The sequence below is a fragment of the Oreochromis niloticus genome, linkage group LG13 (assembly GCF_001858045.2).
Source record: "Oreochromis niloticus isolate F11D_XX linkage group LG13, O_niloticus_UMD_NMBU, whole genome shotgun sequence".
NCBI classification, from domain to species: Eukaryota; Metazoa; Chordata; class Actinopteri; order Cichliformes; family Cichlidae; genus Oreochromis; species Oreochromis niloticus.
The window spans coordinates 31,436,958-31,581,136 of NC_031978.2; the positions used below are offsets into that span (position 1 = coordinate 31,436,958).

Sequence of the window (144,179 nt, forward strand, 5' to 3'; positions counted from 1 at the left end):
ATTTTTAATCTGTCTTGTGCTTAGACTGCAATATGATGTCAGTCCAGTTTTCATTTACTTTGTGAAAGCAGTAACACCCGGCACTAAGTAGCAGTACTCCTTAATTGTACAATGAAATTCAAAGGCATGATTTAATTTTCCTCAAAATGTTTTTTACTGATTCATTATTGTTGCAAATAAATCAATAAAAAATGGCCAAAGTTGAAATACTCAAGGGACATATCTGAAGAGGAAGACCTGGTGAGTTATGGGAATGAAGATGAGCACACTGAGAGGCTGGCAGGGCTCTGCAGACGATGGCGTGGTTCCACAGACTGGAGACAAACAGCACAGTGCGGCTGCAGAGCAACACAAACACATGACCACACACACATATGTCTATGCAGCGTTTCCGACTCTACAAAAACTGACATCACCTATTTCAACTATGTATGCTATGCTGAAGCTCTCCTTCCTCTGACAGTCACACACAAGCACACACTTTCTGCTGATTTTCTTATGCACCGATTCACAATTCCACTTTGTTGACACACTGTGCCAATTCTATTCACTGTTATAAGCTATTAAAAAACCTTTTTCTCGCCATCAGAGGTGGACTTGCTGCTGTGTTTCAGATCTTGTCCCGCCCTACTCCTGCTATAAGGAGTAGAGATAACAAAGGTAGATGAATTTAAATACTTTAAAACAACTGACAGTAAATGGCATGAACCAGTACTTATATAGCACCTTTTTACTCAATCTAAGCTCTCACAGCACTTGCTACTACAGCAGTTTTATCTAACATTCATTCATATGCCAGTGGATACATCTGGGGCTACTCAGGCTTCATTTTCTTGCCCAAGAAGGATACGGGGATCAATCCACCAAACTTTTGATTGCTAGACAACCCGCTCTACAACCTGAGCCACAGATGCCCGAAACTGCACACGAGAGGGGAAATAGAGAGTGTAGACAGCTTAAGTAGGTGGAGACAAGTGTCAGGGGTGATTTGTTACAGAAGGGTAGCAGTGAGATTGAAAGTGTGGTTTACAAGGTTGTGGTGAGACCTGCTATGATGTATAATTTGGAGATGATGGCATTGACAAAAAGGAGGCTGAGCTGTCAGTGGCAAATCTGAAGATGTTAAGATTTTCACTGGGAGTGAAACGATGGACAGGAATCAGAAATGAGTATATCAGACACAAAGCTCATTTTGAGTGTTTTGGAGACAGTTAGAGAGCCAATGCTGAGGGGGTTGGGACATGTACGGGTAGTGGCTATACTGGACAAACAATATTAAATATGGAGCAGCCAGGCAGGTGGAAACGAGAAACACCAAGGTGGACATGAAAAGCGGTTGCTGTGACAGAAGAAGACAGGGGTAGGGTGAGATGGGTACAGTCATAAAAATGTTATGATCCACTGTGGCGACACTAAAGTGAGTAGCTGTAAAAGCACGGAGAATCATTTATAGAAAATGAATAGAATTTATTGAAATACAGAGTGTGAATAATACTTCAATGATGGTAGGAAGTAGGACACTGATGGTGGCAGAGGTGAAGTAGATAACTGCTATAAGGCTTGGATTAGGTGGATAGGAAGGGAAGAAGGCAGCATGCGTGCATTGTTCTGTTCATCCTATAGCTGACTGATATATACACATCCTTCAAATATAGACCTTTGCTGGCTAATGGTTGTCCCCTAGAAGACCACTGTGTGTGTGTGTGTGTGTGTGTGTGTGTGTGTGTGGTGTGTGTGTGTGTGTGTGTGGTGGGCTCAGACTCAGCTGGGGTTCTTTCAGTTCTCTGATGAGTTCTTTTTTACATATTCATTCTGCTGCAGTTCAACAAAAGGAATAGTTTGCCTCTCTCTCTCTGTTACTGCAGTGCAGTGTGTGTGTGTGTGTGTGTGTGTGTGTGTGTGTGTGTGTGTGTGTGTGTGTGTTAGAGGGACACACTGTGTAACACTTTTTTTAAAAACTGTGCAGTGTAACAGAGCCAAGGTAAAACAACTTCAACCCAGTTTGCAGTTTTTAGTGCTGTGACGTCGATGAAGAGTAAAACTTTTTCAAACCTGTACTGCAACGATAACGATTCTTTATGACTTCAAATCCTTGTGTGCAAAGACACAGGGATTTGAAAAGTTTTTTTATTAATTCTATTATGACTTTGGGAACAAACAAAACTAAATATTGCCAAATATTGTGAGGCTACAGGTCAATTTAATTCTATTGTTTTAAATATGTACACAGATGAAGGAAACAGCCCAAAGATATATTTATGTTGGCTTCTCCTTTAACAACCATGCAGCTTTATGCACTCTCTGAGTGTTTGAGGGGTCTCTAATGAGATATGGTGGGAAAATAAAACTTTTCCCAGTATTGTGATTTAGCCTTTTCACATTTAGATTCATAACACTGAGAACAAAAAGACACATTTATTATGTCAGGCCCAGAGGGACACTGTCCCATCCCTGACTCATTTGCATCATTCTTCATGTCGGGCAGAGAGAGGGCTGACAGCTGTGTAGATAACAGGTCCCTAGTTGCTGTAGTCAAGGGATTTGATTGGCAGCTAGGGGGAGGGTTGATTGATAAGGACTATCCCCTGCTATTCCTGTGACAGCTCCTGTCAGAGACGACTCATCCCAAATCAAATGTATCAACTAGTACAGCCCACTTCCTACCCCCAACAAACACACATGAACACACACACACCAAGACAACAGCCAAAACATTTAGCTTACCATCACATAACAAATCCTTTATCTTCTGTCTTATAGTTATAGAAAGATCAGTGAAATCATTCCTACCTCTTTGCCAGAGCACGGGTGTCGTTAGTCAAACTTTGGATCAGGGAGGAACAATGTGGAACACTGGACCAGTTCTTCTTTTTTGAGAGATTGAGCGAGCTCGGTCCACATTTCATCCACCATTTATTACTTATTTATTACCATTCTTTGTCACCAATTTTGTTTATAATTTTTAGTTGTAATCATTTTTAGCCATAGCTGTAAAAAGTGAAAGGTTTGGTGGTCTTTTTGTTGGCTTCACCGAGGAACATCTTTCAGCTCATACCAAGAGTTTGGATGAGAATTAGAACCTCAAGGTCTGAAGCCATGGTTTTCAGCTGGAAAAGGGTGAAGTGTCCACTTGAGATTGGCAGAGATGTTGTACTGGTTTGTTGTGGTGAACAGAGAGCTTAGTGTAAAAGTAAAGCTGTCGATTTATGTTCCTACCCTCACCTATGAATCACAGGCTGTTAATAGTGACCCAAAGAATGAGATTACAGATACAAGTGGTGGAAATGAGCTCATAGTGAATGGGCTCAGCCTTAGAGATAAGGTGAGGTCGTTATCTAAGGGCTAGAGCTGCTACTCAACCACATAGAAAGGATACAGTTGGCGTGGTTTGAGCATCTGACTAGGATGCCTCCTGACCACCTCCTGGGTGAGGTGTGCATATGGAAGGTGTCAAGGGCCAAAGTCTGGATCTAAATGCATATACAAAGGACAACATTTTCTTAAGAACAAGGGTTTAATTTAACTCTGGAATCTTAATGAGCAGAGTTTTGCAAGGAGCGAGTGCCAAAAATGATGAGTCTGCTGTAAGAGGGGAAAAGGTGGGTTAATCCAGTGAATGTGAACAGGAATGTCGAGGTGAGAATTTTCAGAGGAGTGAGAGAAACTGAATCACTTACTTCTAAAGGCAGAGAACAGTGATTGACTGAGTCAGAGGGAACAGAGTAGCCAAGAAATCTGACCTCTTCTGTTTCCAGAGTCCAGATGATTGTTGTAATGAAGAGGGCAGACAGGTAAGTGTCCAGCAAGGAATGTGGAGACTGAGTCAGCCAGCACTGAAAGACCAGGCAAGGTCAGTACTGGTCAATACTATAGTAGTGTTGACCCAGTGAAGACACAAGGACATAACCACATTAGTACGAGGAGGAACAAGAGTGCTAACCAATATCATTAAACCCGATTTACCACCATGAGGAAGTAGACAATCTGGCAGAGACTGGAAGCTGCTTTATTGATCCACAATGGAAATTGATGTGTTACAGCAGCATGATACAGAGTGAAAACACTACAGCCTACAGTAAACAACAAATAAACAATACTGTTAAAAGTCCCAAAATGCCTAGTAAAGTCTTATACACACCAGTGATACAAAACAAAGAAAAGTACAAATCAATTTAGCTGCTATCTGTATTGGCCAGAACACTTCTGCCTCTAGATGTTGGGTCCTGGATCTCCTCCATGCCTGCTTCATGTCCTGGGGGGCAGGGCTATGGCTCTGCACACCTACCTACTACACTTACGTGGAGAAACCTTGTGAATACAGTACACACAGGTGTGCACTCTACTTTTCTCTACTTAACAGCACCAACGTTCTCCATGCCTGCTCAGCTTTCCAGCTGACTCTAACACTCTTTCCTGTCCTGGTGTCACTAATAAGGGAGTAAAGGAACAGCTGTCCCGTCAGCCTCGCTGGCCCTGCCCCTCGAGCCCACTGCTCCACCACTCCACATCCCTGCCACACACCGCCCGACTGAGGCAGGGGAGCCTCCCAGCCAAACCTAGTTAGGTGTGTGGAGCAGCTGCTCCCCGCAGAGGGCCTTATACACTTGCACAAACACTGCCTGGCACTGCTCTGTCCACTGGACCAGATCCGGGGCACCATTAACTCATCAGCCTAGGGGCTGATCAGGTCCACAAAGCCAGGCATGAAACCCTGCCAGCCCAAGGAACCGCCTCACCTCTATTTTGGTCTTGGAACGCAGGCACGATGCGATGGTTGTCATTTTGACCATCTGTGGCCACACTTGCCCGCCTCCCAAGTGGTATCCTAGATACTGTACTTCCCTCCGTCCAACACTTCTTCAGGTTGGGAGTGAGCCCCGCCTGGACCGCAGCGGCCCACTGCTCATCCTCCCCACAGGTGTCACTATGGATGATCACATCATCCAGATAGGCGGCAGCATATGCAGTATGTGGACTCAGCACCCAGTCCATGAGTTGTGGCTGGAGTTTTAATCAAGCCAAACAGAAGTGTGACACATTGGTACAAACTGTATGGAGTGGAGAAAGCCATTTTTTCCTTGGACTCTGCAGCTAAGGCATCTGCCTGTAACCCTTGGTTATATCATGAAAAACTGCAGGAATGTTTGAATTTGGCACCTCCAGCCCCATCTCGTCTCTTTCCGTAACCAGGCTCACCAGAGAAGCAGTTTCAGCCTCTCTCCATGCTTTAAGAAGATTGAGGTGATTGAGTGGCTCCTCCAACTGTATTACCCCATAGTCGACATTGCATCCTCGCTATGTGACCATGAAGGTTCCTTGCCACTTGGCCAGTAATTTCAAGCTGGAAGAGGGAAGTAACACAAGCACTTTTTCTCCCAGTGAAAATTTCCCAAGTCTAGCCTTTGTGTTGTACAGGTGCTGCTGACGTTCCTCGGCCTGGAGCAAATTCTCTTTCAATGACAAAGTGTGTAACTTTGCTCTCAGGTCCAGACCGTATTGAATCTCATTTTTGGCTGTGCTTGGACCTTAATCCCAGTTTTTTTTTTTTAATCAGGTCCAACACCCCACATGGCTTCCTGCCAAACAGTAACTCAAAGGGAGAAAATCCCATGGAGGCCTGGGGTACCTCCTGCACTGCAAACAACAGAGGGCGTAACCAGAGACGACGCACTATGAGCAAGCACATGGTGACAGTGGGAAGGAAAAACTCCCTTTTAACAGGAAGAAACCCATGGCAGAACCAGGGTTCTGTGTCACCATGTACTGTGACACACTGGGGATGATGGGAAAAGAAGCTGTGGAAGACAGCCAGAGATTGATAATAACTAGAGATTGAATCCAAAGTAGTCTATAAAGATATGGAAAGTAAAAAGAGGTTTTCAGGGAGTTTGTAGGACAACCTGATAATAATGAATTACAATACTCCAGCCCAGAAATAATAAACACATGAAGTAATTTTTCAGCCACACACAGAATTTTGCAACAAAGTTTGTAAGAAAGCAGTCCTAATTATTTGTTTAATATACGTCTGGAAGGACATATCCTGGTCACAAATTACTCCAGTATTCCTCACAGTGTTACTGGAGGCCAAGGTAATGCCATACAGGGTAAGTATGTAGGTAGACACCATATTTCACAGAGCAGTTTGACATCTGGTTTCTTGAATAGATAAAGCTGGGTATCATCTGCATAGCATTGAAAATGTATGTTATGCCTCCTTCCAGGGAAGGATGTATAATGTAAATAGAAATGGTCCTTGCAGGGAACTAGCGTTACCGTTTTTCCAAAGTATTGACTATAGGCTAAAATAGGCTTGGGGGTTCAGTCGTTGGACCTTCTTTCTGCAAAACAAGGTTATATTCTTAAAATTCATATGATAATAACAATAAGTAATTGATACTTTTATTAATATTTTATCAATAGTCAATTATAATCAATATTTTAGATGAATTTAGACTAATTCATTTTTTTTTATTATTCGGTCCGGTTGGTTAGCCACCACCATTCTGTCCGTCTGCATCTGGAAGTCCCACAGGATCTTAGCTCGGTCATTCTCCATCACCCTTGGGGGCGTCTCCCATTTTGACCTCAGGACGTCCAGGCCATACTCGGCACAGATGTTCCTGTACACTATGCCGGCCACTTGGTTATGGCGTTCCATGTATGCCCTGCCTGCTAGCATCTTGCACCCTGCTGTTATGTGCTGGATTGTCTCAGGGGCATCTTTACACAGCCTGCACCTGGGGTCTTGCCTGGTGTGATAGAATACCTTTACTTTTCTTAAATGTAACTTATAAAACAAATAAAAGTACAAGTGTGTACAAGTTACAGACTTCCTCAGTAAATTTACACTCTTTCAGAGTGATTTTAATCCTGTGTTAAAGAAGATAGAGATTAGGCAGTAGAGGATGCACAGTCCATCATCACTGGACCACCAGCACCTGGACTACATGAAGTCCAGGTGCTGGTTTTCCTGTGTGGCTGTCTGATGCCACAAAGCTGACTCAGAGCTGTAACACCCTCCATGACTGTGGTATGGAACAGATGTGGGTGTGTCCTCATCTCCCAGAGGAGTCCAAACTACCATCAAACAGACCTACGGACACACAAAACATTTAAAAATGTTTAAATGTTTAAAAACAATCAGACTATCAGCAGTGATTTAGCTACTTTAAGACCTCTATGAAAATTATTTCAACAAAATATTTTTTTTAATTTGGAATTCAAAAATGCTTTTTGGAATTAGGTTTTTATTGAGAATTTAATTCTTTTTTGTGAAGTATTTATTAATGTATAATTCATTTTGAAAAATTGACTTAAAAATAGTGTTTTAATTTTAAATTAAATTATTAAATAATAAATTCATTAAGTAATGTTTGAATAAATAAAATGATTTAATAAATTTCTAAATAAATTTATATATACATAATTTATTTTACAATTCATTATTTAAGCACCAAATTCTTTATTTCGAATCATGTGGTCCTCTATATTGATGAGCCCGGGACAACAGAAACCATTGCTGAAATGGCTGCATATAGTTGCTGCTGCAGGGTGGTTGGTACCTGTTGTAGTGATAATCCTTGAACTAGGGGACACATGGCATGAAAATGGTTATCAAGCTGAAGAAAAAGCTAAACAATCGCTGTTAGCCTCTGGGAAACCAGAGGTGTGGGAGCTTGGTTTGTATGCTGGCAGGAAGTTACAATAATTCCAAGTACAATTCCAGCAGGAGCCAATTATGAACAGAAGTTTTAGGTGCTCCTCTCTGCTATTTGCAGATTATGTGGTGATTTTGGCTTCATCAGGCAGTGACCTCTAGCTCACACTGTGTCGGATGCAGCTGAGTGTGAAACAGTGGGAATGAGAATTAGTACTTAGCACCAAGTTTGAGGCCATAGTTCTGAGCAGGGAAAGGGTGGAGCAGCCACTCCAGGTTGGAATTGTCCCAAGTGGAGTAGTTTGGAAGATTGGAATGGGACATTTACAGGCTCACTGTAGATTTACTGGTTAATTCCTGTGCTCACCTGTGACCACAAGCTTTTTTCCCCCTTATTAACAACTTGTGTTTTCCTTATTCACAAGCTGAAGGTCTAAAGTGGAAGTGATTGGGTGCCTTGGTATTGGGATCTTCCATGTCCTCGTCTTCATCTGGCTTCCCATTTGCACACTGGTAAACCATAGCTCTGAATCAATGAACAGTATATGTGCAGTTGAATTAATGGCTCTTTTAGCTTGATGTCTGTTTGAAATTGATGTCAATAAAGTGTATTTTACACTCTGAACCGCACCTCTGTGGTATATGGGAGCTGAGTAGTTTTTTTGGTAATTAGCATAGTTTTGAACTCTTTATTCTCTGGGTGACACCCAAAGGGTAGTGTTGTCAGGTTTTTCCTTGTAATCCAGTCATCACATCACCATTCTAGTGTATGTACATGTGCCTTCGCCACTGGTTTCTCCATTCTTTCCTCATCACCCCCCTCACTTTGCCACATGTGTAAGCCAGTTTTAGTTTTTATTCTGCCGGCTATAGCACCAGTGATGTTTAAACTTTAAGACTTAGGCTTAGTCTGCATGCAAATTTGACATCAGGCCAGCAAGTACAAATATCATAGGGTGTCCGCTTCACAATAAAATATTTATGCTTATGGAAAAGAACATTTTTATATTGTGAAATTGTTTGTTGCCTAAAGGAAGAAAATCAGGGAATAAATCTGTGTCTAAGAATCTTTCATTTTTACTCACGCTCATCAGAGAAACACAAAAAACTGTTATTAAAAAACCAGACCCTCTTACTATCCACATAAAGAGGTCTCAGATATATTGTGAATTGCTTGTTTATTAGATGGTCATTTCATACTTATTGATCTCTAATCTTGAACACAATCTGCTCTCATCAGGTCAGGTTAGGTCTGCAGCTTAAGTTGTCATGGTAAGAAATGAACTGCCTTCATAGTGAAAACCCAGGATTAACGCTGAAGTTATCTGGATAAGATGAAATCCTACTTCATCGTACACAAATAGCTCTTTTCCATTAGTGCCTACTCAGATCTCGACTCGGCTCGACTTGTTCTTCATCGCCATGGAGTACCACATTCATGTGGGTAGGTCATTATAGCAAGGCGACCTGAATGTCATGTGACGTCATTTGTATGCGACATGGAGGACATCTCCTGGTCGGTCTGTATGTTTTTCAGACTCAGAATAAAGGAAGAGAGCCAGAGAAGGGAGGGAGCAGTGAGACAAAACACTCTAAAAAAAGGTACAGGCGAGTTTGTGAAGCCATAGAATACTATCAAAGGCAAATGATGGTTAGCTAATGGTATCTTATGCTAGTTTGCTCTAATCAGTAGGGATGGGTACCGGTGTCCGGTGCCATGATGGCACCGGTTCTGACATAAACGGTAGTAACCAGAAAAGCAGCGCACATTTCGGTGCTTTATTTCGGTGCTTTTTTTTTCCTGAGCCAATTCTAGCCAATCATTTTACGTTTCCGAGGATAGTAGGCGGGGCCAGGTACGTACATTCTTTTAGAGCAGAGCTACAGATTAAAAATGCCCAAGGCAAAGCGGTCAAAGTCTGGCTGTACTTCACAGCAAAAGATGCAAACTCAGCAGCCTGCAACAAGTGCTTTAAGCTGATACTGTGATACCGTCAAAGGAGGTAACACCTCAAATCTGATGAAACACCTGGCGACACATAGCGGGGTTTTTTAAAGCCGAGAAATGCACCGTGTTTGATAGCTTGCTGCGAGACCTCACACCGTGCACATCTACTGCGGGTGTGGTGCCTGTTATCGGACCCGGAGTTAGCAACATCCCCCAAAAACCCGAAGAGGAGAGTCCTGGCCCCTAGCCCTGTCAGCGTAGCAGAATGATGAGGATGATGATGGCAGCAGCAGCCGTTCTCCTCTGCGTGAGTAGCTTCATGTTGTTCGTGTGTAATTAACGTTGAGTAGGCTAACCACATTATTACATTAATGCATGTAAGGTGAACTAGCAAACACCGTCGTAGTTACATGCGGCTGTCTTCTTGTTTGATGGCAGATACTCCCTTCACCCTGGCCAAAAAGGCTAAAATGACCAAAGAAAAAGTGGAAAACAGTTAAACATGAGAGGTTTTTGGACAAAGTTTGTGTTTTTTCCATTGTTTAAGCACTGCTTCCAGCCAAGAGTGAGACCATATATGCCCTATAGCTGCAGAAAAGGCTAACATTGTTATCTTTTTACAAAAAAAACAGCTGAACATGAGAGGTTTTTGGACCAATTTTGTGTTCTCCATTCTTTAAGCACCGGTTTGGCACCGGTTTGGCACCGTTTAAGCACCGGCACCGTTTCAAAAGTACCGGTTTGGCACCGGTATCGGATAAAACCTAAACGATACCCATCCCTACTAATCATCATTTATGTCCTAAGTCCTGCATAGAAAGTTTAAGTGGCTGAAGGTTATTGGTATTTGGTGCTCTGTGTGTGTTTCAGATTGTTCTCTTGTTCTAAAATGATCACTGCAAACGATCGGTCTGGTCATCCAACCAAACTTCCAGTGGTGGGATGTTATTGTTCCAGTCTTCATTGACGCTCATTGGTTGCACAACTTCAGGATGTAAAGAAATCTTTAGCTTCTAGAAATCTCTGGCTTGACCTTCGGTGAGTGTGTGCCCCTAAGGAACTGAGTGGTTGTTGCGCTATGGAGGCTTGCTACTGGCCCAGAATACAGAAGTATTGGATATCTTTTTGGAGTAAGCATCACAACTGTGTACAGGTCTGTGCAAGACAAGACTCAGCGGTCCTTCTTAACATCAATAAAACACAAGTTGTGGCATTTAATTTCTCTCCAGATCAGACACTATTATCAAAATTCAAGTTTAAATGGAAGGCAACTACTATTAAATACTTAGGAGTGTTTCTACCTGAAGACTTGTCACAACTATATGATGTTAATTACAGTCATACTACTAGAGAAATATACAGTGACATTAACATTTAGAGCCTGCTCCCTCTTGACTTCGGCAACAGGATGCAAATAATTAAAATGAGCATTCTTTCTAAACTACTGTATCTCTTTCTTGCTTTACCCATACCGATTCCTAAGAAGCAATTCTCATCAATGTATCTGGGATGTTTTGCAGAAGATTTAGTTACAGATGATGTTTATCTCCTGAGAATTCTTTTGGCATCTGTGAAAAAGGCTATAACAAAATGCTGGCTTTGTAAAGCTCCTCCCACTATAAGTTTTTTTATTTCCATTGTGGAAAACATCAGATTGATGGAATGTATGACTTTCACCCTGCGACTTCAGTGGGACTTGGGAAGGAGACGTTGGAGAAAATGGCTGGGTTTTATAAACTGTGGCAACATTCTTTAATTCATAGAACTCGCAATACTATAGTATGTATGTATGTATGTATGTGCAGATGTATATGCGTGCATATATTTGTCTTCCCGAGACCTCATAATATTTTGGGGGTTTTTTTGTTTCCCCTTTTTTCCCTTTTGCTGTAAAAAAATGTTCCTAAATAAAAAGTATCACAAAAAACAAGACTCAGCAGTCCATCTGCATCTAAAGGTCAAAGGTCACTCTTTCGAGGATGCTAATGTTCACATTTAGGACAGAGAGGACAGATGGTTTGAAAGAGGAGTAAGGAAGCCATTTATGTCCACTGTGAGCGACCATCTTTGAACAGAGGCGGTGGTTTACGACACCAACTGTCTGCCATCTATAATCCAGTTTTGAGATCCTTCCCAGACGCCTTAACGCCCACTCACATCCTGGGCCATCTGACCTCAGGAAATCACATGATAGGGTGGGACTAGGTTTCCCAATGAGCTCACCCGAAACCCTGGCTGATTGTGACCCACACCCGTTTTCACACCTTGGCTCATGTGATTAGGCAGAGGATCATTAGGGGGTCCATGACCCTCTCGGGGGGACACTCCCACAGGGCTTAAATCTGGGACTCTCCACCATTTGACCCTTAGAACTGAAGAAGCTTCTTGGATGAGACTTCTTCAAGCAACTTAAAGAAGTCCAGACGCTTTTCTTTCCAAGCTCCTTAGACTACAATGACCTGGATGACTGAGAACCTTCACAAACATGTCTGTGCAGGAGTTTTGTTGGTGCCAGAACAAATCTGTTTTCCTTTATAGGGGAGGCTCAGAGGAATAGCTATTTGCATCCACCCTTGTGCAGTCAGGATTTTGGAGGGCCATAAGCTACTCTTCACCTACAGCTGCTAGAACAAAAAGGCATAAGTGGACAAGGGATAAGAAAAAGGGAGATGCCAAAATGTTACTGAGCATTTAATCCCAGTGAAAGGGATCCATGAAGAGGAATTGGGACCTTTGGATTCTTTGATACCCAACATCCAGAGCAGCAACAGACATTCAGAGATTGTCGCTTCTGATTACACTCATAGGTCTGCTGGGGACTGTGCCTCTCCCTTATATGCAACATTGCAGCCATTAAAGTGAGCATACAGAGAGAGACTGACGATTGTTAGCCAGGCTACTGTTAGCCTCTGTGCTAGTGTTACAGTGTAGCTTCATTTAGCAGATGTTAGCCAGTCCTAGGTACTCAGAGACAACTGTTAGCAGGCTTAATTCATCTGGGAGACAGCCTCATTTTACAAGCTGGAGCAAGCTGCAGCTCTCAGTACAGAGTGAGTCTTGTAGTTACTGTCTAAATTTTCTGTCACACTGACACTTTAATCTTCACTCATCTGTAAGATTCTACTGAAAAATGCAAAAACTAGAAAATATTAGAACATCTTAATAGAACATTCTGATGCAGTCTGTTTAGTTGCAGACATATACATGCTTTCACTCTTTTATTGAAAGTTGTAGTGGGCAGAATGTGGATGGTTAATCCAATCTTCCCAACATTTCAGTCTTCTTTCCTAGCGGTTCATGTCCCTCAATGGGCTCGATGCAGGGTCCGCTATTTTGCATGCCTTCCTCCACTTCTTCCTATCCAGAGCATCTTCTGGTGTGACATTCACAACCTTCATATCAGCTTTGATTCAGTCCATCCAGCTCTTTTTTGGTCTTCCTTGTGGCCTGTTGCAGCCCCGGTCTAATTCGTTGGGCTGTTTTCGCAATGGAGTTCTTATTGCAACGGACAACATGGTCAAGGCCTCGACTCTCGCACCTTGTCCATGATTGGCACCACTCCCCATCGTTTCCCAACGGCTTCGTTCATCACTCAGTTGAGTCGTGTGAGACCAGGAGCCACCTCAGCATCTTCATCTCCATGGATGAAGAGCTTGCTCGTGCTTGGTCATTGCAAATTCTTAACCATCCACATTCTGCCTACAACAACTTTCAATATATATATTGAAAACGTATGATGCCTTTTCTATGGCCTGCTTTAACAACGTGCTAACCTTATATATAGTACATTTGCATAATGACTGAAACCAGCCCACTGAAGGAACAATGGGCTGTTTCAGTCATTATGCAAATGTACTGTTTATAAGGTTTGGGGAAACCTGCAGTCAGCTGAGACTGAAGAAGTCACTTGGATGAGTGACGAAACGTTTCTCCCACAAAACGCTACGTCCAGATGAACAGATTCAACTTTTGGAGATATTATTTATTACCTTTAATGGTAGTTTTTGCTCAGTGTCTAAATTGTTTCCATTCATGAAAATATTCATATTTTCCTCTGGTTAATATCATTAAACATTTGTTACATCAAGGTTGAAATTAGAGTTCTTTGGGTGTGTTTTAAAGCTAAAATTTATTTAATTTAATATTCTTGTCTTTAACAGAGGAACATCATAAAAAAAGCACTCCCTTTCATCTGCTTGTGGGCACCTGCTCTTTGATTTATAGTTTTTACACATTTCTAAAAGGATGCACATTTATGTACTGAGGGTTAGGGTAAGCTTCATATTATTATTGGACTCCACTAGAGGATATTGTACACAATGTGTGGTGGCACTGAGACATCCAATAACTCATACATAATTATTATGCTGAAATAATTTGCATGAAATACCAATTTAAAGGTTTGTCTTCAGTAAACCAATTAAAATATGACTACATTATCTGCTTTGGTTGAAATTGGTGGGGGTCTGGTTAGGTCAAGATTAGCAACCAAACTGGACGCAGTGATTATCATACAGTATGCAGTACAGGTAATAGCCTTGTTGCAGAGAATTTTTTAAATTAATTATATTGCTGAAGATATTCAGTCTGCGTTTTATATTACAGGACAAATCAGAATTTTGTTAAATCTGAAATTTGTGGAATTCTTGAAAATATATTTTTGAGTAAGTTTTGTGTTGGTAAATGAATTGATTCTTATATAACCTCTCTCCTCACAACGATAACAACAGAGTAGATTAATTAGAGGAGTGTAGTTGATGTGATTTGATTATTATTATTATTATTATTATTATTATTATTATTATTATTCAATTCTGCTTTTGCTTTCCTTCTGCTAAATTTTCTTAATAAAATGTCCTCCAATTAAAGTCTAAATTGTGGACTTTCACTTTTAACCATTTGGGAAACAGTAAAGGTAAAAATGGACCAGCAAAAAGAGAACAGTGAATCATGTGAATACCAACATAACACGGGAAGCAGGAGGTGACACCCCTGTCTATAACTCATATAGACAATCAGAAAAACCAGCTTCAGTTCACAGTTAATAGAAGACAAATCTAACACAAGTGAGCTAAAATGTGCACAACCTTAATACACCAAATACACTTGTTATCTACGCAGATGCACTCCCTGGGTGCCCACCTGGGCCCTCTCTTCTGCACTTGTCTCTCTCGGGGGCTCAGCTTGATTTTTTCTTTCTAATTCTGAGTTCTGAGTTCTGCATTTGGGTCCTCGGCCTGCTCGCAACAAAATCACATGACCTGTGAGGAGCTGAGCTGTTTCCAGTGCTGTAGGTGGTTTAGTTAGGGCAACAAAGTGTGCAGTTTTAGAGAAGTGACTGACCATTGTGAGGATTACTGTGTTTCCAGCAAAGGGAGGCAGACCGGTCACAAAGTCGAGGGCAATGTGAGACCAGGGACGTCCCAGAGTTGGAACGGGTCTGAGCAGGCCTGTAGGAGGGGAATTGGAAGACTTATTGTGCACAGGTTAAACAAGCAGAGACGTACTCCCTAGTCTCCCTAATTGGCTTTGGACGCCAAAAGAGATGTTGCAGGAAAGTGACCTGAGGTCGTGGAGGCGCAGGAACGAAGAGCCAGCCAGGCGGGCTGTTACCCAATTCAGCTTCTGACCACTGGGGGTCAGGCTTAACGCTACAGGTACCGGGTCTGTTAATTGGAAACGGGTTTAAAAAATAAAAAATAAACAAGGCTCACTTGGCTTGTCAGTCGTTAGCTGTCTGTAGGTAGGCTAGACACTCTAACTACCAGAAACCTCGAAGCACAGGCTGAGGGGGCGGTGTGGCAGCAATTTTTCACACCAGCCTAATAATCAACCAAAGACCAAGACAGACTTTTAATTCATTTGAAAGCCTGATGCTTAGCCTTGCCCACCCCAGCTGTAAAACTCAGAAACCAGTCTGACTTGTTACCATCTATCGTCCACCTGGGCCTTACACAGAGTTTCTCTCTGATTTCTCAGACTTTTTATCTGATTTAGTGCTCAGCTCAGATCAAATAATTATTGTGGGTGATTTTAACATCCATGCAGATGCTAAAAATGACAGCCTCAACATGGCATTTAATCTGTTATTAGCAGAGATGGGCTGTAATCTGATTACTTTTTTCAAGTAACGAGTAATGTAAGGGATTACCATTGCAAAAACGGTAATTAGATTACCGTTACTTTCACATAGGAACGCTGCGTTACTGCGTTACTAAAACCGTGATTTTTTTGTGAGAATGTCTCATGACAGTGACGTAAGCGAGTGCGACGTTCCTGACAACAGCTGTGTGCAGATCAACAATGGATAATATATCGAGTGCGGGAGAGAGTGAGTGTGCAGCGTTTAAAGCGTGGAAGTACTGACCTTACTTTGAGTTTGATTCCATAAAAAGTGACAAAAACATTAGTGTCCGCTGTGCGTGGGAAGAAAACTTCTTTTTACAGCGATAAACAACCATAAACTTCCTGTAGACTGGAATGTGAAATTCACAGAGAAACTCGCGGATTCTTCCACTGACCGCTGCGGCACACCTGCACCAGGGTAAACCTCCGCCTACCCCACTCCTGCTTTACAGGTGAAAATAGAGCAACAGGACCGCTAGTCTTTGATTTTATTTATTTTCTGCTGTGTTTTACTTGCATCTATTTGAAAGAGTGAGTGTAAACACAAAAAAATATTTTATTTCATGTGCTGGAATGTGCAGAAAATAGGTTTAAATGTTAAACAAATTTCTTCCAGTCAGAGAATGTTGCATATAATTTAATTTTTGCTTGATGCATAAAGTTAAAAGATTAAAACTAATAAAACAAGTTTTAAAAAGAGACGTTTCCATTTGATTACATTTTGTATGATGAATTATGCAGAAAAAGTAGAATTGGGCTGAAAGATCTATCGCTTTATCACCTATTCAGGTTGTAAATCGTGTTTTTAAAAAGTAAGTAAGTAACTAAGTAATTAATTACTTTTGAAAATAAGTAATCAGTAAAGTAACGGGATTACTTTTTGGGGGAAGTAATCAGTAAATAGTTAACTAACTAACTAACTAAGTTTAAGAATATAATCCGCCCACTGTTATCATCTTCAATGCCCTGTACCAACACAGAGCAGAGCAGCTACCTGAACGCTACTCCAACAGAGGTCGATTATCTTTTTAATAACTTTGCCTCCTCACTACATTTGACACTGGATACTGTAGCTCCTGTGAAAACTAAGGCCTCAAATCAGAAGTACTGGAATAGGTCTTGCATCCTCCGACACGCCCCCATATGATCATCAATCCTAATACATAAAGACATCAGAGAGTCGAAAGAGCAGGCAATTCTCTAACTACTAGTTCATCCTTTAATTTATCACACACGTTATTTGTGTGCTTAATTTGCTTGAGGTTTAACAGACAATGGGTATTTTTATCAAAAATACTCCCGAACTTAAAGAGAAACTCGTCATAGAGAATTGTTGTTCCAGTGGGGAGGCTGGGAGCGAAGGGAAGAAGTGGGGGATTAGCTGACGATGGTTTCAGGGCTTACCAGAACTGTGCACTGGTGAGCCTGTGTGATTGTGGTGAGTTTTCCATTTCATGCTAGCCGAGCTGAGCTTCATGGGCGACAAGAGCACAGCAGACTGGGTCAGAGACCGCTGAGTCCATTATTTAGCTGGATCATTCTGTCATGGATGCCAGGTAGGACCCAAACGCAGGACTTGAGACTTTCACAATTAGAAGTGCATTTATTTACAGTGCAACCACCAGGTCCTATATGCAACAGTGAGGGGGACACGGGGCTCCGGGGATCCAGGTAACAGGTAACAAGCATCCAGTCTCCAGCACTCTTCACCCTCACAGAACACACGCTCACCGCAGTCCAAGAGGGAAGGGAATAATCCAGGGAGAGGAAAAATGCGTTAGCACACAGAAGCACAACAATGAAAGCACGAGATGAGTACTGGAGCCGGGGCTACACTAACCAGAGTGAGTACAATGATGCAGCAAAGACTGCAGCTCAGCCATCACCTAAAGTAGTGGCCGCGATGATGAGGTCATGAGTTGCAGGTGGCTGATTGTCAGCGCACATGATTGCAGGTGCGTTGACCAAGACAACGACAGAGAGAACAAAAATAAACAAGGAGAAGACCAAGAGGGAGAGAGGACCAGAAGGATCAAACTCCGACAGGGAGCCGGGGAGGGCCATGAAACTATAGGCATATTGCAGCATAACTAAGCGAGGATTCAGGGTCACCTGGTCCAGCCCTAACTATATGCTTTAGCAAAAAAGAAAGTTTAAAGTTTAATCTTAAAAGTAGAGATAGTGTCTGTCTCCTGAATCCAAACTGGAAGCTGGTTCCACAGAAGAGGGGCCTGAAAACTGAAGGCTCTGCCTCCCATTCTACTTTTAAATACTCTAGGAACAACAAGCAGGCCTGCAGTGTGAGAGCGAAGTAATCCATTATTGTAAATTTAAATTTTATTAGTAAATGATCAGACAAAAGAGGGTTTTGGGGGAATATTGTTAAATGTTCTGTTTCTATGCCACATGTTAATTCTCACAGTTGATAGGACTCAAGGGTAACCTGCTGTAAGGCAGAGTGAATCAGTATGTTGATCAACTATTAATTCATGTACTAACAAGGACTTACCTAATATTAATGGTTGTTTTGTTTTGTTTGTGATTTTGATAACTGATCCTGATCACCAATGTTAGAGGAAGTCAATCCACATAACGGAAAGATCCCTGCATATGTTGAACACAGACACTGATCTGATTACTGGAAGATGCTCAGGAAGGCACTCATCTGTCATGGCTGGTTAAATGTTGAAGGGAAGAAGAGAACAGGGATGCCACAAACTTTGGCAAATAATAGACAAAAGTTAACAACATCTAATAAAGGCAAATGTTTGGGAAGTGAAAAGGAGAGAGTGGATGATAGGGGGTCCTTGAAAAGCCTGAGACTTCCTCATCTTCTTTTTTGGGCTGTCTTCAGGGGTCACCACAGCATCTGCTGCCATCTCACCCTATCCCTAGCATCCTCCTCAGTCAGACCACTACCAGAGTTTCCCTCTTTTCTTCTTGGCCAGCAGCTCCATATTTCTCTGACCAAAATATTCGCTATCCCATCTTTGTACATGTTCAAACCATCTTCACCTTGGCTTTCTAATTTTGTCTCCAAACTCCTCAACCTCCCTTCTACATACTCGTTTTTTATCCTGTCCTCTCCGGTCTCTCCCAATAAAAATCTTAGCATTTCCAACTCCACCTTCTGTCTTTTGTTGGTGCTACTGTCTCCAAACCACAGCGCTTTCATAAATCCAATGGTGTATCTGTGATCACAAGTGGATGAAGAGGAGAGAGAGGAGGAGAAAAGGGGGAAGGGTGTTTGCCCCCTGCAGGGCTGCTGATGGATGCAGGGCCCCCAGGGTTAAGGGGAGGGCAACAGGACCCTGAGCCAGGGCACAGAATAGCAGCTACCTGCCACTCATCTAACACACACAGTGACACAAATACTCGTAAGGACACATGCAAAAAGTTTTATTACAGTTTTCAGCCATAATACACACATTACCTCACACACTGACCTACTTAATGTTTCACCATGTTTAACTTGTCACTTCACACAGATGTATGTCCACATGTGCGCACATCCACGGAGCAGAGGAGACTAATGAGAGGGAGGGGAGGAAACAGAAAAACAAACTATGTGCCAACATGAAGCCTGTCAGCAGAGCAGATAATAGATGAAATGTGACTCTCTTTTTAAACTGTCATTCAGTATAATGTCACTAAGAACACTGGGGGCAACTAGTGTTTTCCTACACCTAATAATTTCTGCTGCAGCACCCACTGGTGGCTTCAGTCTGTATGACACGCTTCACTGAAACCCTCTTCTTTCAATGGCTGGGGGGCTTTGGTTTAATGAGGTATAAGGGGGTTCTTAGCAAAACAAAGTATCAGAGCAAACCTGGACATTACTTATAGTCTAAAAAAAAGAATGAGTCCACCTGATCTAATTAACCTGCACCTCCTCATCGAACCACTTCTTTTCAGACATCACAGCAATATGAAGTTCTCAATGGCCATTTTAAGTCTTTAAGGGCTTTTTTAAATATAACTTGGCGGCTGTGAGCTGTGAATGTCACATACTGCTGTCTGCTTTGCCTTAATGAGCCAATGTCTCCCTTTGTCATGAGATTAAGGCTTTAAAAGCCAGATAGTCACTGTAGTTTAGTTAAATGTTGCTCTTATTATTGTGCGATCTCCTGTACAATATAAAGCGCCTTGAGGCGACTTTTGTTGTGATTTGGCGCTATATAAATAAAATTGAATTGAATTGAAGAAAGGCTGTGGTCTTTATCAAATTTAGTTTTCTTTTTTATTTGTTTGTATTTGTATTTGGGTGTTTTTTTGTTTTGTGTTGTTTGTTTGTTTGTTTGATGTTTGCATCCCAGAACTGAAGAAACAACGCGAGCGTCGGTCATCAAATCGCCTTTGTGACAAACAGGTAAAGCCCTCAGAAAAGTGTTTATCACTGTGATGCCATTTTGTAATTTTCTGTATTTGTTTGGTCGTTTTAATTTTTCATGCAGTCCCTAGGGCAGCCCGGGCTCCTCCTCGCCTCTTTGTTCCTCAACAAAGTCCGGAGCGCTCCTCAGGTAAAGAGATGTTTCGCATCAAGGCAAGGGAGGGGAGAGTGGGGCTGGGGTGTGGGGGGGTCGCTTTTGTTCTGTAGAAAAAGGGGGCTTGTTCTCAGTCTGCCATTTTTACCGGGGGTGTGTGAGCACTGAGCGAGAGGCTTGACACGGGAGCGTTGCGGGATGAGAGCAGAGAGAGGAGAGTCCTGTCTGTAGTCCAACCATAGCCGAGCGGAGCTGCAGCATCGAGCCAGTGCAACAACACTGAGAAAGCTCACTCTGCAAACACACCTGAAGGCCGTAGAGGACCCACGAGGATTTATAAAGCAGGAGGAATATAGTGACAGGGTGTACGTAGAAACAAGAAAAAAACTTCATCGCAGAGCTTTTCTTCTCCAAGTGTACTTTGCGTAGCTCTGTGACAGACGCGGGCAGCTATACCTTAATGACAAATTAACTGCCGTTTCAACTGAGCAAGATTTTGTCGGCGAAGGTCACAGATGTAATGAAGAATGTGTCCCTTGTGCTTTTTTAAACCTGTGTGTCAGCGCATCTGACCGTTTTCTGGTCTTTGAAATCTTTGGACTTGGTGGCTTATTTTGTAGATCGTGTGCTCTTATTAACGGATCCTAGTAAAAATTGACTTCATCCAACATGCGACCCATCCCATCCAGGCTCAGCTGTGTGTGAGTGCTGTCCTGCTTAACGTCGACTCTTTATGCACTATTAATGTTTTTCCACGCAGCCCCGTATTAAGTCACTGAATGCACGGTATTCTTTCTTTTGCAGGTTTCTGCACTTATTTGCATTGTTCTACTATGCGCAGGTATGTCATTCCAACAATTTGTCTTTAAAATACTGCTAATTATTTTAGTTGCAAAAATAAGAAATAGGTTAAAAACCATCAGTCGAAGCGAGCGATGCGCAGCAATAATAAAGAGAGGGGGAAAGGTAACATAACATTTTGTAATACTACAGTATCGAATGGCTCCCACGGCGCGCGGCCTGCTGGCAGGTTGCTGATGAACATATTGGCCCTGGCACAAGATGCTCGGGCACAGATTGGGGTAGGGGGTTGAAAGATCCAACGTTTCCATTAGGCTACCTCCACTCATTCCATCACAGCGGAACGCGACGGAGAGAAAGTGCAGTGAAAGAAAAATACAAAGTCACATTAGGAACGAAGTTAAAGTAGTTTCATATTATTTCACGCCATGATGAATGAGTGGTCGAGCTTTTATTTCAATCATATGACGTCTCTTTTTTTTTTCTTCTGGGCATTGCGGCGCACATTCTCCTGTAAGCACAACCTGTTATCACACCGTGCGTCTTTTTGGAACCTGTTAATTTCATCTGGCAGCCGCTCTTCTGGAACTTGTTACAGTCCCCCACCACCACCCGAACCCCCCCCCCCCCCCCAAAAAAAAACCCAAAAAGAAAGAAAGAAAGAAAGAAAGAAAGAAAGAAAGAAGGGAGAAAAACACGCGTTTTCTCTCAGTTTCAAAGCGCTTCAGTCCCGTCAACAGCCCGAAGCCACGCGATCGACCTCACTCTCCCTTGTAAATTTTAAATAAATAAGTAAGTAATGCCGTCTAATTTCTGACAGGTAACCAATCAGTCCCCGCCTAATTTCACGCAGCATGTAAGCGAACAGAGCAAGGTGACGGACCGCACGAGCCGCAGGTTGATCCGGATCTACCAGCTTTACAGCCGGACCAGCGGCAAACATGTACAGGTCCTGCCCAACAAGAAGATCAACGCCATGGCGGAGGATGGAGATGTGCACGGTAAGAGAAACCCAGTAACTCCTTCTGTAATAACTGCACCTACAACTCTCCTCTGAAAATCGCTTTTACGCTCCACACAGCGCAGATACGGCGAAACCTGGTTTATTTGTGTTCATTTCGCTTATTTCAGAAATGCGGTTTTAAACATTACCATAATTTGTGCTTATCAAACTGTAGTCTTACAAATGTAACCTGGTTCACTCTTTTTTAAGCTTTCGAAGTATTTGGCGTATTTCACAATTGTTTGTTGTAATTCACTGTAATTCAAAGCCGGTATTTTAACCATATTAACAGTTAAAGGTGGACCACTATACTATATGGAAATTAAGAGAGAACATTAACATAGTTGCAAAATCACCCTTTGTATTTAAATGTTTGAAATTATTTTAATAGAGCAACATCTTTTAAACATGGACGATGATCCCAAACACACATTAAATGTGTCCGTAGAGTTCAGTTTGTTTCAATCACTAATGTGTATTTCTGTCCTGTCTGAAGATGCTTAAATTTCCAAAGAAAAGCAACGATATCAATATCATCTTCTCTCTTTTGTTCTCTCTTTTTTTAAACTCAGTACTAAGTATCTTACTTATAGCCTCTTTGCACTCTGAATTCAGTCTGTCCTATTCGAGGGGAAGAGGCCTAGAAAAATTGTCCAATTGGCTGTGGATGGTGCTGGAGGTGATCCTCTAGAGATCATGCAGATCTGGAAGAGCTATTAGAAGCCATCCTACTTATGCCTCCTGAACATTTCCTGCATAGTTCTTGCTCCCATGTCAGCCCCCACCTTTAACCCTTCTCTGTCCTGCCTCAGAATCTAATGGGCCTCATCGAGCTTTATAGTCTTTGTTTTATTTCGAGCACAGTCTTCCATTGAGCTGATCTACTCATTCTTTAAGGATCAATAGTGTTCAGTGTTCTTCTTACTAATGTCTGTACAGGAGCCTAAAATGTTGCTGCTGCAGAATGTACATGTGTGTGGTGCCTCAAACAGAGTGTCCGAACTAGGATCACCTAAAGTAAATTTCTGAATGAAAGAGAAAGTGAGAGAGGGGAAGTCTGTGTGCATCCTCTCTGCCCATTATTCAGCTCAGCTGTAACTGCTGATTCCCAATAGTTAATCTATTTAAAACAATGTGACTGTTAAAATGTTATTTATTTAAGGTTATAGACAATCTGCTGTTGTCTTAAGGTGCTCTGAAATAATATCTGTGTGGATGTCAGATGAATGCTATGCAAACACAGGAGATATAAAAATACTGTGTACTGTCTAAACAGGAGAATTTACTAATATTTTTCGTATCTGGGTAAAAAGTACATAAATATGAAAATTCTGTATTTCTTATGTCTTTCAGTACTTTTCAGGATATAGAGATAAATGTGCCGCTCTATGCATGAGGTCAGTGCTGAATTATTTGAAAAGGAAGTCTTAATGAGACTGCCAGGATCGCCTCTTTAGGTTTCAAAGGCTCAGGAGACACGTGGTTTTATCATTTTGCAAAAATTCCAACTTGCATGAATCCCCAGGAATGGTCCCATAGGCTTCACTGTGAATGAGAGTATGAATGCTTGGAAATACATGCAAGCATTTCTATGTGTATTGTTGATTCATTTTTGTCTGTTTGCATACCCTGCAAAGACTTTTATTCAGAATTTAATGTTTAAGCAAAATTTCTAATAAAAGCCACAGAAACCGTCTCTGTGTTGTAGTTGCTGACTGAACTCTTTTGTCTGATCTCTGTAGCTAAACTCATTGTGGAAACAGATACTTTTGGAAGTCGAGTGCGCATCAGGGGAGCTGAGACTGGCCTATACATCTGCATGAACAAGAGAGGGAAGCTCATTGGCAAGGTGAGGCTCAAAGCTGATCTCAGCCAGCTCATGGTCCAAAGACTCACTAGCTGATTTTAAATGATAATGGATGTAGCAGTACAGCTCAAGAAAATACTGCTCCATCCACTGCTTTAAGCAGACCTCAAGTGAAATTTGCCGAGAACAGAGAAATCAAATCATAGATTTCTTTGGTGTGTCTTGAAAAGTCTTGAACTTCTATTTTGTAAAAGAATCCTACACAACCTTGACTACATGACTCAAAAGTGTCATGTATTCAGGGTCCAGATGGCCTAGCGTGTCAGAGAATAAGTGATTTGTTTTTTGCATAAATGATTAAAATTAATCTATATTAGTGATGCTTTTTAATCAATAACATCAGCAACAGTCATTTTTGATTTACTCGTTTATTTAATCTTTTTTTTCTGTGAATAAATCCCATTAAAAGCAAAACAAAACCTAAACCTGGAAACAGCTTCTTCCTCACACAAATGTCAGAAAATAAATAATATCATAATATTAATGGCACATTATAAAAAATAATCATCATCATTTCCCATTTATATATTATACATTAAAGATCCCACAATATTAGAGAGACAACCCTAACAACCCCATTAGCAAGCACTTAGTGAGAGCAGGAAGGAAACTTTCCTTTAACAAAAAGAAACAGGCAGAACCAGGCTGCCTTGCCTTGCTGGGGGTGAGGGGAAAGACACCCCTGGTTTAAAATGAATCACTAATGATTAAATACAGTAGTGGTGTACAAACAAATGAAGAGTGAAAAAGAAACACTGCATCACGGGAAGCCCCCAGCAGCCGAGTCCCATTGCAGCATACTTAAGTGATGGTTCGGGCTCACCTCATCAAGCCCCGACTGTAAGCTTTATCAAAAAGAAAACTTTTAAGTGTACTCTTAAAAGTAGGGATGGTGTCTGTCAACCCAATCCAAACTGGGAGCTGGTTCCACTGGTTGGCTGGTTTAGGGAAAGGTTTAATAATCTGAGTTTTGGTCAAACAGTAGTCAAGAGTATTAAATGCTACAGGACGAGCACAGAAACAAACTCTTCAGCCAGTCTAGTAGGAGTGGCATCTAAAGTCATTATTGAAGTTTACTCAGAAAGCTTAATCACAGAAAAGTGTTGATATCAATATGAGGAGTTTTTAAAAGTTGCTGTGCAGAATGATAAACCTGTGGGATAACTATGAATATGTTTTTTTAAAAGTGGTTCAAATTTCAATTGTGAAGAAATTCATTAACGGACTTTATGTGAGCCTGACTAAAGTGCTGAAAAGAAACCTGAAGTTATTCGTCAGGTTTCTTTTCAGCAGTGATGAAGATGTCCAGGCTTTACAAAAGGCTTTTTTCATAGATAATACATTATCTAAATATATACATTCATGTTAAACTATCATTATTGCATTTTTAAACATACTTTATTACATAATTTATTATTATTAAACAATTATAATGACACCGGCATTTAACAGCTGAAAATAGTCCAGACTGAAGACACTCGCACAGTGTTCCAGAAGTGTACACACAGTTATCATAAATGTTATGGTAAATTTGCTTTTAACGATTTCTTTGAACTGTTGATTTTCCAAAGTGGAATGAATGTACAGAATACACCTTCAATCATTTTAAAAAACAAGAATTGGGTTTGAATTTATTTGGGATTTTCTCCAATCCACACAGGGCCAAAAGTATACGTATGGGCTCAAATATATATGTACACTTATATCTTTCAATTTGACAAGGCCAAGGCCTTTTAACATCACATTAGTGATCCGGACTGACTACAGCTGGTAGTTTCTCTTTGCAGCATAAAAATGACTTGCTTGAGAGCAACGCTTGTAACAGTGTGTCTAAGGAACTCAGTGAAGATTTGCACAAAGTGGGAAAGGTCTCTTGGAGCCTTTTCTAAACAGTTGCAGATTCCATGATCATCTGTTCAAGCAATTATATGTAATTAGTTATTTAGATGTGTCATCATTCTGGAAGTCCTAGGAGAAACCCAAACTTTCTTCCTCAGATGGAAAACATTTGCTCAGGATATTCAGGAACAACCAGGACTCAAGCCTGCCATAAGTGAAAGCTGCTGCAATGCCAGCATCAGTGTCCATAATGAAACCAGGGTTACATTGCCATGGACTGAGACTGTGTCAACACCTTCAAGCTTAACTTGAAGCATGATTCACTGGGGCTGTTTTACTGCCAGTGATACTGGTACGTGGCACAAAATGGGTGAAATAAAGGAGAAGAGGATTACCTCCAAATTCTTTAACTTTACATCATATCGACAGCTAGATGCTGGAAACTCAGTCACAACTGGGTGTTCCAACAGGACAATGATCCCAAACACACATAAAAACTGGTTTTGGAATAAATAAACTAGGCTGACATTAATATGGGCTATATATATATGGGCATGTGGACTATACTTAAAGTCAGGTTCATACCAGTAAACCAGCCAAATAAGAAAAGTGGTCAAATGTCCAACCAGAATTACATTAGAAGCTTGCTGATGGGCATCAAAAGCATTTTGGTCCTATTCCAGGAGACAGGTTTAGCTAACAACTCGGAGATGAGGAGAATTCTGGGTTCTCTGTTTCAGAACAAGAGTTAACTTTAACCCTGAGTCAGTTACCAGGGTAACAGACTCTGTGACATAACCTGCTCGCTGGCAGGTTCTCTTCTACACACTAGCTGGGTCGGGTGTGTCCTTCATGGCCCACCATATCCCAGAATTCATAGCGCGGCCCAGCCAAACTCCAGTTTCCAACAATGGCGGCTGCTACTAAGTTTTAAAATTACTCTTACTACTCTTTCTGGGTCACAAAATAAACTTTTAACATATTTTCAGGCGAGAATGTAGCTGTGTAAACATCAAATATCTGCTCGGTTTATCAAGACATCGGTCGTGTCCAAATTCATGGGCTGCATCCTCCTGAGGACCCGGCCTTCGCGGTCTACGTGGGCCGGGTCCTCAGAAGGTCGGGTAGGCCGGAAGTAAACGGCTGTGAAATTGGACGGTCTAGCCTTCTGGTTAGCGTCACCGCTGTCTCGGTGGAGTTTAATAAACTCAGCCGTCTGCTCCTTGCTATGTAAAATATAACAGGACACTGGCGTAAACTCTCGACCATCTCACACTTCTGTTTAATCAGTTTTCTGTTTGACGTTTATTCAGCTGTGTGAAAACCACCCGGGGGATTAATAAAGTTTTATTTTATCTAATCTAATCTAACACTGAAAAAAGCCAAACAATATCCTGTTTAGGTTGTCTAAGTGACTTATATATTACGTTTAACCAGAGTAGCGAAAGTCCGCGGTGATCTGTAAATGATGTGCCGGGAGTTGTGCCGTTCTCGGCGGCTTCAGTGACCCTCGAGCTCTCGGTTAGCTATCGAGCTGGTGGGTAACAGACGTCTCCGAAAACGTCGAAGCACTTTTGCAAATATGCAATACCTTGATAAACCGAGCAGATATTTGAAGTTTACACAGCTACATTCTCGCCTGAAAATATGTTAAAAGTTTATTTTGTGACCCAGAAAGATTAATAAAAGTAATTTTAAAACTTAGTAGCGGCCGCCATTGCCGGAAACTGCAGTTTGGCTGGGCCGCGCTATGAATTCTGGGATATGGTGGGCCACGAAGGACACACCCGACCCATCCTTCAAATTCGGGGAAAAGGAAGACGCATTTGTCGGCTGCATTCGGAGGAGTCTACGAATTTGGACAGCCTTCGGCGCGTCGCTGTGACGTAATCGGTCTACAAATGCGGCCTCAGGAGGATGCAGCCCATGAATTTGGACACGACCATCGCATATTTGCAAAAGTGCTTCGACGTTTTCGGAGACGTCTGTTACCCACCAGCTCGATAGGTAGCCGGGAGCTCGAGGGTCACCGAAGCCGCCGAGAACGGCACAACTCCCGGCACAACTCCCGGCACATCATTTTCAGATCACTGCCGACTTTCGCTACTCGGGTTAAACGTAACATATAAGTCACTTAGACAACCTAAAAATGTTATTGTTTTGCTTTTTTCAGTGTTTTATTTGTTCGTGAGTAAATCGGTTTGGCTGAGATTAAAGTTATTAGATTAGATTAGATAAAATAAAACTTTATTAATCCCCTGGGTGGGTTCCTCCTTGGTTTTTACACCACTGAATAAACGTCAAACAGAAAACTGATTAAACAGAAGTGTGAGACGGTCGAGAATTCACGCCAGTGTCCTGTTATATTTTAGATAGCAAGGAGCAGACGGCCGAGTTTATTAAACTCCACCGAGACAGCGGTGACGCTAATCAGAAGGCTAGACCGTCCACTTTCCCCAGCCGTTTACTTCCGGCCTACCCGACCTCCTGAGGACCCGGCCCACGTAGACCGCGAAGGCCGGGTCCTCAGGAGGATGCAGCCCATGAATTTGGACACAGCTACTGAGTTTCTCTCTGACTCCTCCCCTCCTGCTGCACCTGCACCAGCCGGCTTAAAGTTGAGACTGAAGTCAATTCAAACTTTACAACTGAACTAAATGTGTTTTAAAGTAAGATTTTAGGACACAGATTAGAACGCAGATCTGGCGGTGGTACATGGCGTGTAGGGGCCTGTCATTCCATGATGGTTCCTGCTCTTACTCCTCTTCTTTCTGGGGTCTTGGAAGATGTCAGTGACTTCTCTGTCCTGCTTTGGCAAGTTTTTGGTGGTTGTGGCTTTCCTCTTCATGGTTTCCATTTGCCCATGGGATTCCCAGCTACTTGTAGCTGTCCTCAGTGTCTGCTTTCTGGTAGTGTAATCCACTCAGTTCTGATTACCTTCCCTCTCCTTGTTATTGCGTGACTACACTTCTCTGGTCTGAATGACATTCCGATGTTGTTGCTGTAGATCCTAGTTTGATCCATACAGCTTGATGTCATTCATGTAGAGGAGGCAGCTAAAGATTGCACCATTCCATAGTCAGTATCCATAGCCAGTCTCATTAATGATCTCACTGAGGCAGAACAGCAGTGGGGACGGGGCACCTCCTTTGTAAATCCCACACGTGATGGTGACTTGTGCAATTGGCTTAAGGTTGGCCTGTGGTGTTGTTCACCACACCCTTGTTGAATTCCTGATTAAGGTTCTTAGGGTCCTGTTGGTCTTACAGTTCAAGCCATTCCAAGATCCCTGTGTCAGGGATTGAGTCAAAGGCTTTCTTGTAGTAAATCTCGGTGATGCAGCGACTGGTCTTCTCTGCTCTGTCCTGAGGAGTCAGCTGAATTGGAAAAACAAGATCCAGGCAATCAGCACCAATGCCCTGCTGGTCATCAGATACTTTGCTGGAATAATAAGCTGGTCAGAGGAAGCGATAGCACCCTGTGACATTAAGACAAGAAAGCTCCTTACCATGCATGGAGGGTTTCTCCCCAAGTCCATCACCCTGAGACTGTACATTAAGTGGAAGGAAGGAGGCCAAGGACTAGTGCAGGGGTGGGCAATCCCAGTCCACGAGGGCCGGTGTCCTGCAGGTTTTACCAGAGGCCTGGTAACGAACTAATCATGTGATTCAGGTGTGTTGACCCAGGGTGAGATCTAAAACCTGCAGGGACACCGGCCCTCGTGGACTGAGATTGCCCACCCCTGGACTAGTGAGTGTCAAAACCACTAGGATAAAACAACAAAGATCAATGAGTACACCAGGAAGATGGCCACAACTGATTGTGTGCTTAGTGAATATGTCACGCAGCAAAAACCAGAGAAAGGAGAGGAGCAAGAACAGGAACCATCATAGAAGGATGAGCCCCTGCACGGCATGTACTACTGGCTAATACCGAAACATCCTACTAATGACTGAAGAAAGCTGGACTAAAAGAAAGCAACAGAGGCACTAATCATAACAGCACAAGAACAAACTATAAGCACAAGATCTATAGAGGCTGGAGCCTACCTCACCAGGCAAGAGCCCAGGAGCAGGCTGTGCAGACACCCCGGAGACAATCCAGTACATAACCACAGGATGCAAGACGCTAGCACACAGGGCATATACGGAACGCCATAACCAAGTAGCCGGTATAGTATACAGGAACATCTGTGCTTTTTTTCCTGATTCTGAACGACATGGCTTTAATCTGCTCATCTTTTGCAGATTTGTTTTACATGTGCCACTTCTTCTTTTATCCTCCACTTGTTCAGTTTCTTCAACTATTTCTTCACGCCATGTTGAGATATGCCAACGTTTCACTTAATAGCTCTTTGGGAATCACCTTGTTGGTGCAAAACTATCATTTTATGCCTCTCAAATTGTTATCTTTGGCATTTAGATTCAACAAAAGACATGGAAACAAACTATGTGTTTTTGTAAAAGGTTGCCAGTAACAACATGCTTAAAGATACAACTGAAAAACTGGTTCTTTTCGAAGGTGGCTGTTATTGTGTAGCTACAACGCTGGTTTATCCTTTGACTTTTTTATGCTTGTATTATTCATAGGTCAGTGTTAGGTGGCTCAACAGACAGACTGAAAATGACTGAAGAAGACCAGAAAGCCCAGAGAACGATTACTTAGGACCACTTTATAAAGTTACAAAAGTCTGGCTCTTTGGAAGGGTTAGAAATACAGAAATGCGGGCTGGCTCAGGACTCTTCCACAATACTGCATTTAACGCTGTCATGTGAGATGTGTCTTAGTGGGTGACTGCCTGACCTCTCTCACTGTGATGGCTAATAAACCGAGCTGCCAGCCTTTCTGTAACCCTACCACACACACACACACACACACACACACACACTCCACCCACCCAGCACCCTACCTTGAACACCATCTGCCCGAAGCTACCGGCCCAGTCACCACCTACCTCACCCGCAGTATATGTGTGCGTGCATATGGGTGTGTGTGTGCTTGTGTTGAAGAATTAACAGAAAGTGTGTGTTTTCAGTGTGTGTACGAGAGTGTGCCAGGACTATTTTTAACACACCTTTTTCTCCAAAAATGTGGGAGCACTGTACAGTAGGCCAGGACTGCGTGCTAGTGCTGTTTCAGATAACTATACTGTACACTTTGTCTCATCTTTATTTACTTTATGATCTTACCAACTGGACATCACACGTTCATCCATACTTCACGTACCTTTCATATGCCTGCCTTTTATTGTCGTAAAGACCTGATATAGCCTGGAACTTAAGTTCAATGGGAACAACTGAACTCAGCAGACCTGGCGGTGATGTATGTTTAAGCATCTAGTGATTGTTATTCTAGCTGACCAGAGCTAGGTTGTAAATTTAACCACAAATGCAACAGGAAGTCAAACCTGGAATGAAAGTGACACTTAGGGTCTGATTAAGGCTTTATGACAGGAAGGTGTGCGCTGCTGCCACTGACCCACAAGGCTTGCTGGAGGTCTGTTGAAGGGGGAGAACAGTGATCCTCCCCAGTTTGATTTGTAATGACTGTAGCATATGCTGCACGTTTGAGGGGATGATTTTCATTCTGCAAATCTTTAACATCTTTTGCAAATATCCTCTTTTTTCTGTCATTTGTGATTTTGCAGAAAAACGGACAAGGCCGTGACTGTATCTTCACCGAAATTGTTCTGGAGAACAACTACACGGCGCTGAAGAACGTCCGTTATGAGGGCTGGTACATGGCTTTCACTCGCCAGGGGCGTCCGCGGAAGGGCTCACGGACACGCCAGCACCAACGTGAAGTCCACTTCATGAAGAGGCTGCCAAAGGGGCACCAGCCCACCCATCCGAGCCACCACCAGCCTTTTGACTTCATCCACTACCCTTTCAGTCAAAGGACTAAGCGTACGTGATACTTGTCAGAAAACTGAGGAGTGAAACGGACTGGATTTCTCTTCTCTCCCCAAAAACCTCTGGAGACATTTTTATACTGATAAATATCATACCTTGATAAGTAGTTTATTTTTTGTAAAGTAAAAAAAAGCCACACAAAGACAAAAAACATATATTTTTGTACTCCGGGCTTTTAGTACTGACTTATGTAAAAAAGTAAACAAAAAGAAAAGTTTGTTTTTAAATCCTCATGACTCAGTGTTTGACTTTTTGGGGATTTCGTTTTCGTAGAGTGCCCTGTGTTGATTATTGTATGTTGTTTTTATCAGTGGAGTCATTTCTTGGACTCTTGCCTGCTGCTCAAGGAGACTTGAAGGACCCTGATTGACCTCACTGCCAGGCAACGCTATATTCAGACACACAAACTGTCTCGTAGTGTACAGGAGGCAACAAAGACTATAATAAGAACTATTTGTTGGTAACACTGCAGTCCATGCTTTTTGCTGGGCACTGCATCCTGACTGGGATCGCTCATTATCTCGCTTACACAGTTCAACCAAACAGACATTCACTAGCATTGAATGGAACAACATGGCAGCTATATTTGATATTCACAGGCTTGTGTTCTGACTGTTTTGTCTCGATGTGTACAAAATGCATTGAAGTGTAAGTGTAGTCCATGGACACATCCCCTAACCCTTTGTCTTCTCGTTGCCCTCTGAATGTCTGTTTTTATACATATATAAATATATTTTTATTTGAGGATGTGTAAAATAATTTTAAGGATGATTTATTTATTTAAAATGTGTAATAAATGCACATTAGAATACCGATTCTCGTCTTTGGTACATGCTTGGTTGGGAGCCATTTGTGAAACCCTTGAAAGTCAGACATGTTGCTGACCGGCCTCATCCCCTACAGCCACACACTTATCTGTGTACACACAGCCAAGTATGTACATCTGTACCAAACCTGTAAGGTGTCCCTATGCATTGTAATAATGTTGCAGAGTTTTTTCAGAATCTTTCTGAACATGAACACACACATCTCCAGCTTTAGCACATGTTACATTTACTTTTAGGTCTCTGTAAAGTGATAATACACTCACACTGAGTAATGGTGTAACATTAACTGAAAATAAATTATATATTCTGCTGTTGTTGGAAAAGAACCAGTTCCAGATGTTTACTACATGCTAGCAAATAGAAAATTGTTCCGAGTAATGAAGCTGACCTATTGCAGAGTGTGTGCGAGTGGTGTCTTCCAATGGCTCCATACGTATGGCATTAGAGTTCACTGAATAGGTTGATGAGCATAACAATAATGTCAACCAATTTGCCTTCACAGGAAGCAGAACTCCTAGGGGATGTTTTGTACTTTTCTGCATGTTCCACAGTGCTTTCCTCCACTGTTATTAGAATACAAACTGACAGAAGCTCTGTACATCCCCATAGTCGACCTATCTATGTTTTTTACTTTTTATTTTCCTCAAGCAAAACACATAGATAAGTGAAATGATAAACAGATAAGTCACATCCCGCGCAAAGACAAGTCAAACAAGTAGCACTCTACTGTAGCGAGGGTAACATTGTTGCTCATGTTGGGTAAACATCACAGTTTGAAATCATCATTCATCCCTCAGGCTCATTCTGCTGGTCTGCAAGTCCATCCATCCATCCATTCGCTTCTGCTTGTCCTTTTCAGGGTCACGGGGGGCGCTGGAGCCTATCCCAGCTGTCATAGGGCGAGAGGCGGGGTACACCCTGGACAGGTCGCCAGTCTGTCACAGGGCTAACACACAGGGACAGACACCATTCACACTCACATTCACTCCTATAGGCAATTTGGATTAATCAATTAACCTATCCCCACTAACTGCATATCTTTAGACTGCGGGAGGAAGCCGGAGTACTCGGACGGAACCCAAGCAAACACGGGGAGAACATGCAAACTCCGTGTGGAGTTTGCATGGTGGAATTGATGGTGGAATTGAACTCAGGACCTTCTTGCTATGCGACAACAGTGCTAACCACCGTGTGATTTCATTTGTTTTTTAGGGACTGGGAAACTTACGACCCTGGTTGAGTTGAAGGAGTAAGCCATGACAACTCACTTTCAATAGCTAGAACCAAAAAGATTCAGTTTCTTTTCACCCATCTCCCCCAGCCACCCTGGGCATCCCTCCCCACATTATACTGTTATGGTTTGGCAGAACTGTGGTGAGGTTTTGTTCCTCTCTGTCTTCCACTTCTTTGTTAATTACTCTTAGGTGAAGTGGTTGGGCTGTTTTCCACCTCAGCCTTCTAGGGCGGAGCCATCCTTCCTACACCTTTCTGCAATAAATCAGGTAGCAAGTATATCAAGGTCATGTGGTGCCACAGTTCTCCACCAGACTGTCCCTGCAAACACGGTAATGCTTAATCATCCTTTTAATCTGTTTTGAATGAATTAGTGAGCTTACTTTGTGCATCTCCACTCTCTGTGTTTAGTACAAGTCTTTATCCCTGCAGCAGCAAGGCAACCACAAAAACAACTCTTTATTTCAGTTGAAATAGGGTGGTATTTTCCAGATAGCACCGTTTCAATGAAAAAATCTCTTCTCCCAACAAAAGTATCCATTGGTACTCGACAAAAAAAGTCAATAAATATACAACCAAATAACGTAAAGTTTGAGTAAAGATCAGAGCTGCTACCACTTGAAGTGCATGTTTTAGAATCTTGATAAGAAGCAGAAGAGACGGAAGAAGAACAGGATGAATTATTTATGTATTTATTTATTATGGTAATGAAAAATATTCCAAATGGGCCCCACCTGCACCCTCCAACACACACACACACACACACACACACACACACACACACACACACACACACACAAACATGCAAAGTAATCGATTTCTCAGATTGTAATATTAAGTCATGTGAGTTTGTGGCTGAAGTGCAGATTTTCAGCTTTGATTCAACTGCTTTAACAAAACTATTGCATTAACTCTTAACTTGAGTTAATTAGGGATTACTGCTGATTTTATTCAAAGTCACTCATTTTCAGACGCTCATTATTTGGCTGAAGAGCTCAATTATGATGTCTTCATGGTGGAAAAGAATAAGACCCAAACCATACTGCAAAAGTAAAGAAGAGAGAAATACAAAAACAGCTCTTGTAAAGATCTGACATATTAAACTTGAGACTTTAGCTACTAAGTAATTGGAGGTTGTTAATCAGTTTCAGCTGTTTTGATGTTAATGACATTAACAACAGTTGCAATGCAGCAATGACACAACCCCCAAACAGGAAGGCCACTGACATGTTTTTCCTCTGCATCTTTTCTCACTGTTTGTTTGTCTTTTCCACTAATTTTACATTTGGCAATGGTCAGGTCACCACTGGCAGCATAAAGCGATACCCTACAGAGGTTTCACAGGTAGTCCATCTCCTCCAGGATGGTACGTCGATGCATGACGTTGTCAGGAAATTTGCTGTGTCTCCCATGACACCTTTGCAAGGCCATGAGAAATATGGGTGCTGGGGATGCTGCAGCACCCTCTGTTGCAAAAGGCACACATCACAGCACCTCCTGCCAAATGCAACAAAACAGATAGATACATATGTTGAAACACTTTAAATACTATTCTTGTCATTATTTTTCTAAGAAATGTGTGATTTAGAAAGTTATGTTAAATAAGTAAAGATACTTTTTTTCCTAATTCGCACTGTGGTCAAATGACATCACATAGTCACCAGTAAAATAGAAGTGGTGCATTTTTTCCTTTTCTGTTAACTACCATGTTATACAAAGAGCACAGTAGAAAAGCATCAGATTAAGGAGCTTCATCCCCCTGAAAAATCTTGGAATTGTCCCCATGTTGGTCTCATCAACACATCCTTCTCTAACTTGTAATCCTCATTTAGGCATTTAGTAGAAAATGGCAAATGGCTTTAGTGTGAGTTTGGAGAAGGTCTCAGAGGCGACAGGCAGCAGCTTCCAGGCCAGGCAGATCCCCATGTACAAACGAGAGGTGAATTAATTGACAATGGGAGTGAGGCTGAGGCATGAAATTGAGAACAAACAGCTTGAACTGCAGAGGGGTCAAATATAGACAGAGAACCGCAAAGGGCACCGTTTAGGTGTGGTCCCACTCCTGAAATTTAGATAAATTATCTCCAATTAAAAACATTGTTACGAACCACCATGATGCAACAGAGACTCACACACCTGTCGTTGAAGAATTACTGTCAGACATTTTAACATAAGGACATTAGTTTCCCCCATGAGGAAAGCACCTAAACTTCTGAGTCACATTTGGAGCATTGGGATGCAGGATGCTGTGGTACCCATGCTGATTCAGTGTGCCTTTAGTTTTAAATAAATCCAAATGTGTCACCAGCAAAGATGTCTCGAGACCAAGACCGGTCTCGAGACATCCAACTCTACATCACACCTCCTCCTCCTCCACGCTTCATGGTGGGAACCATGCATGTAGAGACCAGGTGGAACCAAAGATCGCAGATTTGGACTCATCAGACCAAAGCACAGATGTCCACTGGTCTAATGTCCACTCCTTGTATTTCTTGGCCCAAACAAAGTCCTGGTTTCTCAGCAGCTATTTGACCATAAAGGCCTGATTCACACAGTCCCCTCTGAACATGCAGAGATGTGTCTGCTGCTGGAGCTCTGTGTGGCATCTATCTGGGCTCTAATCTAAAGAGCTGTGATTTCTGAGGCTGGTGACTCAGATGAATGTATCCTCAGCAGCAGAGGTGACTCTTGGTCTTCCTGGGGCGTCCTCATGTGAGCCAGTTTCATCATAGTGCTTGATGGTTTTTGAGACTGCACTTAGGGACATATTCAAAGTTTTGAATGTCTCCCTACTTTTGACTCATAGTGTATTACCCAGTCCATATTAATATAGGTATATTTTTCCATTGAGATCTGGTGTATTTTCAAAGTGTTCCTTTTTAATTACAAATATCAGTTTGTCCAATTATTTTTCAGCTTTTGGAAATGGATGTGTCAGTGCTGTGAGGCCAAATAGTGAAACGGACCCAAAAGCAGAACCAACAAGCTCACAAGTAAATGTTCCACAGTCTTTATTTTCACTCACAGAATAGAGATAATTGTTGAGGAGCCACGAGATAAAGACTAGCGTTCTCTCCAGGTCAAAGGGGAAAGAGGTCACTGGGGAAAGAAGAGACAGGAATTAATCCAAGGGTCCTTGAACTACACAGAGAGGCTTTCCGGATCCAGGAGAGTTCTTTGTTTTTTTCCGAGAAGTTGGTCACCACTGGAGGGTGAACGGGCAGGTAAAGAGAAGGCAACGGATAATCCATAGATGGTCCTGAAAGTAAACCCAGCTTGCAAAAGAGATTGTCAAAGTGGTGAGGTACTGCTTTTCAGACAGCGAGGTGAACACTGTGGGGTCTTATACTTAACTTAACTCCCTTGAGGGAACTGTTGCTGTGATTTGGCTCTACATAAATAAAACTGAACTGAACTGAATTGAGCCACAGCTAACCAAGAATTAAAGGAGTATGTGGAGCTGAGGTGATATAAAAAGTCACATAATGTTAATGGCTGGCAGAGACAACTAGGTGGACTGGCACGGTCTGATAGGTAATTGTAACGAGGATGTGTCTGTTCAGAGCTGAGGCTGTGATGGGAATGGGGTGTGTCTGTGCAGGAACGTTTAGTTGTGTGGTGAGGTTTCCATCCAGGAGATTCTGCTCCGCCCCCAAATCGACCCGAGCTTGCAGGAGAAAAGAATCATGATCACAACAGATGACAGCAAAGAGAGTGAGGCAAGAAACACTGCTTGTGATGAGCCACTGACCAGTATCTCCATCTTTCCTGGCAGGCAGCAGGCTCTTTTGGCCACACCAGTTAGGCTGCAATAAAATGTCCCACTTTTCCCAAGTAACTATAATCTTTACAGAACATAATCCCCGGAACATCGCTTCTGTGGGGCCCGGGCTGACAGCTAGAGCGGGCTATGTCTCCATATCTTCCTGAGTTGCAAGAAAGAAGGGCTGGAAATGTCTGAGGATGGCATCTGAGGATGAATCAGGACACAGGCTTTTTTGTGAACTCCCTCAACTAACCAATTCACACATTCAAAACACTGGTTCATAATTACTAGTTGAGCACTACTTTGTTTTCAAGAAGACGGTTACTGTTGGAGGGTAAGCAAGAGGACAGAAGACGAGGAGCAATAATGCGTAATCAAGAGATCGTCCCGAAGGTAAGACCATCTCGGAAAAACAGGTTGTGAACTCCAGCTGCCTCCTAAAGATATACTATATGTTAGGTTACTGGTTACTCTAAATTGTGCATTGATATGTAAGAATGTGTGAATATGATTTGTAGTGTATAGCACTATAGCCAGTCCAGTTTCCATTTAATGCCTGAGAATATTATGAGACTGGTGACAGCTTACCCTAAGTGGGAAAAGTAAAGGGCTGCTCTCAGATATCAATAACATCTTGTTTACTTCGTCATTTCACCTCTTGACAAAAAAAAAAAACTACTTAAAAAAACTGTTGTCCCGTCACTAGCAAGACAGAGAGTGATTGCTGAGTTACTAGAATAAATATAATAATAATAATAATACAAATTTACTGTACAAAAATCAATAGAACCAAAAATTCTAGACAGAAATTGCTGTTTGTTAAAAAATGAAATAAAATAAAACATATAGAAATAAAAAAATTGCCAGTTCATTTCTATGAATCAGCTAACTTCTTAAATGGTTAAAAATCCATGTGAATTCATTCCATGTTTCAAATCAGATGTTTCCTCTTGTGGCATGGCTGGCTTGAAAGAGGACATGATCCTCTTCAATATTAAAGTTATAAGTTTGCCTGGGGTTTGCAGGGCTAAGCAGGTGACCCCATGACCAAAGGATAGGTGCACTAGCCCAGGTTTGAATCCGACCCGAGGCTCTTTGCTGCTCTTTGTCTTTCCCACTCACTTTCTGTTTTTCTGTATCTTGTTCACTAAAACACCTAATAGAGGTGAGAAAAGTCAGGAAAAATATTAACAGAAATTACTAGATACCCTGCTAAAAACCCTACATATATATTTTAACCTCCTCATCAAAGTTAAATTTGCAAAAATCAATATGTTCAGTGACAACGACCTGCCACGTCTTCAAGTACTTATAAAGTAAAGTACTTCACTCTCTGCTGGTTTACTTGTGGTTCCAATGATATTTAAAAGTAGAATGGGAGACAGACACCCTCTCTACCTTTAACACTGGGCTTAAACTGACCTTTTTCTACAGAGCATATAGTTAGGGCTGGATCAAGTGACCCTGAACTGTCCCTTAGTTATGCTGCAGTAGGCTACTAGGAGTTTCCTATGATGTTTCTTCTTCACTCACCTTTTCACTATGTGTTTATGCACCAGTTAACATTTAATCATTAGTTATTATTAATCTCTGGCTCTCTTCCACAGCGTGTCTTTTATCCTTTTTATCCTCCCCTCACCTCCAGCCGGTCGCAGCAGATGGTCCCGCCCCTCTCTGAGCCTGGTTCTGGTGGAGGTTTTGTCCTGTTAAAAGGGAGTTTTTCCTTCCCACTGTCACCAAATAGTTGCTCTATGGGAGTTATCTGATTGTTGTGATTTGGTGCTGTGTAAAGAAAATTGAACTGAATTGAAAACTGAATGTGAAGCAGTACTAATGCATAAAAATAGGGTAATATTGTCAGGTAAGATTTATGATGATGATGATGGTGATGGCATCCAGCTCACACTGGTGTGGGTCGCAGCCAAGTGTGAAGTGGCAGGAATGAAAACCAGCACCTCCAAATCTGAGGCCATGGTCCTCCACCGGAAAAGGGTGGAGAGCCCATTCCAGGTCAGGGACGAATTCCCATCCCAGTCAGGGGAGAAGGGAGCGGCAGATCAACAGATGGATTGGTGCTGCAGCTGCAGTGATGCGGATGCTCTGTCTGTCGTGGTGACGAGAGACCTGAGCGTAAAAGTGAAGCTCTTAATTTACTTAAAGCATCTCCATCCCTACCCTCACCTATGGTCACGAGCTCTGGGTGACCAAAAGCTTCCTTCGAAGGGTGGCTGGCCTCTCCCTTTGAGATAGGGTGAGGAGTTCAGCCATCAGGGAGGGGCTCAGAGTAGAGCCGCTGCTCCTCGACATCGAAAGGAGCCAGTTGATGTGGTCCCGGCATCCGACAAGGATGCCTCCTGGGCGTCTCCTGGCTGAGGTGTTCCAGGCATGTCGGACCGGGATGAGTCCCTGGGGCAGACCCAGGACACGCTGGAGAGATTATATCTCTTAGCTGGCCTGGGAACGTTTGGTGTTCCCCTGGACAGGCTGAAGGAGGTGGCTGAGGAGAGGGAGGGCTGGTCTTCTCTAGTTAAGCTGGTGCCCCCGCAATCCAGCACCGGATAAGCGGAAGAAAATGGATAAATGGATGGATCATCATCCATAGCCCTAAATAAACAAACAGAGCTACTTTCTTCATTTGCGTAAGCACCAATTTAACCCCTGCCTCGATCTCTGCTATGTAGGGAGTAAAATAGCAGGGGTGATCATACAATGTCACCCTGTCCTTCCAAGCAGCCTCAAATGCCACAAGCCAATACACTCAATAAGATGAGGATTATCCCGGTGAGGAAACAGCCCTGTTTCTCTGGGCTAGAATGTTGCAACTTGCAAGTCTAATTTCAACTAAAAATAGTACTGCTATTTAGAGATACAGGGAATGTGGTAAGGGCAATAAATCCTATATTTATTCACTTTAAAACATTTAACTAGTTCTTTTTTGACACCCTTAGTTATTGTGAAAATTCACTAAATGCTGAAGCATTTGGAGATCAATGGAAACAAAAGACATGGTTCAGTAAGCAGGGTACACCCCAGACAACCTGAATCTATTACTTTAGAAAAACCTATTAACCTAGCCACAGTAACTGCATGTCTTTGGGAGGAAACTGGAGTACTTGAGTACTCACCCAGATGTGGAGAAAATGTGCATACCTGACACAGAAAGGCCCTGGCCAGATGCTGGCTACATACTCTGTGAGGCAACAGTGCTAACCACCATGCGCGGGTTTTCTGTCTTTCTGTGCTGGCCCTGTGACACTGGCAACCTGTGTGCTCCCTTCCTCCTGCAGCTTGATGGCTAGAATGGTGAAATCCTACGGCTTGATTTTTAATGGCTTAGCAAATCAGAGTAACATAAATATATTTTTAAATAGGCCTCTGTCTGAACTGTGAACAAATACAGAACCAGGAAAATGGATATGAGAAAAAAACCCAGATAGATTGAAAAAATTATCAGAATTTTATTAGTGACACCCTGAAGACTTCCTAAACATGTCGGCCTATTTTTAACAAGTATACACCGTCAGTCTCAAAATCTATTCTTAGTTTCTTAAGATTTCTCTCTATAACCCATTTGCAGATTTTACTTTTTTACATTATTACAGCAAGTAATGGTCCAAATTTAAAAATTAGTTCATTTGAAAAATGCATCTGTGAGATTATCAGTGTTGATTCCCTGTAATTAGGTGACTGCAATGTATATGTATTATGCAATGAGCACAAAAGCAGTAAGGTGGATTTCCTTCAGAAATGGCAGGCAGCCCATTAAGTTGCTAGCAAAAACCACCAGTTAGACCAGTCTGGATAACTGAAACCCACTCAGCTGATCACAGTAACTCTCTGGCTCAGCAGTTTTATTGCTTATGTACAGGCTTTACACAGGACCTGTTGACTTTTCCAATTGGAGCTGTAAACCTTTGTTTGTCTTTGCATTTCTAAGACAGAATGTCAGTATAATCTGAACAATTACCAGCTAAATGTGTTTGCCAGCTTTGGCAAAGCCCCCTCACTCTTTGCCGCCCTTTTGCTATCAAAGATCAAAAGAAAAGAAATCTCCCCCCTCACCCTTCAAACACCCCCACTGCAAACCCCATACATCCTTTCCACTCCATGTATCCCTCCTCCCAGCCTCTTCTCTTCTTTTTAGCCATGGTAGTTCAGCTGGAAAGCCAGCCATAAATGATTTTTTGACAGCTTAGTGTTTGGTACATCCTTTAGAGTGCAAAGCTTTTAACACAGGGACACATTTTTATGATGCAATCAATCATTTAATTACAAACAGCAATGTTCAGCTGATCAAAGAGCAAATTGTAAAATAATGTGAATGAGCACAAACTGATGCTACTGATGCTAAACAGCTAAGGTCAATGAACCTTTGGTAGTCATGTGACCATAACATAACCTTGGCAGTTTTAGTGGCTAAACTGCCCCAGGGTCTGCAGGCCAGGAGAGAAAAGCAGTAAAGACATTCAGATCAAACCAAACCTTCTGTTGCTCTGAAGTTATGTATCATATACTTTAGAAGTATCGGTCTCTAATTTATGGACATTAATTCACCTTCGTAAGAAACTGAACATAGCTTAGTGAAATAAAAATGTAACTAAAAAGTTTCTAGAGCTTCCATCCACAACTACAGAGGACAGAATTTATTCAAATTGTAAATTTGAAAATATACTCAGATCATTTGTTTAAAATAAATTAACTGTTGGTTTTAGCAAGAAATTTTCTGGACAAAAGCGGTTCTGAAAATGAAAAGTAACACATTTCCTTATTTTTAATTTAGGTTTTTAGCAAAAACAAGTAGGCAGTAATCAGGAAGCTGTAATGAACAATATAACAAGTCATTCATTAAAAACATCAATTAGGGCAAAATTAAACATTTTACCAACTAGAATTAGAATAATTATAAACTTGAAACTATGCAAATAAGTTGAGTTTTCTTATGATGAAACATCCTGAGCATATACATAAAACAATCCAGAACACGTAGTTAGATGTTACAAAAACTAAAAGTAAACTTATTCAGATTCTAGTTGGATTATCAGCTCTGTAAGTATATAGACAATGGCACAATGTAATTTTGCCTCTGCACATTCACAGATAAACTTCATTCAGTTTAATGGGGAATGGCTGTTTACTTCCTCCTGTGTGAAATGTCTGCTGACGTGGAAAGACGAAATGTTAACTGAGACCCACTCTGGCAGGACGATCCGAATTATGAAGCCCTTATCTGCAGTGAGCGTGTCACCTGGTTGTAGATATTGCAGTACTCCACAGTTATGGCTTTGTCTGACCATACATGATACAAGTTACAAAGGTTCTTAGGTAGTCCTTTATATATATATATATATATATGTACATATATATATATGTCTGCTTAAAGTCCACTACCACACATTATTTGTGCATTATGATGTAAATTGTGGTCTATGTGATCACAAAAAACATGCAGGCACACGGATATTGAAGTGGACCCTCACACTCACCATCTGATAAAAAAATTCACATTGCAAATGTGGAAAATAATATCTCAGCCTAAGGCTGAGCCAGCTGCACTTTGGAGAAAACTCACTTTACTCACTTGGATGCACAATTTCAACCTTTTGAATAAGATTTATGGCTCATTACCAAAGGTCCTCTTGTCCTCTTGTGCAATAAAAATAAAAGTAATGTCCATATCCGTGCTGGAGCCTGCACCACTATTCTCCTCCTCCGATACACAAACTGAAATCAGCTGATTGTGGAACCAATAAGCAAACAGACTAAAAATTCCAAGGAAGTGAACCACTGGGTACCAGTTCTCTATTCCCATCCTCAATTAGCAATTCTTAATTTGGTCATTAGTGTGTATCGTTTTCTCCTAGTCTGTGATTGACATTTGATCCTGTGTCCTGCTGCAGTCCCCCTTTAAATTGGATAAGCAATTTACAAAATTGATATAGTATGGGCACAGCTTTTGGTATAGCATAGAAAACAATGGCGGTTAGTTTTATATGTATTGTACTTTTCATGAAATTTTTCACAAATTGATATTAATTAATAAGTCCACCATTGTGATTTTAAAAAATCAACCAATAGTTAAAATTGCATTATCAAACCATGTGTAATAGAAAAGAGTTTTATTTTTACATGGGACGTCCATGTTGTTCCATATTAACTGGTAAACACAGGAGTGGTCGGTATGGGGAAGGGGAGGTGAGGCACTAGGGGAGAGGAAAACAGAGTTAACTGGGGGGAAATATTCCATTGATGCAGACAAATGTATGAAAGGCTGGACAAAAACGTGGCTTACTTGCGAGCTGGAGTGAGTTAATCCTAGGAGGAGGTTGCCAAGAGAGTTTTCCACGGATTGGGGGTGTTTGAGGATGAGTTTATACAATATACATAATTATCACCTTCGTACAATATAATATTTATATTGTACGAACGTGATAATTATGTATATTGTAATAACGTGATATTATATTGTTCAAACGTCAAAAGTATATTGTACAAACATGAAAAGTATCTTGTTAGAACAATAAACTTTTCACGTTATAACGTGATATACTTTTTTTCTTTTGCCTGGGTGGCAGCTCTACGCTTCCGTAGAAATTTGACTTTTGCCAGGGGAGGCCAACAACGTATCGAGGCTAGCCTGAAACAGGAAAGCAACATTTTACGTCATGACGTACAGACACGTTGCGTGTCGTCATCAAGCGGTGGTTCATTGGAAGAATGGCTTCCTGTTTGATCTCTCTCCCTGCTCTGTGAGAGATGAAACCTTACTGCAGTGCTTAGCGCTTTAATACACAAACTAAACACACAGAAGCGGACATAGAGGGTTCGAGGGCGGCGCAGCGGTGCCCGAGGGCTCGCCATGCTGCTGTCTCAGCTCCCAGAGGATCTTCTCTATTATATCTTATCTTATTTGGACTACAGATCTCTCAGTCGCCTCTCTCAAGTTTGTAGAAGCCTTTACCGCTTTGTAAACCGGGACGCTGTTTGGAAGAAGATTGCTAAAGATCTTCTAAACACCGGCATTACTCGGGAGGGGAAGGACATGTAAGAAAACAGTCGCACACTTCTGAGCAAGCTGCTGGGTGTTTTTAGCTTAGCGTTAGCCTAACTGTGCGATTGTTGCATGCAGTGTTCATTGGCCCATGCTGCTGCTGCTGCTGCACTGTCTCACTGAGTGACCCACTCTACACCTGTAGCTAGCTGGTAAAGCCTTCCCCGGGTCTCTTCGTGGCCGTAGTATGTTGTACTGCATTGTGATGTTTAACCATAAAGAGTCACGCTATGGTCCCAGTACATCATTTTACATAAACCAGTAAACAGACTTCATTTTACTTTAAATAAAAGTGATGTACTTTAAATCACTTTCAACGCTTTTAATTGAATGACTGTGATAAACGCGACTAAGTAGCTTTTAATAAAATGCAGTGTGAAATTCAGGCTGCACCATCACCTGCTTTGGGGAGGGGTTAAATGTACAAGTGTTAGCTTTACAATAGTAAGTGTTCCACGTCAATGACCACGTAACATTAAGACAGCTACCCCAATACTGCTTCTCAGTTAGCATTGCAGTGTTTGAATCAAAGGTTTCACCCCTGACCTGAAGTTCTGATCCTAGTATTTAGTTTAATGTGCAAAATGTGTAAAAGTCAAGAACCAAGGTAGGACTCATCATGATGTTGTCCTCATCTTGTCTTTATGCAGTCACCAACCACTTATGCAAATATCTAATTAGCCAATTACATGACAAGGTCAAGTATCAGAATGGAGAAGAAAGTGAGTTAAACATAAATGTTTGGTGACAGATCGCTGCTCTAAGTTTTTCAAAAGATGCTAGGTTTTCTAGAGAACGATCCAAAATGTCTATCAGTGCTGACCCATTGATACACACTGGGTCCTGGGTTCCTCGGGCAGTTCCTGGATGATGCTAATGATTGGTCCTTACACTTGCTCACTTCAATAGAACTCCTCCGACATTATGTGTTGGTCTATCCACTGCTGCAAGGCTGCCCCTCACACTGTTCAGGATCTTAATGATGCCCTGGTCCAGATCTGGGAGAAGATCACCCAGGTCACCGTTTGTCGCCTCGTTAGAAGCATGCCTGGATGTTGCATATAAGCATGCAGGAGCACAAAGCACATTTTGAGTTGCTGCAATGAAATTTGGAGTAGCCTGCCTCATCATTTTTTCAGTTTGTTTATCCAGGTGTCTTTGAATTCAGCCCTGTATGATTTTCATGCAGGGCTGAATGATGTTGCATCCTTTCAGTCCTAACTCACTGCCCAGTCCATATGCAGGATGATTTTAGTTCCCATTGAGATCTGAAGTGTTCCTTTCATTGTTTTTGAACTTTAGATGCACTTCTTCCCTCGCCTGTATGTGAGCAGGCACAGTTTTTAAAGAGGACAGCCTGCATGAACAAACAAAGATGATAACCACGTTGTCATAGTGATCTCCAATTGTTTAGGCTAACATTAAATAAAACTGGTCATGTTGAATTTTCTTTGCAGTAAAATATCACTAAAACAGTTTGCATAGAGTCCCAGTAGGAATCTGAAAGAGAAAAATAATTTGTGTAAACTGAGGCTGCAGCTATCTATTTGTAATCTATCAATGAATCGAATAGGAAATACTTTATTCTTATTCATGAGCAATAACAAATATTCAAAAGAGAAAAAACAGGTCTTTTAAAATGAATGCTCATTGGTTTCAATTTTAAATGTAACTACATACTAAACTAAACCCTTTGACTGTGTGTAAGTGCCATGTTAAAATTACATTTTTAAAAGAAAACATTTCTTAAATGTAAAAAGATGTATGAATCATCTCTAGTGTGGATGGAGCAGCTACAAAGTTCACGGTTTGTTGATCAGGTGCTTTGATGGACTCCTGCTAACGTTTTCCCAGTAAAGGTTTTGTGGTGATTACAGGAACAGCACTGGTGTTTCTTTCACGCTCCCTGAGCTCAGCTGTCGGTAACGGCTCCACGTCTTTGCTCTTCACGGTGTGTCAGCAGACTGTGCCAGGGTCATCATCACTGCTGCTGTAGTGTCATCAGTGGGCTGTCAGACTTTGTACTAATTCGCTGCTCCTACATGAGTTTCTATTGCAGGTCTGTTTTTAGTCGCACATGTGGGTGAATCGCTGGTGTTGACATCGTTTAACACAGTGGCGCGCTACAGAGCCGTTTATAATCGAATTACTCGTTGAATGTTGCAGCCCTAGTGTAAAGTGACCATTTCAACAAGCTGTCACCAAGTCTGTATACAAATGTACTGTGGGGTTATATGTAAGTTCAGGCTTTACATCTTTCTGTAAACAGCTCCTAAGATTATTGATGCAGTATTATTGTAGGGTCTTGATTTTAATATTAAGAGCCTTGAGGGGACTTCTTGTGATTTGGCGCTATATAAATAAAATTGGATTGAAATTGTAACCATAGTTTTTTTTGACAGATGTTTCAGAAGTTCTGAAAAAAAGTTTGCACGTCCCAGTTGTGCTAAAAACCAAACAAACCAGTTTTTCTGTGACACAACACTTTGTCTTAAATATGTATAGATTGATGAAAAGTGTCAAATATGCATCGTTTTTGCAGATAATACCACCAGTATTCAAAACCCACATAGATCAAAGTGTAGTCATCTTGGTTGTTGCTGTTCCTGCAGATATCCTCTCATACGGCTCAAGGACAGAGTGAAGATTGCTCAAAACTGGTACAATGGGATCTGCAGAAGAATAATTCCTCTCAGATGGAAAACTAAGTAAGTCCCCTGTTCTACCTTATTTCAATTCACATCATGCAGACATGTCAAAGTGTAAAACAAGAGAATGTACCATAAGAGTTTTGGATTTCAGTGCCGTAAAAGATTTAACTTTGTGATTGGTTTCACAGAAAAACTGTTAATCATGGATAACATAACAGAGCCTGATAAAGAGTCATTCGAGTTTTCTTCATTATCTGCATATTTTAAAGACGTTCACGCATGATTTTGAAATCACTTACATTTTATCTTGTATCTTGTTGTCAGACTGTTACCATGGTTACAGCTGGACGGGGACACTCTTTTTCTGTCTCAGGCTGCTGATATAAAAGTGTACCATATCCACAAAGACTCGGGGAGACTCCAGCGTAGTCCATATGAAGTCTACTCGGGACACAAGGGTGACGTCTGTCGCTTTGTTGTCACAGATTCTCTCCTGATCAGCGGTGGAAGGTAGCTGAAGGAAAACTGTTGGTTGTTCTTGAGCTAATCTGAAGGAAACATGAAGTTTGGAGGTCTGTAGAGATTGACACCTCTGCACACCTCAGCATCCGCTGACCCTGCTCTGTGATTCTTATGTGGCTTACCATTTGGTAGCTGAGTTGCTGTGTTTACCAGTCACTTCCACTTTGTTATAACACCACCAGCTGATACAGCTCTATCCCAGCCTCAATGCTTAGCCTTATTTTGGCGTATTTGATCCTAAATTCCTTACAGGGAGACAGAGTCTATATAAGCTTTAAACAGTCTTCTCAGAAGGGTCCACATTCAAAACGCACTCTGCAACTCCTTTATGAGCAATAATTAAGACCCCAAAACACAAGTACATCGAGCTAGGATTAAAAAAGGTTTTACATTTGCTAAATTTGAATACATTTGAAATGTGTACATATTTATTGAAAAAAGTGTGCAAAAACAAATGATGTGGGTTATTTGTGTGAGCCAGTTAGAGCAAGTCTGTGCTGGGAATAATTTTCACTGAAAGCATGTCTAAGGGAAACAATGCTTGTCCCAAAATGGCCACAATACAAGGTGGTTGCTAAATGTTTCTGGTCACGGGATGAAAGTAGTCATGATGTGATGAGTGAGCAAAGAGAGCTTGAGACAGTGGCTCTGACTTGCTTTCACGCTTCCATACATCTGACTAGTTGAACTATGGATTGTTGTGGTAATTATAAATCATTTTATTCAGAGTTGATCTAAGCACTGGGTTACACTAATGTATAGACGTTTACTGTGTTCCTGTCAGCATAAGAGAGGTCAAGACATTTGATTTATGGGTTCCAACCTATCAAAAAACTTAAGAGCTTCTGTTTATGTGAATACAGATTTACTTTGGACGGCTAAAATGTAAGACAAACAAAGTCTAATGCTCTTCTTTATTGGTGTCAGTGATGGCAAGATCGTCGTCCACAGCAGGAGAAGTGATGTGCCGGTGGAGTTTTCAGGTCATAACCAGGAGGTGAACTGTGTGGATGCTAAAGACGGACTCATCATCAGTGGATCCAGAGACCGGACAGCCCGGGTCAGAACGACTCTACACTTTGGGTTTATTATGTGATGCACAGTAGCAGAGTGTTTACAGTCCCACTTCTAAGGCTACGTTCACACTGCAGGTCTTAATGCTCAATTCCGATTTTTTGATCAAATCCGATTTTTTTGTCTGCTTGTTCACACTACAAATAAAATGCGACAGCAAACGCGCTCTAGTGTGAACGCTCAAAGCGGCCCGCATGCGCAAAGGAAGACGTCACACACAACGCGCTCTGTTTAGACCCAGAGCAAACAGTATTGTTTGACTGATGGCCCTTAATATAAAGACTTCAGACTTTATGTTTCCAGATTTTTGCTTTAAGTTATTTTGTTATTTACATAATAATGTAAATAACCTAATAATGATCCTTATTGCTGTTTTAGAGGAGCGGTGCTTCAAAGGATAGCTGCAGATTTCTGTCAGAATCTGCAGATTATACAGTACAAATAAAATGTTCACATTGTCTTCCCGACAGTTTCACTAACATCTACACTGGATGGCCAGGAAGCGTTCGCGATGTCTTCTCCGGCGCTGATAATTGGCGTCTGTCTTGTGTCAGTGACGTGAAAGACGGATTTAATGCGACATGACCGTTCACACAGCAGTCGCTTTCTAAAACATCGGATATGTATCGGATTCAGTACCACATACGAAAGTGACCCAGATCGGATTTGTGCCGTTCACACTGTCAGACCATGATCGGATATGGGTCGCATAGGGTCAGAAAAATCGGATTTGATGCGCTTTCGCCTGCAGTGTGAACGTAGCCTAAGACTTTGGGATGCTGTGCAAAATTTCATATCAATGATTTGCAAATCACTTTTGGACTGTGAGCCAATCGCAAGTCAAACGGTCCCTTCACTATTCAGCCAAATAACCGGGGGTGGCACAGCAACAGTCATGGGTTCTGATCCAGTCTGAGGCCTTTCTGTGCACAGTTTGTATGTTCTCCCTGTAACTGCATTGGCTTGTTAGGTTAACTAGTGCAGTGTAGATGTGAGATTGAATGGTTGTTATTTGTATTAGCCCTGCAGTAGACTGGCAACATGTCCAGGATGTACCTCACGTCTTGCCCCTTGACAGCTCCTGAGCTGGATAAGAGGAATAGAAATGGATGATGGACAGATTGGGCGACTGCCTTAGGCCAGCTGAAAAGCACCAAGTCTGTTTTTATTTTTAAACATCAAGTTGTGATGCTTTCCTGACATTATATAGTTTAAATAAATACTGCATTCTTTGCAGTTTCAGGCCATTCTTAACTCCAGAGCTCTTTGCACAACTTCCTAAAACTCGGCTTGTGTATAGATTCTTTACTTGCCCAATCATACACTGAGCTGTTTACAGTTAGCTCCATATATATTTGGACACTGACACAAGTTTGGACTTTTATCTGTTTACTGAAACATGTTTAGTTATATATAGTTATATAATGGACGTGGAGCTTAATGTGTAGACTGTCAGCTTTCGTTTGAGTGTATTAACATTCAAATTGGATGTTCAGCTTCTTAGCCTGTGCCACTGTGTTTTTAAAGGGACCAAAGGTAGGTGAAATGGACTCAAAGGCTATTTCATGGGCAGCTGTGGGCATGTCCCCAGTTATCAACCAAGCAGATAAAAGGTCTGGAGTTGATCTGAGGTGTGGTGCTTGCATTTGGAAGGTTTTGCTGTGAACAGACAACATGTGGTCAAAGGAGCTGTCCATGCAGGTGAAACAAGCCATCCTTAAGCTGCAAAAACAAAAACAAAAAACATTTGAGAAATTGCTCAAACAGTAGGATTGGCAAAGTCTAGAGTTTGGTACATCCTGCGAACGAAAGCAAGCACTGGTGAACTCATCAATGCAAAAGTCCTGGACCTCCATGGAAGACAGCGGTGATGATTGCAGATGAAGAGAAGCCCCTTCACAACAGCCAGCCAGGTGAACAACACTCCTCCAGGAGGTCGGCCTATCGATATCTAAGCCTACCATAAAGAGAAGACTGCATGAAAGTAAACACAAAGGGTTCACTGCAAGGTGTTAGCCACTCATAAGCTTCAAGAATAGTAAGGCTAGATTGGACTGAAAAAACATCTAAAACAGCCAGCACAGCTCTGGAAAAACATCTTTTGGACACATGAGACCGAGATCGCCCTCGACCAGAATGATGGCAAGAAAACAGAATGGAGAAGGTGTGGAACAGCTCATGATCCAGAGCACGCCACATCATCTGTGAAACATGGGGGAGGCAGTGTGATGGCTGCCAGTGGCACTGTGACACCAGTGTTTATTGGTGATGTGACACAGGACAGAAGCATGTTGTCAGAGACAGACTGTCTGCTCACATGCAGCCACATGCAGCCACATGCAGCCACATGCAGCCACACTGATCAGGCAGTCTTTCATAATACAGATGGACAATGACATGTAGCCAAAGCAACCCAGGAGTTTATTAAAGCAAAGAAGTGGAATATTCTTAAATGCTAGCTCAGTCATCTGATCTTAACCCAACTGAGCATTTCACTTGTTAAGACTAAACTTCAGACAGAAAGGCCCGCAAACAAACAGCAGCTGCAGTAAAGACCTGGCAGAGCATTTAACCTGGTGATGTCCATGAGCTGAAGACTTCACGCTGTCAGCGCCAGCAAAGGGATTTATACTGAGTATTAGAAATGAACATTTCATTTACACTTCTTTAATTTGTCCAATGATTTTTGAGCCGCTGAAATGAAGGGATGGTGTTAAACATGCTTTAGTTCATCACATTTTTATGCAATCTTTTTGTTCAATCCACTGAATCAAAGCTGAAACTCTGCACTTCAGCTACATCTGAGTTTTCTTTATTTAAAATTCATTGTGATGATGTACAGGACGAAATTAGGAAAAAGTTGTCCAAATATTTAAGGACATAACTGTAGTTTTTATACTTAACAGTGAAATCACTAGCAAGCATTTTTAAACACAGTGGATACACCTGGATGTAAATCTGCAAAAAAGCTTTTTAATATAGTTTAATTCAAAAGGAAAGCTTTCATATGCTATACTATATATTCAAAATGAAATACTTCTAATCTTTGTTTTAATTTGGATGATTACGGTGCACAGCTCTTAAAATCAGGAAACTAGTATCTGGTAGAATAATCATTTATAAGCATTACAGAAGAACTTCACCAGATTAGATTCTGTTATACTGAAAAGTAACACGGTCCCCGTTTTCTGTTTGTGTACCGAACACATGAAGGTAGACATTAGTGCAAAAGTTAGTTCTGTGATTGACGACTTTTCTGATATCCGTCCTGTTCTTGCTGTGTCCCCGCCCCCAATGCTCAAATGAAATGTGTGCATTTTACAGAGCATCCTAACCTTCACATAGAGGGCTGTCCGCTCCATGTTTATAAGACTGAAGTTAACAAAACATTTACCCATATTTTTAACTAAACAAATGATACATTTCACTGTATATCTAAATCATCATGTGCTCAATTATTGCTATTACAATAATAATGTCATGTCCATATGATGTGATTTGTCATTTAATCCATAGATGATCTAATAAGGTTTTTCTTTCTTTAGATTTGGAATTTGACTTCCACCGCTCCCAGAGGTACAATTCCCATGCATGACAGAGTGTGGTCCGTGGCTATTAATCCCACACTGAGGTAGGAGTCACCCACTCACTTGTCTTTTTTCTCATCGTTATTTAAAGCACTTTTTCATAGTTCTTGTTGCTGCTGGACGTGCTGCGTACCTCACCGCGACCTGGGGGCTGTTGTAGGTCTTACAACCCAGTTTTTTCAGCCCTTGTTATAGAGTATGAGCTTTCCTGCATCACTTATGTATAGTACTTAAGCCATGAATCGTTTACATGAATAAGCTGAATGCAGCATCAGCAACTAACTTTAACTCTTTGTTGCCATTGTGCAGTCATCATTTTTACAAGAGCACAAAACTGGAATACTGACCCACAGTGGTGCTAAAAGAAAGAAATGAAAGAAAGAAACTTCCATTATTAACTAATAATAAGTAAGAGTAAACAATGAGAAAACATTAATCATGCAGGTGTCAGTGCCATGTTATACCTACATGTTGCACAGGAATATCATCACGTGGTTTTATTTTCCTTCCAACCGTGTGCAGTGGTTCAGTACACAGTGAAGGAGACCACGGTGCCACAAACACAGTAAATAACAGAAATCATGTGACCTTGAATCACCAGAGTGAAATATAAAAACCTTAATTTTGTTGTAGGAGGAAATCTGGGAGATACAAAAAGGATTCCACGAAAAAAAGTTAAATGTGTTAAATAAAAGCTAATAAAGTAAAAGTAAATACTAATAAAAAAAAGTATAAGTGTGAACAAATATGGATGTTAACAGCAACAGCATTAACACTGTGGCCTGGCTTGTTTCTTTTTTTTAACTTCTGTTACTTACATTTAATGTAAACTAGTTTTCTGTCATGCTTACATTTGCATTATCATTTTTAGGTATACTTTATTTAAATCTAGTTTGTAATAAAGCAGCTGCCGGAGTCACTCTGCTGGTCGCAGAGTGACCCTGACTGAATGGGCGTGAAACAGCAGAAGCAGATTCTTTGTCGGGGCGCTTTAGAAGTGCCTTTGATTTCTCAACCATGTTTTGGCTCAGAAACCTAATAACATATACTTACACATACTCACAGCTCTGGTGACTTCTACACAGACAGATGCAGACGTTTGTAACAGTATCCACTTCATCACCTGCTGGTCTGAGAGGCAGGTGATTGTCCATCTACAGAGACGCTTCATCTGCTGTAGATGTTTTTTAGGCGTGCCATTTCTTCTTTGTCCTCAAAGTTTCAAGTTTCCTCAATTTTTTTAAAGACACACTGTAAACCATGTCAGGAAATGCCTAGAATTTGGCTAATAACTCTTTATATGTCATGTTGGTGGTCGGTGCAGAAATGCACTTTTGTGCCCGTTAAACTGTCATAGATTCAGCTAAAGAAACGGGAACCAAATATGTTGTTTTGCTATTAACAACCTGTGTACGAATAAGGTTTAAAATTGGTTCTTTATTTGTAGACACAGCATTGGTTCATGTATTGAAAAATTCAATTACAGTTTTAATTGGCTTACAGAAGAAAAAACATGTCCTCTGACCGTTTTTCTCTGAAAATTCTCCGATACTGAAAATGTGTGAAAAAGCAGTCAAAGGAAAAGTGAGACAGACCTTCAGAAAACCCCAAGAACTATTTCTCAAGAACATTTCCCATTTATTTGACTGTAGCTGAGGTCATAGTTAATAAAATGCTGTGTTACAGAAGACTATGAAAATGATCACTGAGACCATAAACTCATCAGGAAAGTGTTTACCAGGGTGGGCAGCATGATGGTGTACTGGTTAGCTTTGTTGTGTGTGGTCTCCATTGTCTCCCAGTACCTTTTTGTGCAGGTTTTCAAGCTTCCTTCCATAGTAAAAAAGAAAAAAAAAACATAATTGATGAGGTGCATAAAGTACTTAAAGTGTATAGAATAAATCATGTATCGATAAATGTGGCTTGTAGTCCAAAAAACTGTCTATCTACAGATGCAGTTGAGAATTAGGATCATTTTCTCAAAGACATCCGTGCACTCAGGAATGCTTTTGAAATCATTTTCAAAGCCCACACGTACACGGGTGTTTTTGAAAAGGCAGCTTTTTCTATGCGTTTGGGCCTTTTGTCCACACGTAAACGGCGTTTTCGATCACTGAAAACAGAGATTTAAAACTCCTGCCAGGGTGGAGATTTTCGATGGTGTGGACAAGGAAAACTGAGATTTAGTCACGTAACGTCAAAAGTATGTGCTGTTTTTGACATCACGCTGTGCTCATGTTATTGTTTACATCAGATACATTTCTACAATGGTGGATATAGACAAAATCCTGTTGCTGTTAATCTTAGTGTCTGCAGTTTTTACACGCTTACATATACACACACAGTTACCGTCCCTCCATTTAGAAAGACAGAGGTGTCAGAGTGAACATCAGACGTAGCTTCTACATTCAACACAGACGCTCTCACAACCCAAATCCCAACACCAACGTCATCATCGGTTTTGAATACATTTCTTTTTTTAAATTAAATTTATGCATGCTGTATGCATTTTGTCCATTCCAAAGTTGTGAGTCCACACCAACCAAAATACTGTTTTTGGTTATTGAAATGATGAAGGCACCTGAAAAGTAACACAAAATGATCTGCCTTCCCAGAAAAACACAAACTTTTCAGAAGTACTTAAGGTTTTGTGCAGGCACAAAACCCTGTTTACTCTTCCCCTCCCAGGCTTCTAGACTTCTGATTGGCCAACATTTCTACATGGCTAGGATCTGGCATGTTCTTGACAGCATTTGACTTTGTTTTTGGTGTTTACATGTGGACGGAGATATTTTTTCAAAACTGTACGTGCACAGACCAGCTGAACACAGGTTGTAACACAGGAGGAAGAGCAGGTCTACCAAAGTATTCTTAGGCAACATACTGAATCCCAAACTGGTCTCTGATGTCTTCACTGGATTGTGAAAGTGTGTGAATAGAAAGCCCTTAGGAATACAAAATGCTTGTAGGAACTGGTGAATACGTGAATGAGGCCTGTTGTATACAGTGCTCTGACTGCTTAAATAGAGTAGAATGGTAGTATATAAGAATCAGAACCAATCCATACCAGGTCTGTGCAGGCAGATGGGCCATCCCTGGACTGGATAGCAAGCGCGCTAACTCTACTAGACCCTAAACCTTGCTTATCTCTGCACTAGAGCTGGGCAATATATCGAGTTTTTTAAAAATATCGATATATTTTTATACGAGATATAAGATGTGACAATATGTTTTATATCGATATAGTCTATGTTACGTTATAACTATACTTGTGGAGCCGCACGTTTGCCTCTCTTTCGTCCACTTTTGTCTTTACGCAACGTTACTCGACCTCGCCTCTCCTTCACTGAACACAACTCCCCCTCCTCCCCCATCGCTTCACCTGCAGGCAGCGACAAGATGGACACGGCAAATCTCCGTTAATGAGTTACTGCGCATCGCCCCGTGCGTGGGGCTGGACAGCGTCAACGTGTTAACGAGCTAACCACGCTAACGCCATGCACGGCCTGAAATCCTTTCATTCTCTCAAAAGTTGACTGCGCGCCTTTTGTATGAATTCTGGTTGTGCTTGATGACTGCGACCCGATTTTATGTGATACACGGCGCTCAGCAATCTGTCAAAAAATGTTTTAGTACGACTTTGCTAAGCTACAGAGCTGCACCGCTTGATGGATTGTCGGAGCATTACGGCTGCCGAGGAGCCTCGCGGAGTGATACGTACTGTGCTTCAACGTAATATTACCGTACTGTGTGTGTATAAGGACCATAAATGGCTCCTGTTCAGAGACATGGTTACGAAGCGGATCTCAAACTCCAGGCTGTCAGTCACGCAGTAGAAGTTGGGAACAGAGCAGCTGTGAAATCTGTCTTTGTTATTATGCTCAGCGTCTGTTAGTTTACATTTTGACTGCACAATTGTGAGCTCTTTGTTATGCACAAAACAACATAGTTTTCTTTTATTTATAGAGCATCATTATTTAATAAATGCTCATAATTTATTTTTGAGTAGTTGTTTTCATGTACATCTATGCTGTATGTTAATAAAAGTGCCTGTGTGACATCTGGGACACAGCTTTGACTAAGAACTCTCTTTTTGTTCTTACTTTATGGCTTTAAAAAAATATTGAGATATATATCTTATATCACCATCCAGCTAAAAAATATCGAGATATGAATTTTGGGTCATATCGCCCAGCTCTACTCTGCACTCTACACTAAAGCCTGCTCACTCAAATCAACCTTTAACAGTTTGAAGGGCGGAGTCGAAAGGAAGAGGGATCCTAATCTTATTGGTTGCTTTGAAATCAGTGACGCCATATCGTGTGTGATGGAAAGATTCCCTTTTCTACGCAAACTGAGTCACACCGAAACGTTCTGTTAAACAGTGTTTGTTTATCATTTGGAAAATGAAGTTTGCCAAATGAACTATGGGCAGTTTGCTGTGTAGCAGTGGAAATACAGCTCTCACTGGATTACTTCAATGCTGAAATGTTTCTGAAGCGGGTGATTTTAACATCCATGTAGATGCTAAAAATGACAGCCTCAACACAGCATTTAATCTGTTATTAGACTCAATTGGCTTCTGTCAAACTGTAAAAGAACCCACCCACCACTTTAATCACACTCTAGATCTTGTTTTAACATATGGCATAGAAACTGAACATTTAACAGTGTTTCCTGAAAACCCTCTGCTGTCTGATCATTTCCTGATAACATTTACATTTACAATAATTGATTACACAGCAGTGGAGAGTAGACTTTATCACAGTAGATGTCTTTCTGAAAGTGCTGTAACTAAGTTTAAGAATATAATCCACCCACTGTTATCATCTTCAATGCCCTGTACCAACATAGAGCAGAGCAGCTATCTGAACGCTACTCCAACAGAGGTCGATTATCTTGTTAATAATTTTACTGCTTCATCAGAAGTACTTGACTGCCTGGTATAACTGTCAAACGTGCACCTTAAAACAGATAACTCGTAAGCTGGAGAAGAAATGGTGTTTCACAAATTTAGAAGATCATCATTTAGCCTACATATGTGTATATATATATATATATATATATATATATATATATATGTTTTTTGTTGTTTTTTTATACCATTTTTAAATCCAGAAATGGTTATGTAGCCAAATCTCAGTATATGTGCAGTTGAAATGCTCGTCTGGGACCATCAACCGTTCTGTGCACAGAGTCACTTATTCTGATACACACTGATAAACAACTTCTATTGTAGCTCTCTCTCTTGCTGTATGTGTGTATGGAGCTAGGCAATGGGATTTCCGTTAGTTAGTAAGCGAATAGGTGACCAGGTATTTCGTGCAGTAACTAGTCTCAACCAAAGTGATGCTGATTAATATGACATGTTTTGTTTTTGTTTACATTTTTGTTAGCCCTGCACATAAAATAGATATATAATGAATCCATGTTACCTCTTTGTAACGATCAAAATTCTGATTAATGACTTTAATTTGATTGCAGTCAGCAGAACCTGTTCAGAGCAGCAGTTTTGACCTGAAATAGTAGGTAAACGCTGGTGTAACGGCATTAATGCAGTTCTTTCTGTTTAGGTGCAGAGCTGTGATTAATGTGAATAAGCTTATTTCTACTAATGTTTCATTGAAGTCACTTCACATAGTCAATTAAATGTATTTAAATTAATTTCAGCACAGCATAAGTAAATAAACTGAAAATGTTTCATTTTACAATTTTGGATCAGAATTTATTGTTATTATAAAACATTTTTGACATTTAAAGTAGTTTTAACATTTAACAAGCATTATGGCCTCTCCTGCATAACACGCTTTCATTCCTGCTCCAGCTCCAGTAGAGGCATGGATCCTACACAACATCTTAAGATTGTCATCAGTATTTGGCACCAAGAACGGGTTATTTTGGTTGTATAAATTGCCCCTAACCCTTCATAGGTCAGACAGAGATACTTGTAAAATAATGAATTATTTGGATCATCTCCCAGCAAGGTTATTATCGTTAACGAAAACTAACGAAATAACGAAAACTAGAAGTGAAAAAACATTTTCGTTAACGGAAATAAAAATAAAAACAAAAAAAGAAAATAACTAAAACTGTAATGAGTGTTCACAAAACTAACTAAAATTAACTGAATTTATAGCAAAAATGTGTTTAGTTTTCATTGATGTTTGCGTGTCATACAATAGTCAAGGGTGAAAATGAAGTTTAGTTTCCAGGTTTTTTTCTTGCTGTGTCTCATTATGCCAGCAGGTGGCAGTACGTTAGTCGAGTCGTCTGTGTTGCTGCTCCGTCCACGCGCAGAATCATGTCAGGAAAAGTCTGGAGAAAGCACCAGCTTCCAATTTGGGATTACTTTGAATATGACTGTGTTTTGGATAAAGCAAGTGTCTTGTAGTGGAACGAGACAAATTATGAGGGACATTTCTAAAGGGAAAAAAATCCCACAAACCTTAAAGTGCACTTGAAAAGCTCACACAAGAAGGCTAACCTAGCTTACCTGGAGAAGGTAAGGGAGCACGCCCAACCCTCATCCCCAGAAACAGAAGCTAACACCAGGCAAGGCAGCGTGATGCATCCCGAGACAACAGGACTGGGATATCTACATAACTGTGTGAGTCAATTGCCTTAACACTCGGTGCTGCAAGAGTTAATAGTCTCATTGCAGCCAAGATATACATTTTATAGTTGCCTGGTATCAATGGTTGTTCGTCTGCCTTTATTTATTTATTTAAAGAACCCATAGGTGGGAATGTGAGTTGTCTGTCTCTGCTTGTTAGTCCTGCGACAGACAGGCGACCTGTGCAGGGTGCAGGGTATGGTAGCTGGAATAGCAACATACCCAAGGATAAGCAGAAGAGAATGACTGATATGATGAAACTGGGATTTTGTTACACTTTATTGCAAACACAACTAAAACTATAACTGAAACTAATCAAAACTAAACTGAAACTAAGGATTTTCCAAAAAATAAAAACTAAACTAAACTAGCAAACAATTGGTAAAAACTAATTAAAACTAATATAAAATTGAAAATCTGAAGTCAAAACTAAATAAAAATAAAAACTAATGAAAATTGCAAAACTATTAAAACCCTGTCTCCCAGTGCTCATTGGCCCTGACACTTACACATTTGTGTGTCTTGCTATGTCCATATAAAGAAAAAAAGAGTAATGTGGAATGTTAACTTTAAAATTCCCACAAAGAAGCATAGAGCCAGAAATGCCTTTACACTAAATCTTTACGGCCATGTGGTGGGTTTGGGCATGGAGGGTATGCCACACTGATCACTAATGTAGAGAAGAGGGGGTTGGCAGAACCTAATGAAGAAAGCAGCTACCCTGAAGAGAAGTGAGAACAGGCGGGAGGGGGAGGGGGGGTGTAGAGTTGTTTTGTGTAGGATTCCTCAAGCACAACTACAAAGATGTTGCAGAGACCAAAAGCGCCTTTGAAAGTTTCAAAAAGAGGAACATGATTGTTGGGTAAACCATCTCTTGAACACTTCTCACCGCCACCAGGGAAGGAGGACCTTTGACCTCCAGTAAGTACAGGGTTAAGCCACAGCAGCCACCTAGCCATCCTGAACTGGCCTTCTCTGACTACTGCCCACCACTGCCACCCAACCTCAGACACTCCAATTTCACTCCCACTGCTCTGCCTTACTCAACTGCAAGAAAAAGCTCGAAATTCATGTCTTTCTCTTTGGTCTCTTCTGAGCCGTTCCTGTGGCTCAGGAGTCAAGAATTCAATTAGTTAAAAAAAGAGAAGAAAAGATCGAAGCTGCAACAATACAGCGATAAGGGGGCAGAATGTGCGTTCCCACACACTAAATACAGGGCGCTTTTTCTGGGGCCCACAGAGCCAGAGAACCTACACCACAGGAGGCGAGAATAATCACAGCTCGCTCTAAACCCCCTCATTACAGACACACACACACACACACACATGCACGCACCTTGCATTCCTTATGCACACAGATAGTTTCATTCAGACACATATTACAAGCAGACATTCCACCTAAGAGCGACACACCTTGCAGATCCCCCACACTTACCATGAATAAACATACACTCTGCGAAACAAACACACAAGTATTCCCATCAAAAACACACTTGGCACGTGAAAACCTGCTGCACTCATACAGGTGTTCTCCTGTCTTGAGTTTACAGCAAGTAGTGTTTTAGAGATGCTACACACTTAAACTGGCAACTTTGTAAACAGTTTCCAAGCAATTGATACTTAGTAATTACTGGAGCTATGCATAACTGAAATAGGTAGGCAGATTTAAATGTTTGGTAGATCTGTAACTACTGCAAACAGTGTGTTGATGGTTATTAAGGATCGTTGTTTTGTCTATAGATTTTTTTTTTTCTGGGAGTCCAGTGGTTAGCACTGTTGTCTCAAAGCAAGAAGGATTTTGGAAAAACACTATATAAATGGCAGTCCATTTCTATTTCCATCAGGAGGGGCATATTTTGGGTAATTATGTGCACTATAGTATCAATCAAACTTTCATTTTTATAGCAACTTTCCAGACAGTTCAAACTTTTTGAGAGATGACTGATAAGCTGATAATGAGGAAATAAAAATTGAAATGGCCTATAAGAAGAATAAAAGTACATCAAATACAGTTAATAAAAATTAGAAAATAGATTCAATAATACCCATATCTCAGTCATTTTCTTCCCCTTATCTGGGGTTCAGTTGCGGGAGAAGCAAGTAAGGACCCCCAGACCTCCCTCTCCCCAGCGACCTCTTCTAGCTTATCTGGTTCTACTCTAAGCACCTGTCGGATTGCTCAACTCCTATCGCTAAGGGAGAGGCCCGCCACCCTTTGGAGAAAGCTAATTTCTGCCACTTGTATCCACAATCTTATAATTTCAGTCACTACCCAGAGCTTGTGACCATAGGTAACAGGAAGGGACTGGTAAACCAAGAGCGTCACTTTCATTCACAGATTTCATTACCACATTGAACACAGCATCCGCATCACTGCTGCTGTGGTCCCAATCCATCTGCTCCCTTCTCCCCTCACTCACATGAACAAGACCCTGAGATACTTAAACTGCTCCCCTGGGAGGTAGTAACCCGTCCCTGACCCAGAGTAGGCAGTTCACTCTTTTCTTGGCTTAGGACCATGACTTGGAGGTGACTTGAAGGTGCTCTTCACATTCAACTGCTATCCTCTCAAAGCTGAAGGCCACCATCTAATAAAACCAACAAAAACACATCATCATCAAAAAGCCTTCTGCCACCTGAGTACAGCTAGAAATTTTGTCCATAAAAACTATGAACCGCATCTGTGATAAGTGGCTCCCCTGGCAGAGTCCAGCATTTACCAAAAAGAGTCCGACATACTGCCACCAATGCGGATCAAGCTCCTGTAACGGTTATCCAGGGATTGAATGGCTGGTAGGAAGGGATCAGACATCCCATACTCCCAAAGCAATTCCCCACAGGATAGTCTGAGGAACGCAGTTGAATGCTTTCTTCAAGTCCACAAAAACAACCACATGTAGACTGGTTGGGTAAACTCCCATGCACCCTCAAATATCATTGTAAGGATAAAGATAAGGATAAAGGTCTTGCATCCAAGGTTCGACTAAAGACAGACAAACTGTCCTCTCCAGTACCCTTGAATAGGCCTTACCAGGGAGGCTTAGGAGTGTAATCCCCCTGTAGAGGATCAACAGATCCTCTGGGCCTCCCTCTGGGACCGCCACCACAGTGTGTCAGTCTAGAGGTTCCGCCCTAGATCTCCATGTGGTGTTGTAGAGGCGTGTCAACCATTATAGCCCTATAAAATCCAGGACCTTTAGGAACTCGGAGTGAACATCCACCCTAGGGTTCCAGCCACCAAGGAGTTGTTTAATTGCCTCACTGACCTCTCCCCTTGTAATGGGAGAGTCATCCCGCTCATTCCCAGACGCTGCTTCCTCTGCAGAAGAAGTGTCAGTAGGATTAAGGAGGTCCACCCCCACTATCCAACATCTGAGTAGAGTACTACCTCTTCCCCAAGTCCCCAAGTCTGACAATTTGCCAGAATCACTTTGAGGCATACTGAAAATCATTTTCCATGGCCTCACCAAACTCCTCCCACAACTGAGTTTTTGCTTCAGCTACCACCTGAGCTGCGTTCCACTTGGCCTGCTGCTATTCTTCAGCTGCTTCCAAAGTCCCATAGGCTAACCAGGACTTCAGCCTAATGGCTCCTTTCACCTGTCCACCACCTTTCTCGAGGACTACCACCGTATCAGGCATCAACCACACTGTAGCCATAGCTCCATGCTGCAGCCTCAGAAATGGAGGTGCGGAACATGGTCCATTAGAACTTAATGTCCCCAGTCTCCCTCCGAATGCTGTCAAAGTTCTGCCAGAGATGGGAGTTGAAGATCTCATGGATCAGGGCCTCTGTCAGGGATTCCCAGCACACCCTCCCAATACATTTAGATGTGCCAGGTCTGTCCAGCATCCTCCTCCACCACCTGATCCAACCTACCATGAGATAGTGATCAGTTGATAGCTGGGCTTCTCTTTTTACCCGAGTGTTTAGAACAGGGGTGGGCAATCTCAGTCCACGAGGGCCGGTGTCCCTGCAGGTTTTAGATCTCACCTTGGGTCAACACACCTGAGTCACATGATTAGTTCATTACCAGGCCTCTGGAGAACTTCAGGACATGTTGAGGAGCTAATTTAGCCATTTAAATCAGCTGTGTTGGTTCGAGGACACATCTAAAACCTGCAGGGACACCGGCCCTCGTGGACTGAGATTGCCCACCCCTGGTTTAGAACATATGATCGCAGATCCAATGATATGTTTTCAAAATCGACCATTGACCTATGACCTAGGGTGTCCTGGTTTCCATTCCCCAAACACGCGGGGAAACAACCTTTTGTCCAGCGGCAAAGCTTCCAAATGTACAGGTAACAAACCAAGGGATACAAGAATACCCACCCCTCTTCACTGCCTCTTACTGAGGACAGCTCCAAACTGGAACAAAGTCATGCCCCTCTTCAGGAGACTGGTCCCAGAGCCCAACCTGTGTATTTAGGTGAGCCCAACTATATCTAGTCGGTATCTGTCAACATTACACACAAGCTCAGGCTCCTTCCACACCAGAGAGGTGAAATTCCATGTCCCAGTAGTCAGCTTCAATAGCCTGGGATTGGACTGACATGGCCCCCATGCACCTGACCTCTACAGCACCTCCTGCGGGTGGTGGGCCTACAGGAGGGAAGGACAATGTAGCATCTTTGCACCCAGCCAGGCCCGATGGGCCCCAAGGCACTCTGCGTCAAGCTCCCTCCCCATCCCTAGCTCCAGGGTGATAACCTGTAAACTGATCCTGGGCAAGATACACAGGTTAATGGGTTGTTTTTTTTATCACTCATAGGGGTCGAATTAAATAATATTAAACTAAAAGTATAGAAATAGAGTAAATTAACTAAGGCTAGTTAACAATGGTAAAAAAAAAAAAAAAAAGCTAAATTAAAACACTGGAGATTTTCCATGAGCTCCAGTTAGGAAAAATATATGTGATATGTAAAACAGTGGTGGAATTTCTAGTCATGTAGTCATTTAGCAAGAGATACACTGAACATCTTTTAACTCTAGCTCTATATGAAAATTTGTGGAAATCAGCTATGCAATTTTGTTTTGCTTCTTAGACGAAACAAGATGTTTGAAGATGCTAACTCAACCTATGGTGCATTGTAATGTGTGACTTTTTTGATTACATGATATCTGCGTTATGGTATGGCAGTTATTTGTTATATATGCAAAATGATCTTAAGTGTACAATCTCTCATCTTGTTACAGAGTAATTTAAGCAGAGTTCAGTGAGGTTTGCAGGCATTTGTTTATACACAGCTCTGCCACCGCATTGCAACATCTTGATTTGTTTGTTTTTTAGATATTCTGTTGTAGATTTGCTGCTGTGCTTGGGGTCATTGTCCTGTTGCATCACCCAATTTTGGCCATGATTTACTTGTTAGACAGGTGGGCTCACATTTGTCTCTAGAATTATTTGGTATACCCAGGAGTTTATGGTTTACTCAATAACTACAAGGTGCCCAGGTCCTGTGGCTGCAAAACAAGCCTTTGGTATTGGGGTTTGCGCTGATATGCTCTGTTTGTTTTAAGCTAAATATAGTGCTGTGTATTATGGCCAATCCCACTTTGGGATTGTCTGTCTACAGTTTTGTTGTTTGTTATCATTAGGTTTTATTTATTTATTATTATTATTAGATTTGCAGCTTTGCAAATCTAAGAATCCTAGAGATCAGATATGATACTTAGACGGCAGGCAGGATACCTGATAGATAACTGCCCAGCCTGACGTAGGGCAAACACAAAGAGACAGACAGCCATTTGCTCTTACATTGACACCTGGGCAATTTAGATTACATTTAACCCAATCTTACTAACTGCATGTCTTTGGACTGCGGGACGAAGCCGGAGTCTCCGGAGAGAAGCCACGCAACCACGGAGAGATAGGCAAACACAGAGTCTTTGGTTCTTGGTGTGAGGCAACAGTGCTAACCACCGCGCAACCAAGCTGCCCGTTTCTGTTATTATTATTCTTAGTTTGGCAGCTTTGAAAATCTAAGAATCGTAGAGATCATAAAGCTATGATAATTAGTTCATTTTTGGTTTTAATCATATTTTCTTACACAACAATCTGCGAGTCAGTTATTCAGAATGTCGAGACATTTTAGCATGTAGTAGTTAGAAGTACAGATCTCTGTAATTTGTTTGGTGATTCAACAAGTCTATGTTAGATATAAGCTTAATAATAATGAGAAATAACCTCAGATCACTGAAATAACAGACAAAATGATATGTTCCTTGGCATGTTTAAGAAAATCTACCACAATGATCTTTTCTCCTAATCATATTTGCTGTTGCAAATTTATTGCAAACGCAGTTTGTATAAAGCAGAGTACTTCCACGCTGATGTCCAGTGTGGAACTTTGCGTTAGGTCCTGGTCTATTCCACCCGGCTGAGCAGCCCCAGCTGAGGAATGTCCTGGTGACCCCACAGACATGAGACACAAACAGAAGCCAAAAGGGCCACAGGGGGTGGTGATGGGACAACAGGGTCCAGGCATGCGCGTGTGTGTGTCCCCATGCATAAGAGTGTCTATTTGTGAGAGAAAAAAGTGCATGCTTGTAGGCAGGCAAATGTTTGTCCATGCATGTCGTTGTGTAAAGGGGTAGGGGGCGAGGGAGAGAACCCTGGGAGTGAAAGAAAGAGAGGGAGTGTGCATAGGGGGTTTGGGGGTCAGCACTTGCACCCTTTGAGCATTGTTTCCCTCCCTGGCAATATAAAAGCATCATAACCCTTTGAGCCCAGACATATTTAGAAACCACATAAAAGCACTTTTTACAAACTAGATACACGTCGGTCACAAAGCCCGGGGTCAAGCGCAACAAATTAACAGCCCTATTTCTGACAGGGGGTGGGGGTGAGAGCTGGAAGCTTGGTGACAGGCTGAAGCTGAAATGCTGGAGCCCAGCTTCCCAGGGTGGTGAAGAGGGCTGCTTTCTTGCATTCATGTGTAATTGGTCTGAGAGGCTGAGTGAATGCTGACTTACTTTTGTTTCTATTATAATCCTCTTTATAGAAGACTTGCCTACCGTAACTCTAACAAAAGTCAAGACGGCTACTATGAAGGGCCAGAATCTTATTTGTCGCTTATTTGTTTCACACATTGAAACCCCCATCGCAATTTTTAATGTCTTAGAGAAGCCTTTATCAAATGCTGATGCATCTCAAAAAATGTAGGTTATCATGAAAACTTTATGTAATTCCAAAAGTTCAAATGTAATTATTTTTTCATTATTTAAGTATTTTCATACTGTTTCATATTACCACCCACTCTTACATATCCTTCTTTCTTCCACCTTGATGAGATTCCCAGCTCTAGATGCACTGAAGCATCCCTGCTGCATAATACTGCCACACACAGTGTTCTTTGGGTTGTACACTCCTTTCTCCATATGTAGGCAGCATCTCTGCGGCACACACGCTCTAGTTTCTACCAAAGGTCACATGTCCAGTGTCCATAATCTTTCTCCAGGTTGTCCTTAACATCCTTCTGTCTGTCTTCCACAGAAGAGGAGTTTCTGTTGAACTCTTGTGCAAGTTTCTAGTGATTGTCCTCGTTGAGACTACAGTTTCTGACCAGGCTGAGTCATTCACTGGTGTCCTGGCAGTCATTCTCTCACTTGTTGTTTTTCCATAGTCTTTAAAATCTTTTGCTTTCTCTACCTCTGCCAGGCTTGTTCTGTGCTGTTTGGCTCACTTTAGATTTCTTGGTGATACACCTCACTCCAGGTCTTCACACTTGGAAATGCTCCAAACAAATTTCTTTCATTTTTGGCATGGTCTGTGCTCTGGCTCAGTAAAAAGGTCAGTTTTTCACAGGCTAATAATATCCTCCCCGGTCATTTTTGTTTTTTCTGAAATAGTTCTGTTATTATTTGCAAATAAAAATAATTTGTTAATTCTAAAGAAGTATGTTTAGAAAATAAACATAATAACAATAATGGCATGGCTAATCATTTTGTCTTCATCAGTATTTACATACTGGCCTTCCTCTCAACTACACCCGATAGATAATTTTTTTTAGAATTCAGCTCAATCAAGGCTTGCTAATCAAGCACAGTCAACAAACTGTTTTGGAGTAGTTTTGTAACTGCAGGCAGAAATAAATTATAAATAATCACAGACTGCAGAAACTTCACACTAAACTTAAAACATTGTAAATTCTGTGGACATCTATCATGGCAGGAGTCTACTCCATGATTGTGATTGCATGTAATGAACTAGATAGAGACTCTTTCCCTCATTTCCCCACATTTGTAAGGATAATGCATTTGTGGGTTGAGCAGCAGATGAGTATGTGAGCTGAACCCACGACAAACACCCATGTCAAATGTTCTGCCAGCCAGAGTGAGCCCTAGAAGGCCAATTCCACATAGACAAAGACAACATCTCAAGAAGATGGTTTAAGCACACCCTATCATCACTTATCATATTTCCAATAAAATTTATTCCAACCAGTGTTAACTGGATAGATGTGACTCTTATCAGCTGTTTGGGCTGCGTTTTATGGGCTCGGTCTTTGAAAATGTGATCAAACAAATGAAGCTACCTCTTGGTGCTTTCACAAAAACGGGACATTAGAAAACTACCAGAAAATGCTATCGATAGTACTATGTGCTTTCTATGAATTTAAGGTTTTCTACATGATATTCAGTTTTTGTTGTTTCTGTTGAAAGCAACAGCTTGTTTCAAGCAACAGAGGACATCCTCTCACAGTTACCCCAAGATAAAAAAAAGACAGATATTGTGACGTCGGAGTTTACATGAATGCAGCTCGTGCGCTGCACGTAGAAAGAGCCAGTTCTGGTTTAAACCAGGACCTCCTTGCTGTGAGGCAACATTGCTAACCACTGCGTCACCGTGCTGCCTCAGATTGTATCATCAAGTAAAAATTACTTCTGCACATTTTTAGGTATAAATTCAACATGATGTAACAAAGTTGCAGGTGTATTAACACCAGTTTTAGTAACATAGATACATAAATTAAACAGCAAAGGTGATATACTAAGTTTAGCAGCAGACAACCTGAGTAGGCGGGCAAGACTGTGATCATTACTGCTATGCCCACTAATTTATATGGACAGTGGAAATGGTGAGAATCATCAGTAGTTTTAAGCACAGTGCCAAATGAGACTCATACATAGGGCTGGGCCATATCATACCGTACACGGTAATAATGGTATAATGATGGGCAATGATAAGAAAATGAAATATCGCAATAGAATATGGGTAAAACGCGCATGCCTTTGTTTACATACGCACATGGCGGAAAAAGCATGGCAGCGACGGAGAATGAGAAGAGCGAAAGTGGATCGTTAAATGAAACGGATGAACCAGAACTGGTTTGTAAAAATGCTGCAACTTCAGTGGTGTGGAACTGGTTTAGCTTTCGTCCGTCAGATACACAACAAAGCACTATTTTTGGTAGCGCATGCTAGCGGGCCGTCGTTATTACCGTGTTGTTTGGAAAATACAGCACACTTAAAATCAATGCTTTGATTTTTCTGAAAATCGACAGTGCCCCTTATAATCCCGTGTGCCATCAGGGATCAGTCATGGTCCTGTCACTGATGAGATGACCATTCTAAGTGGCTGTGTCTGGTGCTGCCTGTGTTTTTGTATCAATGTGTGTGAATGTGTGTTTGGAGAGATGAAAAATTGTTTCTTTTTTTGCAGTTCTTTGTGTGGTGCTGATATGGCTGGTTCCCACTGAACGCACAGTTTGTGTGACACATGGGCCTTTAGATGATACAGCCAGCTGTTGAGGTTGGCCAGGGTGTTGCTAATGAGAGGTGACGTGATGGGGGAGCCACTGACTGAGCAGAGGAGAAGGACTCTGGTCAGAGATGGGGCTGAGTGTTTGTTTGCATGTGTTTAGGTAAAATTAGGCATGATAGAGGCTTTGACCTTAACAGCTATAATATCAGTCCATTGTTCTGACTCCAGATCAGATCTGGTTGGTAATTCACTTGGCTTAGGAAGCAGGAGAAACAAGAAGGAGTCATTCTTTGTGTAGGTGGTGTCCCCCTCCTCTCCTCTTGCTGTGATACAGCCAAGTCAGGGGTGAGTAATGTGAGTAATGGAGAGTAATAGGGTCCAGATAGCAAGTGTGACTATAACCCTGTTGTATCCTGTGTCAGGAAGGTCAGAGGTCACCCACTGTGCCTACTGGTCCCAGACCCATCTGGGTCATAAATGAGTTTACCCAACACTAATTACTGGGAACCTGCCAAAGGTCTGTGCTATGTGACGGGGCTGACAGCCGCCCGCATTACTGAGCGTGTGTTTTCCTGCAGACATGCACATCCTTCGTCGCTCCAGTTGAAAGTACATGTATGCCAACAGTATGGCTCAGTCGCAGCTCTGCTTGGTACGTTTTGCACCGCTGCAAGGCCTTTGTATATAAGGCCCAAGTCCCGTTAGGTTTGGCAACACAGCCTCCAGGATGATAAATGTTCAGTGAAGTCAGTGCATGTGATTCCACCACAGTGCCACATTACTGCTCACAAGCAGCTTGTTTGTCTGTGGAGCTAAAAGTATATGCTGATTCAATTTGAGCTGTGTCAAGCAGAGGAGAGGGGAAGAAGGTCAGACAGAGGAACACAAGTGACAGAGCATGTGGCCCTTTCAACATAAGACACTAAACAGTCAGAGTCTGGTCCTGAGGAGGAACATGTAGGCTGGAATACAACTGCATCCTCGACATCTCACAGAACCTTGAATTTGTAGGTTTTGTTCTACAAATGTTCGTCAAGATTATGGACTTGACTCTTTATAGAAATAAGGAATGAGCAATATGCCATGTAAGAAAAAAAAAACAAAAAAAAAATGTAATAAAGCACAAGATGATGGTTATTGTGTTGGTTGGGTTCCAGTCCTGCTTTGTGTCTTTCTATTCCCGCCTCGGTTTTCTCTTGTTTCCCCTCAACTCTCTAATACAGGTGTAGGCAAGTCCAGTGCCCTGCAGGCCTCAGTGCCCTGTGTCCCTGATCCAACACAACTAATGAACTAATCATGTGATTCAGGTGTGTTGACCCAGGGTGAGATCTAAAACCTGCAGGACACCGGCCCTCGAGGTCTGGAGTTGCCCACCCCTGATCTAATACATTAAATATAAAAATATCTTCTATTAAAGCTAGTTTAAGATAAAGCTCCCCCCATGTACCGTGCTACCTCATCACTTCCTCAAAATCTTGCTTTGAAGTTTTAGTTGGTTCTACTTTTATGTCATTTGGTGACATTAAAGTTCAAAGTTGACAGTGAGTGTCATCTTACCACAGATATGATGCTAAACATTAATAGGACATTAATAATCTTGAGAATTTACTCTGAATTAAAACAAACAATGCCAGGCAGTGAGTTTCAGTCAGTAATACAAAAAAAAGAGAGCAGACTTCTGTCAGCTTTGAACAGAAATCTGAACTCTGATGCTGGAAGGAGAGACTTTTTATTTCTATGTAGGCTGCAAATTAAAAAATGCACAGACTTAGCCACTGTTAGCATGACTCCTTGGAGCCAACAGGAATCTGTCTAATCTAGTCATGCACCTTTAATCTGTGGCTGAATGGGAGGTTGAAAGCATGACAAGTGTAACTGACAAGTCTGTAGAAGTGATGCAGTATGATGTTTTCCAAATAACATTTTCACTTACTGCAGTACAGACGTGAGTACTCATTATTTTGATCTAAACATCTGTCAGTAGCTACCTCTGCATGTAAAAGGCAGGTCCTCCCCCTGTCTGTCAACTCTGTGGGAGGGCACTAAGCTCTGAGTCTCCACATCCAGCCCAGCCCTCCTAGTCAGCCTTCTCCCACAGTGCTCCTCCCCTCACCTTTTCCTCTCCCTAACCTCCCCACATGAGTGACATTCACTGTGCATAGCCAGGCTGCTAATTCCAACCTGCCTCTTGAGTCAAAGGGTCAAGCGGTCTTGTTGTTTTCTGCTCTTTTATTCTGCTGGGAAACAACATGTGGTGAATGTAAGACCAGAACAGAGAATCTGGTTATTTGTGATAATGAACATTTTCCTACCAGACTCCCCATTTCTCTCCATTCTGGTCAGTGTTAGACATACCCTACATGTGCTGTCTACACTTACTGTATGCATACAGCTTTGCTACACTCTTATGGGGAAAGCTGGCAACAGAGCAAAATACATTCTTATTCAAACTGAACCTTTTTATGTGATGAGAGAACATTTTTTATAACAATTGTTAACTGAAGTCAAGAAATCAAGTGCAAAGTGGGCCTTGATAAATCCTCTAAGGATCCTTTACAGCTGGTGCTCTGTACAGACAACAGTCTCGAACCTGCGGTCACAGTTTGGACCTTTAACAGTGCAAAACTGTCTTTTTCAGACACACTGTATATACTGTGCACTCACATGTGCTCCCACAGAACACAGAATCCAGCTTGTCAAATTGCATTAAATCACTTTTAATTTCACTCAAAGTAAACACTTAAAATGTTTTTAAAAGGGAGTTTATTGTGTATCTTTTGCTACTTTGTAACATGTGATCCAGACGTTCTGGGATAATCTCTTTATGCACTTTGGGAGCATCTTGAGCCCAGTTGTTGTCTCCTCATACTTGTCCCTCTGTGGTTCATGCTGGATCCCCTCCACTGTTTCAAACTGTGTCCATTCATCTGGATGTTCAGATGAAGCCACAGGGAAGCAAATATAAAAAAGAATAATTATTTGAAATAATAAGATTTCCAGAACTCAGCATCATTTATAAAATGTCTTCTGTGCATTTTGGAAAGTACGCTGCTTAATCTTCCTTTGGAAAGCAGGAAATGTTGGAATGACTGGTTCCTTTTACGTATGAATACATAATGAATGGGTTAAATGCAGAGAGGAATTTCCCCACGGGGATCAATAAAGTATACATCATCATTATTATTATTATTATTATTATTGTTATTATAAGGTTAATTTTCATCCACTGTAATTGTTGTTAATATATCTTTCCACATAAGACAATAAGATACATAGCCAGCTGATAAAAATTAAAAGTAAAAATTAAATAAATCATTTTGGGTAGATTCCTACTGTCTGTTTTTTTTTTTACCCTGTTTTCATTTGTGTCAGTACATACATGTACATGTTTGTTCACCTTGTTTACGGACATGTTCTGCCTCTTGTCTACAGTTCCTTCGTAACAGGCACTGCATGCTGCGAGAACTTCTCCCCTCTCCGCATCTGGGATGCTGAACGGTAAGTCAGAAATCTACTCTATCACGCTATAACAACGTTGTATGGAGCAACATATCATTAACCTATTGTTAGCCATACAACACAAACTTCCACAAGTCTCCTGCTGAATGATTGCCCTGGTTTGGCTTGTTTTTTGTCATGTAAATGTTTAAATAATTATTAGCTCAGCTAAAAACTTTTAGCTTTTTGATAATGAGCAGAGGCAGCTTCTCTGACTGTTTTGCAGCATTGCTGCCCCATGCTTCACATGACAGAAGTGCAACACGATGAGCTGACAGAAGATTCCCTGCAAACATGTAACTTGTGTTTGTGCAACAGTGTTTCTGTACAACACAATATACAACATACACAAGTTCAGTTAGTATGTTCAATCTTCTAAATTGTCATTTTTTCCTGTAAAAGGTTACACAGTCCTGAAATTAGTATAATAAGCACATTTTATGTTATTGTAAGGATAGAAGAAAGGATTAGCCATGTGTAATGAGCTGGAATCAAAACTTACCAACAGTCTCCCATTCTTTAATTTACCAGATAATCTTTCTTCCTATTTAGTTTTTTGTTGATTTTCCATCTTAATAACAAATCTGCATCAGTTTGAAATCTCCATGGAGCAAGTCTTGAGCATTATCAGTCCAAAGTGAGGAACCTTTGAAAATTCCTTTCATGTGAAGCCTGACATATCCCAAGGCTTCTGTCATTCCCAGCTTCACTTGGGCCAGTGAGAACAGACTGACACCGTACAACGACCGGAGAATAATAATTGTTTTTGTTCTGTTTGGCTTTTCTCCCGGCTGAACAGGAAACACTACCCTGAAATGAAATTAATTTGATTATTTAAAGAGAGATGACCTTGAACAGCATTTATATATTTAAAAGATATTGAAATTTTATCACAAAAGCCTTGTTTCCCAAAGAGTTTGGACCTTGGAAAAAAAAAGCTATAAATAATTTCAAGTATTTAACCTTTAAATCTCAGAAGGAGCTGACATCAGGCCAGACGTAACTTTTAGGAGCTGTAGAGACCAAATGCAGGTGAAAGAAGGAGCATCCAGTCATGCTATGCAAACACCTGTAGATCTTAGGAAGAGTCCATGTGGATGGACGTTCACTCCTCACACCTCCCAATTACAAGACAACCTTCTGTACCTTTTGAGAGGGAGAGCAGCTGAGAAACAAGTACAAAATCATTTTCTGAACAAATATTATCAGTTAACTCGACCATGCAAAGAAATGAGTGTCAGAAATGGCAGCCCTCTATACGCTCAGTGACCTCGTCCCGAACACAGCTTGAAAAGTGTCCAGTCTTCTGTCAGTCATAGAGGACGCCTTCCTAATCAGTTTATTCAGTGTGTTGTCAGCATACGTACCACAGCAAAGTACTCCATCACTCTACACACTGAAGGATTTCAGCTTCCACAGGAAACAGAACCTGCTTGTCACCTTTTTCTCTATTTCAGTTTCTTTCCAGTCCCAGGATAGATACGGGTCATGTAGCCGTGCTACAATGGTTATATCTCTGCAGGGCTCGCAAATTGCTAGCCCGACGTCCCGGGGCTAGCGATTTTTCCAGTCGGGCTACCAAAATCTATCTCAGCCCTGCCCGTCGGGCTATCATAGGAAGGAGAATATGTGTCAATGCTTTTGCATTCTTTCGCAAATGTAGCTGAGTAATTATGTCATTGGCATCGATGAGCCACTGCCAATATGTGACATATTGAAATCACGTTTGAATTTGCGCTTGTTTTTTGCTTTCACTTTCACTTTGTGATCGCACAAAGTGTGCATAGGGAGCGGCAGAGGGTCACAGATTAATTGCGCACCAATTCCTCTGACATCGTCTTATCACTCATTAGCTTACTATTCAAACCTGACAAGTGAAATCTCCCACAGCAAGCTTAAACATGTGAGAGGTTGATTGCGCAGAGAATCGCTGACCGTTATGTAAGTACGTGTGTAAAAGCAGCAGGATTTACGCTGGTATTTTAGTTCTGCTGAGCCAAATGAGACCGGTCAGGGTGAAGAAGGGACAGCCAAATAAAAGCCGACCACAAAACGGAAAAGTTATGACAAATCAGACTATGAGGCAAAAAGAAAGCTCAGCTTTTTTGGTTTCATGGACAAAAGAATTTCTGTGGCTGGAATATGACGAGCTAAATAACATCATGTTCTGCCGGGTGTGTCGTGAGTTTCATTTCATTTGAGTCGACAAGCGCCTTTGTAACTGGGACCAGTAATTTTAAGAAAGACCCCATCAGAACCCATGAGAAATGCAAGAAATGCATTATTGCTCAGTCTGCAATATCTTTCCCAGAACAAACAGCAATTGCAAAAAACATACTAAAAATAAACCAAGCACAAGAAGAAGTCCTGAAAAATCTGTTTAGAACAGCGTACTGTGTTGCAAAGAGTGAACTACCATTGTCAAAATGTAGCAGTCTTTGCAAACTTCAAAAAGCAAATGGCCTCGATCTTGGTTCCCCTTACCCCTTACCCTTGACTTCAGTGGAAATTTCAGATTCAGGACCTGTCACAGACTGATTCATGTTCTACACAGTTCTTACAAGTTCATAGAAATTTCTGTTCAATTAGAAACAAGTATTTGAGTTGATGGTTGTAATTTTTATACAATTGTTGTAATTTGTGTTTTAACAAATTTTTGATTGATGTTTTTTGTACTTTACAATATTATATTTGTATATTATGTATAATGTATATTACTGTAAAGGAAACAAAACATCAATCAAAAAATTGTTGTCTTTTTTTATTCAGGCTACTTAAATTTATTTTGGGCTGCCAAAAACCAAAGAGTGCCTGCCTGAAGGGCTACCAGAGATTTTGAAATTTTGCGAGCCCTGCTCTGGTATTATTTAATGTGTGGGCGTTAATAAATTATCGGGTGGTTGTAGCTCAGGAGGTCGAACAGGTCATCTGCTAATTGGAAGATTGGTGGTTTGATCTGTGGCTGCTCCCCAGTTTGAGTTTCCTCGGATGCCTGAACCCAAAGTTGTGCTCTGATACGTTCATCGCAGTAGAAAACACTCAGGTGTAGAAAAACTGCTCTATGTGACAACCATGATTCCTCCCAGACAACAAAATCCTGATTGTGTGCCTCCTGGCCCTGACTAACACGTTCAACCTGAATCCTCAGAGTATTTCTGTAGGTGCCACGACCTGGACTTTGCTGTTCCTAAATATAGATACTAGGACCACTACAATATCATCAGAATATCATAAACAATTATGTTCCCAGCTCTGATCACTAAATCCAGTGGATCTAAAACTATAGTTGATGATGGGGCACAACCATGGTTCCCATAGAAACACTGAAAAAATCTGACATTAGCCCATTTGCAATACAGCCGCTCCAGGATCGCACTAGTGAAATACTTTGTTACTCTATGGTTTTTCAGGTACTTGAGTATTTATTTTTCTGACACTTTTTTACTTTTAAATACCAGGTTACATAGATACACGTTTAATCCCTGCATACATAAGATGTAAGAGGCAAAACCACATCATTTATAATCTATATTTTTTATTATATATATTTTCAGTTTTTCTCTAGTTATATAATAACAACTAATCCGTTCTGTGTCGATGTAATCCAATAGAAAGGGAGCCAAATCCTTTGAAGTTATAATGCAGCAGGAAACCGTCAAATCCTTGGATGTTCCAACACGGCACAAAAATATAAATGCAATATAAAGCATGATTAACTGTTAGTAAAATCACATATAAATAAACTGTTTTAACACTTTGTATCACTTTAGCCATAAACAGCTGGATGTTGAGTCCTTTTATTCCAATTTTGGGTAAAGATTAGCCGATGGATCTCAATCTCTGTTCATCTGGACTGACTGAAAACTCTACATCCAGATGAACAGAACCAACTTTTTGGGATTTACTTACCTGGGTGACTTAGCATGCATCAAAACAGTTTCTGTGTTATTTATTTATATAATGTAAATTTCTTTATTTTACAGTTAAACATGGGTATACATGCATTTTTTAATTCCTCATTTTTGAAGAAATATAATGTGCAAGTACACTATACCTGGAATTTTGTGAATACTTTCAGACAGTGCAAAACCTTCCATCAAACACTCTCCAGCATCAACCTCAGACTCTGTACATATCAGAACAAAAGCCTGTTACACCAAACCGAACATCAGCTGCTGCAGCCAGTTTAGAGAAGACCAAACCACAAGCTTCCAGCAAGGAAACTTCCTTTGGCTTTGGTTTGGATTTAACCGTTTTTCTTTCTCACCCTCTTCAAGTCGATTTTGTCTTTTTTCTCATCTCAGAGGGACAAAGAAGTCTTATGATCACCCATATAGAGGTGCATCCCACACAAGGGGCAACCCAACATTTCACACTGTCTTCACTCATGGTTAAACACAGAGAAGGGGAAAAACACATCAAAGAAAAACCACCCCGACCATCACTCCCAACACCCAACGTTACCCTCGGCTCATTCCCAAAGAAGGCGCTTCTTTTAACAATCAAACGGCTGGGCTGGGATTCCTCACATTCCTGAATCTGAAAGGAGCGGGGTTAAATGACTGAATCGGAGCAGAAGCTCTGTTATACAAATGGCAGACGCACATGTGTATGTGACATTTGGAAGGTGTTTGTTCATTGATGTGGTCCCAACACCCACCTCCACTGACTCTGCCAGGAGTCGTGCAGTTGTGGAGCAGCGAGCGCAGAGATGTGGGTAAATTGGGTGGACGGGCAGCAGGTTGCACGACTCCCCTCTGTTTGTTTTAGTGACTAAAAACCTCAGCGTGGCTCCTTTTCTCTACCTGTGTGATTGCTTTTGACAGGAGGCCTGTTTCCCAGCACATCCCCAGGATCCAGTTTTGGACTTAACTTTATAAGAGCCTCCAATCACTCCTGTCAGAAAAACACACAAATATACACACACACCACTATTGTACAGCTGCCACATACTGAAGGATAATCAGCCTTTCTTAGTTTTTTTTTTTTTTTCGACATTGTCAATTCATTAGTAATTCCTTTCACTGCTTGCTTGTGTGTGGCCCACTAAAGCCAACCTGACTCCTACAATAAGGCCAGACAGGCTTAAATCAAGACAGACCCTGTGTGTCACGCAGCCAGAAGTCTCTTCATAACAAATACTAAGCCTGTAGCCCCCCCCACACCCACCCAGGGCACCAGGCTGCCCATCTCATAAAATAGCTTCCCAAGTGCAGCTTGGATCGCTTAATCTGAAGAAATGGAATTATTTTTCTAACAAAGTTGAATTTACATGTGAATCTTTAGGATCAGTCCATTTTAACTCAGCCAGTTTCTAGAACATGTCCTGATCAACCATCCCCAATTCTGATAAAAATGTTATGGTGCAAAGTTTGAACATATTTAGTGTTGTGAAGTTTTAGCTTCATATAGAAAATCACTTTTCATTTTTTCACACTGAGTGAAACACGAGTTTGAACATGGATATTTTCACTGGTCTGTCACATCAAAATAAACCAGAGTCTGTAATCTGGACAGAGTGTCTGACTGCACACTGCTTAAAATATGAAGAAATAACAAATATATTCAAGCTGTCCCATAAACTCTCATATTAGGGAACACACCAATATAAAAAAAGACAAGTAGTTCCCCTTTCGAACTGTATATAAATATATTTTACAATAATCCAAAACTAGTCCGACTACTTTACAACTAGAAATTTTAGTAACAAAATGAAGAAAATGCTATTTTTATTCAACTTTAATGCTGGAACAAGCAAACAAAAGTATCACAAAAACAAAAAATATCAGTAGAAAAACATTCTGGAGGTCCTCTAATTATAACTGACAAGATAATTTTGTTAACTATATGCACGTTTTGCCTCTCGGTATATTTTAATATGAATTATTAGTAATTCCAGGTCAATAGGTCTCAAAATAGTAGGTCTAGAAAATAAAAAATATTCACATATTTAACAAAATGATTTCCTCAGTTATCATTAGAATATGATCTGGAAACTCCAGAATTTTCTTCCATTCAGGATAGACCAGGGGTGGGCAATCTCAGTCCACGAGGGCCGGTGTCCCTGCAGGTTTTAGATCTCACCTTGGGTCAACACACCTGAATCACATGATTAGTTCGTTACCAGGCCTCTGGAGAACTTCAGGACATGTTGAGGAGCTAATTTAGCCATTTAAATCAGCTGTGTTGGTTCGAGGACACATCTAAAACCTGCAAGGACACCGGCCCTCGTGGACTGAGATTGCCCACCCCTGGGATAGACTGTACTTTCAGAAATCATCACTACTGCTCTTTTGCAGTTTGTTTGTTTGGGACTTTGCAGGATTTTGTTTCGTGTTTTAACTTTCCAATACTATTGTTGATGTATCTGCCCCAAATTACAGATTCTGATTCATTTTATGGCGACAAAGACCAATGAAAATTTCAAGCTTTTGTCTTTAATATTCCATTCATGTTAAATCATTGCATCAGGCCTGAAAGTGGGTTGACCGACCTTGTTTTAATGATCTTGATATATTTGATATGAAGTTACATTTCACAGCAATTATTATAAATGTTACACAAATCAGAGAAGGTTAACAGTTTCACAGTTTCCACACATCTGTCTTTTGTTTTTCAGGGATGTGTCTGGATGTGTTTCAGTTTCTTTGGTGATGACTTGTATCACAGTTTAGGTTATTGAGAAAAGGCTGCTGGTCACATGAGAGCAGATTTTGACAGATTGTATGGTTATACCTCTGTTTTGTGAACACACGACCCATAAAAGCCAGTGGCCTACCAGTTTGAGATTCCCTGCTGTTTTTTGCTGTGCTTCAGTTCATTTCATGGTGCTCTTACGGCCTTTAAGATCGCTGAACAAATATCAGGTCTTTGTGATGAAAGTCTTGTTTTTCTTTTCCTCTTTTATTAGCTCATTTTTAAGAACAAGATCATGTTAACAGGATTCCAATAGCTGGGGTTATGAATTGTTGATCTTTTAGTTAGTGGTAGTACTGTGATGGAGACATCATTATTTAGTTATGAATAGACAGGCTTGTATCCCTTTGGCTTAAATGAGTTTCCTTTTGTGGCATATGCTAAGCTCCTTGGTTTTGGTGGTAAGGGGAAAATGAGGGGTCACTACCTCACAACCACCTCACAGAGACACAAACTCTTAGTCATGAGACCCTAGCAATGAGAAAGCTCTCACCCAATAAGGCACCCTGTAGGGAAAGCCCTGGCCCAATAAAAAGGTTCCCTGAGGTAAGGCTAGGGGATTACCATCCCAAGGCTACGGATAGAGCTCCAGGTTTAGGGAGGGGGACATTGGCTGAGGCGTAGGGCCGCTCGGTTGCTATGGCCGGCAGTCTCCTTTAAATGGTTGCTATGAGGCAGGTATCAAACATGCGAGAGTTGCACACAGTCACGGTCATGGAGGGTATTAAATGGCAACAATGAGACAGTTATTCTCTAATAATCCATCCTGCTGAGTGCAAGTTATTCTTCAGTAATCAAGAGCTGAGGAGCAAGTGGAATGGAGCTGTGATCATAAGAGTGTGGGGCTGCACAGAGGTAGACTCCAGGGACACACTACATCTGCTCGGACACACAAACTTTATTTTTCAGTCGCTCATTCTGATAATTTAGCTGTCTCGCTACCCCCATGCTCAGAGAGACACTGTAGGGACAAGGTGTGGCTGTGGCCCCTTGGGGGGGGGCAGGTCATCTACTTATCTGTAGGTATGTTGGAAGCTTGGCTGTTTTGGAAGATACTGAACCCCTGGTTGATCTACAACACATTAACTGGAGCGTGAACGTTAGATAGAAAAGCACATAGGCATAGGAAAAAAAAGGTGGTTGTATGAATGGGTGTAAGAGGCAAGTTGTATAAAGCGCTTTGAGTACTCCAGTAGAGTAGAAAAGCACTATATAGGAACCAGTCCATTTACCAGTTAGTCCCAGTGCTGGTCCCATGCCTGGATAAATGAGGGTTACATCAGGAAGGGCTTTTGGCATTAAAGCTGTGCTAAATCAAAACATATTCCCCAAATATATAGCGAATCCTCAGGAAATATGGAACAGCTGAAAGCACCTTCATGTATATTAAAATAACTATCATACAAACTGATCTAAGTAGCAACACATTGTGTATTCTAAGAGGTAAACTTTCTTTTTTTTCAAGTAGTATCTGGTAGCTTTGACCATGAGACTGGTTTCAGTTCCTTCACAAAAAGCTGTCAATCAGCAGCTTTTCAGTGATTATTATTGATACCTAAAACATTTTGCTGCTGACTGTCCTCTGTTATTCTTCCTGGTTTGAAGTTTCTAACAGTCTTTTTCTGTGTCTAGATTTAAATCTGAGTGGCCACATTTTCATCGCTCTGATCTAAGGCAAAAGCACCTGGATATGGGATGTAGGAAGATGCCTGTTTAGCAACAACACCCATAACTGAAAATAAAAATAAATAAATTTTAAACTAGGACTAGTTTGTATTTATAGAGAAGCTTACTAAAATTTCATGGATATACTCCCAATAAACTACATGATGCATGGGCAATATTTGGCAAAAGAACTAAAAGTTCCATAAGCAGTTCATTGTTTTCATAAGGGGATTTTATGAAAATACTCTTGATATTGCTACAGTGTTTCAGATGTCCCTGTGATCTCAGGCTTCTACCGTTGTATCTGTATACACACACATATATATATATGTATGTATTAGGGCTGCACGATATTAGGAAAACCTGCGATGTGCGATAACTGTGATCAATATTGCGATAACGATATGACTTGCGATAAAATAAATAGCAAAAAAACCCCAAAACGAATACATAATTTCCGTTTTACTGCAACAGTTTTATTTAAAGAAAGCTGCTGTATTAGCAGTGTAACAACAAAGTGCACTTTAACATTGAAACATTGCCCCCATAAAAAAAATTTCTGTGTCCATTTTTATTTTTCAATACCGAACTATCATAAAACACATAAGTACATATAGAAATAATAATCTTTTTCTATTTCTTTTTTATAGCATACACAAAACATAAATGAGATGAATACCTATATACATGAATACCCCCCGCTCTCTCCCAATAATGAAAAGATAAATATTTTACAGAGAAAATGAATTACCCCCCCCCAAAAAAAGAGAAAAAAAAAAAAAAAAAAAAAAAAACAACAATAAAATATTAATGCATTTCCTTATAGTTTAATATTAACATTAACATCTGCTAGCCTCCTAAAATAAGGTCTTAACATTAATCAATATTAATATAAATCTTAACCAACAATAGTAACAATATTTGTGTTAGTGATTACTTGCTCTTCGTCGAAACCAATTAATAATGCTGGGATATCTTTTTAAATAGAGTATTTTTATAAGGTAAAACAACCACTGCCAGGAATAGCAGAAAAATTTGTACATCGTCCTATGGTGGATTACAGAGAGATATCTCGTGCTGGTACCTTTTCTAAGTATTTAAGTAATGGTTTCCAGTAAGTAAAAAATCTATCAGATGAGCCTCTGATGGAGAATTTTATCTTCTCCAATTTTAAGAGTCCTAAGATATCCTGTAGCCAGACTTTAATTAATGGTGGGTGAGATGATTTCCACAACAACAAAATTCTTTTTCTAGCAATGAGAGAAGCAAAGGCAATAATGTTATTTTGAATAGCTGTAGTTTGAAGGTTGTTTGGTGGTTTGCCGAATATAGCGATATGTGGAGTCGGAGTCAATTTTATACTCAATATATCCGAGATTATTTTGAAGAATTGATGCCAAAATTCAGATAGCCTAGGGCACGCCCAGAACATATGGGTAAGATTGCAAGGTATTTGTGAGCATCTGTTACACTTATCATCAAATTTATCTGGGTATAATTTTGACAGTTTTTCTTTACTGTAGTGTAATCTGTGGAAAACTTTAAATTGTATTAATGAAAGTCTGGCACAGCTAGAAGATGAGTTAATGGCCCTTACCGCTCCCTTCCAGAACAACTCAGAAAAACTTATATGAAGTTCTGACTCCCATTTCATCTTGGTCCTGTATAAAAGAGATTCACTAGGTGAAAAAGTTAGTTTATAAAGGTAAGAAATATGACCCTTTAGCAAAGTTTTGGCTCTGAGAACCAAATCTATTCCACTGGAAGTTGGGATTTGTGGGAATAAGGTTGAACATTTCTTTGCAAAGTTTCGCAACTGGAAGTACCGAAACAAATCAGATTTATTAAGATTAAAGTGAGTAACTAATTCATTAAAACTTGCAAAAACATCGTTTACGTATAAGTCACCTAGAGTACCAAGTCCTTTATGTTCTAAAACAGAGAATCTTAAATCCATCTTTGCTGGCACAAATAAGTGATTGTTGCAGATCGGGGTTGCGAGAGGGAGGCTAAGCCAACCAAAGTGGCGTCTTATTTGTGACCAAATTTTTAATGTTTCGGTGACAACTGGATTGGAAGACCGGCTTAGTAGGGATGATTGTGAGGTATCACATGCTAAAGCACGTAATGACGAAGAACAGGAGGCCGTTTCACTCTGGCATCAATTAGTATGGGGAGACGTACACCACAATAATATATTATACATATTAGATGCCCAATAATACCCAGTTAAATTAGGCAGTCCTAATCCTCCAGCTGATCTATCCCTATAAAGAAGCAAGCGACTAGCCCTTGGACGTTTACCGGCCCAAATGAATGATGATATAGCGTCATTTATAGCTCTGAAAAATGATTTAGGCAGATAAATAGGCAAACTTTGAAATACATATAGATATCTAGATAATACATTCATTTTAATAATTTGGATCCTACCAGCTAAAGACAGCGGTAGGTAGTTCCATCTTTGGAGGTCAGACTTAACTTTCATTGTAAGTAAAGTAATATTCTGTTCCCGCATTACTCTCAGAGATCGTGAGATTGCAATTCCAAGATATTTAAACCCCAAATTAGCCATTTTAAAGGGTATAGTTTGTGTAGGTATCTCCGCAGCCATTTGATCGACTGGAAAGTATTCGCTTTTGGAGATGTTAAGCTTATATCCTGATAAATGTCCGAAAGAATCTAATACTGATAAAATGTGTGGGATATTTAGTAGAGGATCATTCACATAAAGAAGCAAATCATCTGCATAGAGCGACACTTTATGTTTTATACCCCATCTATCAATCCCTCCTAATCCTTTCACCTTTTTTAAAGCTACTGAGAGTGGTTCAATCACTAATGCAAATAATAACGGGGAGAGTGGGCACCCCTGTCTTGTCCCCCGAGAAAGTGGAAATGGAGTGGAACGTTGATTATTTGTACAGACAGAGGCGCAAGGAGAAGAGTAGAGTAATTTGACCAATGAAACAAAATTATTATTAAAACCAAATTTTCTTAAAGAGAAAAAGAGAAATGCCCATTCCACTCTATCGAAGGCTTTCTCGGCGTCAAGAGATATTATGGCTTCTGGAACGTTAGTGGATGATGGAGAGAGAATAACACCAAGAAGTCTTCTTATGTTAGAGTATGAACGTCTTCCTTTTATAAATCCCGTCTGGTCCTCTGAAATAATTGAGGGCATAATCGATTCTAGTCGTCGGGCTAGGATTCTTGCAAGAATTTTAATGTCTACTGGGAGGAGTGATATTGGCCGATAGGATGTGCAGCTCAGTGGGTCTCTGCCTTTTTTAAAAATTAAGGAAATAGTGGCTTGCATGAGTGTAGGTGGCAGAGTTCCTTGTTCGAACGAATAATTAAACATTTCCAGTAGAAGTGGGGCTAACTGATCTGAGAAAACTTTATAAAACTCGACCGGGTAGCCATCCGGACCTGGCGATTTACCGCTATTCATTGATTGTATTGAATCTTTAATTTCTGAAATTGTAATAGGGGCGTCTAACTTTAAGTTATTTTCAGATGAAACTTTAGGTAGATCCAATTTTTCAAAAAAAGAGTTTAATTGACTTTCATCTATGAAAGATTCTGATTTATAAAGTTGAACAAAGAAAGATCTGAAAGTATCATTAATTTTATCTGGATCTGAAGATACTGAGCCTAAATCATCAGTAATCTGTATAATTTGATTTGACGCGGTTTTAGTCTTCAGTTGCTGTGCCAGGAGACGGCCAGCTTTATCACCATGTTCATATACTAACCCTCGAGAACGGAGGAGAAGTTATTCAGCTTCTGAAGTAAGAAGAATGTCTAGTTCTGTTTGAAGTCTTATTCTCTCTTTATAAAGATCAGGTGTATTTGTAAGAGAGATAGAATTGTCTATCTCTTTTATGGCCTTCTCCAACTCTTTCTGTTGTGATCTACGTATTTTATTAGAATAAGATGTAAAAGAGATAATTTTACCTCTAATATAGGCTTTTAAAGTGTCCCATAGGATGGATGGGGAAGTTTCATTATTTTCATTAGTTTCACAAAAAAAAGTAATCGACTCAGAAATGTATTTACAAAAGTTGGTCTCCGCCAGCAAGAGAGGATTTAGCTTCCAATATCTAAATCTCTTTGGCTTCATTGTAAAATGAAGATCTAATACTACTGTGGCATGATCTGATACCGTTATTGGTAGATACTGAGTAGATACAATCTCAGAAATAAGCTTTTTATCTATCAGAAAATAATCTATTCGCGAAAATGTACGATGCACATGAGAAAAAAAAGAGTATTGTTTTACAGTTGGATGAGCGAAACGCCATGGGTCAACAAAGCCGTATTGGTTCATAAATGTAACAAAAGCCTGGGACATTTTCGACGCAGATGAACGAGGGTTAGATTTATCTAATGATGGATCAATAACACAGTTCATATCTCCTCCCATTATTAAAAGGTGAGAATTTAAATAAAAAAAATTTCTGAGGCTTGAATTCTGAAAGACATCCTTCCCGGTCTCTATACAACAACAACAACAACAATCTTTATTTATAGAGCACATTTAAAAACCAACGGTATGCCAAAGTGCTTAACATAAAACAAGGAGATAACACAAGTATAATCAGGGTCATAAAAATGTAAAAATGTAAAATTATGTTCACAGGAAAATGCCACCAATACACAATGGCGATATGACATACACAGCGCAAATAAAAGCATAATAGGAAAATTAATAGAATAAATCTATGCAAACAAGGCCAGCATTAACCGGTAGAAAAAGCAAGATTAAACAAATACGTTTTAAGCCGTGATTTAAAAGATTGAATAGAATCAGACGCCCGGATGCCAATCGGAAGGTTGTTCCACAACTCTGGTGCAGCCAGGGCAAACGCTCGGTCACCTCTAGACTTCAGCCGAGATCTAGGCTGCACCAACAGTAACTGTGAAGATGATCTTAAAACCCTAGCAGGAACATATGAGTTTAGGAGTTCCTTAAGATAGCTCGGTGCTGTGTTATTAGTGATTTTAAAAGTAAACAGCAGAATTTTAAATTGGATGCGGTATTTCACGGTATTTCACTATAATTAGTTTTAAATAAACATAACTTAAATTATACTGCAAATGATCTCAATGCAGTTGTTCATCATTTTACCACTCACCAAGGAGTTATGATGTAAGTCAAAACTGGAGAGGAAACTTTACTGTAGTGCTTGTGTAGTTTTCAGCTTGGCTCAGTTCAAACATGACGGTCTTGCGGCATGTTTCGTACATTTGTGGAATGGCGACATGGGAAAAGTAGTTTTGTGAGGGGATGCGGTATCTCCGGTCCACTTTATGTAGCAGACTGGTGAAGCCCTCTCTGCTAACTGTATTTATAGGCATCATGTCTTTAGCCAAGAAATGTGTAATGGCCTCCGTTATTTCTTTGTAGCGCTTTGACGTTTTCTCATAAGGAGTTCCACTTGAAAAACTCGGATACAGAGACGGCTGTTGGACTGCTGTTTTTTAGCCACGAGTTCATAGTCAGTAGCGTTCTCGTCATGCGTCTCGCTCTCAGCCATTACAACTCTGACTCGTTGCTGCAGCGTTGTTCGCTCCCTGCCTACGTAGGAGGCGGGACTCTAATCCATTTGATTGGTTAATGCCGTGAAGGGCTCTATTTGACTGGTCAAACGTGTAAAGGGGTTTCTTTGATTGGTAAATTCTTTAAAGCACGTGTGTAAACATTCTAAGGTACCCAATTATCGCAGTTTACGCAGTCTTTTGCGATGGGCCCATCGCACAGGCTGATATCGCGATGACAATAAATTTTTGATTTATTGTGCAGGCCTAATATGTATGTATGTATGTATGTGTGTATGTATGTATGTATATATATATATATATATATACACATATATATATATATATATATATATACACACACATATATATATATATATATATATACACACACATATATATATATATATATATATACACACACATATATATATATATATATACACACACACATATATATATATATATATATATATATATGTATATAGTAATAAAATTATATTAATTATACATATATATACATACATATATATACATATATATATATATATATGTATATATATGTGTGTGTATTATATACATTGCATATGTAATCGCACATCTGTTTATAACATCTCTTCTAGTTCCACGTTGAACTTCAGACAATATTCTTTCTGCTTAAACTTCCACAAAGTAATCTTTGGGTCTTGATTCTTTTTGTTAATTTTTAGTTTTTTTTGTTAATTCTTTTTGATGCCCCAAATCATTATTGTCTCTTATCATTAACAGAAATAAGAATAGCTTATTACTGTGAAGCACTTTGTGGTTTTTATCCTGTGAAAAGTGCTATATAAATAAATTGATTTGATTTGATTTTGATTTAGTCACCCTACATTCAACCATCTAAAACTGCCTAGCAACATTCTTCCCTGACATCACATGTTGGGTTGCAGCTTCTGCATAAACCATGAAAAAAATAGACTAAACATAGTCCATGGCATGTTCCTGCACTCATATATTTCTCCCTTCTCTTCCCGTCACCTACACGTCCACTGAAATCCATTCTCGTCACCTCTCTCTCTTATCTGTGCATGCTCTCTACCACTTCATCCAACTTACTCCAGAATAAGTCTTTCTCTTCTAACATGCAATTGATAACATTCAGTATGACTCCTTTGATTCCCAGCTTCAAACTCAATTTCTTCTTCATCTGCTCAACACTTTTCATTTATTCTATTCCTCTTCCTATGTTCACTACGGTAGAATAGTTTGAATTCCCCTCTGATGTCCCTGTGTTTCAAATTTTTACCCTCACATATACACTCATAATCTTCTTTCTCTCTCACAACCTCAAAACATGTGTTCTCCTCCTCTTCCTCCAACTCCTCTGTCTTCAGCCAACAGTAGCACAGTTTCCACCGGCACCATCCTGGCTAACAGCACTGGTGACAGTCGTTGTTAACCTGGGCCACGCCCAATACAGTATGGACATTTTGTTGGTGATCTTCATGTTTAATCTGGCAAAGTTCTTATGTTGGATGCCTTTCCTGATGCAGTCCTCTGCATTTATCCATGCTTAGGACTGGCACTAAGAATGCTCTAGCTTGACGGCCCATTGTGGGTTTATTAAAGCGATGACAGATGTGGAGTGAGCCGTAGCTTTTTTTTTTTTTTTTTTCCAATATATTTTTATTGATTTTATAATTGGACAGTATACAACAACCACCTTCAAGAGAACACAATAGAAGGTGGACAGCAAATCAACAAGGTGGTAATACAGCATATATAAATGTTAAAACAGAGTACATTTCACTTAAGTTTATCCATCAGGCTAATGACTGGTTGCCAAATCTTATAAAACACTCTTTCTCGGTTAGACAAGGTAAACCTGATTTTCTCCAGATGGAGTACATTTCCAAATTCTCTCAACCACATTTCGAAGGTAGGAGGTTTATCAGACTTCCAGCAGAGAAGTATCAGCTTCCTAGCCACAAGTGTAGTCATTGACACAACCTGCGTCTCTGTCTTGTCCCTTGCCCATCCCGGTTCAGACACCCCGAACAATGCTGCAAAGGGGGTACATGGGACCTCCCTGCCAATGGCTTTGGTCAGAAAATCAAACAGATGATTCCAAAAAAGCTGTAGTTTTCGGCATTGAAAGAAAAGGTGAGATAAAGTTCCTCGATCACTTGAACACTTAACACAGAGGGCTGAAACGTTCTTATATATTTTTTCCACTTTAGTGGGAGAAAAATGCAACCTATACACAACCTTAAATTGGATCAGATTATGTCTAGCATTTATAGAACTACAATATATGTTCTTAATGCACTCCTGCCAAACATCATCAGTAACATCCACCCCCAGTTCTTCCTGCCACTGCTCCCTAAAAGTATCAGATGAAGGACTGTATATATCTAGTAAGGCCCTGTAAAAGCGAGACACAGCACCTCCAGTGTAGGGCTCAACTGACACGAAGCTGTCAAGCACTGAGTTTCGAGGAATCAAATCATATTGTGGAACAGATGCTTTGATGAAATGTCTCAACTGTAAAAATCTGAAAAAATGTGAATTAGGAAGATTAAATTTCACCCTCAATTGCTGAAAAGATGGAAAATGTCCATCAATGTAAATATCTTTGAGAGAACAAATCCCTCTTCCTTGCCATGTCACAAACGTGATGTCCTCCAGCCCAGGTCTGAAGGCATGATTGTTACAAATTGGAGCATCCAGATACATTTTAGGAGCCTTTACTGTGCCCAATAGTTGGTTCCAGACCTTAATTGAATTTTGAATTACAGGATTTCTGCCATATAGTGTACTCTTCACTTTTATCGGGCTATTAAGCAGGGCTGGAAGACAAGTTTGTCTACAAGACAGGTGTTCCATCATCAACCATGAAGGCTGTCCTTCCAAATCAGCACCTGGAGTACACCTTCGCCAAAATGAAAAAATATTTAAGTTTGCAGCCATATAATATAATCTAAAATTTGGGAGTCCAAGGCCACCACAAGTCTTATGTTTAACAAGATGTTTTTTGGAAATTCTAGGAACCTTACCCGACCACACAAAGGAGGATACAATAGAATCCAGCTTTTTAAAATATGACTGGGGAATGCACACTGGGATTGACTGAAAGAGGTACAAAAATCTGGGCAAAACTACCATTTTGATGGCATTAATCCGCCCCACCATGGAAATTGGCAATGTGATCCAAAACTCAATATTCTTCTCCAACTGATTAACTTTTCAATCCCAATTTTGCTTTAAAAGTTGTGACACCTTACGTGTGACTGTGATACCGAGACATTCAAACTTATCTAGCGCTATTCTAAATGGAGTATTATGCAGATAAGCCATGTCCACCCCATCCGACAGAGGCATAAGTTCACTTTTCGTCCAATTTATCTTATACCCTGAGAGAGAGCCAAATTCGTCAATAAGCTGCAATAGTGGACTGATCGAGGTCTTAGGTTTTGATATGAATAAAACGACGTCATCAGCATAAGCAGAGAACTTATGAGGAATACCCTGATGTATAATCGGTAGTATATCAGAACTTAGCCGTATACGAGCTGCTAAAGGTTCTAGGGCCAGGGCAAAAATAAAAGGAGAAATGGGATCTCCCTGTCGCGTGGCCCTGTGCAATCGAAAAGGGTTTGATACATCATTATTAGTCCTTACCGAGGCCATAGGTCCTTTGTACAAAATTCTAATCCAATTGATAAAAGAATCACCAAATCCAAATTTGGATAATACAGTAAACATATACGGCCACTCGACCTGATCAAAAGCTTTTTCAGCATCCAAAGCTATTACCACAGAGTCATCTGAACACCTAGCAGGACTATATATGAGATTAAATAATCTACGCAAATTAAAATAAATGTAGCTGTTTGATGTGGATGTATAAGTTTAGCAATATGATCTTTAAAGCGGTTTGATAAAACTTTTGTTAATATCTTGGTCTCAACAGAAAGGAGAGATATAGGCCGATAGGACGAGACAGACATAGGATCGCGATCTTTTTTAAGAATCAATGAGATTACACCATGATACAATGAACCTGGCAAAGAGCCAGACACTTTTGAATAGTTAAACATACGCAAAATCAGAGGGGCTAGCAATGAGGTGTAAGCTTTATAAAACTCCGCTCCAAAACCATCTGGCCCAGGGGCCTTATTATTTGACATCTGTTGAATAGCTGTCCTAATCTCATCTAATGTGAAGTCCGCCTCCAAATCTGCAACTGCGTCATCATCTAATTTTGGGAGATTACACTTTTCCAGAAAGTCCTCAATCAATGACTGACTCGCAGAACTTTTAGAGCTATAAAGATTACATTTACCACTCCTTCATCATCTCCTTATGCTTTCCTTCTTTACTAGATCAATATGCTTGTGCGCTCTGGGCTCAGAGTTTCGTCGTGGTGCTGGTGTGTTGGATATCAGGTTTGAGTCTCCGTTCCAGCTCTTCACCTGTGGCTATGATACCTTTATTCGACTGTGGGACCTTCGACTCTGCCCAAGGTATGCCACCATTTTTCTCTTGCTAGGTTTGGTTTTAAAGTCAGTGTTTCTCTGGAGTTTGTTTCCTAAAAAGTTGTGTTGCTGTATAAATTTAAAGAAACACTGAGTTCAGTGAATCATAAATTGGTTGAACTGGTGTGATTCCAGTTAGAGACACAGAGACCCAAGTCCTCTTTGGGGTTCCATCAGGAAATCTTGCTTAAAACTCTGCCAAGTCAAACATGGATTGCTATCCGCTAGAAAAGCTTCATCTTTGATGGTGCTTTAACAATGTTAAAAATGCCAATTCGACTGGGTCAAAGCCAACACTGCAGTTCTTGTGTAGTAATTCTGTCCTGCCATGGTGTGCATCTATCAGAACTGGTCCAAGGAACAAACAGTAGTGAACCAGCAACAGGGTCATTGGCATCCAAGGCATATTGATGCATATGGGGACCGAAGATTGGCCCTTGTCGGCTAATCGAATCGACAAGCTCCTGTAGCTCAAACTGCAGAAAAAGTTAAAGCTGGTTTAGAATGGAAGGTGTCAGAATACACACTGCAGTGCAGTTTGTTGTATATGGACTGCATAGCTGCAGACCACAGGGTGCACATGCTGACCCCTGTTCACTGTCAAAAGCACCAACAATGGGCACGTGAGTATCAAAACTGGAGCAATGGAAGAAGATGGCGTAGTCTAAAGAATCACATTTTCTTTTATGTCACGTGGATGGCAAGATACATGTGTGTGAGACTTTCCTGGGGAACACCTGGAATCAGGATGCCCTTTGAGAACAACTCTGCTAAGGCAGAGTGATGCTTTGGGCATTGTTCTGTTGGGAAACCTTAGGTCCTGCTATCCATATTATTTTGACTATTTTGACTACTACAGCACAGCTACTGAAGTCTAGTGGAGTCCAATCCTCGATGGGTCAATGCTGTTTTGACTGGAAAAGGGGGCTCAACACAATATTAGGCAGGGGGTCATAATGTAAGCCTGATTCATGCATATTGCAGATGATGAAATATTCAAAGTTTTTGGAATTGACAAACAAATTTGACAAACCTCTGCCTATCTTTACTTTTGAGGAAAGCTGGCTCATATAGACGGTCTCTTTTATATTCAGTCATGTTACCAGCCTGTTACCAAAACTAAACCTAATTAAGCTGCAAATTGTTCTTCTTGGTGTTTTGTTTTGTTTTTGTTTTTTTGAGACATACTGCTGCCATATTTTCATGAAATGGCAAAATTCATCTCCTCTCAGTTTTGGAAATCATTGCATTCAGCTTTTAGTTTACACTTTGCACAGTGTCTCAACTGTTTTTGGAATTATGGAAAACGCTTTTTTAACTGGTGGTCCAGCCATTGTGTGAGATGGTGAATGTATAATTTGATTTTAAATATTGACACACTACACTGTGGTTCCTCTGCTGTATAGTGCTACATTAACTTTGTGCTTGAGACCAGTAGCTCTGTCTCCGTACACTGATTAATATTTTAGCTGGATTAAATTATGGACAGTTTGTTGGATTGGTTGTCACAACATATCCTTAAAATCTGACCCACTCAGGATGTATAAACCTGTATGCTGTGCAATTACTATAATCCTTAAGCAGTATCCATCTTACTTTTAGAGGGATACAGCATATAATTTACATATTTATTAGCAGCATGTATTGGAAGACAAATGTGGCATTGCCTTTCACTGTCCCTTAAGAATTATGAATGTCATAAAGAAGAAAATACACCACAAGAGGACATTGACATTCTTACTTTACCTGAAATTAAATCATCTCTGCTCAGCCTTGCCAGTAGCTAGTGAATAGTCAATTAGTTGACTATTAGTTAATACCATCACCCCGGAAGGTGAAGGTCCTTCGTTCAAAGACAGCCTGGGTTCTTTCTGTATGGAGTTTACACGTTCCCATGCATGGGCTCTGAGTCTGCATGCCTCCTTCCACAATTCAAAGACATGAATGGGGTTGAGTTTAATTGGTGATTTAAAAAATGCTGTAGATGTGAGTGTGATGGTTGTCAGTCTCTAGGCGTTAGCCCTGAGATACACTGGCGACCTGTGCAGAATGTACTCTGTCTTTAGTCCTACGACAGCAGGCTCCGCCCCCCTCCTCCCACAACCTCTGAGTGGATAAGAAGAAGAAAATAGATTCATGCGGTATGTGCATTACAAACTGCCATCAAAGTTGGAATGCTTGCATGAAGTTGGCACAATTTCTTTGAAGCAGGGGATGCTCTTACAGAAAGGCAAACACGCCTCGCACCAATTCTCTCCGATCAGTGTAAAGTCACAGATCAGCAGTTTGTCCGCAGTGCGTACTCATAAATCACGAGATACAAGCTGCAGTCATTGTCAATGTTAGACCGACATGCCCTCAGAGACAGAATACACTTTGCTATGAGATGAAATAAGCGCAGGTTTCAGCGACAATAGATGACTGCGGCCACAAGATGGCAGTAGTGTAAAAGCTGGATGCACATATTGACATCCGAGGGGCTTTATGACAGCGCTGTCTTAGATGAAAAGAGACAGATCGCTTAATTTGGAACATTTTATATCTATTTTTAGAGTTTAAAACAAACACTGCTTGCATGCTTGTCCTGACCTAACACCATTATTTTATGACCAGTGCAGGCAGCTAACCAGCAATTCTGTATATAATGGCATTATTTTGGATCAAAAGGGTTATAAGGAGTTTCAGTCTCTGTTTCTCAGGGATCAGTCAAGTAAGACAAATCTGATCTGATTGGCAGATCTCTCTAGGGACTATAAAAGAAGTTGGGTTTGGAGAATGGCTGGCACAAGAGGGGGTCCCTCTTTAGATATCAATAATTCATATGCACAAACCTAACAAGACTTAAAAGACTTCTGTGGCCATGCTGAAGCTGCACTTTGTCTGAGGTTCAGCGGAAAATGCACTGTGATCAAACAAGAAATAAAACAAAAGAACAAAACTAATACACATTTTACATGATCCCTTATAAGATCCAGTGTGGAATCAGTGGCCCTCAGTTACTAACAGTGCATACACACACATATCTGCATAAATCATCCTTACAAATTTCATACGGAAATCATCCTCATATTCTTCAGTATCTTCATACTTGGACTTGTTTGTACCTTACGAAAAAAATAAAATGCAATTGCCTCTGACCATGTGTGCCAACAAATGAAGGTCTGGTCATTTTAGGAAATTTAAAATAACTATAATCATTTCTATCACTCCTAAGCCTGGTTGAACAGGGAGGTTTGGAATGGCATCCAGCGTACAGACTTGGCCATATCAAATATCAAATGGACTAACATTTACCACGGTTCTTATATAGCGCTTTTCTGTTCTATGTGAGCGCTCAAAGCACATGCACAACATGCCTCATTCACCCATTCATGGAAGCATCCTATGCTTTTGTGTTTGTATCTAACATTCATATACATTCACACTCCAATGGTTGCCTTTGGGAATAACTTATCTTGCCCAAGAATATTTGGCATGCAGACTGGAGCAGCCAGGGATTGAACCACCAACCTTCCGATTAGTAGATGACCTGCTTTACCTGTTCTCCTGTGGTCAAGCCACCCCTACATCATATTGGTTTATGGACTATGACTAGTAAGAGAGAGAGCTGGTTGACATGAGGAGAGAAGTAAGATTGTGTGTGCACAAGACCAGGTGGAGGAGACCTGGGGCCTGTTCTTCGTACCTCGCTAAGTAAGTTAGCCGGATTTGAATGTTGACGATTTGGCGTGATCTTGGATCGTTCGGTTCTCCGAAGCTCATCTGGGACTTGCTGTCATAGCAACAGATCCGTAAGCGTAAACCTGCTCGGGAGCAGGTTTACTTTATGTAAACAGGATTAGATCGCGGCCTCTCAGGTATGTCCGCTGCAGTTATATGAAAGCAAGAGCGATATTTCGCCACTGTTTTACCATAAATAAATATTATCAATGTAACTAAAGATAATGTATTTGATGCTTTTATTGATTTCATACAGATACATACAGGTCATTTCCGAAAAAAAGGGAAATGTACTATTAATCATTCTATTACATGTAGTAGATCATGTCAGATGTAATTCATATTTTAGAGTAGTAATAGTAAATTACTACGTGTAATCAAGATGAGAGACCACGGCTAAAAAAGCGAAGGTGGATTTGGGAAGTCTGTCGCAGCCATGTCCTGTCCGTTTGTACGCGAGCAAGGAAGGTGCAAGATTGATAAGGAGAGTTTACAGAATTTAGCGTATATTGCGGGATAGACAGGATCCTTTAGCTCAGCGCGACAGTGTGCTCATAGAGAGATATCGATTCTCCCGTGAGGGTATTATTTACTTTCTCTCTCTCTCTCTCTCTCTCTCTCTCTCTCCCTATATATATATATATATATATATACTTACTGTACTGTATATACTTACTCCCGACTTACTGTGCATGCTTCAGTCACCCCTTGCATGGGAACAGGTAAAAGTGATGGAGTGTTATGTCAAACTACACACAAAAAAACCCACAATGTCAATAAATGTCACAGTACAAAAAGGGGTGTGACGAGGGGGTGCAGGACCACCACCTGTCTTTATTTGCTCTGCCCTTTTCTTGGTTGCTGTTATAAACAAACAAACAGATTATTTCAGGGTCTCTTGTCATAGACTAAAAGCAATATAAGTGATAAATATTACCATTCTGTAGAATATTCTTATATTTCACTTTTACGTTTTCCCATGTTCTAGTGGGTCCTGTTGTGGCTCTAATGTGAAAGAGGATATGATGTAATATAATATAATGTGGTATAATATAATATCACATGATATAATGTAATATCATGGATCACTTACGAGTTTAATTTGTCAGCAACTTTCTGCCAGCCCTCTCTCCTTGCTTTTGCAGCCTTTGCAGTGTTCCCCTGCGTTTTAATTAAACTCTGAAACTCCTGATATCCCTCAATCAAGAGTTCTTGCTCTGCTGCCGTAAAATACTGAGCGCGCTCCTTCGACATCTTCGCCGACCAATCACAGGGTTGCCGATCAATGTTTCTACTATCGATGCGTAGCCCCTTTTAAGCCACCCAGTGATCTCAGATTACTTCATCCAGCTGTACTAATCGTCAACAACAGGTGTGTTCGGAGAACCGGATTAGCGAGCTCAAAGTTAGCGCGATGATTTGATCTTGGATGTGTCATTTGATCTTGGATGTAGTAAGCGAGGTACGAAGAACGGGCCCCAGGAAGAGCATGTGAATAGTGTTGTGTAGATAATGAGAGTGTTAGACAGGATCATGAGTTTGAATCTGAAAGTCAAAGGGGTTGAATGTTGAATGTTTTCAGTGCATATGCACCCCAGGTTGGATGTCAGAAAAGAAAGTGCAGTGAGCTGGTTCAAGTTGGTTCAAGTGGTAGAGGGGAGGGATTGGTGACTGGAGCAGACGTTAATAGTCATGTAGGTGAAGAGGAGGTACTGGGTAGGAATGGTGTTGAGGAGAGAAATACCTGTAATACCTACAGCATGTTCTAATCGCTCTAATAGGATATTCAATTCAATTCAATTTTATTTATATAGCGCCAAATCACAACAAAAGTCGCCTCAAGGCGCTTTATATTGTACAGTAGATAGCACAATAATAAATACAGAGAAAAACCCAACAATCATATGACCCCCTATGAGCAAGCACTTTGGCGACAGTGGGAAGGAAAAACTCCCTTTTAACAGGAAGAAACCTCCGGCAGAACCAGGCTCAGGGAGGGGCGGGGCCATCTGCTGTGATTGGTTGGGGTGAAAGAAGGGAGACAGGATAAAGACATGCTGTGGAAGAGAGACAGAGATTAATAACAGATATGATTCGATGCAGAGAGGTCTGTTAACACATAGTGAGTGAGAAAGGTGACTGGAAAGGAAAAACTCAATGCATCATGGGAATCCCCGGCAGCCTATGTCTATTGCAGCATAACTAAGGGAGGATTCAGGGTCACCTGGTCCAGCCCTAACTATATGCTTTAGCAATATAGTTAGGGCTTGTCAATAATCTCACTGAGGGGATTCATGCCTATGCTTGATGGTCCCCATAACCACTTAAGGGCAAGCTAGAATAGACACATTATCAGTAAGTAAAGTTGCCTTGAGGAAAGTTGAGAAGCAAGACATGTAAAATTAAAAAAAGAGCCAGTTTTTTACTCATTTGACCTCAAATTTATCTTTATCATTATTCACCTGAAGATCCTAAACATTCAGGATATTTCGCAGTGCCTCCGATATCTTCCCAGTGTGTGCTGCCTTCTGTCTGTATAGGGTCATAAGTCATGGTGTGTGTCTGTCAAGTTCAGCATAGAACTGATTCCATAGGTTGATGTTTGTGACTCGGTAGACCTCCACACTTGATTGAGAAATCTTATTTTTAAAGACGAATTTCCCAATTTGAGTGCAGTCTACTTGTAAATGTTGTTCTATTAACATTTTTAAGAATGGGTACTGAACCTTTGCAGCACTACCTGTATCACAAAGCTGAAATATATTTATTTATTTATTTAATTATTCATTTAATTTTAGAAAGAGGGGCAATACATATTAATGAACATTTTAATAAATGTAAATATGCCAGATTATAGCCTTGGGCTAATTTCCATCTGCAGACCCTCTGGCAGGTTGGTGTTAAACACAATATATTTTTCAGCCTTCATTTGTTCCATTGAGTTCCATGAAAATTTACCTTTTCAACATAGTTCAGTGTGATAAGGATGTGTCGTGATTAAAAAAACAATTTTCTTCCAACCTACAAATTGTAGGTTACAAATATTTTATGGGCTCGCAGAGAGGAGCCCAAAGTGGACCACCTTGGAAAAATGGTCAATTATGGTAAGGATGGTTGTGTTACCTGATGAAGGTTGGAGGCCAGTGACAGAGTCCAAGGCGATGTGAGACCTCGGCCTCTTTGCAGGTCGATTCAGGCCAGCGGGACGAGTATTTGGCACCTTGTGTTGTCCGCAAACCGAGCAAACCGCTACATATTCATGTGTGTCTCTCACTAAAGGCCAACAAAACAGATGCTGGAGAAACTGACGTGTGATTCTTACCTGGGTGGCAGGCAAATCTGGCTGTGTGAGCCCAGTGGATGACCTTGCCTCAGACCCCCGTGGGAACCATCTGGCCTGAAGGGCGTTCGGCTGCTTGTCAGTATGCCAGATTCTTGTAGTCAGTCCAAAATTAACATGGGACCACTTCCCTCCAGCCAATGCCACTTGCTGGGAAAGGACCACCCCACGCCTCAGTCAGAGGCGTCCACTTCCACCATGAAGAGTTTGTTGAGGTCCACTTGAACCAGGATAGAAGCGGAGGAGAACAGCTGGTTGAAAGCCTATTGAGCAGAGGGAGACCACTGAAACAACACTTCAGGAGCGGCAAGTTGTGTGAGGGATGTTACCACTTTGACAAAGTCTCTGATAAACCGCCTGTAAAAGTTTGTGAATCCCTCAACCTCTGCAGCTCCTTCCAATTCTTCGGCTTGGGTCACTTCAAGCCGAAGCTGCCCCTGCTCCACTATGAAATCCCGGAAGGACACTCTTTGCATGTGGACTTCACATTTTTGGCTGGAAACCTTGTCAAAAACAGCAACAATTTAGCCAAAAAGTCATTATATGTGATATCAGGATGCGTTCTCAGTACCACTTGTGCCTACTTCAGCACTCGCCCCGCTTCCATGACAAACTCTGATCCCAACTCCTGGTGAAGAAACACACATTTATCAACAAGGCAATCCAAACACACAGAAAGTTTTCATAAGCTATCCACCGCTGTACTGACGAGTAAACTCAACGATCCAGCGTCGAGTGAAGCTCAGCCACACAATTAAGTAGGGAGGCTGCTGACGATGACAATCAGCTGTAGCTGGCAAAGGATGGTGAGCAGCAGGTGTAGCTGGCTTCAGCACAGGAACACTTCCAGGTCAGATGACACTTGAAACCGGACTTCCGGAAACACACACACACACACATCATCACAAAGAAACACACAAACAGGGAAATAGGAGACCGGGAGAGGAGCCGAAACAAAAACAAAACACAACACATGAACACAACAGGCAGGTCGACTGGCGAGGACTGGCAGACCATGACAAAACTTAATACAGTCCCGATCAAAGGTTTAAGACCATTTTAAAAAAATTGCAAAAAATCATATTTTCCATGTTTGGATCTTAACAAGTTTCCAAGTCGAGCTTCAACATGCAAAAAAAAAAAGAAATGGGACAAAACATCTTTCTGAGCATGCAGTTTATTGAAAACAATGCTTCAACTGAAACAGGCTGTAGTACCTGTAGATAATATTAGCAGCTCGTAATGGAGCCATTGTGACCAAATAATTTCCTTTGGGGTTAATAAAGTATTTCTGATTGTGATTTCTCTTGTTTATGTGTCTCACTTTCAGAATCCAGTAGGTCAGCTCCCCATAGAGGTTAGCTCTGTGTGTGTGCGTGCACACTTCCTTACACCAATGTCTGTCCTGGTGTCGCTCCATCACTTATTGATGAGGCTGCACTAATGGAGGATTGATGTCTATTGACAGAAAAAACTTATCCCCACAGCATATAAGCCTTGCTCTGCTGCTTAACAACCCAAGAACACACCTTTGACACACTTGTGTCCAATTGTGTTTACATCACTTGTGAGGTTATTACTCAGACTTGCATTGTTAATTTCAGGATATTAAATTAAGAATTTAACGTTGACAAATTCATGTTTATTATATCCTGGCATTAAATATATGAGCTGTGCTAACAGGTCTGTCTGTGTAACTTGAAAAATGCACATGAACACATGAATTTAGAGAAATGGAAAGAAATAATTAGTTCCACAAGGACTGTGATGTGCCACAAATTTTAGACACCCACCATGTTCGACTTTGTTGTTTAACTTCATCCTAAGTTTTCAAATGTTGGCAAAGATGAAGAAGGGAAGACTATGACTCCAATCGGACTCTTTTCACCATGTCATGTTTGCTTACTGCGACGTTATTCTAGTTAAATGATTGTTTTTGGATAACAACAAGTTGGGACAAAGCCCAAACAACAACTTTGACGTGAGGTTGTTAAGATATGGTCCTAAGTTTTAGTCTGCTTCATAATCACTGAATTTTATTGGCTGGCTCATCATACGGTGCTTTGAAGTTAGTACAAGAAATCCAACAGTATATCATTTTTGAAAAATGGTACATATGATTTAAACGCTGTGGGCACTAACACACCTCAGCAAGCTTGTCAAAAGGTTTGACACGTTTTTGCCATATTTTGGGACAAGCAGAGAATCTGACATGAAGAGTAAGCTACAATTATGCTCTTATAAATCCACAGTTTACAAACATATATACTTATATTTACAAGTCATACAAATTATTATATTAACAAATTTGATAATAATAATATTTCTTTCATATCAGTATGCATTAAGTCTCATCCTTTCTTACAGGAAGTGTGCAATGGAGTGGGAGGAGCCTCATGATAGCGCGCTGTACTGCATCCAGACAGATGGAAATCACATGATAGCCAGCGGTTCCTCATATTATGGTGTTGTACGTCTTTGGGACAAACGGCGGACTGAATGTCTGCAGGTAAGTACAGAAAAAGGGCTGAACTGAAATATACCAAACACAGTATCTTACATGCCTAAAAGATTTCTTTAGAAGAACACAAAAACTATTCATTTATCCCAAAAGTTGGGCAATTATGTGTTACAGCAATCAACAAAGTTTAAAGAAAAGTGACTTTTTTATTCAATAAAACTAAATATTACACAATAAAAAGGTTAAAATGAATGTAGGTGTAGAAAGTTTTCAGCTGCATGTCCATATGTGGTGGAGGAGGTGGTGAGGATTCATTAATTCTACACAGTCATTTGGAGGACCTCTTTGTCAGATGATTGAGGAATTATCTAACAAATGAATTTCAATACTCAGGCCACAGGAACACCTCCACACAGCAACATGTCCAGGATCTGATGTGATAGAATATAAATGTCAGCCGTGGCACTCGATGCTGTTCTTTACATCTGGAGTTTTGTCTTTTCTGCAGTTTTTCCAGTTGAGCTCGGACCCTGTGAGCAGCCCGGTGTACTGCCTGAGGTTCAACAGCTCTCACCTGTATGCAGCCTTGGCCACTGCTGTGCATTCGCTGGACTTCAGACAGAATGGCACCCACATTAGATGATACACACAGACGCTGCTTTTAGTTTCATCATTTCCATAAATATAATATCTATTTTCTCAATGAATATTGCAAATGTGGAATAAAATAAGATAAAATGAAAGAGCACATGACTCTATTCTTTTGACACTGGTGTCAAATCGGTCAGTTAGACAAAGTGCTGTTGCCTGTCAAGTGAGTGGTGTAGAGGGTGGTTAGGATTACTCATGATGAAGAACAAGTGGCTTCAGTGTTCACTGACTTCCTCCAAGTGTCTGGTTTGCAGCCAATCACAGAGCCAGTGTTCCTAATCATGTATTCAGCCTGTTGGTGTCATCACGTATCAAAGGATGTGATCAGGAGGTAGAGCAGGTCACCTAGTAGTAGGAAGGTTGATGGATCGATCGGGTAGAGTAGAAACGTGCTATACAAGAACCAGTCCATTTACTAGGTCTGATGCTGCTTTCCAGCAGAGTGGCCACAACTGACAAATCAGAAAACCCGGGCACTGTAGCAACATTACTGCATTGACAAAATCTGTTGAAAGAGAGTTCCTGCCATAATCTTAACCCTAAACAGACAAAATAATATACGCATGTGCCTCTCCCTCAGTCACATGTATAGTGGTGCCAGATCACACTGGGCTCCACGTTTGGCAAACCTACAGTGCAGTGCTTGTTGAAGTACACCACATGTGAGCAGCTGGACTTTGGGTTTGTGTCATCAGTCCTGAACTGGCTCTGGCTTCTGAGTCACAGGTGGAATTACAAATCCACAGTGGTTTACAAAATAAATCATATTTTATATATATATTATAGTATATATATATATATATATATTATAGTATATATATATATATATATATATATATATATACACACATATTAAATATTATTTAAATAACTGAACAGTTTACTATATACATTGATTACAAGTAATTTAAAATACTTTTTTAGCAACTACTTAGTCTCTCATTAGTTTTTTAATAAATAGTTCATGGCATTTACTGTCCATAGTACAGATTCTACATTAGATTTATAACTATTTCAAAATTTAAGAAAGTTGGTTATTGTTACCTTTAGCCCTCATTTTCACTATAATACATTTCAGTGATCAGATTACGATTCAATTCAGTTTTATTTATATCGTCCCAAATCACAACAACAGTCGCCTCAAGACACTTTATATTGTACTCTACAATAATACAAAGAAACCACAGAAAATCCTAACAATCATATGACCCCCTATGAGCCAGCGCTTTGGCGACAGTGAGAAGGAAAATCTTCTTTTTAACAGAAAAAAACCAACAGAACCAGGCTCAGGGAGGGGCGGGGCCATCTGCGTCGAACGGTTTGGGGTGAGAGAAGGAAGACAGGATAAAGACATGCTGTGGAAGAGAGACAGAGATTAATAACTAACAATTCAATGCAAAGTGCTATATAAATACATGGCGAGTGAAAAAAGTGACTTAAGAAGAAACACCCAGTGCATCATGGGAATCCCCGGCAGCCTACGTCTACTGCAGCATAACTAAGGGAGGATTCAGGGTCACCTGGTCCAGCCCTAACTATATGCTTTAGCAAAAAGGGAAGTTTGAAGCCTAATCTTGAAAGTAGAGATAGTGTCTGTCTCCCGAATCCAAACTGGAAGCTGGTTCCACAGAAGAGGGGCCTGAAAACTGAAGGCTCTGCCTCCCATTCTACTTTTAAATACTCTAGGAACAGCAAGTAGGCCTGCAGAGCGAGAGCGAAGTGCTCTAATAGGGTGATATGGTACTACAAGGTCATTAAGATAAGATGGGGCCTGATTATTTAAGACCTTGTATGTGAGGAGCAGGATTTTGAATTCTGGATTTAACAGGAAGCCAATGAAGGGAAGCCAAAACAGGAGAAATCCGCTCTCTCTTTCTAGTCCCTGTCAGTACTCTTGCTGCAGCATTTTGGATCAGCTGAAGGCTTTTCAGGGAGTTTTTAGGACATCCTGATAATAAAGAATTACAGTAGTCCAGCCTGGAAGTAATAAATGCATGAACTAGTTTTTCAGCGTCACTCTGAGACAGGATATTTCTAACTTTAGAGATGTTGCACAAATGGAAGAAATGGATCACCCTATTACAGCACTTCGCTCTCGCTCTGCAGGCCTACTTGTTGTTCCTAGAGTATTTAAAAGTAGAATGGGAGGCAGAGCCTTCAGTTTTCAGGCCCCTCTTCTGTGGAACCAGCTTCCAGTTTGGATTCGGGAGACAGACACTATCTCTACTTTCAAGATTAGGCTTAAAACGTTCCTTTTTGCTAAAGCATATAGTTAGGGCTGGACCAGGTGACCCTGAATCCTCCCTTAGTTATGCTGCAGTAGACGTAGGCTGCCGGGGATTCCCATGATGCACTGAGTTTTTCCTTTCCAGTCACCTTTCTCACTCACTATGTGTTAACAGACCTCTCTGCATTGAATCATATCTGTTATTAATCTCTGTCTCTCTTCCACAGCATGTCTTTATCCTGTTTTCCTTCTTTCACCCCAACCGGTCGCAGCAGATGGCCCCGCCCCTCCCTGAGCCTGGTTCTGCCGGAGGTTTCTTCCTGTTAAAAGGGAGTTTTTCCTTCCCACTGTCGCCAAAGTGCTTGCTCATAGGGGGTCATATGATTGTTGGGTTTTTCTCTCTATTTATTATTGTACGATCTACTGTACAATATAAAGCGCCTTGAGGCGCCTGTTTTTGTGATTTGGCGCTATATAAATAAAATTGAATTGAATTGAATTGAACTGAATTGAACTGAATTTAACTCTGCACAGGAATGAATCCCCTCAGTGAGATCACTGGCTACAGTTACCGACTATGCATTGGATCATCAGCTACTTCCTCTATATGGATGACATCAAGCTGTATGCCAAGAGTGAACAAGAAATTGATTCACTGACCCACACTAATAGTATCTACAGCAACAACATCAGAATCTCATTCAGACAGGGGAAGTGTAGTCAGATGGTAACAAAGAGAGGGAAGGTAATCAGAACTGAGTGGATTGTACTACCAGAAGGCAACTTTGCAGACATCAAAGACATCTAGTATCTGGGAATCCCACAGGCAATTGGGACCATGAGCTACAGCCACCAAATACCTGCAGAGAGTAAGGTAAGTCCTGAGGAGTCAGCTGAATGGGAAGAACAAGATTTGGACAATCAACCCCTACACCCTGTATCGACCCCTACACCCGATCAGGGTTTAGATAAGCTGCTGGGATAATCAGCTGGCCAAAGGAGGAGATAGAAGCCACTGACATCAAGACAAGGAAGGATGGAGGACTCCAAGCTAGAGTTGGATGTCTCAAGACCGGTCTTGGTCTCGAGACCACTTTTACATGGTCTTGGTCTCGTCTTGGTCTCGACAGACTTTTGTCTTGGTCTCGTCTTGGTCTCGACAGACTTTTGTCTTGGTCTTGTCTTGGTCTCGATGGACTTTGGTCTCGGTCTTGGTCTCGCTGTCTCGGTCTTGCTTTCTCATATCGACATAGTGTTCGGGAGATTTGGAGTCAACCATCGGCGGAGTGGGGGGGTGGCTTACTGGGCTTAAGCCCAGGTAATTTTTTCAGAAGCATGGGGTCTTTTGGAGTGTAATTTGTTTCATAGTTAGATGCCTGACTGACAACTGTATAAAACAAAAACTACACACAATATTCGAAGCACATAGCGCACCGTCGTAAATTCCCCCTAATTTTGGTATGATCCGAGCTCAGGCACTAGGCGACTGAGCACAGCACTTACACCTGTGAGTGAAAGGAGAGAAGCTGCTGCCTGCGAGTTTGCTGCAGAAAGAGGAGAGCTTAAGTTTGACCAGGTACCAAAGCAAATCATTCGTACTGTACAAATAATGTAAATATGACGGTGTATCACAAAAGATTGATATCAAACTGATCACTTGACCCATATTACGTTACTTGCTCTTCGAGTGAATCAACAAATGGCGAAATGAAAAGCCGAACAACAACAATGCTGTTTTACCCTCCACGGCTAAACAAACTCTCTAAATCGGTTTCCATTGTGTACTGATGAACACAACAATGGACATAAGGAGCTTCTTTCAAAGAAAAAACTCAGGTTCAGTATATTTCTATGCAAAAACACGAGGAATTTCATTACACAGCAGTATATTCACAGTTGAAACTGGATGTTTACAAACACTTTAGGGAGAAAACATAAAAACATTTTTTTTTTTTTACTGTTAAACATCAATTTAAAGTAAACTTGTTTTGTTTTAGATAAATATTGAAATATCTTTTGAATTAGTTAAATGTCAGAATAAAGCGAGAGAGAGCTGTCTATTTTTTATCACTTTCATCAAATCTAGGAGTACATATACACTAAGTTTTTTGTTAATTAATAATAAAACTCCAGACGATTCCATTCTGAGCTGAAGAAGCTTCTGATAGGTTAGTAGAGTCCATGTGAGTAAATTGGTGGCACACCTGTGGATGCATATAAGGCAAAACACAGAGCCTGTTTCTTTGAAATGGGAAAATCAAGAAATGTCAACCGAAACACCAGCAAAAGAATTGTGGAGCTCCATAAGTGTGGCTCAATTTTGAATACAATTTGGTGCCATTTGCAATTAAGAAATACAGATAGTTTCTCTCTTTACTCTTAAAGTTAACAAATATGTTTTTATATTTATCAATCTAAAAAAATAAACATTTAGTCTGATTTGATGTTACAATTAAAAAGTGTGTTTTTATCTGAAGAGTATGTAAATATCTGGTTTCAACTGTATATTTGATGATGTTGGTGTTTGGCTTGATTGTCAGCACAAAGAGGGAGAGAGAGGAGCAGAGAGGGAGAGAGGAACAGAGAGGGAGAGAGGAGCAGAGAGGGAGAGAGGAACAGAGAGGGAGATGGAAAATGAGGACAGAACAGAGATGGAACAAGAGCAGGTGAGACACACATGTTAGTCAAATGGTTGTTTGCCAAAACTCATCAGAACATGTATCTAGTGCCTAGTGTAACTTTTTAGATACCATTTGTTACTTTTCAAATTCTATATTTATTAAATTTTGCAGGCTTGTTTGCACAACAAGGCTAAATAATTATATAAACTTAATCTAAATACTGTACTTTGGTAGAATTAAAAAATAAGTGTAGTGCAGGTCTATGATGATTTTTAGTGCTACTATCATCTACTTTTGATTCTGGTTCTATTTTGGTTAAGTCCTAAGTAGTCCTGATTTTGAACTGTTGTAGTCCTGTTTTAATTCCGGATCAGTTCTGGGTCTGGTTGAATTGGGGTTTAGTCCCTGTGTCTTGATACAGCCCCGACTTTGTTCTGCCTTGCTGCTTAATTAAAAAGTAGTTTAAGGTGTCCTGCATATGTGATATTTATTTTTTTCCTATATGAAGTCATTCTTTTTTGAACAAAACTCAAAACAGAGCCAATTAATCTTTCAGTCATTTCTACCCTCACGTAATTTCCTCTCGCTGCTCAGCTCTCACACAGTGGCTCAGCTATGCTCCAATCCAGGGGTGCCCAATCCCAGTCCTCGAGAGCTACTGCCGTGCAGCTTTTAGATGCGTCCTTGTTCCAGCACACCTGAATCAAATGAATGGCTCGTTATCAGGCCTTTGCCAGACTTGATGGCATGCCGAATTGGTAATCCAACTATTTGATTCAGCTGTGTTGGAGTAGGGACGCATCTAAAAGCTGCAGGACAGTAGCTCTCGAGGACTGGGATTGGGCACCCCTGCTCCAATCCCTCCATATTGTGGCCAATCACATGCGAGGATACAGGATAATATCATTGTGTGAAAAACAGAGAGGGTGATGGACGTGACTGTCAAGTGGAGCGTGCGTCTGTCCTCTCAGTAAGTGAGTGAGACAGTAGACAGCTGTGAGGAGGGCTCTGCGAGTGCATCACAAAAACACATAAATATGCCTGACACCCATAAACGAAGCAGCATCTGGCTGCAGTTTAAAGACTTTTTTGTCTCGGTCTTGGTCTTGGTCTCATCTCGACTTGGTCTTGGTCTTGTCTTGGTCTCGATACCCTCTTGTCTTGGTCTCGGTTTAGGCGGTCTTGACTACAAGTCTACTCCAAGCCAAATCCAGCTGTTACGGCCCTGGGCCTCGGAGGGAGTGAGACTGCCTATAGGGCTTTGGAGTTGACGTCACTGGAGGTGGGCCACGCCCCCTTTCCGCCATGACAGTAGGCTAGACACAGGATACAGCTTCAGCTATGGTTCGTACGTGTTGTGTTATCAGTTGCAACGTTTGATCACACGATCGTGAAGGCAAGAAGCTGGATAATGGGCTCTCTTTTCATCGTTTTTCAACCTGGAGGCAACGTGAGGGATCCCATGTATCCGATATTACTAAACAAAGACGTCAGGCTTGCATTGCAGCGGTGAGACGAGCGGATCGAGTTCTGTGCAATCCCCAGCTTTTTGTTGGTTTGGTCTCCGCATCTTCTTTCCGGTGAGTTCTAAATTAATTCATATCACTATTAAAATGCTTTTAGTGTTATTTTCAATGTGCTGAGGTCATAGATAATGAGATAAAACATGCTAATGTGTGATGCTGCAGAACCACGTCATGTCATCATGTCGACTGAGTAGCTTATGATTTAGCATTATTGCAGGCAAACCAGCGTATGAAATGGATGTAACAAATCCAGACTGGGCACCAACACTGCTCATGGGCCTCTAAAAACATACTAAATTGCTCTCATTGTACACTAATGCACACATAACTTCCAGATGAATCACACACCTGTCATGTGCACTAATTTTATCTTACAGGCTTTTATGCAGCTGCAGAGTCTGAAGGTGTGCCCCGTGCAGAAGTAATCGATGAAGATCTGACAGAAGAACAACAACAATATTACAATGTCATAGCTGTGGACAGCAGTTGTGTTGGACAAGTGGAGGTTGAGGTACCACCTGTAAATGTGGACAGTGGTGATCGGACAGACAGCATCACAGAAGCTAAAGGGCAGACGAAGCATTGTGTGTGCAATGAACAGGGCAGAGCAGAAATAAACACAACACTGCTTGATAAGATTGTTAAGGTTTGCTGTGTTTTGGTGAATATGTGCCCCAGTGTGGTTGTCAAACCAGCGCCAAATGAAACTTGCTCTTGTTGAGTATTCATAAAGCTGTTGTGTTGCATGTGTAGTTCATTGTAAATAATTGTACTTTGTGTGAAGTAATTTCAATAAAACAGAAAAGAATAGTATACATGTTTTGTTTTTTTTTTATTCTTGATCTTATCACATGTACTTAGCAAGTACATAGAAATGAAATGCAAACTATTTACATGGCAACACACAGCTGGCATCAATCTTGAACCACAAAATGAAACATTACAGGCTATTTAGAGCAGCACGTTGTTTGGAGAAGTATTTCCCAACAAGTTCAGGAAGACACACTTTAAGAAAGAAGTCTTGTGCTTGCTTTAAACGTGGTTCCCAGAAATCCACATCAGGGAAGATGCGTATGACAGAAGGTCTCTCTGTGTCCACACAACGAGGTTAGTGATGGTAAATTTGATTCTTTTTACTGAATCGAGTTTTAATGAGTCACTCACCAAAGTGAATCGGGTTTTTTGAGTCATTTGAGTCACTGAGTCAGTTGACCAGAGAGTGCAAAAAATGTACATTTTCACTCAAACTTAATTTGTTTCTCTTTTAATGTAAATCCTACTGCTAAGATGAGTGATTCTTAAAGAAAACAACTATTTTATATAGCAAAAAAGAGCAAAAGAATTTCTAAAGGGAACATTTATTTTGTTTATTTTTATTTTATTAGTATTGTCCTTACATGTGTCAAATATATATTTTCTCATCTAAATGTCCACTGAGCTGTGAGCCAGGGGGCGGTAGTGCGCCTTAACATTGGTTGCCAACCAAGAAGAAGAAGAAGTAGCTGCGAGCCAGGAGGGAGGGGGTGAGTGAGTGAGTGAGTGATTCGTTCGCTCTATGATTCAGCACAGGAGGGAGGGGGTTAGCGAGTCATGAGTGATTCGCGCGCTTTATGATTCAGCACAGGAGGGAGGGGGTGAGCGAGTCATGAGTGATTCGCGCGCTTTATGATTCAGCACAGGAGGGAGGGGGTTAGTGAGTCCTGAGTGATTTGCTTACACTACGATTCAGCACAGGAGGGAGGGGGTTAGTGAGTCCTGAGTGATTTGCTTACACTACGATTCAGCACAGGAGGGAGGGGGTTAGTGAGTCCTGAGTGATTTGCTTCCCCTACGATTCAGCGCAGGAATGGAGGGGGTGAGTAGCTCAAATGTGCTGTTAGCATGTTAGCAGAGCGATGCTACTGTGAACCGAGGAGCTATTGTCTTGATGTGAGCTTCTACTCAGGGTTTTTTCTTCCAGTTCAGAGCAGAAATGTTTTTGTTAAGATACTGGATGTTGTGTTTTTCTTCACAATTTGAATTATAAGCTAGATATATTTCTACTAATGAAATTAGTTTGCTAACAGCAACAGGGATGAGTCAGTGAGTCAGTTGCGCTTGTGAATCATGATTCACGAGTCAGTAAAGTGATTCTCGAGTATTGAACGATTCGTTCATGATTCGCGCATCACTAAACGAGGTCACAGTGCAGTTTCATTCAGTCGTTGTGAGTGCAGTACCTGAAACACACAAAAACCACTTTTAATAAAAGGTCTGTAATGAACCAAGGCTAATATAGATGGTTTGGCTGTACGTGCAAATCAAAAACTGTAACAAGGAAGTTGTTTAGAAAGTTATCATGTTCAAACCGACTTACCTTTGTCTTAACGACAACGTACAGTTGTCGCAGCGTGGAGGCTTAAAGATGGACAAATCTTGCACCCAGCCATTCGTGAATTGGATGTGGGCCTCCAGGGATTTATAATTCTTAAACTGGTTTGCTGTGTATGCGCTGACTCCACAGACAAGGTATGCAAAGATCGGGATAGGACAAAGGCAGTAAGATAAAATTAGTGCACATGACAGGTGTGTGATTCATCTGGAAGTTATGTGCGGATTAGTGTACAATGAGAGCAATTTGGTATGTTTTTAGAGGCCCATGTACAGTGTTGGTGCCCAGTCTGGATTTGTTACATCCATTTCATATGCTGGTTTGCCTGCAATAATGCTAAATCATAAGCTACTCAGTCGACATGATGACATGACGTGGTTCTGCAGCATCACACATTAGCATGTTTTATCTCATTATCTATGACCTCAGCACATTGAAAATAACACTAAAAGCATTTTAATAGTGATATGAATTAATTTAGAACTCACCGGAAAGAAGATGCAGAGACCAAACCAACAAAAAGCTGGGGATTGCACAGAACTCGATCCGCTCGTCTCACCGCTGCAATGCAAGCCTGACGTCTTTGTTTAGTAATATTGGATACATGGGATCCCTCACATTGCCTCCAGGTTGAAAAACGATGAAAAGAGAGCCCATTATCCAGCTTCTTGCCTTCACGATCGTGTGATCAAACGTTGCAACTGATAACACAACACGTACGAACCATAGCTGAAGCTGTATCCTGTGTCTAGCCTACTGTCATGGCGGAAAGGGGCGTGGCCCACCTCCAGTGACATCACGCTCCAAAGCCCTATTTGTGTTCATGCAAATTTAAGTGTGCTAGGACTCGTGGATGACTGGCTGCTGGGAGTCCTGTGCCAGCCTTCTTTTATGCAGATCGCAGTGTGCCAGACCTCGCGGACGATTGGCTGCCTGGAGATCCCATGACCACTCCAAGACCAATTGACTGGCTGATTGTCTGCACCTGGGAGTATAAAAGGCTGAAGATCCTTCACTCTATGGGGAACTGCTGCGCTGAAGTGAACACGCAGTGTCTACCTTGTCTGCTTTGCATGTGAAGCTCGTTTGTTAAAACCTGTTCGCTGTGTTGCTCTGTTTAAACCTGACATACAGCTGAACTTAGTTTCATTAGAGTTTTGTGATGCTGGCTTGCCTTAGTTACCCTTAGCTTTTATTTTGTGTGCCGCCAGCTTGCCTTAGTTAACCCTTAGCTTTTACGCTTGACTGTTTTCTTCGTTATGTAATAATTGTTTGCCCAGTGGTCTGTTGAACAGCCCTGTCGGTTTTTGGTTTAAAGTTTGAAATTAAAACCCTTTTACGTTACTCAGTTTGTGTGGGGGCTTGTGTATGTTACTCCTCCCCTGACGCCTAGCAGAGGGGGTCGTAACACCAGCATCCTGAGATTGTACACTAAGCAAATGGAAAGAGGCCGAGGACTAGTGAGTTTCAGAGTGTTAGTTGTATAGTCCTCTGTCCAGGACTATGAGTACATCAGGAAGATGACTACAACTGACTGTGTGCTTAGTGAACACCTCATGCAACAGAAACCTGAGAAGAAATCATGTAAGGACACGACCTGTGCATGGTATGTACCTACCAGCAGATAGAACAAGTGGCTGGACAAAGCTGGGCTTAAAGACAGCACAGAGGCACCAATCATGGCAGCACAGGAACAAGCTCTGAGCACCAGAGCCATGACAGAATTATATTACCATACTTTAGTATAGGGTAAGTCAAACTCGACTCATTCTTCTTTTTCCTCCACTTCTGTACCATTGATTCATTAATGCCTTATTCTATCACAGCTGCTCTATTCCCATGTTGTTGCAGTATATTAATGACTAACCTGGTATTGTGGATGGATTATCTCAGTTGTTCTCCTGACTGAAGTTTGGTCCGTTTACAGCATCCTGCCATGCGATTGCATTTGTCCCTAACCGTCGGGAACCCTCACGTTAACTTTTATCGAGTGGGAAAGTGTTAATGTTCATCCTCCAGCTTCACTGTGTTTATGCTATGCTAACATAGCTGTGTAGCTAGCAATCACGTAGCACATCATTATATAGCAGCTAGCCCAACTTCAGTAACCCTAAAAACGTCACTGCTGTTTAGTTTCCTGTCTTCATTTATTTTGGAAGTGATAGCAGAGCTGTACCTTTGAATTTTTTCTGAAATCTCTCAGTCAGAACATGCTATACCATGCTTGGGTGGAAGCTAGCGAGCTAACTTCCTGCTAACTTCTAACTCTGTTAAATGTAATAAATTCTGTTTTCATGGATGCCTGGATGTTAAACGTAATTGTTACACCTCGAAAAGCAGCAACGCTGATCATTTTATTAAAGACGAAAGAATTTAGACAGTTTTTAACTCTCAGTGATGCCGCAGTGATCGTGTGACTTTGGGACCTGAAGGACGGAGTTTAGGACCCAGATTACCTCGCGAGGCGCCTGCCTACGGTAGCCGTAATGCTCCGACAATCCATCAAGCGGTGCGGCTTCGTAGCTTACCAAAGTCATACTAAAACATTTTTGACAGATTCTTGTGCGCCGTGTACCACATAAAATCAGTTCGAGGTCAGTGACCACAACCATAATTCATACATAACGCGCACCAGATTATAAGGCGCACTGTCGATTTTTGAGAAAATTAAAGGATTTTAAGTGCACCCTATAGAGCAGAAAATACAGTATAAAAATAATTTTTATATTATTACATTTGCTAACTTGCCAACAATGACACACAGGCTGTCTCATAATTAAAAAAGAAAATCTTCATGTCCCCATGGTGCCTAAGGTTGACCGAGCTAAGGTGTTTTCTGCTATAGAAAAAAAAAATCAGCAGATGTGCGATTAGACATTTGTGATGACTCACTCCACGTGGGTAACCTTCCAGCCTGTTTATATAAATATTTATATTAGAAATATGTAATATAATTTATATATTATATATCTATTTATCTATTATTATATAATAGATAAAGATTGTTATATAATAGATAAAAGCCCTCAGAGCTCGTCTGCCATGTGCCTCTCCTCCCTGAGATGCCCTTCTTGGATTTTGACTTGGGAATACAAACAACATTGCATATCACTTGTGCACTCATCTACACTGCTGATTGTACTGACTACACACCCCATGGCCTGTTTGAATTCCTCTTTTGCTTTCTTTTTAATTAAAATAAACGGTTTGTTTTTTTTAATTGGCATCTTGTGTGTACATCTCCCGTGTTGTCATACTGTGTGTCCCTATTTGTGAAACCATTTACCCAAAAACTGGTTAAACAAGACAGAAATAGAGATGGACTATTACAAAAAAACAAAAAACGATGTATGAGTTGTGCTTGTGTGTCAGCACACATATGGCAAGGTGTCTACTGAGAGCCTGTGCCTTAATGGCATATATTAGAACATATGCTGTCCAATAAATAATATACCAGGGCCGTAAGAGCCATGACCAGGGTGTGTGCAGACATTACATGCAGGACACGTGACACTCAGGGACTTCTGACAGTTGAATTAATCATACAGGCCAGGAGGAGACTTTTGTTGTGATTTGGGGCCATATAAATCAGACTGATTTGAATGAGGACAGTTTCCACAACAACATATCTTTTCTGGGTCACAAAAAAATCACTATTGTTATTACTAGGACTAGTATTCTGCCTAAAACAAAAATCACCCATAAATGGAGATTAAAGGAAAAAAATTGGAAAAAACTGGAAAAAGTTCAATTTAATTGAATTTCATGACATGATAATTCTAGTCTTCCTATTTCTTTTATAAAGGCAGTATAGTTGAAATGTAGATCTAGATGGATAGATGTACAACAGCAACATGTGGAACCCTGGTGCTACAGCAAAAATGTAGATTCAAATAGAAGTACGGTGCAGTTTTGAAGATGTTCACGGCAACCCACTCTATATACACTGGTCAATTAAAGGAATAGTTTTAATCAGAGTACATCATCAAGTCAGTTAAACCTCTGGGATACTTGGATACTTGGTTTGTTCATCAGTTTCAGCTGCTCTGATAATAATGAAATTAACAGCAGGTGCAATAGAGGGGCAGCAATGAGGCAACCCCAAAACAGGACTGGTTTTACTGGTGGAGGCGTTTTTCCCTTATATTCTATTAAAGTTATCTGTGATTTGTTTCTGTTTTCTGTTTTCCTCAGCTCCTTGTTGTGATCTCACTCATTTCCCAGCTGTGTGCTCTGCCTGTTTGTTTAGTTCCAGTTCTTTCCAGTTTGGTGTTTTTTGTATCACTTAAGTTTAGTTTTGTTTGAGAGTCTGCATTTTGGGTCCTTCATCCTGCCCACTTTACATCGCCTTATGACATCATGTGGCTACATGAGACATTCGATTTTGGCTTCATCTGACTACAACACACTCTCCCAAGCCTCCTCTAATTCCTTACATGTTAACTATTTCCTCGACAGGCCAGGTGTACCGAGGCACGCAATCAGCTGGTAAAGCAGATGTTTGCAAAATTCCATCAGCGCTATTTTAGCCAATAAAATATTTTTTTTTCCAAGCACAACCTGACAGTTTCCAAGTTACTATGTGAACATCACACTGCAAACACAACTATGTTTCTTATTGAAACACAATTGAAAACTGACCATGGCACCAGTCCAACACAGTGCTTTAGTTTAAACGTGCCACTGACCATGACACTTTAAATTCTGCATAAATTACAAGTTTTTGCCTCTTTCATCTCTTTGTATGCAATAACCTCTGGTGATTGCTATGCCAATAGGATTGTTTGTCATGTGTTACTGTTTTGACTTCGGTTTGACGTTTGAAGGCACACAGTGATGACAAATAACTCCCCTCAAATGTCTTAAACCAAAAGTAATAAGCATGTTTTGAAAATGTAAGTAGTACAAGTACAGATGTGTTTTAAAAATTAGGGAGTAAAAGTAAAAGGGAGTTAAAAATAAATAAATAAATACTTGAGTAACGTATAAATACCTGAAAAGTCTACCTAAGTACAGTCACTGCCAACTCTGGCCATTACAATTTCCAAATTTAGTGAATAGAAAAGATTTTCTATATCAGATCTTAAAAGAGTTGAAAGAACCTCCTACTGGAAACACTGCAGCAGTTTCAACTAAACATAACATGCCCAAGCACTAAATCTAGACCCCGACTCCTCTGGTGGAAATCAAAATCAGTGATACTTTTCTTTTTTCCTTAAGTGAGGTTTTTTTTATTGTTTTATTCACCTGAGAGACAGCTTAATCAAAAATCATAACCAGGTCATTTAGTGAATGAAGCCACACTTTACTATGCAGATAATCTGACAAGGATTCTTTTTTCTTGGAAAGAATAACAGGATAAAGAAACACAAACTGTAGAAAATATTTTCCTTTTCCTCATGCCTTATTCTACATGATATATAATGAAGTATACATACACCTCATCCATTCCTTGCCCACCTGCACAGTGGATGGGGGGGTGGACTAGTGAGTGTCAGAACCACCGTCCATGATGAGACAACAAACATCCATGAGTTCATGAGGAAGAGGACCACAACTGTGCTTAGTGAACATGTCAGGCAGCAGAAACGAGAAGAAGGATCATGGAAGGACAGGACCTGTGTGCAGGACGTATCGATAAGAGGCAGGCAAGACCCCCGCTTAGACTTAAAACATTCCTTTATAATAAAGCATATAGTTTCACTCACCATTTTCACTCATGTGTTATGATTTTGGTGTTGCATAAATAACATTGAATTGTATTTCAAAATTGTATTCAACTGAATATAAAATATACAGGTATCAGTTTTCATATTGGTTATGAAAAGAGATGCTGTCAGGACCTTACCAATACCTCTAAGGCTTACTAATGAACTATTTTTTATACAGAGTAAGCTTTTGGAGGTGCTGATGGTGTCAGCACCATGAAGAGTGTCACCTATGATCGCTGAGAAAACACTGTTCCTGTTCAGTTGCTGTGCCTGTGCAACCACAAAGAACCCTAATCTTGTATGAACTGCTCTGGCTCATGTCACAAAGGCTCACACACACATTGTTAATTTACATGGTTTAAATTTACCCCTCAGAGCACAGCTGTTTCCACCAACCATCTACGTGCTAATCTAGGCTTCACAACAGCTCTGTGGGCTTTTTATCCCACACAGCTGAAGATCTCACATTCCTTTAACCAGACTTATTCTGTAACAATCATACCTACCATACCTAATATCAGAATCATCACAATCAGAATCCTTTATTAATGCCTGAGGAAGATACGTGGTCACAGTTGCTCCACGACAGTAAAAACAGTAATTGACTAACTGACTAAACTAAATAATACAACATATTACAAAGTTACAAAATAACAAAATGTCTTTAATATATACAAATAGAACAACTATAAATATCCCAGTATATAACACAAATTGAAATTGAGGTTCCCCTCTTATCAAACTGTAAAACTTTGTTATTTCTCTGTAGAGGATGTGCAGATATTAACTGTTTGTACTGTGTATTAGAGGGAGGGATTGTGCAGTGACATATCCACAGGCAGGAGTGATTTCCTGTGTGGTTCAATGGTGCATTTGGGTAATCTCAATGTCTCACTGAGTGTGCTCCTGTGACTGGCCAACATGTCATGGAGTGGGTGGGAGGTGCTGTCCAGCACAACCACAACATTACCGGCCTTGTGGATTAGTGTATTGAGTCTGTTGGCAACCCTCAACCTGCTGCCCCAGCATGCAGCAGCATAGAGGATGGCACTGGCCACAACAGGCTCATAGAAAATCCTGATCATCGTCTGAGAGATATTAAAAGACCTCAGCCGCCTCAGAACATAAAGACGGCTCTAGACCTTCCTGTAGAGTGCAGCAGTGTTTTTAACCCAGTCCAGTTTATTATCTGTGTGTACTCCAAGGTATTTATAGTCCTCCACAATGTCCACATCGACCCTCTGGATTGAAACAGGGGTCACTGGTTTCCTGGTCCTTCTAAGGTCCACAAGCAATTCCTTGGTCTTTGTTACACTGAGCTGCAGAAGATGCTGCTCGCAACACAGCCTTGTACATGCTCTCATCACCCTAACTGATGCATCCTACCACCACAGAGTCATCAGAAAACTTCTGAAGATGGCAGGTGTCTGTGGAGTGGCTGACGTCTGTGGTGTAGAGGGTGAAGAGGAAAGAGGAGAGGACGGTACTTGTGGTGACCTTGTGTTGCTGATCTTCCACAGCACTGGGACCCTCTGCAGACTCATCATGAACAGTTTATGAAAGACTCCACGAAGCTGGGGGCCACAGGCCTCGAGGACACGGGGACTCACCCCGTCTGGTCCAGCAGCCTTGCCTGAGTGGTGTCTCCTCCGTGACTCCACACCTTTCTCATGCTGGAGTTTCCACTCCAGCTTTCTCCTGTAATTGTCCTTAGCCTCACTGATCTTGCCTCTCAATAACACCTGAGCCGTTCTCACCTCCTCTCTATTGTCCGCACTGAAGGCCCTCTTCTTGTCCTTGAGGAGGGCTTGGATTAAAAAAATATTGTTTTATCAGTCATAGACAATCTGGCAACATCAAGCTGTGTATGATTATTCACAAAAAGGTTAAAGGTTTCATTTAGAAAAGTTTACCAGGAGAAAGAATAAAATATAATGATGCTTTGAAATATGAAAACATTGGTCTTGGTGGGTATTTTCATCAGGAACAAAGTGCTACAGTCACTCAGAATGTCTCTGTCAGGGACCCCGGAGTTTCTCAGGCCCATAGGTTACCATTTGATTAACCCTGACCTCTGAGTGCTCCTCCATCTAGCCTAAACAAACACAGAGTAACTACTGCAGCCACCTGTCACTCATGGAATGCCACCATCTTTTTTGGTGCCGTGGATAACCTGTAGTTTACCTCCAGTACTTAAGAAAACATGACTGTAATACAATGAGATTTGAGGAGTCAGCTGCTGTTTTCTTGGCCAAGTCCAGTGGAGCTAAATGGAACTTGTTTTCACTGGATGAGAGGCTTGTCTCCCTCAATTCTGAAACCAAGAGCCGCTGTCCCAGGTTAATGACAGCACCTCAGTGTTTCAATTATCAAGGTCTGTGAGCAGCATTTTATCTCTGACCTGACCACAGAGTCTCTTATTATGAAGGGTCCTGCTAAGGACATACCTGTGCCAATGGGGCCCTCTGGTGTCGGTGAGGCAAAAGTCACGCTGATCACAGCGGTTAAAAAGTGCAACAAGCAACATTAAAATTTCTTTATTTGCACATTGGTTCAGTATTTTTCTTAATTTTTCTTAATTTTTTTCATTATTTTTTTCTTATTCAAATGCACAAGCAGAGGAAGAACATGCAAACATAGAAAAATCTTTACTAACTAACAAGGTTATTATAGTTGACTAAAACCACGCAAAAAAATAAAACTAGATGTTAGTTAGCTAAAGTACAAATAAAAAACTAACCGAGATGATTCTGTGAACTAAGTAAAATAAAATACAAACAGAGGAAATATCTTTCATTTTTGTAGTTTTTGTTACTCTGCACCACCACCATTTTGAGTCCATAACAATGAAAGAAGCAGCAGCTAACAAAAAAATGTCCCAAGCTGAATGTAGTAAAACCTGTGTCAGCACTCGCCTCCCAGGTGGTCTGTCTGAGAATCACTGCTTTCTACGACCATAACAAAGAACATCTACTAACTAGCCGAGCAGAGTATGTCATTGTGTAATGAAAACTACTGGCGTATTTCCAGAGGCCAGATGCATATATCCACATTTCACACCCTCCTCGCTTTTATCTCTCACCTGTCAGTCATTCCATGGCTCCTGGTGCTTCAGGGGCTACAGACCTGTCAGAACTCCAACGCCCCATCAAAGAAAAATCCTTACTTCCATCCCAACCCCTACATTACCCCATCCTCTTAGACCTGCCAAACAAAAATAAAGTAACAATGAAGAAAGAGTGGCCAGTGCTCCTGCTTTGCAGAACAGTCGGTGGATATCCAATTGTCACTCACAGTGTTAGGCCTTTAATCCTATTGTTTCTCTGACAGGATTACTCTCTGTGGTCCCTCTCTCCCTGTGGCTGCACACAGGAGAAAGGCCAGATTAAGGAGATTAGTGTCTATCCTCCTGACTTGTCAAACCAGGATGTAAGGAACCATTGACTCTCTTAGAAACCCTGAATGAGGAGAGGCATAGAGTTGCCTAAAGAAGTCATGAAAGGCAGTGAACAAGCCAAAATCCCTGAAAGGACGATGTGATTTGTTTGCTTTTGTTCCCTTCAACTGAACTGAAAGGTTCAAAGAGATGGCCATGGGGAGAACAGCAAGCCAGCAGAGAAGGAAGGACACAGAGGAGGAAATTCAGAGTTTGACCAATTAGACTATGTCACTCTAAAGAAAATTATGATGGTCAGTTGAAGCAGTTGAAGCCCAGTTGTTGACAGGGCCTATTATACTGGATCAAGGTCTACACTTAGCACTGGATATTATAGAGAAGACTATTCCTCCATTTATTCTCAGCCCCGTCAGAACTAAACTGTGAGGCCAGTGTCTCCAAGTCTTTATTCAGAGAGAACTGACATTTTCTTTGAAACAATAATTGAAATCATACTGCACTAAAGGTGACATGTGTATTACACAATCTTGGCTGGAAAGAGTCCTGTTTTATATTATTTTAATGGTCTACGTACATTAAAGCCTTTCTTTTTCTTGCTTATTTACATGGTGTAGTGGTGGTTGGGGGCGGGGCTCGGAACGTTAGTATGTGAAACCTTTTTTTTCATTTTCACATATGGTGGAATTTTAATGCCGATGCAAATCTTGGAAATGCTTCAGCTATGTGCCCTTTGATATTTCTATGCTCAAAATGAATGGGACCTATACTATGAGAGAAATGATGTAACTCTCCCACCTTGCAACACTGGCGACAGAAGTCACGAACAGCAAGGAAAGTGACAAAACAAAGATCCAATCCCGGTTGGGACCACTCTATGGAAAGAATCGCTAAAGTTGGGCTGGGCTTGTTTCGTTTTGGCTAACCCTACCGGGCGACGCTTTGTTGACAAGGCCACTGTTAAGTGCCAGTTCAGTTATTAACCTCTTGAGCCCCAAGGGGTTTTCTGAGCTTCCTGCTCGAAAATGCAATGCCTCAATTAAATTGATTATTTCTCTGCAATTACAAACTCCGTCCTTACAATCTTTGTATCAAAATGTAGCTAACACTTGGGACATTTAATCAGAGGTGTAAATATTAAAGCGGATATTACTGTGTCAAAGTTACTGAGACTGGAACACAGAAAAAGGAAGTAGATTTTATTCTCGCCTAATTTTTTTCTTCTTTTGCGGCTAATTCGGTGAATTTTGGTCCGATCGTGGTCAAACTTCGTGTGTTTACGCAGTGATAGCCCTGGAAGCTAGCCAGCCTATTTATAACCGGTTACATGAAGTCTGAAGACTGTCTGGAAATGGTTTATATGGTTTATATGACATTGTAGCTGAGATTCTGAGGTTTCTGTGGATACCACACATGTCTGGAGTTATATTTCTCAACCGGCGTTATAACCGATTAAACGTGATCTCCTCCCTTTTGCCCCCGGTACCGGGGGCGTGGGGCTTAAGAGGTTAATAATACTGAAGGTAATTGGGTCACTGAAGCTCAACGCTGGACAGAAAAGGCCACCAACGTCCATCACAGTGACAGAGGTAGTAGCCAACATAAAGTCAACCGACTTTTTTCAGCAGCTTTAATGAGTTTATTGCGTAGCTAAAACGACGAAGAACGGCTAGCTACAAGTTAGTCGTTCATTTTGAAAACTGTGTCCTTTGAAGGCTAGTTTTTGTAACGTTGACACTAACAGTGCTGTTAAAGTACAATTGGTTCAGACTTACTTGCGAAATATTTGCAGATAAAAGCAGTAGCAGTAGTAATCATCACGGCACAAGGAGTTATCTGATGATCTGTTGTAATGATGGGCTAGGAATTTATGATCCTATCTTATGTCTCATTTAAAAAAAGTGAAAATAGTTGACATTCCTTATCGTGTGAGCAGGCGTAAAGTCAGGAAGAGCGTTATTGTTGCTTTCATTTCCTTGAAGCATTTTTCACTCATATTGTCTGCAGCATGACCATATTTGTCCTGACAGATCAGTCAGCGTCACATAAATAAAATAAAAGTACACACTGGGATCTGAATATACCACCTGATTTAGCTGTATTAAATATTATAGAACACTGCAGCCTCCACACTAACTCTATATTTGCTGAGTATTAGTTCGTTTCTGGTAGTATGTTACTTTAATGCAGTGGTGTTTGGGAACAAACAGACAGAAGTGAGGCAGGTCGAATCGTCTTGGGTTTCATGCATGCGCAGTACTGGAACGTAAGCGTTTTCGGCCGTTTCAATGTGGACGCACAACTCTGTGAAAATGACTGAAAACGACAGTGTGGACACGAAGCGTTTTCAGACGAAAACGTTTTCAAATTTATCTGGGCTAGTGTGGACGTAGCCTCAGGAGAACAGAACTTTAATTGAAACAAAAAGCGAGCCTTTATTTGGCTGATGGCAGATGGAAACATGAAAACTATGAAGAAACTGTGAAACTATGACAGACTATGATAAACGATGATTCGAAAAACAGACTATGATTAACTATGACGTGGATAACAGATGACCCGACGCTGAACACAGGAACACTGAGGACTTGAATACACACATGAGGTGATCAGGGGTAGTGGATACACATGAGGACACAGCTGACTAGAATGAAATATAATGACAACACAGGGGGGAGTAAAACTAAACACATGAACACAAGACCTATTTCAAAATAAAACAGGAAACTAGGCTTGTGTTGTCATGTCTAACAGACCTAAAACACGTGATAAACTAGACAAGAATCTAAACATAGAAACCAAGGAAACAATAAATAATGGCTGCATCTAACCTCAACTAAAAACTAAATAGAAATAATACATGAACTATCACAAAGCTAACATGAGACGAATACCAAATTATACTCAGAGCGCTGGGTCAGAGACCCAGCCTGTGACAATTATTTTGTGTAGTTTTGTTTTTACTGTCTAAGAATATTCTATAAAGCCATTTTTCAAAAAATGCCTCTCTGTGCAAAATGGGTTTAAAAACATGAACAGCTGTGGGATGCTGTTTATCCGTGATTTGGACAGCCCAGCACGTGCTCCCGACGCTGGGAAAACAAATTCTGTCGGGGAGGCCTACCTTGGCACCACCATTGTGCAGGTGAAGCCAAAGGCAAGATATGCTTCATCATATTTTCTAGTCTTTGGCTTGGAAGCGTATTTGGCAATGCTTCATCTTCTGCTTTGCGTTTGTGTGGAAGACCCGTCAAAAAGCCTGTCCATTATGCTAGCAGTGTCCAAGCAATCTTTTTTTAATTCATACCACGCCCCCTGCGCCCCTCACTTTGGGAACCACTGTGTTAGTGTGTCAGCACATGGCTGCTCCTCTGTGTGCCCGTGTTGTGCCAAAAAGTGATCGTCTGCCAGAAAGTGATTGCCGTTCTCGGGAGCGCGTGCAGCTGCTTAAAGCTGTAGCGCCCAGATTACTTACATAGACAGCTACTTCTGGGATCAAACTGATATAACCTGCAAAAAAACACATTCATGCCTTTGTTATTAGGCAAAGGCATGTATTTATGGAACTTTAACATTTCTTGTAACTGAATTATGATGCTTGTCAGAAGTTTGTAGTATATAGCACAGTCACCAATGACTACAGGCAGCACGATTTTATAATTAATGCCTACAGGTTTAGTGTGTCTACTGTTGTTGTTTATATTGGTTAAAAAATAATGACTGAGAACATGAAGTTTTCAAGCTGCCAAAAAGTGATTGCAGCTTGTAACTTGTGACTGAAATAGTGTTTCTACCTCAAACTTGCTTGATATCATTCAGAAGGGTTATATGTGACACATTTGATATACCTTTATTATACCTTTATTAGTCCCACAAGGGGAAATTTCATAAGGCTGCCGACCTATTGCATGCAATGGCGGCGCCATCTTACCCTCCGACCATACATACATTACACAAACATCACATGGGGAAGACAGGTCAGAGAGGTATAACAATGGAAAATGCACCACATGAGGAAAGATAAGGAGAAAAAAATAACTCCTCCCAGACTGAGCTCCAACAGGGAGATCAGTTTGAGAACAGAAAAAAACACCTCTGCACATAGCACATCAAAAAAAACAAAAAAAACAAAAAACTCTTAATACACCAAAGAAACACATGACAAGCAACAGGGGTGGGTAAAGGGTGAGAGACAGCCAGTGTAGACAGTACATCCGGGCCTGCAGCCTATGTGCTGGTCTCCATGATCCACCATCAGCATCGGAAGGGAATAAGCGTCGAAGGCGTTTGGAGGGGGGATGAGTGTACATCTGCATGTGTATATATGTCTGTGTGCATGAGTGTGTATATGTCCAGAGTTCAGCTGAGACAGTGTCCTTCGCCCTGCCAGGCTAAGTAAACAGTCTTCCAGCCAACCCAGGTGGCCTTGCATAGAATGGGAAGAACAGTCAAAACACAGTCGTTATCAGGGTGTTGTTGTTCAGCTCCAGCCTTGAGACCGCAGCTGGCGCCGAAGGGGTCTCCACATGAAATGATGATGGTTTTTACTTTAGTGCAAACAGCTCATATGAATTTCCAAGCAGTTCTACAGTCCAGCACTGGTCTCTCAATCTCCCGTTGGAGAGCCGCGAGCTTCGCCATACTTGCACTCTGTGATGTTGTCATTCTTGTGCCCAAAGAGCCGATTCTGAGAACTCACAACAGTGTGCCTCCCCGAGATGTCATCCAATTTACGCTCAGAGATGTTATGCCGAGCGAGCCCTTCCGAGATGTAATCCAGTCTGCACTCAGAGATCTTATTGAGATTTTAAAACTGCTGGCTAAGGGTAAACGTAAATACAGTAAGATCATAATTCACGTCGGCAGTAATGACACCCGGTTACGCCAATCGGAGGTCACTAAAATCAATATTGAATCGGTGTGTAACTTTGCCAAAACAATGTGGGACTCTGTAGTTTTCTCTGGTCCCCTCCCCAATCAGACCAGGAGTGACATGTTTAGCCGCATGTTCTCCTTAAATTGCTGGCTGTCTGAGTGGTGTCCCAGAAACGATGTGGGCTTCATAGATAATTGGCAAACCTTCTGGAGGAAACCTGGTCTTGTTAGGAGAGACGGCATCCATCCCACTTTGGATGGAGCAGCTCTCATTTCTAGAAATATGGACCAATTTATTAAACCCCCCAAAATATGACTATCCAGAGTTGGGACCAGGAAGCAGAGTTGCAGTCTTACACGCCTCTCTGCAGCTTCTCTCCTCCTGCTACCCCCCCAAAAACCCATCTCCATTGAGACTGTGTCAGCTCCCAAACAGACAAAAAACAAACTAAAAACCAGCAATAAACAACTTAAACATAAAAAATCACAAAGAAAGAACAATACAGTATCCACATCTGAACCAAAGAGTAAAACAGTGAAATGTGGATTATTAAATATTAGGTCTCTCTCCTCCAAGTCTCTGTTAGTACATGACTTAATACTTGATCAACAAATCGATTTACTCTGCCTTACAGAAACCTGGTTGCAGCAGGATGATTATGTTAGTTTAAATGAATCAACACCCCCGAGTCATTCTAACTACCAGAAACCTCGAAGCACAGGCCGAGGGGGCGGTGTGGCAGCAATTTTTCACACCAGTCTAATAATCAACCAAAGACCCAGACAGACTTTTAATTCATTTGAAAGCCTGATGCTTAGCCTCGTCCACCCCAGCTGTAAAACTCAGAAACCAGTCTTACTTGTTATCATCTATCGTCCACCTGGGCCTTACACAGAGTTTCTCTCTGATTTCTCAGACTTTTTATCTGATTTAGTGCTCAGCTCAGATAAAATAATTATTGTGGGTGATTTTGACATCCATGTAGATGCTAAAAATGACAGCCTCAACATCACATTTAATCTGTTATTAGACTCAATTGGCTTCTCTCAAAATGTAAAAGAACCCACCCACCACTTTAATCACACTCTAGATCTTGTGTTAACATATGGCATAGAAACTGAACATTTAACAGTGTTTCCTGAAAACCCTCTGCTGTCTGATCATTTCCTGATAACATTTACATTTACAATAATTGATTACACAGCAGTGGAGAGTAGACTTTATCACAGTAGATGTCTTTCTGAAAGTGCTGTAACTAAGTTTAAGAATATAATCCACCCACTGTTATCATCTTCAATGCCCTGTACCAACAGAGCAGCTATCTGAACTAGAGATGGCACGATACCACTTTTTTATGTCCGATACCGATATAAATTTGGATATCTGCCGATACCGATATGAATCCGATATAGTGTGTTTTTTAATCAACAAAACTGTTTTTTTAATATCTTGCTGCATTTTGTATAAGTTCATACTCCAGTCTAAATAAACAACAACACTAAAGCTATTCTGTTTTACCTGTATGTAAAAAATACACTGCACCCAAAATATTTCATAGTTCAGCAACACTGATCAATCTAATAAACTTAAACCTACTCCATCCTCCCTATTCTGGTATTTTAAAGAGTACTTAGCAGAAATATTAAGCAACCTAACTAATAGGGTTGCAAACTCCCAGCAAAAAAAAATAGGGAACCACCCCCACCCTCCACCTCATGATGCATAATTGACGTAATCAACTTTAATTTGATGCAGTGTGAAAAAAAATGCACAGAATTAAATTATTTTTCAAGACTAATTAAATAGATTCAACATCTTTCTTCAACAGAATTTCAGAGTGCACAGATGGTACTTTCCCAAAGGAAAAAGTACTATAGCTTACTAGGGTATATTAGACTTAACAGTTACTATATACAGTAATGGACTTCTATATATTTTACATCAGATTAAAGCTTTGGGTGTAAGATTCAGATAATTATTTATTAAAAGCTAGACATTTTAAATGAGAATAAGAAAGAAAAGTATGTCTTTGTGCCCCCTTTTCCCTGTTCATGCCCTATCGGCCCCCCTGGCTAAACTTTGCTAGATCCGCCCCTGCACAGTTACCAGCCGTCAGCTGCGTAGAAAAGGATCCTGGTGTAGAAAGTAATATTAAATAAATTCTAACAACAGCTTATCAAGCTTAAAGGTGCTGCTGTTGTTCAGCCGCTGGTTTCCTCTTTCTGGTGCAAAGTGGGCCAAAAACAAAGAAGAGAGACGGACTCACGACAGAAAAGCCGATCAGCTGATCATTAAGCAGTTTCATGAAGTAGCAGCAGGAGATGGGGAGAGAGAATGAGAGGCACTCGCTCCATATATCGGTTGTTAAGCTTAACATGGGAACGCTTTACAAACATCCAGAGATGAACTTACACACTTGCTTTACTTCTCTCTGGGATAACTTCCTCGGAGATGAAATGCTGGTTTGGTAGTGAGGCTACAAATACACACAGCCGCTAGAGCGCACTGCTCCGACGGTTATGAGGCGAGTTACGCCATGTCGCAAGTTTTGTGAGGTGTTTTTTTTTTATATTTAATGGATCGGATTACATTTTTAATTTCTCACCGATATCCGATCCAGTAATTTAGGTCAGTATCGGACCGATACCGATACGTAATATCGGATCGGTCCATCTCTAATCTGAACGCTACTCCAACAGAGGTCGATTATCTTGTTAATAATTTTACCTCCTCACTACGTACGACTCTGGATACTGTAGCTCCTGTGAAAACTAAAGCCTCAAATCAGAAGTACCTGACTCCGTGGTATAATTCTCAAACACGTAGCCTAAAGCAGATAACTCGTAAGCTGGAGAGGAAATGGCCTGTCACAAATTTAGAGGATCATCATTTAGCCTGGAGAAATAGTTTGCTGCTTTATAAGAAAGCCCTCCGTAAAGTCAGAACATCTTACTATTCGTCACTGATTGAAGAAAATAAGAACAACCCCAGGTTTCTCTTCAGCACTGTATCCAGGCTGACAAACAGTCAGAGCTCTACTGACCCAATAATCCCTTTAACGTTAACTAGTAATGACTTCATGAACTTCTTCACTAATAAAATTTTTATCATTAGAGAAAAAATTACCAATAATCATCCCACAGATGTAATATTATCTACAGCTACTTTTAGTACCATCGATGTTAAGTTAGACTCTTTTTCTCCAATTGATCTTTCTGAGTTAACTTCAATAATTACTTCCTCCAAACCATCAATGTGTCTTTTAGACCCCATTCCTACAAAACTGCTCAAAGAAGTCCTGCCATTAATTAATTCTTCAATCTTAAATATGATCAACCTATCTCTAATAATCGGCTATGTACCACAGGCCTTCAAGGTGGCTGTAGTTAAACCTTTACTTAAAAAGCATCTCTAGACCCAGCTGTCTTAGCTAATTATAGGCCAATCTCCAACCTTCCTTTCATATCAAACATCCTTGAAAGAGTAGTTGTCAAACAGCTAACAGATCATCTGCAGAGGAATGGCTTATTTGAAGAGTTTCAGTCAGGTTTCAGAGCTCATCACAGCACAGAAACAGCTTTAGTGAAGGTTACAAATGATCTTCTTATGGCCTCTGACAGTGGACTCATCTCTGTGTTTGTCCTGCTAGACCTCAGTGCAGCGTTCGATACTGTCGACCATAATATCCTATTAGAGCGATTAGAACATGCTGTAGGTATTACAGGTACTGCACTGCAGTGGTTTGTATCATATCTATCTAATTGACTCCAATTTGTACATGTAAATGGAGAGTCCTCTTCACCCACTAAGGTCAATTATGGTGTTCCACAGGGTTCAGTGCTAGGACCAATTCTATTTACATTATACATGCTTCCCTTAGGCAGCATCATTAGAAGACATAGCATACATTTTCACTGCTATGCAGATGACACGCAGCTCTATCTATCCATGAAGCCAGGTAACACACACCAATTAGTTAAACTGCAGGAATGTCTTAAAGACATAAAGACCTGGATGGCCGCTAACTTTCTGCTTCTTAATTCAGATCAAACTGAGGTTATTGTACTCGGCCCTGAAAATCTTAGAAATATGGTATCTAACCAGATTCTTACTCTGGATGGCATTACCTTGGCCTCCAGTAACACTGTGAGGAACCTTGGAGTCATTTTTGACCAGGACATGTCCTTCAACGCACATATTAAACAAATATGTAAGACTGCTTTCTTCCATTTGTGCAACATCTCTAAAGTTAGAAATATCCTGTCTCAGAGTGATGCTGAAAAACTAGTTCATGCATTTATTACTTCCAGGCTGGACTACTGTAATTCATTATTATCAGGATGTCCTAAAAACTCGCTGAAAAGCCTTCAGCTGATCCAAAATGCTGCAGCAAGAGTCCTGACAGGGACTAGAAAGAGAGAGCAGATTTCTCCTGTTTTGGCTTCCCTTCATTGGCTTCCTGTTAAATCCAGAATTGAATTCAAAATCCTGCTCCTCACATACAAGGTCTTAAATAATCAGGCCCCATCTTATCTTAATGACCTTGTAGTACCATATCACCCTATTAGAGCACTTCGCTCTCGCTCTGCAGGCCTACTTGTTGTTCCTAGAGTATTTAAAAGTAGAATGGGAGGCAGAGCCTTCAGTTTTCAGGCCCCTCTTCTGTGGAACCAGCTTCCAGTTTGGATTCGGGAGACAGACACTATCTCTACTTTCAAGATTAGGCTTCAAACTTTCCTTTTTGCTAAAGCATATAGTTAGGGCTGGACCAGGTGACCCTGAATCCTCCCTTAGTTATGCTGCAATAGACGTAGGCTGCCGGGGATTCCCATGATGCACTGAGTTTTTCCTTTCCAGTCACCTTTCTCACTCACTATGTGTTAACAGACCTCTCTGCATTGAATCATATCTGTTATTAATCTCTGTCTCTCTTCCACAGCATGTCTTTTATCCTGTCTTCCTTCTCTCACCCCAACCGGTCGCAGCAGATGGCCCCGCCCCTCCCTGAGCCTGGTTCTGCCGGAGGTTTCTTCCTGTTAAAAGGGAGTTTTTCCTTCCCACTGTCGCCAAAGTGCTTGCTCATAGGGGGTCATATGATTGTTGGGTTTTTCTCTGTATGTATTATTGTGCGATCTACTGTACAATATAAAGCACCTTGAGGCGACTTTTGTTGTGATTTGGCGCTATATAAATAAAATTGAATTGAATTGAACACTGCAAAAAGAAACATATACAAAATCACACACACAAACAGAAAATGCACTAACCTTAGAAATACAAGGGAGCTCATGAAGATTAGACAGCATCTGGAGCATGTGAGTTTGTTTATGATTTTGTCCAAGTCGCTTAGTGTGTAGTAGTTTTTGGAATAAGTGAATTAGAAGTGTTCTTGTACAGATTGATAAAAAGTGATTACTGTAGAAAGAAATAAAAATAATTTAATAAGGTGCTAATGCTTAAATATGCATTTCTCTTGTCACGGCAACTTCTTGAGAGATGACTTAGTATGGAAAGTAGTTGAATGACTCGGGACAGGAAAAGAAAAAGAGGAACTTGGGTTTCCTGTCTGACTGTAGGAGTGAACCTTGCACTTGAAGAGACACTGTGACTGTGTCGCTGTGGTCCTGGAATCTTCTCCTGTAAAGGATAGAAAACAAAACGCCCCTCTCTGCTGCACCTCACTAATCTACTGTGTTCATCTATTTTTCCCTTAATTATTCAAAGGTGGTTCAGAATATCATGTTCTCGGCTCTATCCTTTATATTAACTTTACTTAATCTTTACTTAATCTCAATGTTCTTTATGTGTGTGAGCAACACTTTTAATTTTATTAAACACACCCAGGGTAAGCTATACACCATCCCCATGTCAGCATAAATCTCTGCTAGAAAGCACACTCCAAAATTTTGTCTATCAGGATTTATGCCTCTTTTTGCTTCAAGCAGATACATAACATGCAAAAGTTACAGTTAATGACAGCAACAGACCTTTCAGCCCAATTCTACTTTTTCTGCATAATCCGTCATATAAAATTGAATCAAATGGAAAGCCCCTTTCTAAAAATTGTTTTATTTGTTTTAATCTTTCAATTTTATGCACATTGCATTAAGCTAAAATTGTAATTATATGCAACAGTCTTTGACTTGAATGTGTTTAACATTTAAACCTAATTTCTGCATATTCAAGCATATAAAATAAAATAATGTTTTGTGTTTACACTCACTCTTTCAAATAGATGCAAGTAAAACTCAGCAGGAAATAAATAAAATCAAAGACTCAGCAGCATTGAGTCCTGTCGCTCTTAAATCTACGTTCACCTGTTTAGCAGGAGTGGGGCGGGTGGAGGTTTGCCCACAGCGGTCATGTCAGTGGGGGGATCCGGGGGTTTCTCTGTGAATGTCACATTCTCGTGGCGGCGTGCTCGCTGCTCGCTCAGATTTGAAGTTTAATTTTTCGCTATAGAAAGAAATTTTCTCCCCACGCAGAGTGTACAACGGACGCACTTTGTACGGAATAAAACCTAAAGTAATGTAAGTGCGTCCACGCTTTAAACGCTGCATGGCTGTAGTCTCTCCCACACTCCATATCATTGTTGATCTGCACACGCTTACGTCATTGTCATGAGACACTCTCACAAACAAAATCACGACGGTTTAGTAACGCAGTAAGGCAGCTTACGGGAAAGTCACAGTAATCTAATTACTTATATAGTATGCAATAGTAATCCCTTACGTTATTCGTTACTTGAAAAAAGTAATCGGATTATAGTAACGCATTATTGCCCATCTCTGGTCTTTAGTTAAAAAAAATAAAAAGTAAATAAATTGATGCCACAAACCCAAACACACGTCTCTCCTCATTCTTCCACTCCAGCACAGCTGACTTGGTTACAGTGGCGAGAACTGCTCGCCACCTTCATCTTTGAAAAGATGAAGGAAAAACCTTCATCTTTGAAAGACACAAAGATGAAGGTTTTTCCTTATGGATTGTTGGCCAGTTGCTTTACATCGTCAAGCTTTCAAATGGAGCTCAGGAAGAATGTGAAGAGAAATGATCTGGTGTTGGGTTTTAATAAAGAGATGCAACATCAAGGTCCTGATGTCACATGATCATAGCAAGGGGAATTTTTTTGATGTTTGTAATTTGCCTCCATTGTTGAACAAGAGGAAGTGGCCTACTGTGCATGTACAATTCTATTTACATTGTATAACCTAAACACCTCGGGTAATGTGTCCATAGACAGCACAGTGACGTCCAAAATCACATGAAGCTGAACAGACTTCAGATCAGAAAGAAATAAAAGGAACTTGGGTGGGTCAGTCTTTCTCTGCAAGCACCTGCAGTGAAGTGACAATGAAATTAAAGAATTTCTCTCACATGGAGCTTGTTGTGACTGCTGTTTATTGCACTGCAAGTCTAATGCAGTTAGTACTAAACTGAAATTAGAGACCACACAAATCCACTGTTGTCTTAATACAATTTTATAAAGAACAAAGCTAATTTCACAAAGTATCTCAAAGATTTTGTTTTTGACAAATCATTGTAATAAAAGACATGAACAGATCCCTAGGAAACAATTTAAAAAGTATTCATAACTCATTGAGCACACTGTCAAAGGCTGACGTGGCACATGCAAGCTACCTGGATTTCATTCTAATCATTTCAAATTTTACTTTTTAAACAAATGGAGACCATCGGTACAAATGCTATAGAATAAAGCAACACATTTCCCAGTGTGACTGACGAGCCTCAGAGTGTCTCAGGTGTCGCCCAGTAACCTACACAGAAGTGTTCACTGTGGCTTCAGCACTTATTCAACAGAATAAGTAACAAGGTATTAGTCTTCAGGCTGAAGGTCAAACAGATGTTTAAAAAATAAAAAAATTTGCTGTCCTTCTGCAATCCACTCTCTTCATCCACTCACTGCATTAGGCCCGTTGTCTGCTCCTGGGTCAAATCACTGAAATGGAACAAATTTGATCAGCCTTTTTAAACATTTAATCTCAAAAAGAAAATCTCACGTTTTCTGTTCCTGAGATTTGTGTGTGTGCAGCTTTGATTAATGTGTAATCAGAATGGGTGTCCATTTACCTGATCGTCCTCGCCGCCTCCTTCTTCATCATAGTAATAGACGTTGTCTCTGACACCATCATCCAGCAGGAGTGGCTCCTCTTTTCCTCTGTTTTGCAAACAGCAGCACTAGCAACAACAGCGCTGAACACAGAGCACAATGTTTAGCACACAGTAACCAACAAAATCCTACTTAGCTGTGAAAGGAAAGAGATGCACCGTCCTGAGACTACAGATGTGTGACTCACCGAGCAGCAGGATGGCTCCAAGTATTCCGAGGATAAGGGGCAGGTTGCTGCCACCTACAGTACGGCCTAAGCATGTCGGTTCTGCGCCCCTACAGTCACACACTTTAGCTGTGATGATGCTGTCCTGCTCCAAGCCATGTTTGTCTCCCACTCTCAGTATAACACTGTACTCTCCACTGGGCAGCTCAGTGGCCAAATTCAAGATGATGCCTGTTCCTGAAATAAACAAGACAGCAGAAATTTTACTTTATAATTCTGTGTTCATGGATTTATTTTGTCTCACTTTAGCAAAGCTTTACCACCTCCTCAAAGCCATGCTGCAACAGTTTTTTTTTGGGGGGGGGGGGGGGGGGGGGGTTAAAGTCTTGTATAGCAACAATGTCCTCACACAAGCACCAATCACTCCAATCTCAATGTTCAGTGATGAACACTGAATCATGTCTGACCTAAACAATCCTGACATTTGCAAATCACGTTTGCAGGAAAAATACATATTTTGGTTTCTGAACCAAAATATTTAAAAGTCTGGCCATCTTATCAGTTTATACTTGTCACATGTTAGCAGTGTACATACTGGAGTCATTCATCCTAGCGGTCCAGCTGGTCTTTGACATGCCCTGTAAAGACACTGAGTAGGGAGGTCCAAATTCTGGTCCATCTTTATCTGTTACTGACAGCAGCTGAGGAGCTGGATCCTTGTTGCACACCTGAGGAAATAAAGTCACAGTGAAGCTTTTCTTTATGCTGATATGCTGTATCACATGACTGCATACTGCACTTTTTAATTGATCCCATCCTGAAGTCAGTATATTTTACTGTTTGAGAAAGTAATTCATGCCTTTATTTCATCCATGCTTGATTACTGCAATCAGCCGTGCTCTGCTCTCTCGTCTACTACTTGTTAAAATGTGGCAGCCCGACTCCTGACAGGCACATGTAAACAAGACCATTTTTTCCATGTGTTGGCTCTTTTTCACCGGCTTCCAGAACATTTTAGAACTGACTTCAAAGTTCTGTTTGTTTTTAAGTCTAAACGGATTAGCACCCTCTTAACCTCACACTCTCAACTTTTAAAAAAAGCTAAGTTCTAACAGAACTTAAAGCTCTGTTTTATTCAATTTATTTGAACATTTTGGTCAACCTGTATCGTTTTTAAACTCTGCTTATAAATACATTGACTTTACATAGAAAGATTTTACACTATTAGACGTGTTCAACACGAAACAGCTGCTGAGCTGATGGGAAATAAGACACCTGAATGTCACGCAGCTCAACGACAGGAGCATTGTCATTGACATCTTCCAGCTGAATGATCAGGGTACCAGTTCCTGTAGCTGGGACAGCATCTGGTAACAGAACAAACACATCAGGAGAATAACATTATTGAAACGATATTTCACTTTGTTGAAGAAACCTAAGTTCATAGTAATGCCCACAGACTTTCCTCTAGACTTCTGATCCTTATAACTGGCACTTGGCTTTTAAAACAAAGATTTGAGGGCTAAAACTAATGGCTAAGATCAAATTAATTACTGAATTACTAATTATTAAATTATTCAAATTAAGGGTTGCAATGTTATTAGTTGTGAATGTCCCAGGAAAGGCCGTTTGTGCTGGAATTTATATTGAGGGGAAAAAAAAAAAAGAAAAGATTCCATTCCATCATTCAGTAATCAGTCTGTGCAATATAGAATTTCTTGTCTTGCAACTTTACCTTAAGGGACATTATACAGGCTAGCCCAACTTATCCATTTTAACACGTGTTCTTCCATAACTTTTCAGGAATGGGAATTTTATTAAAAGTTATAAATTATAATAGTCTTAACTACCACCTACCATTATCATATGCACCAATGGTTGCAGTGTATCTGTTGTTTGTGACGAAGGTAGCCTCTCTGTCCATGAGTCTTCTCACTTTAATAAGGCCTGTGTCCTTGTCCACGTTCAGCCAGCCTGCAGGGTCAGTCAATATTTTGTACCTGTACAAGACAGCCACAGAAAAGATGGTAATACTGTGCAGGCAGGATGATTACAATTAGCATGTTTCACAATACGGCACAATGTGTTATTTGATTTTGGACATCCTCCGCTTTCTCCTCAGGCTAAATACACGATGCGAGAATTAAACACATTAACTGTTACAGGGTTCTCACATCATTTAAAAATACTGGTGGCCACTAGTACATCAGCCTCCTAGTAGATGCAGCTATGGTATGAATTTGAATGTCCTAAGTTGCCTCATTCTTGGGTTATCAGATTCACAAACTTTGGTGTCCACAGCGCCCATCCAGTAGGGTGGTGACAATACCCCATGAGCTTTTTACAACTAAGGGCTTTTAAAAAATGCTTTAAGACCTTAACATTACAAATTAAGACAATGTCAATATAATTAACTGTATTTGGGTATTTTATAAGCCTAATATACTACTATGGTATACAGCTATTCAGTGTTTTATCGCTATAGACAGTATTCTGTAATTTTATCTGCCAAACATGAGGACAGTGAATCAATTTCGACCATCAAACAGAACAAGGAATCTAAATACTTGACATTTATCTGTGAGATTTAACCATTTAGGGTTTCATCCACAAATTTAATCCTTAGTTCCTTAGGAAAAACCTGACTTAGGGTTTTAGCTCCAAACTAAAGTGAATTTTTAGAAAGAAATAGAATTTTTGCAGCACTTATGAGGTCAGTGATACATTTTCTTTAGCAGTAGAAAGTCTCTCCCCCCAACCCCGACTTACGAGACTGTCTGCTTGCGTGCAGTGTCTGGGTCTGAAGCAGTGTACTGCACCACGACTTCATCCACAGCAAGGTCCTCTGGTTTTACCACAAGCTTCTCCTTTGGATCAAATATTGGAGCTTCATTCACATCCTTCACATTCACCACAGAAACACCAGCAAAAGGAATCTCATTCTCCACTGAAACCAACAGAGTGAGCTTGCTGGCCCTCTCAAAGTCCAGCTCCTGGTTGGAAGGAAGGAAGGGAGAGAAAAACAAAAACACAACATAAGGGTGTTGGCACAGAAATTCTATAAGCTTACAAGAAATCATAAAAACTCTGCCATCACATGACACAAATATTCATAGATGAAAGTATCTCCCAATATTATGCAAGAATTCCTGATTTCTTCCTACCTTTGCAGTAGAAAGGATTCCTTCCTGTTTGTTAGTTCCTGTTTTTACTGTGAAAAGTCCATCAGGATCACCACTGACGATCTTGAACTTGGCGTTCCAGGCTGGAGTTTGTGGTTCATCCTCATCTGTTACTATCATCCTAACCACCTCAACATCCTTTTTGTTTTCATCAACTATTGCAGTATACTGCGAGAAAATAAAGGACGAGTCAGAAATCACAGCAGTTAAAACCGATCTAAAGACTCCTCACTAGGAATAGAGAATAACAGCCTCATTTTGTAGTCTGTGTCATTATATTAGGTTCATTACTTAATGCAAGTCTATAACTGTGCAGTAAATCATTGTTTTGTGTCTTTTGGCACAAAAAGCCACAACTCACAATTTATGGCAACCGTGACCCAGAGTGAGAAGAAGCTATCATTCAAAGACTTTAAATACATCTGAGCATCACTGAGCACCGTTGCTTGTTAAGAGTTTTCTTGCTGTTTGTTTTGAGAGATTTGGATTCAATAAAATCTTTGCCATTTATTGGAAGATCATTTTGTATGTATGTAAATGTAATTTTGTCATGAACATAAACACATTGTGGGTTTTTGCTGTGTCAGTATGTGTGAGTGCAACATTAGTAATGCAGTTAGATACAGACTGAATGTGTTCTGCTTTAACTGCTGCCTTTTCACTCTGTTAAACAGGAAGTTTCCAGTTACTTCATACTTACTAAGCTCTGAGTGAAGACTGGAGCGTTGTCATTGCTGTCCGTCACCGTGAGGATGACTTTTGTTTGTCCAGTTAACCCTTCTCCCGCCATATCTGCTGCTTGTACTGTCAGAGTGTACTGTGGATATTTCTGTTAAGAGACGAGGACTGTTAAGGTAGATCAGCTCATCAACAGGAAGGAAGAGACACTGACATCAGTTTACAGACTGTAACACAGCCTTCAGACTGACTAAAGCTCTTCATCTATGAAGGCTGATTCTGCTGAAAAGCTGAAGTTTAACTCGTTTAATATTTTGCTTATGACAAACACTTGCAAACATGATGCTTTTGAGAGGCGTGGCCAAACTTTTTAAAATAAAGTATTCCTTGACCATTTGGCACGAGGCTGTTTGCAGTTGCTCTGTGAAGTCAGTCTCAAAGAGTTCTACGATGCTGCACCAAAAACAGATTGCTCTGATCTCCAGTAGTCTGCATGGAAGACACTGACTTGTCTGACAAACTATTTGCTAAGTATGAAATGTGTGTCCAGAAGTATGACACAAACCAGAAATATAGACAGATAAACTATACCTATACTTTAGAGGCTGTGTCAAGTTTCACTATCAAAAAACCAAAACATGTTTTTTGCAGCACCCTCTTTGTGACCGATTTCCAGCAGTGACAGGCAGACTATTGATCCTGATTCATTATAAAATGTTTTTTCACCCCTTAGGTGTAAAAGGACACTTGTGTTTTAAATGTGTTTAACAAATCTCACCTCTCTGTCTAATCCTCTACCAGTGACTCTGATGCTTCCAGTAACTGGGTTGATTTCAAACATGTTGTCAGTGGGCAGCGGTGGGTCCTGGTTCAGAATATGATAGCGGAGATCTGAGTTGAGATTATCTGGCTCATCATCATCTTTGGCCTCAACCCTAACCACCTCAGTCCCTGGAGTGGAGGAAATAAAAAAGAAGTTCCTGAAGGTCTTCACACTGCTTCATTTACAAGATTTACTAAATAAAATAGACGTAATCCAAAAGGTCTGCTAATTTCCTTCCAACCCAAATCATTCTCTGATCTTTAGGTGTCATTTTGATCGTCTTTAAGTCTCTGGTATCTTGAGATTCATTTAATATAGTGGACTTGGTGAAAACTCCATCATGGATAACAATTATAAACACGAACAAAAACAAAGAAAACTACGTAAGAAGTCCAGTGGCAATAAGGTTTCTATACATACCGATGGCCGTGGCCTCAGCAACATTTGCGTTGTACTCCCCTGTAAAATAAGGTTTGTTGTCGTTCTGGTCGATCACATTGACTATAATCTCCATGGGATCCTCAGCTTGTCCCACTCCATCACTCACAGTATGTACTTCAAACTACACAGACAGAAGAGTTTAACATGTGTCATTTAGAAAGTTTCAGATTCACCTTTAAACGGATTCAATTATCTCTACACGTTCAATCTACACACAATACAAACAAGGCAGAGTTGATTGTTGAGTGAAGAGATGTCTTTACAGTGCATTTAGATGATGTGAGGTGACACGTCTTGTTACTTGACCATTTTATTTCTGCCTCTCAGAATGGTCATTTTATGTTCCATTTCAAAACAACCAAAATTATCTGCATTTTCCAGCTGGAAAAGTTTAACAAACCAACGGAAGAGTCTCAATACTTCTCCAAACTGAATATTTCACATCAAAAACCTGTTTTTTCTCAACTACGCAGTATTGTCTGTTTAACAAAACGCTGGAACAAAGTAAGATGTTGTTTTTTTTAAAAAGACGAAACACCCTTTTCCAATGGGGATCAAAATGCAATAATCAGGTACAAAGTGAGGATGCTTACCGTGTAATGAGCTGTTTCCTCTCTGTCGAGTGGCTGTGTTACATACAGACAGCCAGTATGTCTGTCCATGGTGAAACGACCAATAGGAGGCAGATCAGCTCCAGGACCAGTGATGCTGTAATACCGTACTTGCCTTGATTCCTGGCAAGGACGGCGGAACTGGACAAAAATACAACAGAACTGAGTTAAACCCCTGACTCCAACAAAAGAACAACAGCTACAGCAAAGAGGTGCCTGAGGTGGAAGGCAGGTTACAATTTTCTACATGCTGTTATCGGGATTGTAAGAAAAACAAGACAGTCCCCATAATCTTTTAATTACAATACTGTATTTGGTGAAAATGTTCTGATTGTTCAAATATGTTATTTTCTTTAGTTCTTGTAAAATAATGTGTGCCCCAGTCTCCAATGAGGAGAATTATTCCTCTGTTACACCACAAGAGGGAGCATCTCCTGAAATGAGCAGCTCTGGTGGGAGTAAACAAGTCAGGCCACTCACCATGAGGCAGTGTGCCTAACAAACGCTGTGTGAGACTGTGTACAAACCTGTAACTATGTGCTAAGTCCATATAGTTGCAGAATATACAGTAAAGGCAGACGCACAAAGCCACACTGGTTTCTATTTCTTTTAATCTAAGTGTGCAACAGGATCATTCAATCAGTCATCTTGTGATCTCTGAATAAGGAATTATTTGAGAAGAAAAACAAATCTTATTACTGAGTTTTGTTGTGGCACACATGGGACAGTTTGCTCTCTTACTGATCATCTAACTAATAATCAATGAAATCTCTCTGACTGCTGCTTATTTCAACAACCAAACCTGGCTGGTGTATTTCTGGAGACATGAGTAACTGCAGGTTAGTGGTTCTATTTTTGTCAAAATCTGTTCTCTGTTGTTGTTGTTGTTTTTTTGGTGTTTTTATAATTTTGTTTTCCATTTATGTGGATGGTCTTGGAACAAATGATCTGCCCATTGTGCACAGCCACATTTTAACTGGTACAATCACACATGAGCATTTTACAGTTGTTCTTTTCAAAACAGTATTTTAATGATTGCCTAACCGTGTTGCTTTCAAGTGGCGTTTGAAAATGACAGCTACAGGAAATGTGAAAAGGAGTATACCCACTGTTGTCACGGTCCTGGGTAGTTTGACCCAGCGTTTTGTGTTTAGTATGATTATTGTCTTCTGTTCTAGTTGATTCTGATTTTGGTATCCTGTGTCCTCCCCTTGTGCCCTGTTCGTGTCCCTGAGTTCGTGTTGTGGATTTCCTGTTTTATTTTGAAGGTCTGTGTCTGTTGTCACTGTGTTCAGCTTGTATCCTCCGGTCGTCTTGTGTATTAGGATCAGCTGTGCTTCCCACCTGTGTGTCATTACCTGGTCTCCTTGTGTGTGTATATCTAGTGGGTGTCGGTCTGTGCTCTTTGTCGGCTTGTCTGCGTTTCATGGTGTTTTGGTTCTCCGGTCTGTGTCTCTCTGCCCTTCACCCCATTTTCTCATTATTTCAGGTTTGCTCTTATTTTGCCCAGTTTAGGTTTCTTCAGTAGTTTCTCATGCCTCATTGCCTGTTTTGTCACTCCGCCACTTTGTAAATAAACGTCACTCATATCATCAGTCTATTGCCTGCATTTTGGGTTCTCATTCTCACAACACCTCACGGCTCGCCCCGGCAGCCGTGACAACTGTAAAGAAAACCAAATGGAAAAGATCCTGTGGCGAAAACAAAAAATTGAAATATGCTTTAGAATCAACTTTTTGTCACAAGATAATTGAGGTTCCCTTACTACTTTTAAGGGATAGGTTCCTCTCCGATTCTCAGGAAAACTTAATGGAGGAATAACCCATTCTCTCTTCCTCCTCCTCAGTCCTTCACCAGGCTCGGGAAACTGCAGAACAGGCACCTGAGCATCAGCTGCATTCTGGGAAAACAAGCAGACATTTTATTTGATAGAAGAACACTTCCAGAAGTGGATCAAGTGTAATGAGGAGGATGAGATACATTGGATGTACTAGGATTATGTTGACTGTCGAAGGTGGCTGTAACAACAAGAGTAGCTCTGAAACCCACTAGCTAAATGTAACCAACCCTTACATGTGCAGCCACACAGTGTTAAAGAGAAACAGGTCTTTGTGTCCAGAGCCTTGGTTTTGTATCCAAAATCATTAAAAAGGTACTTGAGGTTTCATGCTCTGAGTAAAGAACAGTACGATGTAAGTGGGATATTTTCTTTAAAAAGAATTATTTTGAGAAGAAGAACCATTCGTTTGCCTTTTGTGTCTAATCTTACTGCTGAGCCCACTTTAATATAGTGATGCTCACCATGCTCACACTGACAGGAATGGTCAGTTTGCGGCCTTGTGAGTCCCAGGAGTGGATGAAGAAGTCATGGTGTCCTTCATGAAGAAAAACTGGTCTCTTTACCTGGAAGAAAACAAATTATGTTAAAGATTTTTAAAGAAGCTAAAATGTGACAAACATTCAGACTTTGTCAAAGTAAAATTCCGTGATGTTTGTTAGCAGTCTATGATACAGTGCTCAGTCGTCGAAGAAACTTTTGCTCCTTTTCAAATATGTTGCAACATTTCAGGAGGTTTCATGTCAGCAAAAGCTAAAATATCCTCAGAGCTAGAAACACTTGGAAAAATCCCACAAACACTATTCATCTAAGATTGTCAGTTATATATTGTTGCAGTACATTCAAATGTTTACTATGTTCTGTTTACCCACAAATATATATCTGTTTACCCACAAAACAGTACCAAGGAAGTCTTTGAATCTGCACTCACCATCAGTACACCATCGGTCTTTACTACAAAACGTTTGTCAGAGGTGTCGAACAGAAATCTTGTGCGATCTGTGCAGTCAGTGAAGCCCACTGAGAACAGAGAGAGTAGTTATTTTTTAATTACTGCAGTTCATGAAGAGACAGAAAAATAAGTGGCATGTCTTAAATGCATAAGAACAGAAGTCATGAAAAATCAAAATCAAATAGAAGTTAAGAAATATCTTATGCTTATTAGCTCCATGAAGACTCAAGTATCAAAGCTGCAGTAAAATTGGTATTAGCTGATATCATGCCTGGTATTAGTTCAGCTACTCTATGAGTTATGTTATCTGGTTTAACCTGCATATCTGCAAGCTGCTTTGAAACCAATTTCAGCTTCAGGTGTGGTGAAGTGTGCACATGCGATGTGAGATGTTTTGTCATCATTGTAGCTGTGCATGACAAACAAATATTTGATTCATATATTTTTGGTATGGTGACGTAGTGGTTAATACTTTGGCTCACAGCAAGATGGTCTTGTGGTACAAACCCAGGAGCTCCAGGTGCAATAGTTTTCTATCACTGGTGAAAAATGTGCTTGATTAAGTGAAAATTTCAGCCATGAAATTCTCAGCTACTTGAAATGTGCTATTTGCTTTTAACCTGTTGATGGCCTCTCAGAAACAAATCCTTACTAACTGCAACTTTAACCACTACTAATCAATATACAACCATTTTCTGTTATTACCTTTGCCCAGTACCGTGCCTCGTGTCAGGTAGTTTCTCGTCACACTGAAAGTGAGATGATCTGACTGAAATCCAGGTACACATGCTGGCTCCTCAGCAGTCACTAAATTTGGAGGCTAGGACAGAAGAAACAGCATTTTAAAGGTTGCCACGAATGATTCAGATTCCTTTAAACAATTACTTGTGCATGCAGTTGTAGGTAGATCACCAGAGACATTACAGAGTTTTCAAAAGTATCACCAAGCAAGAAAAAAGACTTGTTAGTGCTGTTACTTTCTGGTTCCCAGCAAATTAAAAAAAAACAAACAATGTTCATAAGTAGGACTTCTCTGGTGTAGGCACAGGGCAGGACTGTGCCAGGACTCCAATTTGTTCATGTAAATGGAGAGTCCTCTTCACACACTGAGGTTAATTATGGAGTTCCACAGGGTTCAGTGCTAGGACCAATTCTGTTTACTTAATACATGCTTCCCTTAGGCAGTATCATCAGAATGCTATGGAGATGACACCCAACTCTGTCCATGAAGACAGGTAACACACACCAATTAGTTAAACTGCAGGAATGTCTTAAAGACATAAAGACCTGGATGGCCGCTAACTTTCTGCTTTTAAATTCAGATAAAACTGGGGGTTTCCGGTACGGAGACTCACTAACCATAACTCCCCAAATTTACTCGAATTATTACTCTGACAGCATTTCACACTAATGGAGGGGAAAACTGGTCATAAACAGAGAGGCAAGACACCAATGAAAACGGGAAAAGACACAGATGACGATACCGACGAGAGTATGGATGACCTGCAAGCTAGCATCCGCACTATCCACGAAGAGCTAAAAGCTACCAGGTTGGACATGAAACCAGACCTGAAAGATTTCAAAGACACCTTCTCCACGGAACTTACGTGTTCCAGAAAAGATATTGATAACAAATTAAACGAAATTGCCAGAGACTTAAAAGACACGACAAGTAGAGTGGATGGGGCAGAAGGGAGGGTGGCGGAGGTGGAGGAGTGGGCTACCGCGGCTAACGAGGCAAGCTATCCAAGCACAAGAAAATATACAAGCTAAACTGACAGACCTGGAAGCCCGATCACGAAGAAACAACATTCGTGTTTATGGAATCCCAGAAGACACAGAGGGGGACAATCTACGGGAGTTCTTGGAAACGTTTATTAAATCGGAGCTGTCCCTAAGTGATACTGAGCTGGGAATGCAAAGATGTCATAGAGCTCTCGGCCCGAAGCCACCGCCGAAGGCCAGCCCCCGGTCAATAGTGATTCGCTTTCTGGAGTACAGAATTAAAGAACTGGTGCTCTGCTTGGAAAAAGAAAGAGGTCGTTTTGAACGGAGTGAGAATCTACTTTGACCAGGACTATCCGACTGAAATTCAACGGAAAAGAAAGGCTTACGCCCCCATCAGGAAAGTCCTTAAAGAAAAAGGAATTCGCTTCCAGACCCCCGCACCAGCTAAACTCCGTGTCTTCCTCAGTGACGGGACCGTAACTTATGACAGCGCAGCGGAGGCCACGGAGGATTTGAAGAAAAGGAAGGTTCTGAGCTTCGCGGGAGAACAGACCCGATCCACGGATGCAACACGGGAAAAGCTGAAGAACCTTTCCTGGGAGACAGCGGGACGCCGGGGTCGTGATGCACGTCAAGAGAGAGGGAAGATGATGCATCAGGCATGAACCAGACACAGTTTGATCATGTCCTGAATACTTGAGAAATTCAGTTTCTTTACCGATTTGACTTTTCCTGGGTAAGGATTGACACTTCAGCTTTACACTGAATATAATTTAGGGTAAACGTTTAGGTTTCATTTTACATCCAAATATATACTGAAAGTTAAATGTCTGCCTTAGAGTACTTAGAGTTAAGACACTGCTCTGGGAGCGTATTTTCCTGGTTAGTTTGATTGTTTGATTACTTATTATTTTGTGGTATTTTGTTTATGCATAACCTCAGGAGATGTCACTTTACACAGGAGAGGCCCCTCGTGAAACGAGAGCTTTCCTCTCCAAAAGGTTTTTGGGGAATTCTGTTTTTGAGTAGAAACCACAGTTCTCTCATTTGTTCTGTTTTAGTTAAATTTCAAGTTTCAAATTTTGACAAATGTATGTTGTGTGTGGGTTGGTTTTTTTTGTTTGTTTGTTGTTGTTGTTGTTGTTGTTGTTGTTGTGTTTTATCACCCAGGGGCCCGTTCTTCGTACCTCGCTTACTACATCCAAGATCAAATGACACATCCAAGATCAAATCATCGCGCTAACTTTGAGCTCGCTAATCCGGTTCTCCGAACACACCTGTTGTTGACGATTAGTATAGCTGGATGAAGTAATCTGAGATCACTGGGTGGCTTAAAAGGGGCTACGCATCGATAGTAGAAACATTGATCGGCAACCCTGTGATTGGTCGGCGAAGATGTCGAAGGAGCGCACACAGCAGAGCAAGAACTCTTGATTGAGGGATATCAGGAGTTTCAGAGTTTAATTAAAACGCAGGGGAACACTGCAAAGGCTGCAAAAGCAAGGAGAGAGGGCTGGCAGAAAGTTGCTGACAAATCAAACTCATAAGTGATCCATGATATTACATTATATCATGTGATATTATATTATACCACATTATATTATATTACATCATATCCTCTTTCACATTAGAGCCACAACAGGACCCACTAGAACATGGGAAAAAGTAAAAGTGAAATATAAGAATATTCCACAGAATGGTAATATTTATCACTTATATTGCTTTTAGTCTATGACAAGAGACCCTGCACTGTAACAAAAGTCAGTAAAATATACAGAAAAACACAGTCAAATTCCAACGGTAATGGAGCGTAAAACCAAAATCTTCCTTTTACTGTATTAAATAGATTGAATAACCGTTAATTGTGAGACTGGATAAAACTTTGTTTTTTACTGTGATAAAATGTTGAAATAATAAATATTGTCTGTGAAAACAAATAAATATGCATACATTTTACAATTAAATATTGTAATGTTGAAAATGTCTGAAAAACTTAGATTTTACGGTATTATTTGAGTAAAACTACATCTTTTCGGGTTGTGCACATTGGAATTCACAGTATAAAGCTGTAGATTTTTAAGCAAACAAAAACATTCATTTTTACAGAAGCAAGATGTTAAACAATAGGGTCCACCATAA

The 144,179-nt window shown here is 40.8% G+C and overlaps 3 protein-coding genes across 5 annotated transcripts; 2 read left to right on the top strand and 1 right to left on the bottom strand.

The window, feature by feature from the left end:
- The first annotated feature begins 20,081 nt into the window (after nt 1-20,081).
- fgf8a (fibroblast growth factor 8a) lies at nt 20,082-32,790 on the top strand. Of its 3 annotated transcripts, none has more exons than XM_025897812.1 (5): nt 20,316-20,919; nt 21,023-21,059; nt 21,840-22,020; nt 23,765-23,871; nt 31,376-32,790. In XM_025897812.1, exons 1-5 carry the CDS (start codon nt 20,888-20,890, stop codon nt 31,640-31,642), a joined length of 624 nt encoding a protein of 207 aa, XP_025753597.1. In that variant the 5' UTR covers nt 20,316-20,887; the 3' UTR covers nt 31,643-32,790. The 3 variants fall into 3 exon arrangements, with proteins under 3 accessions (XP_025753596.1, XP_025753597.1, XP_025753598.1); XM_025897813.1 differs by having other exon boundaries at nt 21,873-22,020; XM_025897811.1 differs by lacking the exons at nt 20,316-20,919; nt 21,023-21,059 and adding an exon at nt 20,082-20,254.
- Nucleotides 32,791-44,136: 11,346 nt separating this feature from the next.
- On the top strand, nt 44,137-100,860 carry fbxw4 (F-box and WD repeat domain containing 4). Its single transcript, XM_003456673.5, has 9 exons — nt 44,137-44,507; nt 47,127-47,222; nt 47,490-47,675; nt 48,615-48,747; nt 52,307-52,392; nt 72,103-72,168; nt 90,441-90,581; nt 100,021-100,162; nt 100,623-100,860. Exons 1-9 carry the CDS (start codon nt 44,323-44,325, stop codon nt 100,755-100,757), a joined length of 1,170 nt encoding a protein of 389 aa, XP_003456721.1. The 5' UTR covers nt 44,137-44,322; the 3' UTR covers nt 100,758-100,860.
- A 30,468-nt stretch (nt 100,861-131,328) lies between these two features.
- On the bottom strand, nt 131,329-142,696 carry LOC100696485 (cadherin-1). The gene is given in 18 exon segments (XM_019366361.1): nt 131,329-131,340; nt 131,583-131,667; nt 131,669-131,705; nt 131,810-132,025; nt 132,384-132,516; nt 133,064-133,155; nt 133,646-133,788; nt 134,558-134,781; nt 134,953-135,138; nt 135,671-135,799; nt 136,427-136,599; nt 136,892-137,033; nt 137,506-137,664; nt 139,289-139,423; nt 139,825-139,926; nt 140,292-140,380; nt 141,018-141,132; nt 142,427-142,696. Coding segments are annotated over 18 exon segments (2,442 nt in total).
- Between the last annotated feature and the right edge of the window lie 1,483 nt (nt 142,697-144,179).

Coding starts and splice junctions, on each gene's coding strand:
- fbxw4 (XM_003456673.5), top strand. CDS start 44,323: ATGCTGCTGTCTCAGCTCCCAGAGGATCTTCTCTATTATATCTTATCT. Junction 44,508..47,126: donor ACTCGGGAGGGGAAGGACAT/GTAAGAAAACAG, acceptor CTGTTCCTGCAG/ATATCCTCTCATACGGCTCA. Junction 47,223..47,489: donor CCTCTCAGATGGAAAACTAA/GTAAGTCCCCTG, acceptor TCTTGTTGTCAG/ACTGTTACCATGGTTACAGC.
- fgf8a (XM_025897811.1), top strand. CDS start 20,183: ATGCAGTCCCTAGGGCAGCCCGGGCTCCTCCTCGCCTCTTTGTTCCTC. Junction 20,255..21,839: donor AAGTCCGGAGCGCTCCTCAG/GTAAAGAGATGT, acceptor AATTTCTGACAG/GTAACCAATCAGTCCCCGCC. Junction 22,021..23,764: donor GGAGGATGGAGATGTGCACG/GTAAGAGAAACC, acceptor TGATCTCTGTAG/CTAAACTCATTGTGGAAACA.